Here is a 144179-nt window from a genome sequence, read left to right as displayed (position 1 = left end):
GAAGGTTCTTAAGAGTTTGGGATGCAGCACTCTCTTCTCCAAGGATGTGATGAGTAGACAAAGTGATGTCACAGAAACTGGAATTTCTGAGAGGATCATTAATTGCACAAATCTATAATTCATCATAATGAGTCATATTTCCTCTCTGACAGCAAAATAAAAAAAAATAAAAAAACAACCCTTTTCATGCTGTATTGCAGAAACTGAATGGCTGTGATAAGAACAAGCCAATTAGGGACATCCTTGAGGGGATTTTATATTTAAAATAGAGTTAATTTTGCTTAGAGCAGAGAGACTGAGCAGATTTTTCCAAGGTCCTCTGAGCAGGTTTATCTGTGGCTGTAGAAATATTCAGAACTCCAAGAAGAAGACAAAAAAATAACCCTATCCTGTGGATTATTTAGGTCAGGAATTACAATATATTTGATAGGTTTTTATTATTTTATATATAGTTTTTTTGTTTTCTTGCTGAGGACAAAGCTGCTGAGTCAATGCTGCCCAGGCTGGAATGGATTTCCCAGGGAAATGATCCTGGCATCAATTCCAGGAGCATCAGGCCCATGGTGGGAGTTTTGGAGTTGCTCTGTGCAGGGCCAGGAGTTGGATTCAATGGTCCTTGTGGGTCCTGTCCAGCTCGGGGCATTCTGTGGTTCTGTGACACTGCAGTGTTTTGTTGGGATTGTGAATTTTAAAAAAATCCAAGTTATGAATTTGTCTTGGTGGCTTGGTGAAACAGTGACTGCTGCAGGAAAAGCTGGAAGAGCATCAAAACTGAGTTGGGAAAGAACAGCATTTCTATTTTGTCATGAATCCCCCCCAAAACTGAGACACTCATACACATCATCTCACTCCAGGCCTTCCTGAGCTTTTCCTTAACTTTCCCCCAGAGCAAGAATAAATAAACACAGGTTGATTTGAGCTACCCCCTTACCCTGACTGATATTTACAGATGAACTCACCCTCCCTTCAGCCTTATTTTCTGCTGCTTCTGAAACCCCAAACTGATAAATATTCCTGAGAAATATTGTGCTGGTTTTGGAACACAACTGGCAGGCAGATGGACAAAGGTACCACCCCTGGCTAAGAGGTCCATGAACCACAGCTCATGGAAACTGATTTATGTTGCCATTTTAAACTTTTATTTTATAGCAGCATCTCAATTCTCAATGAAATGAAGGTGCCACTGAGCTTGGTTTTGTGCAGAAGCCTAAATTCTGCATTTGTGCATGGGCAAAGGGCTGGTCTTCGGTCATGTAGACACCTGGAACCACCTGGCTGGCAGCAAAACTCACTTTGCCCTGAAAATAGTGCAGCTGCATCCAAAGTGTCTTCCTCAGGCTCCCAAACTGAGACAGCCACTGGACAGGGTCGATCAGTGCCAGGGGCCAGGCTAAAATGAATAATCCTCAAATCCATGCCTTTTTTTGTGCTGCTGAAGAGGGGCAGTTCTTACCTGATAGAGCTTGTGATGAAGGTGATGGAGAGGAGGAGGAAGGACACAGCCCTGCCCTGGGTACAGCTGGGCAGGGCACAGACATCCCACGAGCTGTCAGGGAATCATTTTCAGACTCACAAATGGCAGCACTGACCCCACCACACGGGTGGAAATACTGAAAATTAGATAAGAACTGCATGTTTTGAGTGAGTTGCAGCTTCCCTGGGGGCTCAGAGCTCTAAGAATGACACTTCAACCAACAAATGCCAGCAGCTGGACTATTTTTAATGAAGTTTTCATCATCACAGGAACTCAGGGAGATGAGACCTGCTCAAGGAAAACATTCACACAGCCAAACAGCTCTGCTGCAATGAAATCCCAAAGTTTGTCACTCTGTCCCCTGAGTGCTGCAATCTCTGCCCCTACATTCCTGGCTTTCTGGGCCTTTTTCTCCAATGCTGTTTAGGGTTTATCTGCCCAATCACAAACATCTAAGATAGACCAGATAAATGATTCTCTGACTCTTACTGCTGCCTGTTGACCCTGGGAGGGCTCTTGTGTGAGCAGCTCCCATCGGAGGCGAGCTGCAGTGAATCCCATCCCTCTGCCTGCACCCTGCTGGCTTGTGCCAGCTTGAATACCAGGCTTGTTCAGCTCTGAGTGATTTCATTATTCCCAGGCTCCTGGAATCCACAGATCAACCTAGGAAATTAAATATATTCCTTAACTGGAGCAATCGGAGCCTGCTTTGCAGGAGCAGAGCATTGTCCCTCGAGCTGGTGGCACCGATGTCCCCTGTGCACGTGCAGCGAATCAGGAGATGCAGCTGAGAAATTTTCTGGCTTTTTTTTTGTTTGTTTTATTTATTTTTTTTTTTTGGCTGAGAAGGCAAGACTTGCTTCAGGATTACTTATGCAAACAGCTTGCTCTCTGCATGGCTATAAACACTAATTTGGAGACCCAGCAGCAAGCCAAGGAGTTGTTTATGAGATGTTGATGAGGCGGAGGCCAGGGGGGTGTTTATGAGGCAGGGGTAGTGCCAAAGACAAGCAGCACCTCTGAGCCATGACTGGCACGGCCCCATCTCTCCAGGCTCAGCCACAGAGGGAGATTATTGCATTCTCTGGGAATTCTGATGAGGAACTCTTCACAATTAACCCAGCGGTGGGATGGATGGGCAAGAACTGAACCCTCCCCAGGTTCTGGCAGCTGAGCAAGAAACTCTTTGCAAAGAGGACAGAAAAGCTCGTGTGAGAAGAAGAGTGTGGTACTGATGTCCATGGATAATCAGAGTCCATGATGTCCTTTCCTCACCATTCTGAACAGCCTGAAATCCCAGCTTTTTCACTGTCCTTATAAATTAATGTAGGAATTACGATGTTGTTTCAGACCTTCTCCCCATGAGCTCTTCTCTTGTAGTTTGAGGCCTCCGGTGCTTCCCACATTTATTTTTAATTATGACATGTTTTGGGTTTATTTATCTGGGCAGACATCACGTTCTCCATTGTCCTGTGGAGATCCTACAAAGCTCTTGGTCATGGAAAGGACCTGACTGAGAACAGTCAAGGAGTTCATGGGAGAAACACTTTTTATCAATGGTTGCCTTCCATCAAAAGTCAAGGTGTTTGGGGCAGACATTTGTTCTTGAACCCTCTGTTGAGTGAGGGCCTCTGCTTCTCATGTTCAGCCTGCTCTTTTCCAGACCAAAATCACTTCTAAGCTTCCTTATAGTTAATTTTTTCCCCAGGTAAATTTTAATATTCCTTTCTTTACCCTTTTCCAGCTTGTCTGCATCTTACTTAAAATTGTGTGTCCAAAACTAAACCATTAACTGGGTTCACTTACACATTGCTTAATCAAGAAATATTTTTAAGGTCAGGAGCTCTTTTCTGGTTATTCTTGACTCCAGATCTTGTAGCTCCCTGGTGTCTGCATTCCCAATGAGTATCTCACAGTACCTCCCAAATTACATTATAAAGAATCACTCCAAGAAGAATCTCTGCCCTTCCTTTACAGATCCAAATTCCTTACCAACCCAGGGACTTCCTAGGTTTTGTGCATCAGAGGTCTGAGGTCTTTGAGGCAGGTGAGGTTCAGTCTGGAAGGTTCTTGGTGCAAACAGTTCTGCCCAGGATGGAGGTGGAAAATCCTAAAGGGATTCTCATTTAAATTTAAATTTCCTCTGTAAGTTTTTGTGCCAGTGTCAGGTCCCAGCTGGATCGGGGGGATTCCAAGGAGGATCTGATGGTGGAGTGACTGTGTCCAAACTCCCCCAAGGTGGATCCCAGCTCAGGGCTGGAGGTGGTGGGTGGAAGGAGATGGAAGGGGAGGATGAAGAAATGGCATTTCACAGCTCAAGGGGATGCTCTGTCAGCAGGACACGGCTGCAGGAGCCTGCTGGAACCCTGGACGGAGATCCTGCTCTGAGACTCTGTGCAGATGCCCACTGAAAATAGCAGGACCACAACCCAACCAAAACTAACATATCTGTGGAGGAAAGCACAAATCCCACATAATTTAATTTGGGAAAGGGGTCAGATATTATAATAAGAATATTGGATAAAAATAAGGTGGTGGGGTTTTTTTAATAGAAACCACCGATTGAAAAATGAGCACAGCGAAGGAGAGATACCAGCTGCTGCCCTGAAATAATATTGCAATTACAATAAGAAACTCCTTTTATAATAAGAGAACATGCAAACGTCAGCAGTGTGGCATCTCCTGGAGCTGTTTAGATGCTGGATGTTTATTTACACAGCAAAGAGCCACGTGGGAAGGTGTTTTGTCTGCAGTGAGTGAAACCTTGTGGCTTGATTTAGAAGAAAGACCTTTCCAAGATAAACACAGCTGGTGTTGTGGCACGGGAACACGGGATTGGAAAAAAAGGGAAAAAAAAATAAAGTGAAGAGGACGAGCCAGCATCTTCTCAACCTTTGGTTAGAGGCTGTTGGAGTCATAATTCACTCAAAGGCACAAGAACAAAACCCTAATCGTTCCCTCCCACCACGCTGAGATCTGAAAGCCCAGGTATTGTGCTGGTCAGGGCAGGAAATGCTCTGTCAGGTGGGGAGATGGGGCTTTAGCTGGGCTGTGTGAGAGGCTGCTGTGTCCATCCCTGCCCCCCCAGCTGCACTCCTGTGCAATTACAGGCTGCCTGTGCCCTTAATAAAACACAGGTTGGCTCATTATTCACATAATCACCTGGAAAATGTTTTTCTCAGGCTTGCTCTTCGCTGTATCAAAGCTTTGTTTCTATATCTCTGCCTTTTTGTCTGTCCCCCCCTGCCCTCCTTGCCCCGTGAAGCGACCAGGGATGTCTTGCAGTGGAGCCCTTGCCTGTGATTAACGTGCTGACCTAGCAATTATTCACATCTGGATGGGTCTTTGTTCTACTTTGAAGTCTCTCAATGACTTCTCTTTCCCCTCACCTGCCTTCATTTTCCCCTCGGTGCCCCCATCCCACCTCCTCCCTCTCCACCTCATCTATTAGCCCTCAGAAGTGCCAGTGGGCCCAAAAAGAAACAGAGGATGGACCACAAATTCCTCCCTAATGGGCCCAGGTGAGCTTGGGGTGGCAAAGGGAAGGTTCAGACCTTGAAGATGACCTTTCCAAAGTGCTTGAGTCAATAACAGTGTGCAACCCTCCCCAGCCCCTTGCTTCTAATTGGCAAGGTGGAGATGAACTGGAGGCTCTTTCTTCTCTCCAAGCATGTGAGAGCTTTTAATCTTCACCCAAAAATAAAAAAAAAAAGTGGGGGGGAGAGGGAAGAAGAAGGAGCAAAGAGCTGGATGATGGAAGAGATAGGGTAATTGATTGGGCACAGAGGAGCTGTGAGGTCCTCCTGAGGTGGGAGAAGTGTGGGGTGAGCAGCAGCTCCTCTCTCAAATTGTCTTTTGTACGGCAGGAGAGGAGGAGGGGACACCTCCCTCTTCCACATTCCTCCATCCAGCCACTCAGCCACATCCACCAGCCTCTGGTTCAGGAGAAAGATGAAGGCTTGTGGGGCTGGGGGGAGTGGGAAGTCCCCGTGCTTTGAGGAGATTAACTTTTGGAGTAAAACACAGGGCGATAGTCTTTCAAAATTGCCTTCCAGCCGTGACAGGCAATGCTCAGATTAATTAGATTATGGATGCTCTTTTATATCTGGCAGATGGGTTGGGACAAGGTGGGGTGGGGGGCTGGGAGAGAAATGCTTCATTATTTTTTTTTTTTTGTTCCACACTGCTATTTTTTGATGCAATGCAGGTGTTCCCCACCTGCCTCCAAGCCTGGTGGCCAGCAAAAGGCCTCCAAAGGGTCTGGGTGAGCTTTGGGAAACATGATTGGAGCGAGCACTGCTGCAGGAGGACATGAAGAAAAGATGTCCATGGTGTCAAAGGAACCAGAAAGAAATGAAATGTAAGATGTGAAGGTAACATGGCTAAAATTAGATTTTTCTCCTTTAAGTAGCAGGTGTAGGTGAAATGATTATGGGAAAACACAAATTTTTGGTACCCAAGGATTACATCCAAAGGAAGTTGTGCCCATTTCTAACACAGAGCATTCGAAGAGTTTCAGGCTTATGTTTACATGTTTTTTATCCACCTAACCTAGAGAACCCCTTTTTTAAAAGGATTTCTGGAAATAAGAAGGGGAAGCAGTGTGTTCTTGTTCATGTGGGCATTGGAAAGATCAGGTACAAAAAAAAAAAAATACTGACTGAGGATACATTTAGGGCAGAGCAAGAAAAATGTGGCGTAAAGCCACAAAATATCAAATGTCTTGCAAAGGAAATCTGCCGTTCCAGAGTCTTTGCCACAGAATAATTTTATTTGTCTTTAGCTGTCAAAAAAATGAATGCCAAACAGGAATCCTCACTCTCCTTTTATATCCAATTGCCAGAAACAGGCAACTCTAGGGATGCTTCTCAGCCCTTCAGATGGGATGAAATTCTTGGATTAATTCTCCTTAATTGAACGAGGCCAACATGGCCAATTGTCACTATTAAATCCCAAACTACAGCTGAAGAACCACAGATTGTTTCAATTCATTTCCAGCTTTTGACAAACTCAAAGATGTTCCCTTCCAAAACATGTGGTCCACTTGGCAGGGGTTTTGCTGATCTTGGTTAACCTTCCAAGATGCAAACTGTCCATGGATGGTGCTATGGTGGCCATGAGGTGGTCTCCACTGTTGGTCCATGAAATTCAGCATCCAGGATTTGAGTCTCTCTCCAGGCTCAAAGTTGATGGCAATCAGTGTGGAATAACTCATCCACAAGGAGCTAAAAAAACCAGCAATCTGGTGAGAACAGGGAGCTTGAGATCCAAACAGCCCAAACAAGACCTGAAGTTTCAAAGAATGAGCCCTGGGAATTGATCAGGATATTTGTGACACCGAAAGCAAGTGCGTGGCAAGTGTGAGAAGGGGTTTGTGTGGCCAAAATTAGGACATGTAATACCATGGAGCAGGGAATGTTCTGTTTTTGGAGAACTTGGGACACAGTTACCAGAGGGCTGCGTCCCACAGCTGGGTCTGTGGGGGGAGTGAAGCCTGCAGGATGAGTCGACCACCAGGAAAACAAGAGAAAGGTTTCCTGGATTAACCCCTAGGGAGTTGGACAAACCCTGGAAAAAGACACAGATGGAGACACTTGTCCCTTGTGTGGGAACTTCTCCAGGATGCAGTGGGTCTATATCTGGGTCACCTCTGCCACCACCACCTGCCCAGACCTCACTGGTCTCCGGCAAGGTGAAGGGACCTCTTACAAAGATCGCTCTGGAATGGTTGTATCAAAATAATCCAACCCAAAAATTCATTGTGTGCCTGCAATGACTGTTTCCTTCTGCTCTCAGAGCTTCAGGAGAACTTCAGGAGTCATTCATGGCCAGAAGGTGGATCCCAGAGCACCTTGAGAGCCTGCGGTGGGGAGCAACAGGACCCATGATGGCCACTGTGAAACCCCTCCTGGCTCCATCTCCAAAATCCTTGGGTGGAGACTTTCTTGGAACTGCTTTTGGAAGGCTCTGTCTTGTTTTGCCCCCACAGGACAGGTGGACACACTTCCTAGAAGGTCCATCCTGGTCTCTGCTCCTGGCCAGTCCTTCGCTGTCACCTCTCAATCTCCCAACCAGTGCCCAGCAGACATTCCATGCTTTGGAGGTGACATCAACACCACATGGGTGACACCTGAGCAACACCTTCATTTCCCTTCCAGCTCCATCTCCTTGTTCCTTTGCCTGTGCTCCTTGCAAATGTAACCACAGATGGGCCTAGGAAGTTTTTCCTGGTGGGACAAGGGAATGTTTGTCCACCACAGTGTCCCATCTGCTTCCCTGCAGCTTCTGAACCATTCCTAATTCATGGAGTCATGGAATTGCTAAGGTTGGAAAAGGCCTCTAAGATCATTCAAATCCAATTGTTGACCCAGCAATGCCAAGGCCACCACCAAACCATGTCCACAAGTGCCATACCCACACGGTTTTTGAACATCTCCAGGGATGGTAATTCCACCATTTCCCTGTGTGGGAAGTGTGGTCCTGTGAGTTGATCCCACTCAGGGCTGCATCCTTCATATGCCAACAGTTTTATACATTCCTCTGAGCTGGGAGGTTTAGAGAACCACACGACCATGTGCGGGGAAAGAAAATAAAGTAAAATACGAATCCCAATGGATTTTCATGGATGGGTGATCCTGCTACGGCAGGCTCTGGTGGGAGCAGCTGATCTGATCATGCACATGGCTTTGTCTGAGACTCAACGAGCACCTCCCCACCCAAACTGCTGCTCGGTGCCAGACCAAATGGCCCAAACTCACCCCAAACGTGAGTCAGTTGATCATGGCTGGAGATTGGGCTGCTTTTTTCCCCCCTGATGTCTTTATTCTTAATTTTAAACCAGCAACCCATGGTGATATCCCACTCTGTTGCCTTTATCTCCCAATTATGCAGGGATTATTGCAGAATTAAAGGTGCATTTACAGGGCTTTTAGGAGGAGCCTGTGCTCTGCCACCGGCCATGGAAATGAACCATTCCAGGGACTTTCATCTCCCTTCCAACCAATGCAAAAAGCCTCTTTTCTCTTCAGCTTCCAAACCTGCCTGTAAATAACCTGCCTTGAAACAGCCCCCGACCCTCCCTCCTGCCCTCCACACTCCTTCCACTCAGTTTTCTTCCTGTAATAGGTCTGGAAAGGTTGAAAGGTGCTGAACTCTTGTGCAGGGAATTCAGCTTTAAAGACCCTGAACTCTGAGATTCCCCGAGGGGCACAGAGGAGGGGAGGAGGAGGAAGGGGGGGTGTCTGGTGCTTTAGCACGGTGACCTAAATGATACATCTCATGTACATGTCATGTCAAATGTCATCTCCAGGGCTGGAATTACTCTGAATAACTTGTCTGGTCAGTGGAAGTGACTGAAAATGCTTAGCTGCAAGCCATTGCTTTGAGAAAACCTTGCCTTTTATACTTCCTTTTTTATTTATTTATGGGCTGGGGATTTTTTTCTCCTGTCCTTGCACAAGACCCACCAAGTGACTTTTGCTCTGACCGATTGTAGATCTGCCTGAGGAGCAGCAAACAGCAGCTGCAAAACAGGAAGGGAACAGTGAATCCCATTAGGAGGTGTTTTTTTGGGGTCAGAAATGAGACACCAGGCTCAGGAACGAGGGCTGGAGGCAAAAGTTTGAGCAGTTCCCCTTGGCTGGGCTCAGCAGGGAGGAGAACACTCAACTGGGACCCTGTGTCCTGCAAAGCCAAGCAATGGTGGCACTGTCATTGTCCTTGGGATGGCTCCATTCCCCAAACCACCTCCTCACTCCCACCTTTTTCTGCTTCAGAGCTTCCCACCACCATCCTTTGGGAAGCACTTGTGGATTTTTCAAAGGATGGTGTAAAAGGTGCCTTGGGGAACGAGCACTGCCTGCTCAAAGGCTCTTCAATCCACCCAAAGGCAGGCAGGGGGAGATGAAAATGAGGATTAATTCACAACAGAAATAAGGCAGAGGTGCCCCAGGAGAGAAAACCAGCCCAGCTGTTTGCCTCTAGCAAAGAGAAAGATTTGGGACAATCTTCCTGGCCAGGATAAATGTCCAAAATTTAAACAGGCGATGTTTGGGATGCCATTAAACAGCCATAGTGAAGATGCTGAAGTAAAGCCTGAGATCATAAACTCAGCCTTCCTCTGCATCAGCAGCAAAATAAATCCATGCAAAGTAAGGCTTGATGTTTTCCCAAGATCTGATCTTGGATAGGGGGATCAGGACGACTGAAATAAATATAAATAAATATGGAGCTGGGTGTTTCAGGCTTAGCACTGACTTCTGCACCTTTGGAATGAGAGATGCAGGACTTCATCTCAGAAAAAAATATTGGCATTATTCCTTCTTCCAGATTGGCTGAAATGTTTTTTCCAGGCAGTGGGAATTCAAAATTTGGTATTTGGGTATGTGAAATTCAGCTCAAGGGTTTAAACTCCTCCAGAGGGGGAACCTGACCAGAGCTGGAATGGTTTTGCCAACACTCGTGGGGCACTGAGAGGGTTTTTTCTGTACCAGATTTTTGGAGGACAGGAAATCTCCTGCAAAACAGCATCTAATCCCAGTTCCTGCCCAGCAGAGATTTCCAAGGGAAGATTTCTCCAAACTCAGCACTGCATTTTGCCATTTTACCAGCAGGACACAGCTCATACTGGGGATTTCAAGTGGGAAAGATAAATTAGATTAAGTCTTCCCAGCAACTCCTATTAAAATTTGTTGGGTTTTTGTTGTTGTTTGTAGTTTTTTTTTTTACATAGATCTACACAGTGATGGAATTCCTTTGGCTTTTTGATAAATGCTTTGAACTTCCAGCTGTTCTTGTGAAGAGAAGAAACATCAAAGACATTTCTGCAAAGGCCATTCATGTACCTGAGCAGCTCAGGGCTCTGTTCTTCTCTTGTGGTGCCTCTAGGAGATGGTGGGGAAGGACTGAGGGGTGTGAAAGTGTGGCTTCTCCTGGAAAATCAGGAGAATTCCCTCTTTTCTGTGACTGACTGGCCTCTTTATCAAGCTTCTTTAAAGATCTTTTTCAATCCACTGCTGTTCTTCAAGAACCCACATCATCTCTGTACTGATTGATCCTCAGCCACGTGCAGAGTTCCTTTCCCAGGTCCTTCCAAAATTTGGAACAATCATGTTTCAAAATACCAAACAGCGGGGAGCACAAACCATCCTGTGATTCCGTGATTCTGTGCAATATCTGCCTGTATCCCTCAGGAGAACATTGTGGTGGGAGTTTTCTGAGCATCACAAGGGGAATTTTCTCCCCTTGGAAAGGGATTTGGTGTTTCAGCCGTGGCTGCAGCAGGGCAAGGAGGTGGATGAGAAGTGGGCACAGTCCTGCAGGTGGTGGTTGGAGATTCCTCTGGATGTCATCTCAACCTTAGGAACAGCACATGGAAGAGTTCAGAGCCAACTTTGCCATGAAAAAAAAAAAAACCCAAAACCCAAAACCAACTGGAATAGAAAATTATTCAAAAATTATTCAAGTCTTCCAACCCAAACCATCCTGTGATTCTGCAGGAAAACCAGAGCAATTTTGCTACAAAACATGGGGGATTGAGTTGCCTTCATCCCGGGATTCACATCTGGGATGCGGGAGCAGCTGCTGCCCAAAGATGCTCGCAGACATCAAAGGCCAAATGACCCGAGCCGGAGTGTGACACATGCCGGTTTTCCTTGGGAAAACAGCTGGGCAGGGATGGATATGCAGGAACGCCGTCCCTCCGGGGTGCTCCCCGCTCTGGCCAGGGGGGTTTGTGCGGGGCTGGGAGCTGATTGCCCCCCGAGCCTTTTATATGGTCATTAGGGGAGCAGAATGAGGGAGGTGCGGGGGCTCCAGCCCCTCTCTCAAGTACCTGCTAACAGGTCCCCTGCCTTTGGTCTCAGCCAGCTCCCAGGGCACCATTTCCTAAGCTAATAGGTGTGAGGGGAGCCAAGAATGTCACTATTTTCTTTTTTTTTTTTTTTTTTTTTTTTAATAGGGCTTTTCAAGGCAGGCTGTAAACCTCTTGTTTTCCTCCTCCTCCTCCTCCTCCTCCTTCTCCTCCTCCTCCTCCTCCTCCTCCTTCTCTGGGTTTGTTGCTCTGCTTCCTTCCCCTCCTCCCGGCTCCCAGGTGGTGTTAAAAGTCAACAAGTTCCTTTATCTCGGGGCTGGCTCCTTCTGGGGGATGCTGGAGCAAATCCACGTTGATGCAGTGGTGGGGGTCCCATCCCACCTCTTTTCGAACTCTCCAGGTCCTTGCAGGGGCTTTCCCCAGCTTGGCTGTGGCTGGAGGTACCCAGGCTTGGGGCAGGGTCCTTGGTGGGGAAGTTGAAACCAAAAAGAGCTGGAAATTCTCATTTTCTTTCAGTTTGCAGTGGTGCAGCTCAAGAAATGCTGCAGGACTCAGTGGTCTGAGAGGTGTTTTCCAAATGGAATGGTTTTATGGCGAGCTGCAGAGGTGCTGAGGACAGCCAGGCAGGGGATGGAAGCTGGGTTTTCCCTCCTGCCCTGGCCTGTCTTTGGGCTGGAGAGATCCTGAGTTGCCTTTTAGCTTCAGGCAGGATCCCAGAGCAGCAAACCCGGAGCATTTAGAGCCTGGCACGGGGCTGATCCTGCTTTATTCCCACTGGGATAAAAGTGCTGTGAGCTGTGCTCCCAGTGTGGCACCAGCAAGGAGGGATCAGCCCCAAATCTGAGGCTGTTTCAGTGGGTTTGGCCCAAATCCCCAACATTTTCTTTGAATTCCAGCATCCCAGGTCTGAAACATTGGAGTGAGTATTCTTTACTGTCATACTTTCCCTTTAGGAATTGCTGGATGGTGTTGAGAAAAAATTCTGAATTTCCCAACTAGCTCTGCAAAGATCTTCTTCAGAGGAGGTGGATTGGCTCTTTAAAAATCAGATTTTAAAGCTGTGGCTGCTGGAAAAGTAGCAAAAGTAGTTTCAGGAAAATCATACAGGAAGGGTCATGTTGGTTTACTACCACAGTAACAAAAAAAAAAAAAAAAATATATATATATTTATGAGCATTTCCTCAGGGAGCAGGGTGATTTCAGAAGAGCAAATTTGAGCTATCAGGGGTGTTTGAGCAAATCTCCCTGCCTCACTTTCTCGCTGGGAAAAGAAGGATGGTGAGGCACAGCTCTGCACTCTGGAAGCTGCAATGTGGCTTTGCCTGAAAGGACTTTAATTTCTCTGCCCTCCTGCATCACCCCACTGCAGGAGAAGAATCAGATTGGAAAATTTTCAGTTCCAGTGGGGTTTTTTCGTGGCAAACTTGACTCTGAACTCTTCCATGTGCTGTTTCTCAGGTTGGGATGACCTCCAGAGGAATCTCCAACCACCACCTGCAGGACTGTGCCCACTTCTCATCCACCTCCTTGCCCTGCTGCAGCCAGGAAACATCAAATCCCCTTCCAAGAGGAAAAAATTCCCCTGTGGTGCTCAGAAAACTCCCACCACAATGTTCTCCTGAGGGATACAGGCAGATATTGCATAGAATCACGGAATCACAGGATGGTTTGGGTTGGAAGAGGCCTTTAAAATCATCTGCTCCAACCTCCCTACCACGGGCAGGAATGCCACCTCTCGGGTTGTGTAGAAAAGACGCAGTGCAAGAGCTGTAAAAAAATTCCTGTTATCAGTGAAATCTAATGGAACATCTTTCTGACCTGGATAAGGCAGCAAGAGTTGTTTGTGCTGCCCCAAAATTTGGCTGTGTCATTCCTTCTCCAGCTGCACTGGCTTTCCCAGAAGAGAAATAGAGAATTTGCTGTTGACTTCCCTGAATTTTTGATCTGGAAAATCCTCCAAGTGGCTTCAATGCGTCTGGTGGAGGGCAGTGCAAGATTTGTGGGTGTGAAGCCTGGGACATGTCACTTAAAAACCTTGGAAAAATTCACATGGACTCCTACAGTGTCTCTAAATTTCCATATGCAGAGGGGATGAATGGTTGGATCATTCTCCCACATGTTTTTTGGTCATGGATTGGGTTTTAGATGCCACCCTGGATCTGGTGGGGATGGATGTGGACCAGGGGGTTCTTTAGGAAGTGCAGCCTGGGGTGTTGGGAGTTAATTGTATCAGGATGAATACCTGAGGAATTAATAATGATTTGCCTCTTGAGAAATGTAACGCAAGAAAAAACACGTTGGGAAATGTCAGAAAAATGCAGAGAAAAAATAAATTGTGGGGGTGTGGGGGTTGGTGGTGTGAGGAAGTGGTTTGGGACCCCGTTCTGGATCGGTCTGGGGGTCACACGAGAGGATTTTCCTGGCTGGATGAGGTCACCCAGAATCCCAGGGCCTGGATCTGCCCTGGATCAACCCCCCAGCCTCTGGGAGACTGAAGGTTTTGGGGGATTTCGTGCAGGGCACGACCTGTCTTGCTGTGGTTCTGCAGCTCCATAAAAGGAGCTGGGGGGAAAAATCCGTCTGCTCGGGAAGGAGAGGCAGGGCTGTGGTATGAAAGGCATTCCTGAAGAGGATGGATCACCTGGGCTCCTGTCAGAGTGGAAATCAGGGATGCAAACCCAGCACAAGCCACGAACAGCTGTGGTGTTATGTCCCCATCTGGGGAACTCCTTGCTGTGGCATCATAAAAAGAGAAAGGGAGGGGGGGAAAAGGAGAAATAAAGTGATTTAGAGGAGAAAAAGTATCTGAAGGAGTGCTTGGACCTCTGAAAGCTCTCAAGTGCTCATGGAATAAGCGAGTGAAGTAAGAGTTTTTTACAACTCCCCATAATTTTGCACATCGAGGATAAAGGCAAACAGCCGGCTTGGCATGGCACATCTCCCAATTCCAGGATTTCCCTGCTGCCACAGGGATATCCCCAGGGGGATGGCAGTGCCTGGGGAGAGGACCTGAGCTGGCTGAGCTGTTGGAATGACACAGGCAGACAGCCAAGGCCTGAGCCACATCTCCACAATGGCCCTGTATTCCCTGGCTGGGCGCTGGCCCAGCTGGCCCCCACGGTGCCCTGCCAGGGGCGTTGGGTGTCCCAGCGAGGGGACTGGGCAGCAGGACACATTCCTGCCTGGCAGCCCGGCTGTCCCTGCTCCCCCATTGCTGGAATGGAAAATCCCATTTTCCCCGGAGAGTGAAACCCATTGGTTTGTGTCATTCCCACTTTGTTTTCCTCGTTGATTCCCAGCGGGGCTTTCCCCGAGGTGAGCCTGGTGTTGGTTTGGGACCGGCTGGCTCATGGATATTTTCACAGAATTCCCAGAATAACCAGGTGGGAAGAGACCTTCAAGATCATCGAGTCCAACCCAGCCCCAACACCTCAACTCAACCCTGGCACCCAGTGCCACATCCAGGCTCTGTTAAACACACCCAGGGATGGGGACTCCACCACCTCCCTGGGCAGCCATTCCAGAACTTTATCACCTTTCTGTGAAAAACTTTTTCCTGATATCCAACCTGAGTTTCCCTTGATGCAGCTCGAGGCTGTGTGCTCTGGTTCTGTCAGTTCCTGGAGAAGGAGCCCAGCCCCAGCTGAGCACAGCCACCTTTCAGGAGCTGTGGGGAGTGCTGAGGTCAGCCCTGAGTCTCCTTTTCTCCAGGCTGAGCACCCCCAGCTCCCTCAGGGGTTCCTCACAGGGTTTGTGTTCCCAGCCTCTCTCCAGCCTCGTTACCTCCTCTGGATGTGCTCCAGCATCTCAACATCCTTCCCAGAACTGGACACAGCTCTTCTTTTGGCAGCAGAACAAAAGTTTTCTCATTAATTTCCCCATGGGCACCCGATTATGGCAGGGATGTCCAAAAAATAACAAGATTTGGGTGTTTTTCCCTCCCATTTAAAGTCTTTTGGGATACCTACCCTATCTATTAAGCAAACCACCAAACTCAGCACAGTCTGCTGCTGTTGGCTCCATTGCCAGAGGATGACACAGCTGGTTTTGGGGTCAGGATGAGTTTTTTGAGCAGCAAAAACTGGGAGCAGGGATCTGCCTCGTGCCCCTGACCCAGAGCCAGCTCGTTGATCGATGCTGTTGGGAGCTCGTGCAGCTGCCAAACAGCTGCTGAGCCACTTCTCAGCCACCACTTCCTCTGCCTCTTGCCAGGAATAATTTTAGTCCTGAAGCTGTGGAGTTGTTGAAATGTGGAGAAGGATTTTGAGAAGAAATTTGCAATCGTACTGTGCCTGATAAATATGTCATAGAAGGAAAATTCCTGGCTGCTTCCCAGACATCTATTCCATTGATCTTGGTGAATATTAGAATTAATTTATGAAAATCCAAGAACCTTCAGCAGCCTTAAAATGCAGAGATTGGATCCTGGCAGTTGGATTTTACTTTTGATATAATCCTGCCTAAATGACTTTTCCTGAAGCTACTGAGAGGAAAGCAGGGTAAAAAAAAAAAAAAAGGAAAATCAGGACAATTTGTGTCCATTTACAGATCTGTGGTTCAACACCCCAGCTCATTCTCTCCTTTCTAATTGCTGCTTTCTTCTCTTCTCGGGCTCTTTTGTTTCTCTCTGCAAGCAGCCGCAGCTTTCAGATGTTTTAGGGTCATTCCTCCATGTGCTGCAATGCTAATTATTTCTCCTGCCCTAATTGGGTTTTCCATATCACTCCCAGGCACCCAGGCCACGCAGCACACCCAGTTCACATGAGAAACCCTCCCCACAGCCACACTCAGAACAACACACACAAAAATAAAGGCACTGGGGAGCAAACCAGGGGTTGTGTCATTTCTTAATTGTGCTGTCTTAATTAGGGGGTTCCAAACCTGCTGCAGCCATGTGCCCGGTTCGCCCCATTAACACTTTGGAATGATGAAGATGGCATCGATAATAGCCAAGATTCCTTTTCTTGATGCTTTTTTATCCACAATATCCAAAATATTCAAAGTGGGAACTACTCCAAACACTTCCCAGTCAATGAATGATTTGGGAAAAACTCTCTCTCTCTTCCAGACAATATTAGAATTGGTGCTGATGTCATGGAACAGATCCCATTCAGAAAAACCATTGACAAGAGTCCAAATTCCTCCAACTGTTAAATCTCCTTTAATTTCTCCTCTTTGTGGAGGTATAAGCTGTGGGGGTTTTGTTTGTTTGTTTATTTCCCCCTTGTGGAGAGTAAGTTTTAATTTAATTTGCATGTTGGGTTGCTGCTCTTTTTGTGTTGCTTTTAATATATTCAGAGCATTTGGGGAGCCTGAGGTTTGGAGGCAGAGGAGGGGGAGATTGTTTTTATTGATGGATGTGGCTTTGAAAAAAGAAAGCAAAAAATTGAGGAAAATAAGTTCCATGAGTGCCAGCACAGGCAAAGAAATTGAGGAATTTTTTTCCATGCATTTTTCCCAGGAAAAATAAGCAAAACCCTGTCTTTCCTCCTTTTTTAATAGTATCTGCTTTAATAGAAATAATTGTAGAAAGGTCAAGGAAAAAAAACAAACACCAAACAACTAGGCAGGGATTAAGGTAGATAAATTCCAGGGAAAGATTAATCAGAAGGATTCATGGAGACATGCAGCCCTCACACAAAAATACACTGGAAAATTAGTAGAAAGAGGATTATGCAGAGCTTTCCATGGACATCCTCGTGCCCTGCGTGTTCAGATGGTGTTTTGCATCCCAGCCGTGAGCATGAGGGTGTGTGGGATGGGGATGCACGGATGTAGGATGTTTTCTGCTCTATAAAATACATATAAAGAATCTTTTCCCTCCCCTCCCCACTTCCAGCCTGCTCCTTTCCAAAGTGGCATTCCTAATTTCACGTTTTAGAGCGATGTGTTACGAAGAGGAGCTTCCCTGCAGGCTGAAGAAGGTGACAATGCCGAGGACCCTTGTGCCTCCTAGAGAAGGATTTAGTACTTCTCAAGGGTTTAAAAACATCCCAAAAAACCAGCTGTGGGAAGGTTTGTAGCTGTAGGAATACGCAGTGTAATCTAATCAGGTTTTACCACCCCGAGCTGCTGAGATGTGCTGCGGTTCCAACGCAGGACCTGGAGCCAACCTTGCGAAATCTCTCTTTTTTGGGATCATGTGGCCAAACCCATTTCAAAATGAAAGAGAAGGGTTCCTAAAGGCGACCTAGGGGGTGTTTATTTTTCTCTCTTCACCCCCCCAAAAATACCCATTTAGAAACGCCACCCACCCAAGGGAGGGTGAGGCCAGAGGTGGGGACAGGTGACAGGGATGCTCAGGCCAGGCTCCAACCTCTGCTTTTCCCACTCAGCGCCATCCCTGGCCCGATGTGAATTCCAGGAGACAATGCGAGCTGCCTGAGGTCGATGAAAGGCTCCTGCCCCGCTGGGTCTTCGGGGAGATAACCCACAAAACCCCCGACAAAACCCCCGCCAGGCTGCGCCGAGCTCCTGCCGCCCTCCCGCCGCGGAACCCGCGGGGTTGTGTCCCCGTGCTGGCAATTGGTGTGTGTGGCACCATTAAGAATTGATATGCTCGATATGAATGGCCATACTTCAAAATGCCTGAATAGACCCTGAGCTTGCCCCCACCACACACACAAAAAAAAAAAAAGAAAAAAAAAAGAAAAAAAAAGTGTCCAAAAAAAAATTGTCGGAAAAAAAAGAAAAAAAAAAAAGTCCCCTACTCAGCCTGGGAGGGAAAGTTTGTGTATCAATCTAGTTTTATAATAGTGTAATTTAGTGTCTAGGCCTGGGCTCTGGTGGTGATATTGTGCTGGAATGAATGAGACAGAGGGCTCCAGGCTGAGCAAGAGCTCGAGGACCCGGCTGGCTCTATTCAGGCCAAACTAATCGGCTTCAGCTCAGCTCTCCGCCAAAGCTCCCCTCTCAGTAGTGGGTTTTTCTCTGGGTTTTTGTTACTGTTTCTTAAAGAGCTCAGCTGGCTGCTGAGGCTGAAAAGAATCAAATTATTAAAGATTTTGTGGAAAATCCAGTGAGAATGGGCCCATGCAAGAATAATAGCATTGTGCCACCGTGGGCCATTCCCAGCTTCCAGTCGGGAGAAATTGTCAACTCTGTCTTTGTTTTCTTAACCCTTTCAATGGAAACAAAATAATATTTAGCTCAGCACAAAATACCTTCTTTTTAATTTCTAATCCTTTCAGGTTCTTTTTTTTTTTTTCCTCCTTCCCCCCTTCTCCTCCTCCTCCTCTTCCTCCCTCTCTTTCTCTCTCCCCCTGTCCCTCTTTTTGTTGGCTGTCCTCTGAAATACATTTATATCCCTCATACATTCCCCTTTTCCTTGCCAGTTGGCCAGAGGGGCATCTGTTATCAGGAAAGCCCCTTCTTTTTTAAACAGGATGTAAAATGGGTGATTAAATCCTTTATTAACAGTTGCCACCAGAAAAGGGAAGAGGAAAGGGAAACGCTTTCTTTCAAGCTTCTATTTTTAACATTTAGAAGCAGTTAATAAATCATCAGTGGGCTGGTTGTAAAATGTGTAATGTTTTTAAATGTTAATACATTTTAAATTTAGAGAAGTGTTAATTAGCATATTGCAATGGCATCACAGATTTGTAAGGAAATGTCTGTCTGTCTGTCCATCCTGAACCCCTCAGGGAAGATACAGACAAGCAGTTTAATCACTCTCCTCTTTTATTTAGGGACTAAGTAGCTTTTCACGTGTGATCCATCTCTTTTCTGGGCTATTTTTGCTCTGCACACACCAATCCTAAATGCACGGAGGAGGGGCATTGTCTGTGAGATGGGAGGAAAAGGCTGTTGGACACAGCATGCATGTGGAACCTCAGCTTCCAGAGAAACTGGGTGTGGGGTTTGTGGAGCACCCCAGCTCCCCTGGGGGATGGAAACCCATGGTCACAGCTCCTTTGCTTGGGCAACAAAGTGGCTGCCACCTTTTCCAGGCTTTCTCAGGAACGGAGCGGAAATAGGAAAAGAGGGGAAAAAATTAAATTATCAAAACAAAACCTCTCCATGCCAAGAATCCAGCACCAGGGATGGGGTGACAAAGCATGATGCCAGATTTTCTCCTGGTGTAAAGCTGATGGCAGCAGAGCTAAGCTGGGCTTAAACCAGATGAGCTCGTAACCCTCCACATTATGACATTGAAAGAAACCCCAGCATCAGGGTCTGGGGCTGAAAATTAAGGGACAAAAGGGTATTCCTGTTGTATTGTGGGACATCCCTCTAATCAAGATATTCTCCCTCAGCTTTGCTCCACTCTAACCTCTTGATGACAGAACTAAATCATCTCAGTGAATGGGGTAGGTTTGGAGTCACTTCTGTATGTTTGGGGAGGGATTGTGTGTCCCATGTCACAGACTGGACAGTGTCACAAACCTGTGTCACAAACTGGACAGAGTTACAAACCCATGTCTTGACTGGACAGTGTCACAAACTCGTGTTAAAAACTGGACGGTGTCACAGACTGGACAGTGTCACAAACCCTTGTCATAAACTGGACAATGTCAAAACCCATTTTACAAACTGGACAATATCACAAACCCGTGTCACAAACTGGGCGGTGTCACAAATCATGTCACAAACTGGGCGGTGTCACAGACTGCTGCAAACAGACCTTCTGTCGTTCTGTCCCCAGCAGCTGAACAAGGGGGACAGTTCTGGTGTTTTCCCCATCACAAACAGAGGGTCCCATCCAATCTGGCCTTGCCAGTTGGCTTTCAGACAGGGGAAGCTTATTCATGTTTTTAGACCTCAGCCAAGTTCAGCCAGGAAGCCTGAGATGTTTTAAACTGGGGAAAAGGCACGGGGACCCCAGTCTCTGTGTCAGCTGGGAGGAGGGAGGCGTTGCATTATCTCGGTGTTTTTGAGTCTCTCTTGTGTGTGCTCCCAGGGACAGAGTTATCTCCCTACCCCTGGCATAATGCTGGCTTGGGAAGGGACTTTTTGTGGTTCTCCTGGCACTCGTTGAGAGGACAAGTCCACCCCTGCTTGCTTGAATCACCTACACCGGCGGGAGAAGAAGGGAGGATGTGCTGCAGCGCCCGGCTGGTGCTGAGGGATCTCACCAGTGAGTCAGCCCAGTGTAGGTGGGTGTTACTCTGCAGCCCGAGACACTGACATGGCTGCTGATGAGCCAGACACAGAGAAGCTGTTGATTATCTTCCTCTGGACAAGGTGTTTATTCCCCATCCCACCTCAGGTTGTTTCCTCTTCAGTCTGCTCCGAGGAAGGAGAGAGCATCATCGTGCTTTCCATCTGAGGTCATGGGGGAATGTCTCAGAAAAACACCTGAGCCATCTTTGTGTAATGTTGCTCCTGGCCCTTTTCAAGTGTAAAAACATCTTCAGATCTTTCAGAGCAGGTGATAAGAAGATCTTCTTCTAAGGACTCCTACCCTCGAGATCCCTGAGCTTTAGCTCATGGCCTTGCACGCCTTTTCCTCATCAGTCAAACCTCACCACCATTACTCTGCTGTCCTGGATCCTTCTCCACCCATTTCCAGGCATTGTTCAGGAATGTCACATGTCCCTCACCGAACACCACATCCTGTGGATACACAGGGGAGAACAACCAGCACTATCCAAAGAGGTCTCCATGACTTTCATGCTGTGATTCCACTCCTGACCCCAGCACCCTTTGCTGGACACCTGGGAGGGGCTAAGCAGGGCTGACTGGGGGTGTTTGTTTTAGAAAAACCTTCTCAAGGACACTTCTCATCCTGCTAACGCTCAGCTTTCCTCATCACAAGCTTGGGGATCAGACAAGGAGCATCACAGGAATCCTTCTCAAAGTGCCCTGTCTCTTGTGGTCGTCTCTAGCTGTCCTCTTTGTTCTGCTCTTGGAGATGGGTTTTGCAGCTCAGGGGGCTTTTGGTTGATCCATGAGAGCTCTTCTTGAGCTGGAGGATGCTCACGGACCTGCTGCAGCCCATGCTGAAGATACTGTAATACAAGAGGCAGTGTGTCCTAAACTTGGCTGTAAGCTTGGATTAGAAATTAAAGGCAAATAAGGCAACCTAAGCTCTGGAACTGCATCAAAGGCAAACCCAGGCTACATGGGAAGGATCCAATTTCACAATTAAGTTGGTTAAACAGGTGGGGGGTGGCTGTCGGTGGTGCACACGTCCCTTAATTAACAATTTAAAAATGAAACGTCCCAGCCCGGAGATAGCTGGAGGATCAGAGCTTTTTTGGGCTGCCTTGCCACAGGTGATCCCTACTCATGCAAGGTTCCTACTAAACCCAGGAGAGATACTCAGGCACAAGGACCATCCTGGATAAATAGAATATAGAAGCCAGGACAGCATTAAACCCTTGGCAGTCCCAGCACAGAAGAAATAATCCAAAAAAATCTTCCTTTTTCTTTTTAATTTGTGGGTAGTTCATAAGTAAATAGGCCCCAGATGGAAATCATTCATCTGTTCATTCACACAAATATGTTTTTGGTTTTGGATGGCTCCTGAATTTCCCTCAAATCAGGGAAATGCAGGGTGTTCCCCGTGCACTGAGCCTCTGACTGCTTTCCCTGGGGTAGACTCTGGCTAAAGATGACAATTTGGCAAAGAGGATTTGCCAGTTGCTTTTTTTTCTTTGGCCACAAATCTTAATGTCATCATTATTGGATAGTCATTAAAGCCAGAGTTAGAAGAGATTTCACTGATAACATTTTTAGATCTCTTTGCAATACAAAAAAAAGGGCTTTGTGTAACATTAGAAAAAGTTTAATAGCTTCATTCCAAGACTCTCCCATATGTTTGTTTCACTGCACAAGAATTATTAAAGGTGTCTTCTCTACCTACATCAGCATCAGGATGAACAAATATGATTTTCATTTATTTTTGTGTAAAACTTTCTGTGCCCTGTCACATTATTGCTACTTTTTGCCTGATATTTTTCTTGGTATTTTATGATTTAGCTGCAGACCTTTTATATCTGGACTTCTCCTTGTGTTTACATTCTCACCCATGTGATAAATGATAAAAAAATGATAAATAAAAAAAAACTCTTAACTGGATTTTTAGCACTCTCAACCAGGTTGGAGAAACATCCCCGTGAGGACTCAAAACTCAGAAAACAAATTGCACAGATCCAGTATGAAATATTTCTAAGGTGTCACGATGTTTAAACAGAACTGATAATTTTGGCAGAGAAATGCCTGGAGAGGTTGTTGGGCTGCCTGGCAAGGGCTGTAAACAAAAGGAGGTAATTAAAATACATTTGCCAGAAAAGAGCCCAGATTTCCCATGCAACGTGGAATACTGGAGACAGCAGAGCTTTTCCTTTCTGTGCTCCCCTCAGCTCCTTGGTTTTGTCACCTCTCAGTCAGAGGCAGGCAGGACAATAGACATTCTTTGAGAAGTTCTCTACAGGGGACACGACGCCGAGGTCTGTGGTGCCAGTTTTACATCTCCTTAGGGCTTGTCTTCATGGCAAATGTGACCAGAATAGCTATTTTGGAATTAGCTTTCTATGGTGTCACTATTCCAGAGGAAAGAGATTGTATTCCAGATGAATTGCCCCGCTCAGGAAAGCGCTTGCTGTTTTGCAGCTAAAACACGTCACGTGTAGAACAGCACACGGTAACGTGCTGAGATATCTGACACAAAGAGGACCAGATGTGATAAGGCCACATTAATGCCATGCTCAGATCATGGTCTTATCTGCAGCATCCTGTGGGAAAATAGAGTATTCCTCCTTAAAATGTATTTTACTAAAATACCTTGTCCAGCAGCGACTGCCCACCTTGTCTCTCTCACCAGATAATGGGGTGCGAGGCTCCTCCACCAGGATCTCAGCTCTTTCAGGTATTTTTGGCTGGGAGAATTGCTTCATATAAAATTTTACCCCTCTTTGATTAGAAAGGGAGCCAAAATTCAGAGCTTAATCTAGAATTACAAGAGTAGTGATGAAACAAATCATTCAGGTGACATCTCAGATGGGAGGTGGGACTCGTCCTGCCACTTCAGATCAGGTACAGGTTGTGTTCTCAGGGTGAGCACACCTCAGACAAAAGCTGTTGCAGCCCCTGAGATAATTGTTTAAGATGCCAGTGGGTCACCTGTGGACAAAATCTGTGCACCTGAGTTCAGTGGTGTATTTGGGCTTCTCAGAAATTGCCACCTTCTCATGAATTCCCCCACACCATTAACTCTTGCCAAGCATTGTCTTTTGTGTGTCCACGTGCATGTTCTGCTCTGGATTTAAAATGTTTTTAAGCCTTTTGGCTCCACTGGGAAACTGGCCCCGCTGCTTGGCACTGACCTGCCTGCAGAAATATCCATCCTGTCCGTGGTGGAGGTGCTGATTCTGGATTTTTAACTATGTATGGCCCATGGGGAGGGATAAAAACAAGCAGCACATGTTCAGGCAGCACCTCTGAGCCACAGAGCCACCATACCAACTGCCCCAGAGGAGAGATGTCTGCATGGCTTCTCCTAGTTTGATGGAAAATAAATAATCTTTAGATTTTTTCTGGGGTGAGGGAAATGCGAGGATGTTCCCTCCAGTCAAGAATTGTTGGGGAAATCAGTCCAGCCCCTGATCTTGTACTGAAAGATGCTCCATAAATGCAGGAGAAAATCAACCCTATAATAATTAGGGCCACTCAAGAATTTGTGGAGAGGGTGGGTATCTTTTATTGGGCCATCTGCTATGACCAGAGCAGAGAAATGTGCTTCTGGCTACACAAGATCTTCCTCTCATCTAGATTAGTAAAAATTAGGAGAGATCAGACAAACGAAGTCGTTAGATTAGATTGTGCCCTGTGGTGGTGAAGGGTTTGCAGCCTCCCATCTGTGACGTAGGCTGAGCCTTATCTCATCAAGTTATGCTCAGAATGAACCTCAGGGGCCTTTTCCTGCTGCAATCATTTGTACAACCCCTAAGGATATGGATGGATGGCTCTGGAGAGCACGGGCTGCAAGTCCAGCGTGTTGCAAGATCCAATGTGTTGATCAAATATTGGCAAAAAGCATCTCACAAGGGTTGGGTTGACCCTTGGGATGTGGGGATTCAATCCCTGTGATGCAAGTGCAACACTTGGGTGAGTTATTTGCTGTGAGACCCACCTCACACAATTTACCAAAAATTAGTGTCTAATCCAAGGCAGTCTTTCACCTTCTGCAGTTAATTAGAGAGGTCTGATTGTCTCAAAAGTGATTTATCCCCTTCATGTTGGGGGTAAAATGAGACTTTAACGCCTGGTGTGGCACATCAGCCTCACTTCAGCAGCTTCTGCAGAATGAGACATCTCCACCTGCCTCTTTAGAAGGCAGCAAGAGACTCAACTCCTCAACTTTAGGAGACCAAAACTAAGTGAAACAAATCATATCCTGGTTTCTCTGTGCTTCTGCTCCTCACTCGTAAATTAAAGCTGAGCAGCCTCTGCTCCATCACAGAGAAAGTGGGGATGGAGATGTGTTAAAGAACATGAGGTGTGTGCTGTGGTCACACAGCCAAAGCTGTGGCTGCCCCTGGATCCCTGGAAGTGCTCCAGGCCAGGCTAGACAGGGCTTGGAGCAGTGGAAAGTGTCCCTGACCATGATTTGCTACCAAAAGAAATAGTGGTGGCAAAGTCTGGAAGACTGATGTCACTGGTGGGTGGTTGATGCCCAAAACTGACCTTGTGAGCAGGCCTGTCCACCACTGTGCTGCCACTTTTGGCCTCCTGAACCTGCTGGAAATGCTGATCTGAAAACCTTGTCCAACACAGAGGAGCAAAGAGTCTCTGTCACTGTGGAAGCACCTTCGGTGATGGGCACTTTACAGCCTACAACAGCCACTGGAGATCCAGGTACTCCAGCAAATCCCAGAAAAAAAACAGGGATAATGGAAATGCTGCACTTCAGTTCTTGGGGTGCCAGGAACAATGGGAAAACAACACAATGTGGGGCAGCAGTGCAGAATGCAGCTCATTTGGGTTACTTTTTCTTCCTTATTATTTCATCCTCTGAGAGGAAAATTCCAGATCAAATCTCTGTGCTGGTGACTCTTTGGGTTTGGAGTCTGGAGGGATTTTCAACCAGCAAATGTGTGTCTGGATGGAGACATCAATGTCTCAGCTCTAACACCTGGAGTTCTTGAGAAGGTTTCATGTCATGAGAATGGAGAATTTGGAGGAATTATTGAGAGTCCCTTTGCAGGGTTAAATTCCAGATCCTGATTTTAGTGCTGCAGCTCTGCTCTTCAGCCAGATTTTGTCTTGGAAGACTGCAGGGATCAACCAACCCTCTGCCCCACCTGGACCTCTGCTGCCAAGTGCAGAAGAGCTTCTTTTGAAGCCTAGTGGGAGAAAACCTCCTTTCTTCCCCAGTATTTTATTTAGAAAAGGAGAAATCAAGATGGGATTGATCATCACCCTTTGGATGTCTTCTGAGCTGAAATGAGAGAGGACTGGACTAAACATACAGGCTGTTTACAATAAAATCCAACATTTGAGGCAACAAGAAGAGATCCATTGTCTCAAGAGACAAATTTTGGCACATTTTGTCCCCCAAAGAGCAGATGGAAGTTTTGCTATTGAGGAAGGAGATGTGGCAGCACGTGATGGTGCTTCAAGCGAACTTGGGGGTGTCATTTCTCTTAAGGGATGCGCTCTTCTTGAGACATCCCCCTTCCAAAAACACCTCCCCAAAACACACATTTCCTGCAATTTGCTTGCAGGAAAATCATTCAGCCACCAGATGTCTCTCCATGCTGCCCTGGTGAACAAGGAGGACAAAAATGGAAGTCAAGTCATATGGAAAAATGCTTATTTATAGATTTGCACTCTTGTCTGTGTTAAACCAGATGCTTGGAATTGTTTTTTTGAAGCAGGTGGGCACTCTGCTTCAGGGGTGGGTTTTGAGGCATCTCCATGGGTTGGGAAGGCTGGAATAAATTGTCTCTGGAGCTCGTTTTGCCCATGGTGGCACTGCTGAAAGATTGGTGCTAATGAGGTCACTTTGGAGGTCAGAGGGGAATTAAGGAAGGTCTTTAATGAAGGGGTTTCAAAGTGAGGAGTGTCCCAGATGGAGTGGAGTCCTCAAAGAACATCCAACCATGAATTTAGAGCATGGAGAACACACCAAAAAGACTCAGTTCCAACCTCCACTGTTTCTCCAAACTGCTGATTCCCAAGCTTTTCATCCATCAGATATCCAAGATTCAAATTATCCAAAGTCAGAGGCAACTTTTGCTTTCTATTTGTATTGAGAAGTTTAAAGTTAAAGACCATTGTGTGAACTGGACACTTCAGAGTATTCCCAACAAATGTGGAGTTTCACATGGAATTGCAGATTCCTGAGACTAAGAGGTCACGGACCTGGAATAAGTGCAAGCTCCTCTGTCCTCACAAATCATTTCCCAATGGGAATGAACATTTAATTCAGCTTGGTGGTCAGTCTGCAGCACATTAGGAATGAAATGTCCCAAATTTCCTCTCTTTCCCATGGAAAATTCACACTTTTCTTCAAAAACAGCAGTACAAACCTAGTTTGTGGCAGTTGTGAAGTTACAGCCCCTTAAATTTACTCTTCAAAATCACCCCCAATTTGGATTTACAGCCAGCTCCTACAGAATCCAACAGAAATCCATGTGCAACTGAAAGACGACAGCTCTGATGGCTTTGGATCTGGAAGAGGAGCCCACCACTGGCACGCTGGGAAAGATTTAGCAAGGTGAGGGCTGGGTTTGAACACCTTCAAGGTTTGAATCTTCCTTGCAGCCACAGAGTTGAAATCCAGCTGACTCAACTCAAACCTTTTGTGCTTCCTCAGCAGCTGTTCAGATTAATGCCATTAAGGATTTATTATTTCATGGTCTGAACAGACATTGAGGGCATTTTTTGGCCAAAAATGGGATTTGTTTTGGTGTCTTCAGCTGCAAGTTTCTCCCTAGTTAGAGGTGGCCTTCACTCTTCAGGTCCTGTGATTATCAAGAGGTTTTCCTTCTTATAGTAGACTTTGCAGGGAGAACTATTTTTGGGCCAGGAGCTGACATGTTCAAAGGAAATTTTGATACCAAAATTTATTTAACCCATGCAAAACACTATTGCAACATTTGTACATTCTCTTTAATGTTTTATACCTTTTTTTTTTTAAATACTTTTTCTGAGTTCCATCTCAGAATCGAGAACCCTGCAAATCTGAGTGAGGCATGCAATTTTGGGAAGGTTTCATCAGCCCTAATTTACACCTCTAAAAGTGAGATGCCCAGGTCCAAGTTAGTCAGCCCAGGCTTGTTTTGTGGTCAAGGGAGAGGAGAGTCACCCCAAGGGAGAGATTCATCTCTTAAAACAGACACCCAGGGTTGGTCATGCAAATCACTTGCTGGACATGCCCCGCTCTCTCTCTGGCTCTAAAGATTTGTCAGGCTTTTAATCTTTTCAAAGTCAGGTGGAATGACCACTGTCTTCATTTTTTTAAGTCAGACTGAGAGTATAAAATCACCTTTTTCTGAAAGTTATTCCACCCTGAAGTGTTGAAGGAACAGTAGTCTCTCATGGATCTGTTTCATGGACATTTATATCCATGGATTTATGATCGGCTGTGTGTTGGCCCCATCTCCTGTCTCTGACACAGACCAAAGTGACTGGGGAAGAGCAGGAGAACAGGACAAGCCCAGGGTGACACTTCCACTCAACTCCCAGCCACCCCTAGCTGGGATTTCCCATGGAAGACTTGAGTCTTTCAGTATAAAATCTCCTCAGGTGTCTTTCTTTGGTGAATACTGTCCAGATACTTCCAAAATTCAGATAAATTTAAATACCTACGGCTCCCTGTGGTGGAGATTTCTACCATCAAACCCCATGAGCAGAAAACCTCCTTTCTGTTGTTCTCACCCTAATTACAGTGGATGTCTCCTGGGTATAATATTATGAGAAATGGTGAGTATTTAATCCATGTTCACCTCTCAGCACTCCTGTGTCCCAAAGCCTGGATGCCCCAAGGATTTCTTTGGTGGATTATGCTGGCTTGCACCACATAACCTGTGCTTACAGAGCAGTTCCCACCTTCTTCATGCCAGCAAGCTCTAACCACCTGCTTGATGAGCTAGCAGAACGTTAAGTTTTTTATTGGTTTGTACTAATTGCAAGCCACAAGGGAAAAAAAGTAATTTCCTTGACATTACAGGTTTGATAAATGATGGTGAAAGGTGGACCTGACTTTTCTCTAGTTAACCAGTCATTGTGCTGTTAATAATCTGATGTTTTTCTGCATTTAGATGTTTTGCAAGACATCTGCTTGACATGTAAGAGCTGTGTGACCTCCTTGGGTACAGCTGTTTTTAAAGACAAACTGGCTCAGGCAGCACACAGCAATGGCTGAGAGCTGGTTTTATTTATCAGCATCACTGTGGATGTAAACAGAGATAGCCAAAATCAGATCACTGGGCCTGGAAGTTCTTTAGGACAGGGTCCACCACCCTGTGCTGTGTTTGGGCATCACCCAGCACATGAGGGATGGTCTTAGGATGGTGATGAGCCCAGAGGCACCACCACAAAACAAGGATTATCCTTGTGATCGAGGCCGTGGCAACAACAATGACACCTGGATCTCATTGTGCTCCCCAGCTATCAAAACATCCTAATTAAAGGGGAGGAAAACTAATCCATCCATGTTGCACAGCCAGTCCTTTGGTCACATTTTATTCCGTGTTTGGAGTGTCTGCTGCCTTTTAATGAGTAACCTTTCTCTTCCCCCAGCAGGAATGACATCTGCTGCTAAGGCAAGGTGTGTAGAGCAGCCCCTGCCAGCCTGAAACAGCAGCTGGGAGCCGGGGAACTTACTCAGAGCTCTTGAGGACCACTCAATTATCATTCATTAACAAGCTTAAAGGTTAGCTCCTTGCCAGATCTCCATGTGCCAAACTCCTCCTGTGTGACTGTGGTGCTTGGAGGGTGGTGTTCCCACTCCATGGCTGGACCAGGAACAAGTTTCCTTATTGATTTAGCTGTTCATGTCAGCCAAAGTCCTTCCCTCGCCCACTTCAGGACTATTTACTTGTCCTGCCCTCTCCACTTCATCGAGACACTGCGTTGTCCCAATGGACACTGAGGAGAGCACAACAGAGAGAAATCCCTTGCAAAGTCCTGGCACAGCAATGTGGGAGGTAAAACCTTTTGTAGGTGTTTGAAGGGGCTGTGTCTCTTTCATTCTGAACTCACAGTGACAACTCTTTGCCAAAAATCTCCCTCATCTTCATCCTGATTAACCAAAGTCTCCCGTGTGGTCCCTTCTGTGACATTGGGTCTGAAAAATACATAGGACCCAAGCTGCTTCTTTATTTTTGATAGCCCCTGGAATTTGGGTGTGTTTCCCGTGAAGGAGCAGCTTGAGGAACAGAAATTCCAGAGGAAGCATTTGTCCTCTGGAAAGCAGCAGTTTGTTGAAACCGGAATTCCAGCGCAGTTGCTCAAGACCAGGCTGGAGTTATCAGTCCCTGGGAGATGGCTGGTGACTCAGCCAGGCCTTCCAGCCTTTGTCTGATAGGGAGGGGAGGCTTGGACCTGGATTTCCATATGCTGCCATAAAGACCTTGACATTCCCAGGATGAAAGACACTTCCTGCACCAACCAGCTGCATTGATTAGGACAGAACAAAGAGGTTCAAGGCTCTCCCCGGATTCCTGCATGAAGGAAATTCTCACTGTGGTAAAGTTGGCACTTCTTCACTACCACCACTCTTTCCCACACACAGAATTGAGAATTATCTGACATATTCCAGGAAAAAAAAATTACAGAGCAAACAAGACCTCAGGGGCTTGGTGAGATGTGGTCAACACAGCCTTGCTGTGCCTCCTGTCTGACAAAAGATTAGATGAAATTCAGGGTGTTGAGATGTTCCTGGACCAGGAAGAATGGCACAAGGATTCAGAGGGTCAGCTCCAGACCGCAGATCTGATTTAAAAAGTGATTTTACCTTGCTGCCCTTGCACAAAACCAGCTTGAAGAGAAACTGAGCTGACCTCACCTTAACACCACCACCAAGTTCATTAGTTAACACTTCACCTGTTGACACTCGCAGGCAAATCCCAGACCGGATCGTAGCCCTGTGGAATGCAAATCTGGCTATGTGCCTCCAAATGACTGCATGATGGGGGGAAAAAACCCTTCCACACCTGCAAATAAAAGACATCAGTAAGCAAATTCCAAAGCCAGGCTGGGTAGCAATGAGATGGCAAAGCTTTCAGATTTTATTGGGTCACGGTGTGTTTCTTTATGGCCTGGTGAGCTGCTGGTCAGGAGCTGCTTTCAGCTGGATTTCGCAGCTTCAAAGGGTGGTGGATTGGACTGATTGCTCGAGCGGGATTCAACTTGCAGATTAAGACATCATAATTTGGGTGGCAGGATGCAAAGTGCTGCCTGCATGAGCTCGAAGGCTCTGAGCTCCTGTTACAGCCGGTGGAGATGGGATTTTCCACGTGCCTGACTGAACACAGGTATCCAGGGCCATCTGAGTATCTCAGTGTAATTCCTCTGGGTATCCCCCTGCCAATCCAGAAGGACACAGACCTCCCAGAGGGCCTGTATGTGCCAAATCCATATGACATCCAGATTTCCAAACAGGCAGCACTCAGCCCTTATGGTGAAGTGAATCCTTCAACTCATTGTGAACAATAACAGGAATTTGAAGTCAGACCTCAAGTTTGGGCAAATTGGGCTCAGTCGCTAAAGTGTCTAATGCCTGGTGGGATCTGAGACATCTCCTTGGAGCTCCTAGACACGACACAGACCCGTGATTCTCCTGGGGCAGCACCCAGAGGACAGGCAGAGCCTGGAGGGCATCCCTGTGTCTGTTTGTGGTTCTGTGGGCACCTTCAGTGGGGTGAGAGAATCCATGAGCTGAACCCCACTCCCTTCAGTCCATGAAGCCTGTGCAGCAAGGCTGTGACTTCATGGAGGCTTTGGGAGCCTTGCTCATGATGCCTTGTGAAGGCTGATCTAGGACAGAGACTAGATGGAGCTAAAGAATAAAGTATTTTTTTACTATAACGTATTGAAGTATTAAAGTGTTAAAGTATAAGGTATTTATTAGAAGCCCTCCATGGATCCACCTCAGGCAGCACCAGAGCCCAGCCAGGGCTGCACCCAAATGACCCAAAATGGTCCCAAAATGCACGAGCGCTCCCGGGGCTCTCCCTGGGATCAGTTCTGCTCCATTGGCACCTTGGAGTTCATTGTCCCATTCCAGCTCCAGCCCAGGCAGTCCCATCCTGCTTGTTTTTCTCTCTCCAGCCCACGCTGTTTGTGCTCCTGGGCTGAGGTTTGGATCATTTGTCCTTGGTGCCCAGCTGGAGCAGGAATTGTTTTGTCTCCCTGCTCTGTGCACAGAGCTCAGCATCCCCTGGTATGGAGCTCAGACCCACACACTAAAGCAGCACAGAATCTGAAAATATAAAAGCTGAAACCTGAGGCATCACTCACATTGAGGGTGGTTGGTTTCCACCAGACTGGTGCAGAAGAACTCGGGTACAGAACAATTTGCACAGTTCCTATGGATATGGCACATCCCAGGCTGGTTTGGGCACTGTTTGTGCATGGAAAAGAGGAGAGGAGATGAAGTGCTACCAGAAGTGTGAACCTGGCCATGGGTTGTTGAGGAGTAGCTCAGTCAGTGCTGAGGTGAAAGACTGAGAAATTTGAGGCTGTTCAGCCTGGAGGGGAGGAGGTCACAGCACCTCCCAGGATCTGAAGCAGCTGCATGAAAGCTGCAGAAGGACTCTTCCTCAGGAACGGTAGTGACAGGAGAATGGGAAATGCCTTCATACTTGAGGAGGGGGAATTTAAGTGAGACACAGCAGAAATTCTCTCCTGTGGGGGTGGGGAAGCCCTGGCACAGGTTTGCCAGAGCAGCTGTGGCTGCCCCTGGATCCCTGGAAGTGTCCAAGGCCAGGCTGGACACTGGGGCTTGGAGCAGCCTGGGACAATGGAAGGTGTCCCTGCCTGTGGCAAGGAGTTGGAATGAGATGAACTTCAAAGTTCCTTTCAACCCAATCCAGTCTAATTCTAATTCTAATTAATTCTAATTCTAATTCTAATTCTAATTCTAATTCTAATTCTAATTCTAATTCTAATTCTAATTTTAATTCTTAGATTTTTTTTTTTTGGTGGTGACCAAGCTTCACCAAGTTCAATGTACTGCTTCTCAAAGGAACATGGAGCTCTCAACTCTTTTGGCTGTCAGGTACCTGGTACCCCCCTGCAGCACATCAGTTCTTCAATGATGCCTGGGGATGAGGTTGGACTCTTGGCCCTCGTGTCAAATATCTCCCATGTGGTCATGGAATAGTTTTAGGTGACTTCTGTGACCTGGGTTGTCTTAAGCAAAGGCCACTGCCACTCTTTCACAAAAACAAAAGGAAATTTAAAGAGTTTCCCTTATAACAATGTCATGAGGCAGCAATAAGTTATCAATGCCTTATTTTCTTTCAACCCTAAAAGGATCTGGAGGAGCTAATAACATGTGTAAGCTGAGAGTAACTGACACGTCCACTCATTTCTTAGTTTTCCCTATTTAGGTTAAAAAAAAAAAAAAAAAAAAGAGGAAAAAAGACTCTTGCTCAAACCCGGTGAAGCAGGCAACACAGCTTAACAAATAGGCTTATCTCAAGTGCACTTTAATAAGAATGTTTATCATTATTTGTGGAAAATACGCTGAGCCCGGAATGCTGAAAGCTCTCCGTGGTGTTTGACCTGTGTCGTTCAAAGCCAGGCATGGGGGGTGTTTTTGGGAAGGGGATATTTTGTCTGGGGTGTCCCAATGTGCTGCCCACCTCCCTTCCCAGGGAAAAGCTGTTTTGCATTTATAGATGTGTCCATTTAGAGCCTCTGTAAGAAAACAGATTTCTCCAGAAATACCAGCTCAGGTCTGTGGTTTAAATAATTGGGATAAAAGTCTGGATGTGTCTAAATCCCTCTGTCAGGTATAAAGAAGTCACCAAGCTTGGTTTTAGAGGAAGTTCAAGGCTCTCAACCTAAAGTAATAACAGAGGAAGGAAGGAATTATTTGAATTGTCAAAACAAACACAAAATTTCTTATGGCCTTCCAGAGACATTGTGAAAACTCATCCCTTTGCCATGTTGGCAAAGTTTACTGCTCTAGAGGAAGAAACTGGGTCCCTGTCCTGGTGATGCTCAAGCTGAGAAATGGACTCGTGGCAGTTTAAGGGGATTTGTTTTATTATTCATATTTGGGGTGTCACCTCCCACAGAAGCTGTGCATGGGTTAAGTGGTGACAGCACAGGTGACATCTCTTCTTCAAGCACACAACTCCTGTCCTAAAAGAGGAAGGCATATTTATTTCTTATTTCTCCCCAGCTGAATTTCAGCCTGTGACATGAAATTACATCCAGTCAAACAGTGGGAAAAACCACCCAAATGCAGGTTAAAATTAATGCGCTTTTTTTTTTAATTTTCATTATAAAGTTAACACATCTATCAAACTTAACTGGTAACAAAAAACAGTTACAAACATTGCTAATGTGCTGTCAGTAGAAAATGGGGTAAAAGCCAATGAGGTCACAAGCACAACAGCAGAGCAACAACACTGTCCCGATGAGTTATTTCCGCAAATATATACTCTTACTAATATATACATTTATTCATAAAATAAATAATCATAAAAAAATCATCAGACTTAACAAAATACTGAGAGAAAAAAAAAAAGTAAAAGGTGACAACTCTACTTTGTACAACAGCTTTGGAATTTCAGGTTGTATCATACATGCAATCTGTACACAGGGGTGCTCGGGTGGGGTGAGGGCAGGGTTACAGACAGTGATGGAGCTTTGAAGAAGGCGATGTAATCAGGCAGACAGTCTGTGGGAAGGGAAAGCAACAGTGAAAAAACCCACTCACAAGAAGATACTTGTCCCTGACTGCTGGACAAGCATGTTTTGTACCGTGGGGGAATCCCCTGGGGTGCTACAGGTTTGTGTTTTATGTCTTCCACACTGCTGGTGGGCTTGTCAGAGAGTCCAAAGCTACAGCAGGTCTTGTTCGGGCAGGTTTGGTCCTGGGAGTGACAGAAAGTGATGCCACAAGGGATTGATGGAGTGGGTCCCCACTGGGATGAAGAGGTGAAGGCTGAGCTGCCATCAGCTGGGGACAGGGGCAGTGGGACAACCAGGACTACACCAGAGACTCAGGAGGATTTTATCCATACAGAAATATTTTGGAGTTTTTGGGAGGCTGACTCGGAAAGACTCAGACCTGTTGTGCTTTCCAAGTGGCAGCAGGAGGTGACAAGTGTTGGGAAGGAGCTCTGACACGATGGTGCCATCCTCAAAACCATGGGTGGCACTCAGCTGCTTGCTCAGCCCGTGTCTGTAGCAGGCCTGCCTTCAGGATTTTTTGGTGGAGTGGAATGAATGGAGAGAAATAAATAAATACTAATAAATAATTATAAGAAACTCAGAAAAGAAAGGGAAACGGGGAAAGCTTCTCCTCACACTTTCCCCGCTTCCATGCAGGGCTGTCCAAGACCTCCCTTGGTGTGCAGAACATGTAAGAAAAGTCTACAGAGGAGGAGATCACATGGAAAAGACCCCTGTGGCTTCAGGAACTTTCTCTATCTGGGTGGCGTTCACCTGAGAGCAGGATTTTGCCTGTGGATGACTTGGTGGGACCTGTCCATTTCCATTATGTGCTCCTCAACAGGGAGAGCAGAAATGCTCCCCTGGGGTCAAAGCCATGACACACTGGGCAGTAAAGTGGATTAAAATAATCATTTTTACAGAACAGGTCCACCTTCTGCTCCCCTTGAGACATTTGTACCTGGTTTTTGTTGGCTTAAGTGAGAACTGAGACCATGACCAGTCTTTCACCTTAGAGAATCTAAAGCAAGTTTGGAATCTGGAGTGGGATCCTGCTCACAGATGAAGACACACACACCTGTGGATGTCCACAAGCCTGTGTCTGCATGGCAGTCAGACATCTCAACACCCATCTCTGATGGAGAAGCATCTGCATGGATCTGTCAGATATGCCCTGAGTTTCAAGGGAAGCCCACATTCTTCCAGAGAAACTTTTAGGAGCCGGTGGGGTACCCTGGAGCATCCCAGATGGCTCTAGACACCTATTTCAATAATTTAGTTCAGCCCTAAATGCTAAGTTTAGGCAAATGGAGCCCATAATTTGGCTTGTATGGGGGTTTAAGCACCTAGCACACATGTAGATACCTGCCTTTAAGCATCTCACTTTGTATTCCAAATCCCACTGTAGGTACCACTGCCTGGGAATCAACTCCTGGTCTCTTGTTCATGCTTGAGAGAAAATCTCCTCCTCCAAAGTGGAGCTGCACCAAAGACTCCTCTGGAAAATGCAGCAAAGTGGGAGCAGACAGCTTGCCCAAGCCCAGCACGGCACTGTGAGGGGCAGGAATGAGGACTAAACACCTCTTATTTGAAATGGAGGCCAGAGGAGCCTCCATTTCCCATCCAGGTGAGGAATCTGCACCCCACAGATGTTTATGGAGACCTGAGCTGGGGGCGAGGAGCTGCAGAGCAGGAACTTTGCTGGAGAGCACAAGGAGGGTAGGAAACAGGAGGATGGAAAGGTTAAGCCACGAATAAAACAATTCAGCCAGATGCCACCACTGCTTCCAGTGAGAGAGGGGAAATCTAGAAAAAAAATATATTCCCTTAATGAGAAATCACTACAAAACCAGCCAAGATTTACCTTGGAGGGAGGTAGAAAATAGGAAACTACAGGTATGAAGAAGAGATGAGGTCTTGTCCTGCCCAGCCCACCTTCTCTCCCACCATCCAGCACTCTCTGATATCTCGCCCCAGCAGCTGCTGGAGCTCAGGAATGACAGATCTGAGCAAACATCCCCTGACTCTGCCACTGCCAGCAGGGTGGTCCCTTCCCCTCAGCCCTGGAGCAGGACTCTGGAAGAGCCCAGGGTTGTTTCCTGTGGGAGCCAGGTACCAGCAATGGCTGATACCTGCAGGGCAGTTGGGTTTGGTGCCTTCCATGGGCTTGTTTTCCTCTTCCCAAATGGATCTCGTTAAAGCACTGAGGGAAGTCTGGAGTAATTTCCGTAGTGTAGATCCTAGGACTGGATTCACAACTCCCAGCTCCTGCAGAGTGCTCATGCTGCAACCCTGAATATCCCCAACAACAGCAAACGCCAGATTTTCAGCACTGACAACAATCTTTGAAGCTAAAAAAAGTGACCCAAAGCTCAGAGTGTTTCTCCTGTATATTAATTTAAGGATGGGGACATGATAAGAATATGAACACACATGACAAATGTAACATAATCCAGGGACATTTCTACAGCAATACGTCTGTATGCAATGAAAACACTACAAATATTTGAGATTGAGAGGCAGAAGAAATTTTTTCTGAGGTTTGTTAATACAGAAAATCTGCAATGCTTAGCTTAGATGACAACACTGCTGACATGGTCAGGGCTGCCATGGTCAGTGCTGACTCAGGGATTTCTGTGCCACGTTGCATTTTGTGGTGTGGTTGTCTCTGCAAACCCCTCAAAAACTTAAATCCTAACTGCTTTAATTCTGCACATGAAGCTTCCCATAAGGAGTGGAACCAGTTTTGGAGACTTCAAAATGCTTTGGAGGAGACTATCAGTGCTGGGCAGTGCCTCCCCATATTTTCATTTTCTCTGAGAAAGAAAAGCCCCCAAATTCTAAAACGAAACCAAACCAAGGGCAAAAAAACCCCAAAAAAACCAAAAAAACAAAAACAAACAACCAAACAAAACCTAAAAAAAGCCCAACAAAACAACCAAACTCCTAAACTTTCCATTTCTTTCATAGAAAGAAAAGAGATGAGGCCAAATTCACCCCCCTCAGGTAACACCACTGTCTTTATTAAGCTGGATGTGGAACTGATGGGGCCCATCCGACCCATCTGTTCAGCTAAAGGAGAGGTTGGATAGCAGCATGTGAGAGGATGGAATTACGGTCCTTTTGGTCCTTTTTTACTTTTATTTTTCACATCTGTTACTTTGTTGGGTGACATCTTGTCCCATTTCCCCTGTCCTGCCAGACACAGCCCAGGTACAAACCATCTGCCTGAGGACAAACCTCACCAGTGGACCCTGAAGGGAAGGACACCAGGGAGCACGGAGGTGGAGATGGCCAGCCCCCATCTGTGAGAAATTAATAATGATTTCCTTTTGATTATAAACTGGAGCATTACAGCAAGGTGGGGGAGAAGGTCTGACAGGAAACCATGTCCAGAGAAGTGCCCAGTTCAATTGCCCACACAAAGACATCTCGGGTCATTTTGGACACCCAGTGGTCTCTGACTGCCCAGGTTTATGATCTGTGTGGGTCTTAGGCCATTGAGACAACATCTGGACCCCAACAGAACATTTTAGGGCAGCTGTAATATGTCACCAGATGTTTATATTATTGAGTGAAATGCCAAGACCGTTCCATAAGTAATGTCCTACTGTTTTCACAGGAAAACCTGAGGCAGAAGGCAGCTCTGGGTGGTATTCAGACCATCTCCTGTAGGGAAGGATGGCACCTCACTCATCATTGACTAGATTTTTCTCAGCAGTGCAGTGGAAACCCTGACTCAAGACACCCGGCGTAGGCAGTGGAGAGGGATCTCGGTTTTCCAAAGTCACCTCCCGAATTCACGTGTAGCAGTGCGCAGTGGCCCAAGCCCCCTCTCTAAAACCATGGGCTCAGACACAGGCCCAGCTCCCAGACCCCTGACAGGCTCTTTTCCCCCCTCAGGGCTGGGCAGAGTCAGACCCAGGACTGGAACCCCCCGGGCGTGCTTGGGGTGACGAACAGAATTCACGCAGGAATTTTTCATTGGCTTTAGTAGCAGCTGCTCAACCCCTTACATTGTATCATCACAGAGATGATTAATTACATAACAAACCCCAAACAAGTACCCACAGGCTTCGTTAAAAACCCCTTGAATGGAGGGGGAGGAGTCCCCAAGCACTGAGCTGGCTCAAGCCTGACCCCAGCTTTGAGGGAGCACAACTTCCAGCCAATCTCAGATGATGATCAGGTTGTAGCTTCACCTCCTTGACTCATGGTGGACTTCACATCGTCAGTCTGGACCCATGGAAGAGCTCATTGTCTGCTCTGAGCTCAGCAGTTGAAGTCAGAGATACACCCAGAGGGCACTTAAACAAACATAACTTGGGTACCATCCTAAGTACAATGAATCACCTTCTGGATTTGTTTCTCGCCATTGATCCCAGCAGGAAAGTAGATAAATAGCTTAGGCCGGATGAAACAAATCCCACTGTTGCAGTCAAAATTTGTTCACCTCTAGAGGCAATTGCTCAGCAAATGCCTAGTTTCAAATTTTTTCCCCTGCTTCCCAAAAAGCTTCACCTGCTGGTGATACTGGGCTTGTTCTGGTGCAAAAGCAGAAATGGTTGATGTGAACATGCTGTGGATAGGCTGGGGCCAGATTCCAGCTCCCACTCATGGAAGCCAAATCCTCCAACCCATTTCTTCACTGGTGTTGTATAAAAGGAGTTTGAAACCACTTGGCTTAACAATCTTAGTGTAAAACCAGTTGTGGGTGTGACCCCGCTGAAGTCAATGGATTGAAGGGGCTGTGGCCTGCAATGATTTGAATTTTCACTGCTGGGTCACCATTGATTGACAGAAGTTCCTGGTAGGATGTGTCTGACATCTCTCACTGTGGCTGCTTTCACTGCATCATATTAAGTAAACCAGATGTATCATTCCTTATCCCATCCTCTCCAATTTATCAATGTCTTCCACCCCTTATGTGGCTTTCTGGAGCATTGGCTTTCTTGACAGATTGTGTTTGAATGTTGGTTATAGGTGCAATCTCCCCCTGCAGTGGCTTCCTTCTCTACTTCCTATGATTAAGTTTTCCTTTTCTCCAAGACTGCGCTATGGAAATCAGTCATGCATCCATTAATTGATCTTTATTTAAGTTTTCAGGGACCCATTGCCTTCTCCACGTGGTGTGTGGCCATTGTTGGGGTGCAGTGTTCACATGGACAGATACTGCAGATTGAATTTCTCCCCGTATTTTTCTTCGCTTCTCTTGATCTCCTCTCTCCAGTACTCATTTCATACAGATTTTTTTTTTTTTTTTTTGCAAAGCACGAATAGAAGTGCCTCCATCAATAAGCAAATCTTGCTTGTGCCCTTGGGCACAGCCCTGAGCCAAATGGGTGATGCACAAACTGCACCAGCCTAGGAGTAGTCCCAGGAGACGCTGTGACTCAGAGCCAGCCCTCGGAGGCATCATTTCCTCCTGTTTTCTCTCTGATGGGATTAAGCTCTGTTTGTTCCCTTCTTCTTCTGTACTCCTTCCCGTTGGTTCCTGGGAAAAGGCTGACACACAGAGAGGAGCACTCTGATTTCTCTACAAAGATTTCCAGGAGTGAACCAGCCAACGGCCATGATTACATTGCCATGAAAGGGGAATTAACTCATACTCTGTTTCCCTTCCTCTGTGCTGAAGAGACAGAATAAACACCAATCCATTGTCCTTTCTCCAGGATAGGAACCCAAAAGCGGGGGTAAGGCAAAGAGGACACAAGGCAAGTGCATCTGGAGCTAAAGCAGGCTGCTACTCCTTGCTTGGTTCACCCCTCATTTATCCCAGTATTGCCCAGGAATAACCCAAGCAGGGTCACAGTGCTGTGAATACCAAGGTGGTGGGCTGAGTTCATGCCTGATACCCTGAAGGAAGTCCTGATGCCCATGGAGGAGGTGAGACCTGTTTCTGTAAACTGTGATCCTGATCTGGAATTGGAAGCAAAGCAACGTGTGATGATGGGGAGTCAGGGGTGAACAGCAGAGATGGGCCAGCCCTCCAAAGCTGGGATTTGGCTCTGTGTCCAAACTTACCCAAACTCTGGGCTGGTTCATGCTCTGGGTTTTGTCCATTTTAATCTGTACCACTTTTACAGGTGGGAATGGCTGTAGGAATTAGCTGTGGAACAAGGTTTGGCTTGAGTCTGAGACTGCTCCAGCTCGTGGGGTGTGGTAGTGATGGTGCGTCAGTTCACCCTCATGTCAATTAATGGGTGACAATGAGTCCTTCAGATCCATGTTCCTGACAGACTTGTGGGCTCAGGCTGCTGCCAAGTGCCTGGGAAGCCTGCATCAGGTGCAGAGTGGAAGAACTAAGTGCACTTTCCACTGCTGGTGACAGACCTCCCCAACAAGGTGGGAAGGGTGAACACCTTCCCTTCCCCTCCTTTCCCTCGGGTGCTGAGGAGACGGATGTCCTGTGCTCAGGAGTGGATGTCCAGCCCCAGAGACTCACTGCACATTTCCAAGGAAGACTCACTGGCTGAACCACGTCCCAGGCTGGAGAGCTGCAGCAGCATTCCCAGTTGTGGGACTGTGTCCTTCTCAATGCACGCAGAGTCCTCTTCACAGACAGGACACTGAACTTCTCTGTTCTGTGCACATCACCCGTGTGCCAACAGGGCGTTTACAGGAAGTCATCAGCAGATTTCTCTCTTTCTCTCCCTCCTCTTCTCCCTCCTTCCCTTTCTACAGATGTCACGGGATCCTATGTCAAATCTGGCAGAAGCTACTACGCTAAGAAGTTCACATCAAGAGCTCACCCACTCTCCAGCTCTGTTAGATATTTGTAGACGTCTCTGGTTCCAAGGCAAAAGCAAAGAAGTAGTCGTGTTCTTTACTAAAAAAAAATCCTTAATTTGTCTGTTTTTATTTCTTTTGCTACTGTTGCTCATATTACACAGTCTGGCCATTTGGGTTTGCAGAGAGATCTCTCAGAAAGCTCCGTGCTGCTGTTCAGCACAGCCTCTGCCTGGCTGAGGGAAAAGGAGATGCTTAGGAAGATGCAAGTCTTTCAAAGGACACTTAATCACACGAGTCACTTCAGGCGGGTGGGAGCAGAGCAAATCCATGCTTTTGCTAATGCTCTTCTTTCCAGCTCGGTGTTGTGGGCTGGTGGAAAAGTTGCTCTCCTTCCGGAGGCATCGGCGTCGGGGCAGAACTTGTGTGACTGCCAGACGTACCTCGGGATAGCCCAGAAGTCATTAGACCTATTCTATCCAACCAGTTTTAGCCTTTTTATTTTTTATTTTTTTGTCCAGTTTTTATTCTTTTAATATCAAAAAAGTAGACTTCTCTCACGTCTGCAACCTCAGAGGAAGTAGGCTCAAAATCCATTTCTCCACTCGGAGCCCGGCCAAGGGTTCTGCCCGCTTTATTTGCACGTGTGGACGTCGTAGACTCGTATGCACTCCTGGCAGCGGACGTAGCAGCACCAGTGGAAGATACAGTGACACTTCTCTTTCCGCTTCTCAGTCCTCGTGTTGTGCCCGCGGCCGCAGCACAAAAGGTCGCAACCGTCAATCCCGTGGGAAGTGACGTTGCAGATCCTGTCGCGGGTCCCAAAGGAGCCGGTCTCAGGGTTGGGCTCACAAAAGTTTGGTGAGTTCTCGTAGTAAACCAGGTCCTTCTCAGTTGGGGCCTTGAAGAAGTTGTATTTGGGCCGCAGGGTCTCCACCCAGCCGCGGGATTCCCGGTGTTTTTCCACCACCATTTCGGACGCGCTGTCGTACTTGTCCTTGAGGTAGTCGCCGATGACCCTGAAGTCTGGCTGGGACCACCAGCAGGTCTTCACTTCGCAGCTGCCTGAGAGCCCGTGGCACTTGCACTTGAGGTGCATGAGCTCAATGATGGACTGCAAAAGAGAACAAAGGCAAAGGAGAAAGAACATGTTAACCTGCATTAGGACATTCTGCCACCTGGCCATGATTTTCCAAGGAAATATGGATGTTTTCATAGATATATTTACACTCTTGTCAACAAAAAATCCCCTTATCCCCCACTCAATGCTTTGCTCACTGCTGGGTCTAAGCCAAAAAGCTTCTGTACTTCATGGTTTTCAGTGACTGGTTCTGAGTCTCAGCTCAAATTTAAGGATTTACCAAAAACTTTGACCAAGGAGATTTATTAAGAAGTCAGAAGTCAAGATTTGTTGATAAGACAGAAGTCTTATCAATGTTCACGTGGGAATATCACAGTGTTGTCACCCAGGAAAAGAATTCAAACACATCTGGGCAGAGAAGCATAGAACACAAAAAGCTACTCAAACAATGCCTTCATAAATTAAAATTGCAGCTTTTCTGTTGGAAATAAAAGGAAGATGAAATGTCTTAACTATCTAGAACAGAATTCCATCCTTTACATACATTTTGTGTTTACTTAAGCAAAGAAAGTTCAAAGCTTTCTATGGCTACTTTCAGAAACTGAAAAGGAATTTATTTTTGTTTTAAAGCCAGAGTTATGATTTTTCTAAAATCACTTCACAGGGAAAAAAAAAAAAAATAAGAGCCCAACTTTTGATTTGAAAGGTTCAGGCTTCAACACAAAACACGTTCCTGGGATAAATGGGAGTGTGATTATTGATCCCAGAAGCTTGCTACTTATTTTTACATTTTATAAAATTAGTTTAAATAAATAAAGGTGTTGCCCTCCAGTACTCTGAGGTGGGAGACAACTTTATGTAACAGCTTGATAATCTGCATTTCCAGAGCGATCAGCAAATTTTTGGGTACGTGAACAGGCGAGTGCCAGCCTGAGTGCAGGAGATTTGCCATGAATCAGCACCTTGGTGCTCACCAGGTGCTTCCCTGTGTTATTTAAGGAGTATCACCCCCCACAAAGCAGGCTGCAATTAGCGATGAGAGAGAACCGCAGAAGGTTTGGTCTGTATAATCACGCTGAACTTAATCAAAACTCCTGGCGGAGTGGTAGGGTTGGAGTTCCTATGAGAACTAATGTGAAACCTTGCCCATGGCTCAGGTTTAGCTGGGAGCACTTGAGTATGGAGGCCTGGAACAGCTGTCCCATGGGTGGTGGCATGGTGAGCATGGAAAACACCAGTGCTTTCTAAAACCCTGGGATTTCAGGTCATGGTGTGACATCTGCTAACCTCTGACACCTGTAAAACATCTAGAAGAACTCAGAGTCAAGGAACAAGACTTAGAGAAAAAAAGACCTCTGCAGGCCTGTGATCTCAGGGATGTTTGCTCGTTTTTTTCCAAGGATTCTCACTTTAAAAGAAATCCCTCCTTTCCACTCTACACAGCTTCTCTCCAATCCTCTTTTTCCCACCACATATCCCAGTAACTGCCACCAGCACTGCCCCATCCCTGGGGGTACCTGGGATAATTTAGGCCAGAGCTGGAGGAAACCACATTATTGCTTGTGGTCGTCTCCATCACAGACAATTTTGGTTTCTGGTGGTATTTCCCTTTCAAAAGTTGTATTCCAGCAGCTCTGCTGTGGTGTGAGGTGGGATAATACCACTGGGAATTCACATTATCCACTTCAGGAGCTCTCAAGAAACCTCAGCCTGCCTGAGGATGTGTCCCAGCACAGCAACTGTGGTGGCTTTGCTACAGCTCAGTGCACAAATGTCCTCCTGGATATGGGCAAGACCTTCTGCTGAGGGGACAAGACCACATTAACCTGTTATCTCAGAGAAGCTGTGGCATAATCTCTGTTAGAAAGGGCTTTGTGGCTCAGTTCTACAAATTGTTTCCCACAAATTGCATTCTTCTAGATTTATGGACTATTCTTGAGATGAAAAAGCCAGGAATATCCCCCTTTTGGGATTATTCCACCTAGGGAAAAGATTAATTTTGTGTAAGGTGGATTTTTTGCTTTCTTTTCCCCAACATGTTTTGTTCCAGGATTGTTTGAAGTAAAAACAGCTTCAGGGCATGATTCAAGTTTAATCAGGAGGCACCAGTTACATTGCCTCTAATTTTGTTTAAGTATTTCCTGGGAAATAGAACAGGGTTGAGAAGATGGGTTGCGGGAAAAGCTCTGCTGCTCTTCTCCTCCCTCAAGGCTGCAGAGAAGGGAAATGGACAATTGCACTCAAATTTCAGGTGCCCCACACTCAATGGAAGGGAACAGGCACAATTAGGACATTATTAACTGAGTTAGCAACTCTAATAGTGGAATCACAGAACGTTTTGGGTTAGAAGGGACCTTAAAAATTATGCAGTTCCAACCACCCTGGAATGGGCAGGGACAGCTTCCACTAGCCCTGTCCAACCTGGCCTTGGACACTTCCAGGAATGAGGCATCCACAATTTCTGGGGGTAGATATACTCATAAGATGGGATGAAATCCCATCCTACACCTGCCTTGATCCATCCTCTATAAAAGAGACCTGGGCAGCTGATTCCAAGGCAGGCGTTTACATCTGTGTGGTGCATTGATGTGGAGCTTTCTCAGACAAGGCATGTCGAGCCAGAACTACCATAGGACAGGTATTACCATTTTTTGACATAAATTTAGATCTTTTGAGCCCCCTCAATTCCCTCCCACCGTTCATCCTATCAGGTAAGAAAAGAACAACAGGAAAGGAGAAACTGAAATGTCCTTACGGTCCTTCCAGCCTCGTTGTTGTGCCTGTTCATGGCCGAGCGCGCGTCCGGCCGGTTCTCCCGCGCGTCGGCGAACTCCCGGGACACCATGCTCCCGAACTCCACGTCCTCGCTGCAGCCCCCCCACTTCCAGCCCTCCCCAGGAGAGCCCTTGTGGCGCGTGTCACACCCGCAGATGGTGGCCGAGCCCTCGGCGCAGGATCTGGTGACGGCGAAAGCCACGCCGGCCGAGGCGATGGCGTGGACGAAGGCCGACTCCCTGGTGGCTGCGAGAGAGAGAAGGCAGTGAGGAGGGGCAGAAGGCAGGGACCTCAATAAATCGGGGGAGCTGGGTGGACAGAACGCACATCCAGCCAATATGGTTAATGCAACGTTCTCCGTTTATTCGAGAGAAATGGCAGTTTATTTACACTTCTACATAGTTTACAATTCACAAAGGCACTCTGATTGGCAAGCTAACATTGTTTATCTTTGTCTTAAGGTGGCCTAAACCTTACACTATAAACCTGTGCTACTTCACCTCCAGACAGCCCAGTGCTCCCCATCACACCTTAATGCAATTTCTAACTGCGCCACAAACTCTTAATTTCTAACTGTGCCACCAACTCTTAAATTTCCAACTGCGCCACAAACTCTCAATTTCTAACGGCACCACAAACTCTCAATTTCTAACGGCACCACAAACTCTTAATTTCTAACTGCGCCACCAACTCTTAAATTTCCAACTGCGCCACAAACTCTCAATTTCTAACGGCACCACAAACTCTTAATTTCTAACTGCGTCACAAACTCTTAATTTCTAACTGCGCCACAAACTCTTAATTTCTAACTGCGCCACAAACTCTTAATTTCTAACTGCGTCAGAGGCTTGGAGGCCTCGCAAGACCCAAATCTGAGGCTCGGACTGGAGTAGCTCAAATCTCATTCCAAACATAAATCATGCCCTCTCTCTCTCAGAAATGCTGCAACAAGGGGCCAGTGAAGGATGGGTTTGGTCAGTCCTGTGAACATCTCCTCTGGAGGGCATGGCAGAAGGCCAGGAAATCCTCCTCTTCCCTGTGGTCTGTCTTGGACCTACTCCAAAGATGTTTCACTAGGAAAGGAGCTCCTGTGCAGACAGGACCAGGCTTGATTCGAGGCCACTGAGGTCAGCCAAAAAGTTCTGACTGGGGTCATCCTCAGGTCTTTGGATAGGGCCATGGCACCACAGGCAGCTGTGCAAACCAGAATTTCAGGGGGCACGTGGAATATTCTGTGTGGTACTGTGCAGTCCATGCACCACAGAGCCAGACCCCGAGCTTCGCTTCAGAATTTGGGTTATGTTCCAGAAAACATAAAAAATGCAGGTTTACACTTAACAACAGCCTCATGCTTTACCCGGTGGAGGGACCAGCACCAGGTAAAGCTCCTCTTCCTTGACAGGGAGAGGTGCTGGTGGCTGGAAGGCAGGAAAATGCCAGGATGGTCACATCCTTAATCCTCAGGATATAAACCAAACACTGTCCCCTCCCTCCATCCCTTTCTCCCCGAGGCTGTGCCTCTCAATGGGTGACAGCACTCAAGGTGCACCTTGCACCTGCCCCAAGTTTTCCTCCCTTGCCTAATCAAGGTCCCTGCCAAGGGGACTGTAAATGAGCTTTCCTCTGTGCCCACTGCCTCGGGCTGGAGGGTGGGATCAGCCAGAAGATGTCATGGCTGAGGACTGAGGAGTTTTAATCTTTGTGGAGAGCTTCCCTCATAGCCTTCCATCCCAGGGAGAGCTGGGCAGGGAAGGGGAGCAGGGAAGGCTTAACTGGATGCCAGTGCTTTTTCCACACTGTGCCAAAATGAAAACCAAACTTTTCAAACTGCTTTGCGAGTGGGGAATACCCCATGGTATCAATTTTTATTTCCCTTTCTCCTCGCAGTTTTGATTTCTTCACTCACAAGAAATGACCCTGCAGTTCAACACCACACCTCAGAAAACACCACTGCTTTTTGGCTGCATTAAAATGGGATTTTTACCATGAACAGGGCTGTTCTCAAACCCTTGGGGCAATCCTAAGCAGGCACAATGATTCTGATAATTCCCTTAACCTCTATTATTGCCCACCCACCTTGTACTTGTAGACCAGATATCCTAGAAATTGTGTTCTTCCTGACACTTTTCAGATTATTCCACTGGGACATTGAAATTTAATGGATCCATAAAGTCACAAGGTCACATTTTCAGTTGATGCAACTTCACCAAAGCTTCTACTGAGCTTTGCATCAGCTGACTGCTCAAAAACCACTCAAACCTTCCCTGCACCATATTTTGCTGATCTGAGCTTTCCCTGGGCATTTTGGCTTAATCTTTGCCTTCCAGATGCTTCCGGGCTTTACTAATATGAAGAGAGTTTATTGCACCAAGCCAAAAAGCCAACATGGTTTCGGGGAGCAATCACAACTGTGGAGCAGTCCAGGCTGGATTTTGGGCTTAAGCAAGAACCCAAGCTTTGCTTTGGGAGGGCCACCAAATACAACAATATGCAAATCCCATAAGGTGCATGAACTTACAGGCTGAAGGGATGAGCAATGTCCTGGAACGTGTTTGCCAGGGCACTTGGGGAGGTTATTAAGTCACCGAGGGCTACAACCAAAAAAAAAAAAATGCAGGAACCCTCAGGTTGCCAGTGTGATTTTGAAAAGCCCTTGTTCAGCATCTGTCCAGCCTGGAGGATGCCAGCATCCTGCAAATGATGACCATGCAGTTCTTGACTGTGAAAGCTCAGCTTAGAGCATGAACAGGAGAGTCCCGTTCAAACTGGACTGGGGATTCTGCCTCTTGCGCTTGCCTAAGTCCAGGTGGGATCCAGAAACCAAATTTTGAGGGTAGAGTGCTTCATATGAGGTCTCCAAGAACATTTCTGAGCAGCCCTGGAGTCTCTGAAGAATGAAAGGCTCCTCACAAAAGCAGTGAGGTGAGGTGGTGGGGTGGATGCTGTTATAATCTGTAGGGAGGTGGAAGGTGCAGTGTCTGAGAAAGGCTGACACACCTCCCACATCCTCCCAGTGTGCCCATCCTGAAACCTTTCCATAAAATCACAGAATGGTTGGGTTGGAAGATCCTTCAAGGTTATGTGGTTCCAGCATTCCCACTCTTTCTTCTCAGGGCTGCTTCCACCCCATTCTCCACCCAGCCTGTGTTTGGGATTGGGATTGGCCTGGCCCTTGTGCAGGACTGTGAGAACTGGATTTGTAAAGGATTCTCAAAGTCTGACTGAGAGCTCACTCAGTCTTGTACATCTGTGTGCAGACTCTGAGATAAGGTGTGCTGACTTAGGAGCCCATGGAATAGAGATGGCATTGCTGAGAGAGAGACTGAACTAAAAACAAGTTTCAAACAACAGCCTTGCAAAAAGACCAGATATTTTGGAGAATCAGAACTGTGAAAGATGCATTCTAGCAAGACCATGTGGGGTAAAATAATAGGTGATTGGTGTTAGAGGTATTAGCAGCATAGTGTGGCAAAAGCTAATAGGCTGAAAAACATTTTAAGGTGTTGTAATCAGGAAACAGGGTGGCTTCTGATGGAATGGCATTGAGTTTTTCATCTCTTATGTCTCACCCTTCACTGAGACTGATAATGGAATAAAATCTTATGAAGCACCTCTCAGTTGCCCTGTCTCTGTAGAGCTGGGGTTTTCCAGCACTTGGCCCTGCTGAGCCTCATGAGGTTTGCACAGACCCACATCTCCAGCCTGCCTCTGGATGCATCCCTTTCCTCCAGAATCTGCCTGCATCTCTCAGCCTGGTGGCACCAGCAAACTCCTGAGGGTGCCCTGGATCATCCCCCTGCCCATGGCACCAGCAAGCAGTGCCAGCCCCAACCCCCAAGGAACACCACTGCACCTCCTAGGGTACCACCATACAGATAATTCCTGAGGTCCATCCATCAAATCCAGCTATCTCCAGTTTAGGGACAAGGATGCTGTCCTTTCCCAAAGCACATTCCTTGGTTAGGTCAGCTCTCATCTCTTGGGCATCACCCTCCGCTCAGGAGAGAGATCAGATCCAGGCCTTTGGCTTATTGGGAAGGAGCTGTAGGTGCTGAACTGATGTTTCCAAACCTCGGGGAGACCCCTTGTGCCTTGCCAAGCTTGGACCAAAAAGAAAATGTCTACAGCCGTGGTGTTTGTGCAGGAAAACCTCTCCTGTGTGGGTATGAAGGGGTGGCGTCGCCTTGGGAGTCCACAGCTTGTAGATCCCAGCTTGGATTCAGCAGGAGCCATCAGCTCAGAGGCGTTTCCCTGTGCATTCTCCTCAATAGGAGAAGGACATTGAGGGGTGGGAGCATGTCCAGGGAAGGGAATGGAGCTGGGAAGGGTCTGGAGCACCAAGAGGGGCTGAGAGAGCTGGAAAGCGGCTCAGCCTGGAGAAAAGGGGGATCAGGGGGGACCTTGTGGCTCTGCACAGCTCCTGACAGGAGGGGACAGCCGGGGGGAGTCGGGCTCTGCTCCAGGGAACAAGGACAGGAGGAGAGGGAACGGCCTCAAGTTGTGTCGAGGATTGGATATTAGGGAAATTTTGGATGTTTGGGTTGGCTATTAGGGAAAATTTCTTCACTGAAAGGGTTGTCAGGCACGGCTGCCCAGGGCAGTGGTGGAGTCACCTGGAGGGATTTAGAAGGATTTGGCACTTGGGATACCAGTGGATGTGGCAGTGCTGGGCTCATGTTTGGGCTCAGTGACCTTTGCTGGTCTTTTCCAACCTTAAGGATTCTACAACCCAATGATTCTGTCCAGGTGCAGAGCTCAAAGCCCAGGGAGCTTCAGGCAGCACAGCCTGGAGCATTCCTGTTTGCCAGGACTTGGCCACAGCCGAACAAGCAGTTCCAGACAGACAGTTTGGGCTGTAGACACCAAACCCTAAAGCTCAGATCCATCACCTAAACTCCCCACGGTTTTTAGCCCTTGCTGAAAGCCAGGAGGGCATTGATGGGATTTGCCGTAAGAAGCACCAATTACAGCGAACTTTTCCCTTCCCAGAAAGGGCTCGGTGCCTTTTACAGCCCGGGAAGGACTTGTAATCACTCCCCTGCTTTTGAAATGCAGCCACCACTTCAGAGAGCACAACAGGAAGCAAATCGCCTTGTATCTGATAGTAAGTACCTGGGGAATGCAGGCAGGCAGGGCCAAGGAGCCGAGATCTGGCCCCGGGGCACTGAGGTGAGGAGTTTTGTCTCTTGAGAAAGTCGCAGCCCGATCTCTTAATGACTCCACGGAATTAGGGCACTGGGTTTAACATCTCCTAGCCCTAAGTTAAGGCAGCGGGTTCAGCATTGACGCAGATGGAGCGGTGCCATCCCCTGAGTCACGTCCTGCCACCTCCTGAGCCATGGGACTGTCCTGCCCTCACCACCCTGCCGGGCTCCCAAAAACCCCCGAAACCTCCAAAAAACCTCCCCGGCTCCCAGCCGGAGGCGGTGCGGCCGCAGGAATGGAGAAGGAGCGCATGGAGATGGAGATAAGCAGAAGGAAAGCATGCACTTGTAATGGAAATGAGGGGTTATTAAGGTGCCATATAAAAATGCGAGAGATTTAGCGATGATAGCAGGAAAGCGGCCGCGTATTTGTCGGGTCGCCCCGTGCCCTCTCTGGGTGGTTCTGGTAGCAGGAGGCAGCAGCTGGTGAGGGCTTGAAGAGAGCTTCTGGAAAGTCACCCGGCAGGAGGAGGTTAGCAGGGACCGGTATCTCACGGGGATGTTGATTTCAGAGCATTTTAAGCGCTTTTTTTTTTGGTCACCAAAGCTCTGGCTTCGGCTCCATTAATTCCTGCCTGCTCCTGAGCTTCCCGGCAAAGCCCAGGTGCTTCTCCACAATTCCCTCTCCATCCTGGGGGGACTGAATATCAGCGAAAAAGTGACTTACAGAGGGCCTTTAAGGCGTCCCCTAAAGCAGAAGTCTCCAAGTCACTGGTCCCTCCTGGAAAGCATTTCCTAAGAAGCCCAGACTGCAACTGGAGAAACTGAACATCCCCCGAACATCCTGTGCAAAACCTCTCTGACCACTTGTCCCAGCACCAAACCCATCCTGAGATGCAAAAACACTTGGCTGAGTAGTTTGATTTTGATAATCCAGAGGCCTGAGGATGAGGTGACCCAAGATTTGCTTTCCTGCTGTGACAGGGCTTTTTTATGTGACTCTGGGCAAATCCTTTAGTGGCTCTGTGCTCTTGCTTCCTTATCTGTACACCCGAGGACAATCCTGCTTATCTCCCCAGGAGCCTGCAATGATAAATTCCGTGATGTCTTCAGAATTGTAGGGACTGGAGCTGAGCAGAGGGTTCTCAGACTGTGGGATGAGGAAGGCAAATGAATAACTGCATAAATATCTCAGCTGTCCGATATGTGGAAACTGCTCTCGTGTGTTCTTCTGCCCAGACAGTGACTTATTTTCCCTGAATGATTAACCCCAGGTCACGTAGGTATCCCACATATGTGGCAAGATGGATTGTGGTGATGCAGTAGGATGAATATAATGGTTTCTTTTGCTCTGAAAAGCCCTTTCTATCACATCTATACTGCAACACTGAGCCCTGTTGTCCCCATTCCTGAAACCCTAAATCTTTCCTTTGTGAAACAGAGTCTTGGAAGTGAAGCAGCGCCCTTTTTTGGGCTGGATAATGTATGAACAACATGGAAAAGAACAGAAATGTCCCAGACAATGAAGAAAGTAATTCCCAGTCATGTCTGCTCTTGAGGAGAGGATCCTCTTCCTGTTCCATGATTGGAATGACATTGGAAACGTATGGCTGTGAGCCCTGAATTTCTGACACCACAGACCTCTGGAGTGCCTTTGGGAGAGGCATTTTGCTAAAAAAATGAGCGGAATAAAGGAAATAGTTTATCTGTTTAGCAGGACTGTGGGGAGGAGTCGTGCTGGCTCCTCTGAGCTTCATTTTTCAAAGCTAAAGTTCCACAGAAAGGTACCTCTAGTGCCAGCTTTGTGGGACACCCATCTCTGAGGGGTGGAAGGTGCCAAGGCTTTCCATCATGTTCTGATGGGGCGGATTCCCTAGGTACACGAGGGAGTGTGAGAAAGGGTTTCAATTCCCTCCTTGGCTCAAGGGGGTGTAAGCCCACAGCTGTCAGTTGAGATTTGCACAACAGTTGACACTATACTGACTTTGCATTCAAAGGGACAAAACCTGACTAAATAAACTAAATAAACCCTAAGAACTAAGAAACTGGAAATAAAGCTGGGAACAACCTGGTGTTTCTGGTATTAGGAGCAGCACTAGCTCATTTTCCCTGGTTCCTGTGGTCCTTCCTGCACCTTTGGCATCCCAGGCATTGGAAGGCGTTGCCCGATGGAAAAAGGTGGTGAGGAATTTGTGAAGAGCTCTGGAAGCCCAGCCGTTGACTGAGGTGAGGTGAGTTTGGGTTTTGACTGCAGCAGGAAGATCCCCACCCAGCTGCTCTCGGCATACTCTCTCTGAATCCACCCACTTCCCTGGATGTGGGAGAAGAGCCTTGCCATTCCCTGTGGGGAGGGTCACCCAGAAACTTCTCCATAAACCAGAAGGCTTGGAATGAAAGCTCACACTGCATCACCTTGGATGGAAAAGAACCCCAGAAAAGATGAATGCCGAACGAGCCTACTCGGCTGTTCAGTAGCTGCTGGCCCCTGGGAGAAGGAGTTTTTTAGGCTCTGACAGCCTTGCAGGCACTGCTGAATTCTGAGCAGCAGGAGTGAAATCCAAAGGGACTGGTGAGTCAGAGCTCCCAGGATTTGCAAAAGCACACGGAGGCATCGCTGCTGGTTTGTACCAACACAAACGGCATTGCCCTGAAATCCACGTGCAGGAGCAGCAGTGCAGCCCAGCCTGCCCCAGATTCCAGCAGAGGATACTCCAGTCCCTCAGCACAGCTGGGCTCTGCTGAACTTGCAGCAGATCAGCAGATCCCTGAGCAGCAGATCCCTGAAAGGCAAAACCTGAGAGTTCAGGATATGGGGATGATGTTCCCCACCCCACGATGCTCTCTGGGGGCTTGGGAGAGAACTGGCGAGAGACTTCTCAGCAGGGCCTGCTAACTAAAATAGGGGCAATGGTTTTAAGCTAAAAAGATGTGGATCCAGACATAAGAAAGTAACTTTTTTATGATGAGGGTGGTGAAGCACTGGAACAAGGTGTCCAAAGAGGTGGTGAGTGCCCCATCCCTGGAAGAGCCAAGGAGAAATTAAGTGGGGCTTTCAGCAAGCCGTTCTCTTGCTGAGGTGTCTCTGCTCACTGCAGGGGAGTTGGACTAGATGAACTTTAAAGGTTTCTTCCAACCTAAACCATGCTAAGAAATGAAGGTTCACATTTTCACAGGACGTACTTCTCCCCAGGGAAAGGAGTGAAGAAAAAAAATGTTAAAAGCCTTTTTTTTTTTTTTTTTTTTGAATGATCACCAAGCAGAAAATCATTTGCCAATCAGAACTATTAAATATTGGCCCAGCACCAGGGGAAAGCAGAGAACAGGGAACTCCTTGGCACAGGCTGACTGACAAATCTATCCACATGCTGTGCCCAAATGCTGGAGGGGAACAAGCTTCGTTCCCATCGCAGGGGAGGAGGAGGAGGAGGAGGAGGAGGATCACAGGGGTGTCATGCCATGGCTAATGGGACCCTGACAGTGCTCAAGGGGAAAACACTGGGAACGTTGGAAACCAAATATTGGCACTGGCAGCCTCGGAGAGAGGTGAGCTTCAGCTTCCCCACATTCCTCTCAATTGTAGCAAGAGAAGCTCATCCCATCTCAGATAAAGCAACTGAAATGGTTTGCATAAGTCTGGCTCAGCCTCCAGCTTCCCTCAGCTGTCCTCTGGAGAGGTCCCTGCTTCCAGAATTCCCATTTCCCTTGACCCATCCTCACCATCTGCAGCACCTCAGACCTGGCACCTCCTCAATTACCCCTTTACTCTTTAAAAGAGGCTTTTTCTCACTTTTCTCACACTTGCTGTTTGCTTTCCACCCATTGGGATGGAAGCTGTGGCCTTGGATGTGCTCAGCACAAGGACTCTAAAAGGAGTCAGGATTCCTGGTGGGAGGGAGACTCATTCCACAGAGCACATGCCCAAATTCTGCAGCGTGAGCAGTGTTCACCCTGCTTGTGTTGGAAAATACTTCCCTCAGTCAAAGCTTAAGGAAGAGATCCCAGGATTCTGAGATCTTTAAAGCTGTTGCTTCTTTCCTTGGTGTCACTCCCAAGCCAAAACCACCAAGTGGTTTCTCAAGCTAAGTCAGGGAAGGTTTAGGTTGGATATTAGGAAAAAATTTTCACTGAAATAATAATAAAATACTGGAATTGTCTTCCTAGGGAGGTGGTGGAATCACCATCTGTGGATATGTTTAAAAAAAGACTGGACTTGGCACTTGGTGCTGTACTCTGGTTGTGATGTTAGGGCACAGGTTGGACTTGATGATTTTAGAGGTCTCTTCCAACCTCGTTACTCTGTGATTCTGTGAAGTGCCCTGACCCTGATTTTCAGCTCAACCACAGCAGCATCAGCCAGGGAACCCTCGTGGCTACCCTGAGGAGCCTCCGGACGCTTTGAGAAGATCAGAGCCTGGTCACTGCCTCCCCCAGTGGGATGCATGTGCTGCAAAAGGGCCTCTCTGGACACAGGTGACTCCAACATTCTGCCTCAGTTTCCCCATCTGCAAAGCAATGGGCGGAAAGCTCATCTTGCACTCGCCAGCCTGAGCTTTGGGCACCATTGCAGCCTGCAGCATTCCACAGGGGAGGGGAAAAGACAGGAGTGTTCTCCTCAGCCAGTGCTGCATGGTGCCTTATTGCCCCATGAGTGATGCTGGTGCTGGGATCACTGGTTATCCATGGAGCCTTCCAGAAGAACCTCAGCACCTCGAGCTCCCTCTGGGCTGAGTTCTGTCACCCCATTGCAACGGGGTGGGACTAGAGGATCTTGTAATGTCCCTTGATCTGAGAACTCAAAATGTCCCTCAGACATTTTTGGATGTCCCAGGCCCTGGTCAGAAGCATTTGAGACCCTGGCAGGCAGCTGCAAACAGCTGTGATTTTGGGTTTGAACCATGGAACGATTTACTAACCTTGCAGGAAGAACAAGAAGTCACAAAATTTAGATATTATAGTAGAAGTAGTCACAGAGTAAAAGGAAGAATTTTTGAGTGCTGTACAGGAGGGTTTTGGTTTTGTACATGGGGGTCAGAAGTTTTAACATGGATTTGGGATCTGGGCCTGCCCTGTCCTCCCTCTTTCTCCTTCCTCACCTCCATGTTCTTGGTGATGTTGGCACTCACGGATTGGTTTAGAGTAGAAAATCACCATTTAATATAGGTAATAGGCATTGGGAAAAACTGCAAACATGTAACACGTAATGTCCCATATAAAAGACAGCAGCAGCCCTGGCGGGGAGAGAAGAAGCAGTCGGGGTCAGAGAGGATGTCAGGGTGTGTGTGTGCCTCTGCCTGAGCTCTGAGCAAACCACAGCAGCCCGAGGAGAAAATCTTTTAGATAACTTGCAATAAACAACCTTGAGACTGAACAACAGAGACTGCTGAGTTTTCTTTGGAAGCACAGGTTGGAGGAGAAAGTTTTCCACCCCACGGAGCCACCCACGACCTAGGGTGAGCTCTGGCATCTTCCAACCCAAACTATTCCATTATTCCATGACATGAAGACTTTCTAACCAGCATTCATCTGGTTACAGATCTTGGCAGCAGCTCCAGGATGTTCCAGAACAGCTCTGCGCTGCACCAAGACGTGCCCAGAGATTTATATAAATCCCCTTCAATCTTATCCTGAAGACCTTGGTTACTTGGGAGCCTTTGAACAGGAGCAGAGCCTAAATGGCTGCCTGGGATCCCTTGGATGCAGAAGGATCACTAATTGCATTCCTCAAAGATCTCTTTGTAAGACTGGAATCAGAGAATTATAGAATCACAGAGCAGTCTGGATGGGAAGGGACCTTAAGATCATCTCATTCCAACCCCCTGCCATGGGCAGGGACACCTTCCACTAGCCCAGGGCCCATCCAGCCCAGCCCTGACCATTTCCAGAGGTGGGAATCCACAGCTCCAGTCTCCACACAGCTCTGCAGACTGGCCTGAATGATCTGGAGTCACTCCCCAGTGACACCCAAGCTCCTGGTGCCATTGCCTTGTGTCACGTCCCCTCCTCCTCAGCAGCATTCCCACGTGGGTTTATCCCCAAACCTAGGGAAGCCCACTCTGCCAGAACAGCAGTCCTTGGGAGCTGCAGGTAACCGAGGCTTTCCCTGGAATGGGATGAGGGTGGCTCCAAGAGCAGCTGCAGCTCTGGGAGAAGTGCAGCAGGCACAGCACAGCAGGTGATGCCAACCAGGAGCTGCCCCATAGCTCTGTGTGACACCACAGCCTGGTGCCTTCTTCACAGAGAGCCCTGTCAGCTCCTTGCCCAGCTGATTCTGCACAGTTTCTCATCAAAATCCAGCTCCAAGCTTTGCCTGGCTTTTTTAACCACTTAAAAATCAGGCCCCTAAATGCAAAGACTTATGCAAATGCATAATAACAAGAAGTTAACCACACTTTTGCATATCTTAAAGGAAAGGTTAGGTTTGGGTCCCATCTGTGTTTTGAACGGAGTTCTGATTGAGTTCTTGTTTCCTCTGAACCAGCTGTGCTAGTGTCAACACATCCCTGGGAAGATGAAAGGCCCTAAAAAGACATTTGATCAGATTAGCTGTGATTCAGCTCATTGGAGGGAAATTATTAAATGGGCAATTCCTGCCAGGGAACATGAAGGCGATACAGATAAGAGGGAATGTTGGATTGAAGGAGGTTGGATTAGCGCAGCTTGTAAAATCCCAAAGGCCAAGTTTCCCCAAAACATCTCAATGATGGGGTCTTTCCTCATTCTTTTCCTTTTCACTTTCTCCCTGTTAGTTGCTCTTGGTTCTCGTTGCACAACAGAGCTGCAACCTCCAGCATGTTGTTCAAACCTCCAAACCTTTATTTCACTTGCAAATTTTCTCGTACTTCCAAACCTCTCTCGCACTTCCAAACCTCTCTCGCACTTCCAAACCTCTCTCGCACTTCCAAACCTTTCAGGCTGTACCTGGAGCAGGTAGAGCCAGCTTGCCCAGTGCCAGGGCAGCCTGCAAGCCTTGTGTCCTGGCAGCAGGGCCAGTGCTCCCTGCTGCCCTCCGAGCCCAGGGTGGGTTGGAGGCTGGGATGCTCTCGTTAATTAGCGACTGTCAAAACAACCCCAGGTGATCTCACAGGTAACCAGACCCCCAAGACAGGCAAATCAGCAGGACGGCCTGGTATCAGTAACCAGAGTCTGATGCCTGCAAAGCAAACACCCCCTTATCTCTCTCTCTATCACCCTATCTCCCTGCTGATCTCATCATTACCGTGTATGTCTCCCTGCCTACCCCTGCCTAATGTTTTATCTGCCTTTCTGTTGGCTTGGTCATGTGTGAAACACCCTGATCCCCCCCTCCCGCCATCCCATCAATGCCTTCTGAATATTCCATGTCCTGGAGCAGCACGGTCCTCTCCATCTATCCTGAATTACCCCGAGTCTCCCCAACATCCCTGGGAGACAAAAGGAAGCTGTGTGCCAGTCGGGGGTGATTAGCAGAGATACAGGGTGCTCGTTGTGGCAGGACAGGGTCCTTAATGGAAGGGGAAGGCGGAAAAGGAGCGAGGAAGGACTGGGGTGAAATTCTCCTGGGTGCCTTCCAGGTTAAATGATCATTGGGGTCCCTCCTGACCTCGAGAAAAAAAAAAAAAAAAATGCAAGAAAAAGAAGGCAAGCCCCAAAAACTGCTATGCCAAACAGCCCCAACGGTCAGTCAGATACAGTGAAGCAAAAAAAAAAAAAGAAAAAAAAGAATATAATTGTATTCTGTTATCAGAAGCAGCATGGCTGAACAAAAGGATCGCCTTCGCCCACCTGAGAATGGAATGTGAGGCTCCATTTCGCTGCTCTGATCGTATTTGACAGCCCCCCTCGAGACTGCCTGGTTGGTATGGCAAATCGTCCTTATTACCTGCTGGGGTGAATGAATCCCCCTTTGTGCTGCCACTGTCACGCCGCATTAGGTTGACAATGGCCCGAGATATTTTATATGAAATTTGCCCTCACTTGTGATTAGCCAGCACCAACTAAGTCATAGCAACCTAGAACTATGCATTGGCCGGGCCCCGTTGTCGGCCGAAAGGGAAATCCCTATTCAAATGGTTTAATAAAACAATCTAAAGGGCGTGTGAATCGTGAAAAGCATTTTCACTTTTCTCTTTAGCTTAATCTCATGGTCGCTGGGATATTGTGCTCCGAGCAGACCCCAGCAGGGTGTGGGCTAAGGTCCCCCATCAACTTCTTTTACAGCCTCCTTTTCTGCGAGTTAATGATATACCGGTGTGATTGCCTCCCGCAGCAAGAAGAAACACGCATTTGATGAAAAGGATGGACCTCCTAACACATCCTAAATGGCAACAATTTCTCATCCAAAGGTCACAGGTCATAACCTGGATTTTGAATCACCACCCAGATCTTTTTCAAAGCCCGGCTAAAGCTGGGGGATTCGGCGAGGCCGTTTTACACACACACACAGCGTTATCTCCAGAGGTTCTGCTCTGCTTGAGACCTGAGCTTAGTGCTTGGAAACAATTGGATTTTCCCCTGGTTTGAGGCTACACTTTGCTGCTTTTCACATCCTCTCAGCCCCGGGCTGCAGAGATGTGCAGCCCCTGAGGGTCACCCGGAGCTCAGCAGCACCTGGGGTACAAGCAACGCCCTGGCTTGAACCACCAGCTGCCCATTCACCCCAAACCTGCCACACTCCCAGCCCCAAACATCACCTCCAGCAAGGCTTCGAGGGCTCAAAACACTCCCCACTCACTTGAAGGTGTGGAGAAGCTCCCCCAGTGCTGAGCCCTCGATAGATGAAGTCTCCCACGCACAGGTGAGATGCAGCCACAGAGATTTGGAGTGGGGTGGGGTGGGAGGAGGGAGAAGGAGACACACAGGGTTCCCCTTCTGCATTTGTGCCCCACTTCCTCACTGGGGCTGGGAGGAAGCAGGGTCCCTGCAAGGCTGATTTTAGCATTTACCTAAGCAGAGGAAAGCTTTGCTTCTGCAAGAGGAGGCTGGAAATCCCCAGGATAACGAGCTCCCTCATGAACCTCCTGCAGCCCAGTCCCCGAGCACAAACCGAAGGTGAAGGGGAAAGCAGCACGGGAACCTGTCCAGTTTCCCCCACTTTTCTCTCCTCTTGATTCCCCTCACAAGGCCTTTAGCCAGGTGGGGCGTTCATCTCCTGGTTGAACATCAAGATTCTCCTTTGAGGTTTTCCCACCAGAGCTCAGCAGGAACAGTGGGGCTGCACAGGCTCTCGTGAGGGACCCTCTTGACTTCCAAAATTCCACGTTAACCTCTCCTAAAAGATGTTCACATGAGCAGTGGTGTGTTTCCACTGCAGCTCCCCACATAATTGCAAACTATCTGGGGCAAGGAATGGTTCTGTTATTAAGTGCTTGTACACTATTTAGCACAATGGGGCCCTGATCTCTGCTTGGGGCCTCAGAGTCTACTGTAATACAAATAATTAACCATAATAGAGCTGGGAAAAAATTTTAATAAAACCATGGAATCAATTTGAGGCAATTAAGCAATTTTTTGGCTTGCAGAAATTTTTGCTTTACAGGCTCCATTTGGAAAAGGGAGTGGGTCTGGGTGCTGGAGGAGCTGCTCACCTCCCTGCAGCAGGCTTGGGCAATCTGTTTTTTTGGGGTTTTTTTTGTTTTTGTTTTTTCTTTCCTGTGGGTTTCAGTTTCACCTAGTTGGGGAAGCAGAAAAATTTCATGTGGCTCCCACAGCATAAAAACCACTTTTTATAAATAGCTTGTGAGAGGAAGCATGGTTTGGAGGCTGGATCTGTGGTCCCTACGGGAGAAGGGGCTCAGTCCTACAAAACACAACTTTCAAACAGCTCCTCTGCCCCAGCTGCCCACCTGTGAGATGGAGAGCCCTCACTATCTTCCCACTTCTAAATCCCAAACACTTGAGGACAATATTAGGGAATTTCAGATCTATTTAGACACAGAGGAATAAGGAAATTGCAAAGCCCCAGATGTAGGCTGGATGATTTACAAGCAATTTTAAGTCATCAGATAAACTGTGGATGACAGATATTCTGATTATAGCTGGAGCTCTTGTATAAATCGCAAGCAGAAAAGGGAGCTAAATATATTGAACACTTGTCTGAAATTTCTCCATCACCAGGGGAGTGCATGTGAGGACACCACTGAAGGAGCTCCTAAAGATGGGAAAACCAAAAAATCCCCTGCCTCACCCAACCAAAACAAGAACCTCAAAAACTGAGCTACAGCTCCCTTTCCAGAAGGGAGCTCCACTTGCCATGGACACATCTGCTGGCTAGGTGGATAAAGGCTCAGAACTTCATCCTGCAGAGATTTTTATGGCCCTTGGCAGGCACACTTCATAGAATCACAGAGGTTTTGGGTTGGAAGGGACCTCAAAGATCTGTTTTCAACCCCCCTGCCATGGGCAGGGACACCTTCCACTGTCCCAGGCTTCTCCAAGCCCCATCCAACTTGGCCTTAGGCACTGCCAGGGATCCAGGGGCAGCCACAGCTGCTCTGGGCACCCTGTGCCAGGGCCTCACCACCCTCCCAGCCATGAATTCCTTCCCAAACTCCCATCTAACCCTTCCCTCTCCACCTTAAAACCATCCCCCCATCCTATCACAACTTGCTCTTTCACCCTGACCAACCGCCGCGTTCTGAGACATTCCCTTAAATCCTTCAAGCCTAAGAAGACGCCACCAAAACAATTGGAACAGAAAAAGTGGGAAAGCCCAAATTTCCTCCTTACGTGGTTGTGCATTGCCAGCATGGCTGAGAAAAGTCTATGAGCAGGTGATCAGCCTAGTGCTGGTCCCAGATATGGAGAAATAAGTCCTAGAGGTTAAAAATGGAAGAAAATTATCCTGACCACAATTTCAAAGTAGACCTCACCCTCTACTTCATCATGTCCAAATAACATTTCATTTCACCCACTGTGAGGAGACAGCCTGCCATCGTGTTAGGCTGAAAATGTCATTGGTTGGGTTTGGGAAGCTGAGCAAAACACAGAAAGTGAATACATGGCATGGGGACATCTCCTAGGAATCTGTCACACTCTAAATAAGACATATTCATAAGACCTTGTGTTCTTGGTGAATGTAAGACCACAGAAATATGATTTGTGGATGTGCTCCACTGGCTTCACTGTCAAATCATAGACAGAGGTTAAATAATAATAATAATAATAATAATAATAACAACAACAACAACAGCACTAAAATAGCCAGAACTTGTATCTGCTCGTGATTCAAAACAGTGAAGCTCTCACCTTGTCCTCGCCGGCATGAGTGCACTACTTGACTTCAAAAAAACCTCAAATAATCAAATAACCTGCTGTAGAAGCAGAGGATACCAAACACCTCCAGATAATTTTCTTAATCAGTCATCATTTGTATTCACAAGACAAACCAATTTCATCCATCTGATGCTTGCCTTGTTTTACTCGGGTTTGTTAAGCTCAATAATGACCACCTCTAATTAGAGAGATGCCCTGTGCCACACACTGGTCAGGCCTCATGTCCAGGAATCCTCTCTCCTCTGGGGATGATCTCTTCCAGCCTGAACTGCACATGGATTTTGCCCTCCCAGGCAAGGAAAGCTGGCGACCCAGAATGGGAATGACCTCTGGCTTGGGACTGGGGTCTCTCTGAAGGGACCAGGGTTGCGGGAGAATGGGAAGAGCAGGGAGGTGCTCTGGGCTTTGGTTCAGCTTCCATCTCTGTCTTTGGGCTCACCCATTTTAAGCCAAATGATAGCAGGTCATTTGATGAACCCTTTCCTTTGCTCAGGCTGTGTGTAATTTCAGTTTATTTTCTTATTTTCTTTCACACTGTGATGGTTTTTCAGAGCTTTGCCAACCTGATTGCAAGAAAACCCCAAACTCCAGCTTTGGCTTCTCATTCCTGCTGCTGTCAATTCACCAAATGCCTGCTTGCTATTATATCAACCCTGCCTTCATATTTGAGGAGTGGACATGATTTTATTCCTGACTTGACATCTGATGTTCTGTTTCAGGTTCTTGAAGAGCATCCACACCCCCCAGCTCTGGGTGTGTCCTCTCCAGAGTTGGTGGGAACAACTCATGGTTCCTTATCCATGATATTAACTTGGAGGGGAGGTGATGACCTGTTCTGCCCACACCGATTTTGGTGATTTTCGTGGGAGGGAAAGGCACTTGTCAAGCTGCTGGAGGAGCCCAGCACCTTAAGGATTTCCTGCCAGTGCACATTGCTTTCATCCCTGCCTATCTCAGAGCAACAAAATCAAAGCTCCGCATCCTGCGCTCCCTTGGGATGGGAATTGCTGAAGATTCCTCTCCTGCTGTTAAATGTGAGCTCCCTTGGTGGCAACACTGCTGCTGCCCTGTGTAATGACTGGGGGATAGATGACATATGAAGTGCGAAAAAACTGGGGGGGGAAAATAAAAAAAAGAACAAGCGAGCAGCCTTCGGAAATGTCTATGCAAATCAGTTACCGAATAAATCGAGTCAAGTAAAAATATGTATTTCCATCAGCAGAAAAACACGTGGCCTGATTCTCCTCTTGGCCTGGTGTAATTTGTATCTAATTCAGTGGAAGTGGCAGAAAAGTTAAGCCAGTATAATTAGGGGTGCATCTTGGTATTAAAATACTCTTCCCAGAAGAACTTACTTTGTTTATGATACACTTTTGATTTCGCATTAATATCTGGACAGGCTGGCAGGCTCAGCCCGTGTTCCAGAAGCACTTAAAATCCCAGATCTCAGACTTGGACCTTGCCCCCTCCTGCCCAAAGGCAGGATCCACTCTGCCTGAACTACCCTGACAGATGTTTGTCTAACCTGTTCTCCAAAACCTCCCAGGTCGGAGCTCCCACCCCATCCCGGGGCGATCTCTGCTCACGCTTCGCTACCCTCACCGTTACTCTGCTCTTCCCAAACTCCTCCTGCCATCGGGGTGCACGTGGAGTGTGGAACTCAAAATGTCCCTCAGACATTTTTGGAGGTTCCGGGTCCAGGTCATAAGCATTTGAGACCCTGGCAGGCAGCTGGAAACAGCTGGGATTTTGGGTTTGAGCCATGGAATGATTTACCAACCTTGCAGGAAGAACAAGAAGTGACAAAACTTTAGATATTAGAGTAGAAGTAGTCACAAAGTAGAGGGAAGAATTTTTTTGTATTGTACAGGGAGGTTTTAACACCTGTACAGTGGGGTTTCTGTTTTGTACATGGGGGTCAGAGGTTTCAAGATGGAGGGATTTGGGCCTGCCCTGTCCTCCCTCTTTCTTCTTCCTTCCCTCCATGTTCTTGGTGATGTTGGCACTCACAGATTGGTTTAGAGTAGAAAAGCACCATTTAATATAGGTAATAGGCATTGGGGAAAAACTGTAACCATGTAACACGTAATGTACCATATAAAAGATAGAAAATCACCATTTAATATAGGTAATAGGCATTGGGGAAAAACTATAAACACCTAACATGTAATGTACCATATAAAAGACAGCAGCAGCCCTGGGTGGGAGAGAAGAAGCAGTCGGAGTCAGAGAGGATGTCAGGGTGTGTGTGTGCCTCTGCCTGAGCTGTGAGCAAACCACAGCAGCCCGAGGAGAAAATCTTTTAGAAAACTTGCAATAAACTGCCTTGAGACCGAACAACGAGAGACTGCTGAGTTTTCTCTGGAAGCTCGGGTTGGAGGAGAGACTTCTTCTCCACCACACGAAACCCCTGAATCAGGCCGGGGTTCTGACAGTGGAGGAGAACTTGTCCAGTTCACCTGGGTGAGCCAGGGAGGGGTGGGATGAAGGGAAGGGGAGGACGGAGCTGTGGAGTTGTGTAACAGAGCTCAGGTCCCTGGGCTCTGTGAGTTATTCCTGCGTAAGCAAGGGAGCCCTCAATTTTTAATTCCACTGGGAACCTCGCCTTTCTCCTGGCCTTTTCTGAATATATTCCCTCTCCATGCTTGCTTCCATCTCTCATGCTAATTTCCCTTCCCTCTCAGCATCTCTCACATGTGCCCTCGGAGGGAGAGGCTGCTGTAACACACGCAGTCCCTGACTGAATCATCCCTGTGCCTCTGCGTGACTAACACCCCTGCTATTTGTCTAACTATTTCCATTGATGTACCTTTCATATGTAAAAAGTTAATTAAAGCCTTATTCATAAAAAAAATATCTGGGCCAATGTAATATTTTTTTTATAAATACCTCAAGGTAATATTTCAATTAGGGACTAAATACCAGAAAAAACTGTCAGATTCACCCCCCCCCCCCATCTCTAATCAAAGCATCAGGTTTTGATATTATAAATGAAAAGCCACCAAAACCACAACAATATTTAGAGGAATTCACTCTGCAGGTGCAGAGATCAGCCCTGAGAGGAGCTGAGAACATTCAGCTCTCGTGGAAGTCACTCTGAGCAGAAGCCAGTTCCATGCCCAGAGCTCCTGCCCAAGTGGATCTGAGCCCACACTGGGCTTGGAGAACCTGCTGAATCTTTCTGATCAGTTTGGTCCAGCAACCATTAATCATGCAAATGGCTCATGTCTTCTGTGCAGCTCCAGACTTGCCAGCAAAAGGTTTGCAGGACTGAAATTGGGATTTGTCCTGGCGCAACAAAGCTGCTGATGGTTCCAGGCTGGAAAACGCATCCCAAGAAGCAGATGCTTCTCCCTGGTCAGCTGGGAGGAGTGGAAATCCTGGAGTTTGTAAATCATGTTTCAAACAGTCTCGTTAGTGGGCAAGATCATTCAGGAGCTCGGTGGATGTATTGGTATTTTGTGGAATCCCAGAATGATGGAATGGTTTGGGCTGGAGAGGAACTGGAAGATCACCCAGGATCACCCCAGCCACGTGCAGGGACACCTTCCACTATTCCAGGTTGCTCCAAGCCCTGTCCAACCTGGCCTTGGGCATTTCCAGGGATCCAGGGGCAGCCACAGCTTCTCTGGACACCGTGTGCTAGGTCCTCCCCACCCTCACACAGAAGAATTTTTCCCCCAATATCCCACCTAACCCTCTTCCCCTTCAGCTTAAAGCCATTGACATTTAACTTATGAATGTCCTACCTCCTGCAGGTGACCCTAGAACAGATGGCAAAGCCACCTACAGAATGTGAATTCTACCGAGGTCAGGAAATTCTTTACTCAGAGGGTGGTAAGGCCCTGGCACGAGTTCCCCAAGAGAATCTGGAGAGGCCCCATCCCTGGAAGGGTCCAAGGACAGGTTGGACAGCGCTTGGAACAACCTGGGATAGTGGAAGGTGTCTCTGCCCATGGCAGGGAGTTGCAATTGGATGATCTTTGGTCCCTTCCAACCCAAACCATTCCAGGAGCCTGATTCTGGGAAATCTCGAAATCTGCTACACCAAGAACGAGGGCAATGAAAATGCCACGTGCCACATGGAAGGAGCAGTCCCCAAACTCTCCAGCAAAGTGGAAGTCATGAGATTCACTCTGAAGAAGATCTCCAGGCCCATTTAATCCACGTCTTCATTTCAGGCATTTTCATGGGGTTATTGCAAAGGAGTTATTGAAGGCCCATTTGTGCCTTCAGAGAGAGATAGTTGGGAACCTGGGGCAGTTGCTGGGAAGGTGATTTCCCTCTCGGGGCACACGTAGGAGCTGTCAGAAATGCGAATATGGGAGCACAGGCCTCAACTGGAAATCTTAAAGAGGGGATTAGAACAGATGAGTTCTCATTTGGCTTTCCAGAACAACAGCAGAGATAAATCTGGCTGCTCCTTTGGAGGGTGTTAAAGGAGGATTTCCTGGGAGGTGGATCCCCTCAGTGGGGTATTATTGTCTGGGCTGTGGGGCGGGAAGGAATGGATTAAGCAATGGGATGTGGGGCCTTTGCCTGTGCTCACAATGGATCTGAGCTGGGGAGGGTGGAAAGCTCTCAGTGGGTGCAGGAAATCGGGGTTGGTTCCTGGCTTTTTCCTGGAGACCACACTGCTGCTCTGGAGCTGAGAATTACTCCTCAGATGTTCAGCCATGGCTCTGCTGGACCTCCTGGTGTGGAGGAGGCAGAAGTTGGGTCACCCACACACTGCCAATCCTGTCCTGCAGTAGAACAATACCAATGCTGGTAAGAAATGTTATATCCTGTCCATAAATCACTCCTGAGTCCCACCATCCTCTCCACTTTCTTGAAGGTGCACAATCTTTTGTGCTGTTTCTTGTTAGAGTGGGAATTTTGGGATGTTTTCCTTCCAATCTCCATGCTTGTTCTACTGTGAATAATAGTGCTTTGGGCATCACCACCAACCTTGGTGCTAATTTTGGGGCAGTGGTGGAAACTCACACAGAGTTCAGAAACTGAGAGCTCAGCTGAGCAAAACAGAGAGAGATTTTGGTGAGGAACTGCAGGGATTCTTTGAATTTCAGGGCCTGTGTTTGCTCTTATTTTAATGCTGAGTGCAACACACAGCACGTGATGCTCAGAGTCCTCTTAAATAAGTAAATTTTTTAACCCAAGACATAAAATGCCCACTATCTGCAGATCCCCACAGTCTCACAGAGCTGCTTAGAGGTCAAGCACTGAGATGAAGAGCTACCAGATGGTGAGTTTTACATAAGGAAGAAAAATCTTTCACCCAAGCTGGTTAACCTCAGTTGGGTTAGATCAGTTTTTATGGCAGGGCAGTTCGTGCACATGCTCAGGTGAGGTTCAAGGCAGGTTTGAGTATTATCTTGGGTGAGGAGCTGAATTCCCCAGCAGCTCTTGGATCACTTGTGACTCCCCAATATTTTGTGGATGGTTTCTGGCCTGGCTGTGGCCTGTGAGCAGCAGGGCTGTGCCCAGTGGGCGTTGGAGCCCAGCACCAGCAGCCTGGGTCACTCTGGGATGTGGTTTTCCTGCTCAGGTCAGCTCCAGAGGAGCCACCACCACCCTCTGTGTGGGAATCCAGGGCTTCCCTCTGGCTGCCCTGGCAGGTCTGGGACCCTGGCAGGGGTCAGGAACCCCCTGGACAGAGCCCCCAGAGACACTGGCTGTGATCTCTGCCCATGGAAAAGAGTTTTCAATCTTACAGGGTGAATTACCAGCTCTGAGTGTTTGATATCAGTAATAATTAAGTGTGGCACGGGTGCAAAAGTAAAATTTTAGGATTCTAGATGAGGGCTCCAAAGGGGACAAGATGGAGGAAATTGGGTGTGCCTTGTCCTTTTTCTCCTTCTTCATGCCCTCCATGTCTCACTGTGGTGTTGGCATTTTTCTGTTGCTTCAGGCTGGGGACACACTGTCCAACGTAGGTGACAGATATTGGCACGTTATTGTAAATGCAGCCCAGGGAGTTTCTGGTATTTAATGTTTGTCACATCCCACTGAGGGCAGAGCCCCACACGCTGCCCTGCAGGACAGAGCTGGGCAGGGCAGCAGAACATGTGAGAGATAAACAGAATAAACAACCTGGAAACCAGCACAGGCCAATTATGGCTTCTGCTTTGGCAGCAGGGCTGACAGACAGAGACTTTCTACAATCTCAGAATCATCAATACCTCAGATTCTGACACCTCTTTGGCAGTCCTGCTACATCACCAACCTGGACCTGCTGATGTGCATCACCTGTGGTGACAGCAGGACGAGGAGCCACCATCCCACACCGAGGTTCATCCCAAGCTGTTTGATCCCAATCAGGACCCAGTTTAGCTCCTCTGCCATTTTAATCCAGGCTAACTTCCCCACTTGCCCAGTCTGAGCTAAGAGCACCCTCCTTATTTTGGAACCAAATAAAAGCCTAAAGCACCACGAGTCACAAACCTCACAAAAGAAGGTGCAGTCCCGCATTTTGAAACCAGCAGTGAGCTCCAAGCCTCTTAAATATCACAAGACCCATCCCTACCAAGAAAATGCCAATATACTTCCAATAGTACAATTGAACAAGCCCAATATAATGTGGATTTAGCCAACAACATTAGTGGTCAACCCCATAAAATGGGTAAATAGAGAGAGTGAATTGTCCAGGGTGCTTGATGCAGTGACCTCACTGGGTTGCAGCACCAGTGATTACAGGCTCTTTTCCAGCTGGAATGCTGATCCATGTGGTTTTAAATTGCATCTACCCCACTCCCCAGACTTGGAATAACTAATATTTTGTAGCCAGCACCAGTGTAAGAAGCTCCTGCTGTACTGGTGGATGTTAGAGCAAAATATATGTGAAAAATCAGGTTAAATATGGAAATATGTTTGGAATCCTTAAAAAAAACCCAAAAATCAACCCACGAAACAAACACCTTTTGCACTTCACTGTTTCTTTTAAAAAAAAATCACTGGCTTTATGTCAGATTGGTGTGAGGATTTCAGGGATGTCACAGTAGCTTTAACATGTACTGGAAACATCCCAGGTGAGGTTGGATGGGGATCTGAGCAATCTGACCCAGCCCAAGATATCTCTGCTCATGGCAGGGCTTGGACTAAGTGACTTTAAAAATCACCTCAATTTTCCTCCTTTTTCCCCCAGCTTTTTATTTTTCACCCCAATCCTTCCTGACCCTTTTCCAGCTGGCCCTGCTGGCTCAGAAGCAGGAAGAGGGAAAAGCTGGGAAAAGAGAAAAGCAGGAAAAGGCAAGAGTGGGAAAAGGGAAGGGCAGGAAAGAGGAAAGATCAGGAAATTATTCCTGCTAAAAAACCACTGACATCACCTTGATTTTCCTCCTTTTTTTCCCATCCTATCCTATGGTTTTCCCAAACTATCCTATAAACCAACAAAAGTGTTAATGACTGATGGGGCAGGAATGTTCTGGAGGCCAGTGGTTGGCATTGCTTGAAGCGAGGAGATTTTAGGGTGAGTTTTTAACTTTAAATTTGCTGTATTGCAGTTGGAAATGGATGATTTTAAGGCCCCTTCCAACCCAAACCATTCTATGGTTCTATGACTTGATTCTTCTGACATATTGGTTATTGATTATTTGATTTATTTACTGAAGCCTTGGGAAAACACTGGAAACACAGAACTGAGAAGTGAGGTGGTGATCTTCTGCTGGCTGGGAAGTTCAGATGTTCTGTCCTCTTGAGAACCAGCACTAGCAGACAAAATCCATTGTCTTTCCCAATGGAAAAACAATGAGATAGAGAATTTGATGATATAACATTTGTATCCTCTTCAATCTTTCCTGATCCACAGAGATCAATGGTATCAGGGTGTGTTTGGGCCAGGGTTATAATTAATAAAGCCATAAACTGAATTTTACAGAACTTAATATTTGCCTTCAGAGTCACCAAATCCTGTCTGAAGTGTTCAGGTGCAAATGATGGATCTTGAAGGAGAAGACCCCTTGCTCAGAAGAGCAAAATGCAAGGAAAATTCTTAATTTTAGGCACTGGACAAGGACTATAACTCGACTATAAATCTCACCAGAGTACCACACAACGTTTTCCATAAAAACTGGGCTCCACAGAGCCCCCATCCACCCCTCCAGGATTCATTCACATCTTCAAATCCATCTGAAGGAATCTGTATCTGAAATCCAATCAGAAAGCAGACTGGAGATCTTGCATGAAGAGACACAAATTTCTCCACCAAACCCAACTGCACTGAAATAAATTTTCACCCTTTTATTTTTCTCTGAGAAAAATCTGTGTAATTTCCTAGAGGAGCATCTTCATGTCAGGACTCAGCAGTTGTAACCTGAGAATAAACCACAGATTTGGGTCTTACCTCCTACAGCTATAATTTTATAGAGCTGCAAGGCTCTATAAATGTATTTAGAGGGGTGTTTGGGTGGCCACTGCTCGATTTTAATTCAATACATAGGCAGAATGAAGGAGTTTGGAGTTCACAGCATGGCTAAGGTTAGTGACAAGGGTCAAAAAAACCTTAACATATTCTAGGAAATTCTGTTTTGCTTTATTTTTAAGAGTTGAAAATCTGACAGACCATGTATGAGTATGAATTTTGGGGCTGATTAAGTGTTTTATCTTGTTAATGTCAGATTTTTTTTTTTGTTGTTTGAGAGGATAAACTCATTCAGCCTCAAAAATGTAAGAAACACTTTTGTGTTTTATAAAATATGAAGCTCTGAGTCTATGATGGTTTAATGATTTTGTATAACATCACTAAATAGATGTTGTACTAAACATCATCATCAGTATATTTATTTTTTAATTAAAAATAAATAAAATGCCTAATTTTCAGTAATTCAAATTAAACTATCTTAAATGTGCAAAAAAAAAAAAAAAAAAAAAAAAAAAGGCAAAAAAATCCTTCAGGAAAAAACAAAGTTGTGAATTTTTTTTTCCTGGAAATTAAGGGGAACATGCAAAACATCTTTAGTTTGGTGCATTTTCTGATGGCTCAGAAGAATAAATAAACACATTTTTGACAAGATACAATATCTCCTAGGCTGAATCTTGTGTGCTTAGCCTAAGGGGTCTCCAACTTTTTCATGGCTCGGGGTGAGCAGAAACATCTCCCGGTGCCCTCCCCACCCATTCACACTCCCACAACATCCCTGTGGCAACAGCTTCCCTGGGAAAGCAGCGTGATCAGGAAAGGATAAACCATAATTATTAGCTATCATTGAATGTGATTTAGCACCTGGAAATAAAGGGGAGGGAATTGTGCCAGGTGCTGAGTCAGCAAACTGCAGCCTCACCGGGAAGCGTCGCTGCCCTGTCGCTCAAACTGCACAGAAACACTCGTGGAGGACAATAAAAGTTCCTAAAATGGGTTTCAAGGGCTGCAGGGCCCTGAGTGTGACCTCCTCTGGAATATCTGTGGTGGCTCCATGGGAAATGGAGAGGCAGAGGATGGAGGATCTTCTCTGCTGGATCCAGAACCCGAACCTGAACCTCTCTTCTGTGCCTTGCTCCCCACCACTGCTCCTGGCTGGGTCAGGAGTGTTTGTAAACCGATTTTCTTCCCTGGGAAGGGTGAGATGACTCAAATTGAAACAAAAAGTGGAAGACACTTTCTGTTTCTCCAGCCAGGACCTGTTCCCAGAGCTTGAGGACAGCTCTGCATTTCCCAGGATTTAGTGGCTTTCTGCATTTCTCTTTGTGTTTGTACAGAATCATACAAATAATTGGGTTGGAAAGGACCTCAAAACCCATCCAGTGCCAGCCCTGCTGTGGGCAGGGGCACCTTCCACTATCCCAGGTTGCTCCAAGCCTTGTCCAACCTGGCCTTGGGCACTTCAGGGATCCAGGGGCAGCCACAGCTTCCATGGAAAATCTGTGCCAGGGCCTCTCCACCCTCTGAGTAAAGAACCTCCTAACATCTATAGAATTCACATTCTATAGATGGTTTTGCCATCAGATTTTAGGATCACCTCCAGCCAAAGCTCCAGAGCTCCCCTGAGGCTCACCACACCACCTTCCACCTCCTTAAAAAGCCTGCCCAGACCAAAAACAACCCACAACATTTTTTCCTTCAAGCCCTTCCCTGGAGCAAATCCAGACTGTGCCATATCCACATCCCTCTTTTATGGGCCCACCTGGCAGTGGCCTCTCCAGGAGCACCTCTGTGACCCCTGGGAGCCCAGAGGTGAAGGTGGGCAGGAGACAGAGCACCACACACTGCAGGGCTTGGGCTTCACACAGCCCTCAGCTGCCTCAGCTTCACCAGTCTGATGCAGTTTGCCAAAAATGCCACTTCTGTGCACCTCCTTTGCCTATCCCAGCACAGGAAAACTCTCCACTGCATCAGGTGGAGCTCTCTGATGTTTCTGCATCCCTCAGGATTTTGGAGCCTCCCAAAAGCTGCTTTCCTCCTACTCCTGCTTGTCCCCACTCAGCCTCGAGTCAGCTGTGCCCTCATCACTCCTAGGAGCACATCATCCACCTGCACAACAGATATCCAGAGGCACAGCAATCCTCTCGAGCCATTCCCCCTCCTGGTGATCGATCCCTGCCTCTCTCTCAACCCTGTGGATCTTCTCAGATGGGCAAATCTTTGAAGGAGATGCTCCCAGAAAGATCAGGCTGAGGAAACGAGGAGTGAGAGAGGATGAACCATCCAGGCACAGGTTTCCTGCTGCACCAGAGCTCAGCAGGGGATGTGTAAAGCAATATCCTGCTGGAAAACACTGTGGTGCTCTGCAGGAGACACTCCCATTCCCCTGCCATGCAAGCCCATCACAGGAAAAAACAGGCAGGGCATCTTTATCCACCCTGGTTTTCCTTTACCTGCTCGAGGATGGAGAGGAGGAAACTCTCTGCTGGTTAAACAGGAATCCAACTGATACCCGAGGTTTAGCTTTTATATTTTCACGGTCTGAGATGCTTTAGTGTGTGGGTCTGAGCTCCATACCAGGGGATGCTGAGCTCTGTGCACAGAGCAGGGAGACAAAACAATTCCTGCTCCAGCTGGGCACCAAGGACAAATGATCCAAACCTCAGCCCAGGAGCACAAACAGCGTGGGCTGGAGAGAGAAAAACAAGCAGGATGGGACTGATGGGCTGGAGCTGGAATGGGACAATGAACTCCAAGGTGCCAATGGAGCAGAACTGATCCCAGGGAGAGCCCCCGGGAGCGCTCGTGCATTTTGGGACCATTTTGGGTCATTTGGGTGCAGCCCTGGCTGGGCTCTGGTGCTGCCCAAGGTGGATCCATGGAGGAGATCCTTTGAATGAATCCCTGCTTTATTCCTTAGCTCTGTCCAGTCTCTGTTCTAGGTCAGCCTTCCCAAGGCATCACAACCAGATGATCCCACAGCCCCTTCTGGCCTTCAAATCCCCTCCTCTATTCAGCACTGCCAGCTCCCAACACATCTCCCGGGGAAGAAAAGCCACATTCAAGCCACATTCACGGGCTCGCATCCCTCTTTGTCGGGAGGGACACAGCAGACACGTTTCTCACTCCTTTTGCCTCTTTGCGACGTAGAAGACACATTTATCTCCACCACCAGCCCAACCCACCCAGGGCAGGGCGCTGCCCGAGTCTGGAGCCATCCCAAAGCAGCCCCCAGCTCATCCCCCTTCCCCCCAGCATCCGGGGGAAGGCTGTGGAAGCCTCTGCTGCGGCTGATCCCTGCTTGGCTCCCGTCCATGAGTGTGTGTGTGTGTCTGTGCCTCCCGTGGCGCGCCCAGGGCCCGCTTGGGGCCGGGATTCTCCCGGGACAAAGGGATGCTAATTCAGCTCCCTCTGCTGTTCCCTTTTGTCTAGGGCTAGCTCCCACGCTTGGACTTGGCACTCCCGGGATGCGACAGAGGGAGCTCCTTGTTGCGACCAACCTGAGCCCGCTTTTTGGGAATGCGATGTAGCCAGCAGGGAAAAGGGAAGGAGGGGAGGGGAAGGGGTGGGGGAAGGAAATAAATCCATAATTCCGCGCAGCCCCCGCTGCCTGCCAGCCCGGCGCATTGTGAGCGCAGCCCGAGGCTGAAGTTTCCAGCGCCTCCCGCCACCGGTTTTGTAGCCACGGGCTTGTCTTGCTGCTTCTCCCTTCACTGATCCCCCCGTCGAATGTTTAAGTAGCCAGGAAAAAAAAAAAACAAAAACAAACCAAACAACTAACCCCATCCCCCCCTCCCAAAAAAAAAAAAAAAAAAAAAACAACAAAACACACACACACAAAAAAATAGAACACAAAAAAACCCTAAAAAACCCCCAAAACAAACAAAGAAATAAAAGAAATTCCCAAAAAAACAAACAAACAAACAAACAAACAAAAAACATAAAACGCCCCAGAAACCCCTAAAAACCCACCAAAAAAACCCCCAAAAAAAACCCCAAAACAAACAAGAAAAAAAAAAAAGAAAAAAGGAAAAAAAAGCCTCTGCATGTCAGCGTTGACAGATGAGTGGGAGGTGGAGGGAGCGCAGGGAGCAAACGGGACCGGCTCCCGGAATTGCTGCCATTTCCTTTTCCCCACCACTCCTCTCAGGGTTTGCAGCCTGTGCTGGGTTTTGGCTGTTTACAGCTGTTTACATGGGCTGTCTCCTCTCCAGATGCACGGGAGCCAGATCTTTATCCCGGCCTCACTGTGCAGGTGATGAGGTCAGAGCCTCTAAGGAACCCCAAAAATGCTCGAGCCTGTGGGAATGAGGGCACTGGGGATGGAGAGGCAGATGCAGCCAGGTGTGATGTTGGCCACAGTCTCCTGGGTGCCATCCCTGCCCAGGGCTTGTCCTTGGACACCTCGGAAGTCACCAGAGGATGAGTGACCCCTGTGATGGTCCTGCCTGGCTCCAGCAGCAAGAGAAGGAGCTCCTCACCACCTCACTGGAGTCCTGCTCCCAAAAGCTGAGGGAGAACACCTTGGCTCCTTGCCTCAGCATCTCTCTTCGCTGCCCTTGCAACCTGCAGCTCTCGCCAAGACTCAGGGGAAGCTGCAAATCCCCCAGGACTCTGTGGGCTGCAAACCAGGGATGCAGGCACAGCTCACCCAGACCTCCCCAAACTGCTTCTCCAGCAACTCCAACACGCTGCCTGTACTGAGTTAGCTTCCCAAAACCCAGGTCAGGAATGCTGCAGCCGAGAATTTGGGCTGGAATGGACTCAGCAGTGCAGCATCCCCTCACCCCATGCAGCAATCCCCACTCCAAGCTCCATTTACACGGACTCCAAACCCAACTGGAGCTCCCGTCTCCAGCCAGGATGTGCCAGCCTTTCCCCCAGCAGCGCTGGCAAACCTCTGGCCCGCAGGATTTATGCATCCTGCCGGCTGAGCGGAGCTTGCACACCCCCATTTTCAATCCTGATCCTTCCAGTTTCCTTCCCCATAGTTACAGGGCAGAGTTTGTAGATCTCCGTTGTTGATAGCGGGGCAGCTGCCCAAATTGCCATTAGCGGGGAGGTAGACGGGGTGTGGTTGGAAATCAGATCCTCTTGGGAAGAGTTTCATGAGAGAGCGGAGAGTACCTCCTACATGTAACAAACCTCCTGGATGGATCAGTATCTTGTGGCTTTCTGCTCATGCCTTACTTTATTGCAGAAGTGGAGAAGGCTGATCCAAAGCAGGGAAAAGGAGGGAGGGAAAAACATTTGGCTTGGAGACAACCGGGATGCCAGAATGCCATCAGGAAAATGTGATGAGATCTGCTAAATTTATTAATTTTAAATCATTATGAGATGTTATTATGCCTTGAATAGCAAGGGATTGGCTGCATTCAGTGGTCCAGGAGATCCTTTCCATGTGCCATGTGGTTCCATTATTAAAACGGCCTCTCCAGCTGGGGCTGGATGTCAGGATTGCTTTCTAACAGGAGAAATGTGAGGGGTGGGAACTGTTTGCCCCCAAAATGGGCCTCTAAGAAGCACCCATGGAAGTCTGAGGCTGTAGCCCTAGGCTCCCTCTATAGTCAATGGAGAGAAATAAACATCTTGCTATGATTCATGTTATCCTGAGATAGGTGTCTGAGATAGGTCAGATGAATTGCTCCCCGGAGATGCCGACTGCTCTCCACTGACTACAAAAGGAGCCTGGGGTGACTCGCTCAGACTTTGACAGCTAACTCTGGGAGATGAGATCAGGCCCATCAGGGAGCCCGGGGAGCCATGCTGTTATGACACAGCAAGAAAAAAACATGGAGGAGACTTGTGACTCCAAGGGATTACAACTGAATTTAAAAGTCTGGTTCCATTCTTCCCTAATCTGGGGGAAAACTCACGTGGATCTCACCAGACAAGAGATGAGCTTCCTCATCCACAGTGATAACGAGTCAACCCTTGAACACAGCTTTGTTTGGGCTTTCTTGAGAGAAAGAACACATGGGACTTATCCCCAGAATGTCCAGAGTCCAAAATAAACCACACTTCACAAGCCGAGCCCAAAATCAGCCTGGCAGCAAAGGTGACGGTGCCCATCATTCCACAAGAAACTGGATGCAATTTGAATCCCACCTCTCTCAGGAGCTAGACAGATGCCTGCTCTGCCCTTCATGTAGTCCCTGGGAGCAAGAGTCTTCTCATCCAGAGCCGGTCTCCCTGGATTCCCTCAGTGATTGATGGAGAGATGTAGAAACGTCAGGGTGTGAATAATTTAATCCGAACTGTCTGGAGTACATCAGATGAATCATGCCCTGGAGGACCCCAGCAACAGCTGGAACTACCTCGACCTGTCTTGCTGTCTGACATGAAGGACCCAAAGCTTTGCTGACCCAATGCTGTTCTGCAGGCCCCAGTTTGTTTTAATTTTTTAAGAAGTTTAAGTAGCAAAGAAAATGGTCAGCGCTAGAAGAGAAAATAGAGGGGCTGGTTGTCAACACCAGAGTAGTAGAGATTTGTAAAGAGCAGGCTGTCTATCTCTTGGTGATATGTCAAGGCAAAATGTCCTTTGGGAAGAGATGTTGCAGTCAAATTCAGATTTTGGTTTCATTCCAGAAGTCTCGAGGGGAAATTCTCCAGTCTGGATCATGCAAGAAGCCTGCTTGGATAATGACAGTCACGTCAGGCCATGAACATGCACTGTGTGCTCTGCTGTGGGAAGGAATGAGGCACTGGAGATCCAGGGATTTCAGATCCCTGCTGGTAACATGCTGTTAGTGCTGCCCCTCTCCACTGCCAGGGCACCATCAAAGGGATTTATTTGGTGTTTTTTCCTGACGGACACTGCCATGTCTGTAGCACAGTGTCATCTGTAGGAATGTGGTGAGGGAAGACAATAGGAAATTTTTAGGCTTTGTGGTCATTTTGGGTAAGATGACAGGGAGATCCCATCCCATTCCATCTTGATTTGAGATGGAAGTGATGGAAGGCAAGACATCCCCCCTAGATTAATAGCAAATGCAGTGGTCTGAAATATTTCAGCCTGGTGGGTGCCCAAACAGCAGCTGCACCAGAAAGGAGACTCAGGAAAAAAGGAGACTCAGGGCTGACCTCAGCGCTCCCCACAGCTCCTGAAAGGTGGCTGTGCTCAGCTGGGGCTGGGCTCTTTCTCCAGGAACTGACAGAACCAGAGCACACAGCCTCGAGCTGCACCAAGGGAAACTCAGGTTGGATATCAGGAAAAAGTTTTTCACAGAAAGGTGATAAAGTTCTGGAGTGGCTGCCCGGGGAGGAGGTGGAGTCCCCATCCCTGGGTGTGTTTAACAGAGCCTGGATGTGGCACTGGGTGCCAGGGCTGAGCTGAGGTGTTGGGGCTGGGTTGGACTCGATGATCTTGAAGGTCTCTTCCAGTCTGGTCGTTCTGGGAATTCTGTGAAAGGACAGGGCTTTGCTGGACACAGACAGGATTAACCCCGAGGGACACGAGCAATGGGTCACTCCACCACTGCTGTGACTCTCGACATTTGCCTCGGAGCAGGGTCGGCGGCCAACCATCATTTCCGGAATGAATTTACACCCCCAGGCCTTGGTCACCCATTGGGCTCTCATTTGTCCGGCACATCCGATGGGTGCAGAGCCACAGGACGCCCCTGCCCCGGCTCGTTCCCACCCCCTCGTGTGCCCAACACACACAGAAAGGGCCGGAGCGGCTTCCCAAGGCTGCACACTAGTGTTCAAGTCTAATAAACAAGCCCTGCCGGCCGGGGCTGAAAGAATCCGAGCCCTCTCCAACAAAGCATTTAATCCAGTTTGGCGTAACCTTTGACATTATTAGGGATCGCAGTGACCCTAATCCAATCAGATTGATTAACTAAAGCGGAGACCCCATAAGCAGACCCCCCTCTGGCCTCTGCTATTTAGTCCTGACCAAACAGTGGGAGAGACGTGCCGTATTTACACCACAATGGGTCGGCGCTGAGAACCTGTTTCATTACAGAGAGACTTAAACTCCCATTACTCCATCAATGTATCATTCTTCAATAGTTCATTAAAAGCTGCTCCTCCACAATAACTATTAACCATTTCTCAGCCCAGCTGGCAGGTTTAAAGCCCTGGCCAGTCTTTAGCAGAAGGAGGTGGGAGTGAGTGAAAGAAATAGATAGACAAGGGCTCCCTTTTTAAATTTAAACGAACAGCGGGCTTAAATAGTTGGAGGTAATTTACTTTTATTGAATGGGGGGGAGGAGAGAGAGGAAACTTTTATTTTGACTTAATTATGTGCTGAGGTCCTTTAAAGAGACAGGGCTGTGATAAGCTTTAATTGTATTGCTTCTCTTGAGATTGGTTCATATTTCTGCCCAGAGGAGTTTCAAAGAGAGCTCACGCGGCAGCGAGAGACTCTAAACTCACAGCTTAAGCATGAACAGCCTCTTCGGCCCACAAAAGATAAAATGAAGGCAAAAGGCACAACTCCCAATGCATGGCACTTCAGCTGGAGACGGAAAATGCCTGTCAGGTTGTTCACTTTCTGCTGTCAGTGATGAGGTATCCTCCTACACCCTCCAAAGTTTTGTCCTGCGCCTTTTTAGAGGCAACTCAAAAATCTTCCCTTCTCCTTGGTGAACTGAAAAATGCAACAACTGCATTAAAAACTGCCAGGCCTCTCAGGCAAGTGGCTGAGCGTGAGCTGTGGCTCAGTGGTCACTTCAGCTCATGTGGCCATTGACATGTTTTTCTCCACTTCATAAAACACAGGTGGAGAAATAAATAACAGTGTTTTTCCTTTTGATATTACTGTTGCAAAAATTCAAGTGGGAGGATGCTGCTATAGGATATGTGAAAGCACAGTGTGAGCTACTGCTCTTTGCAAGGTAAAGAAGAAGGGTTTATTTTCTGACTGCAACTTTTATACTTTTCCAAAGGTGACAGTGGATTGGAGAGTGAATGTGCCACCTCTCCAAAGACATTGGACAAATTATTAGTACATTAAGTTTCTCTACCCCTATGAAGGAATGCAAAACAATATGTTGTTTATAGAAAATTGTGTGGGAAGGTTTTCTAACAGAATGTAATCCAGAAGGCTTTAAAAAAAATCTTAAAAATCAAAACAACAGGAGGATCTTTCTACTGTCTGACAGTTGAGATTTGAGCTTCTGGGAGACTAGAAATGAGTTGTAGTGTCTTTATATTAGAAATGAGAAGCAGATTAAGTTCAGGTAGAGAGAAAGAGATCAGATCCAATTCTTTCCCCATACAGAAATCATGATTTTTGCATTCCAAGTAGTCCAAACTGACCAAAACTGCCATTTCCTGGGGATCTGCAAGGAAGACCCAACAGTGGCACCTGTCTGAATGCTCCTCCATGAAGCTGCACACCTGAACATACACTCCCAAGACAACAGAGGAGGGAAAAACCCTCTTCCCCAGCCCTGACCCTAAAGCTCGTCTCGTTATACCCCTGCCATGGGCAGGGACACATTCCCAAGCAGGGACACCTTCCACTTTCCCAGGCTGCTCCAAGCCCAACCAACCTGGCCTTGGACACTCCCAGCAATAGGAAATCCACTCCTCCCTGGATAAATGAATAGGAAAGTAGTCAAATAGGGTGGGATGGGGGAATTCCGCTCTTCCTCTGCCCTGGGTAACATACAAAGAGCAAGAGGGATTTAGGGTCAAGTGTTGCCCTCAACAGTAGCACGTCAGGATCCCCTGGACATCACCATTCTCTGGTAGCCGAGCTCATCAATGCCATTCCTGTTTAATTTGTGATTCACTCCGAAATCCCAGAATTGTCAGGGCTGGAAGGGAGCTCTGGAGATTAGGCATGGCTAAAAAAAATTATGCATAAATATAGTCTCAGCTAAAACATGTGGGATCTTCTTCCATGAAAAGGCTGATGGGGAAAGAGAGTTTGGTTTAAGATGAGATATCAGAACACGGCTCGGAACGGGACCAGGGTCTGGTGACAGTTTGGCACTGCTGAATCACAGCTCAAGCCTAGTCCTGAATGAGCAATGAGCTACCACAGCAGCAAGGGTAGCCCAGACACTGAGGCAGCCTCAGCGACATTTGGGCCTGGAAAGGATTTCCCGAAGGCATTAAAATCGATCCTTTTCAGTGAAAGGAGTGCAGGCAGTCTGTGAGGCAAAGGGGAGATGCTTTTTGGAGCTGCTGAGGGAGGATGGGGTCCCCACCGACTCCCACGAGAGCAGCACTCAGATCCTGGGTGACTTAAAATCCAAGCTGCAAAACAGATTTTTGCTGCCTTGCTTTGTCTCTCTCCTTTTCCCCTTCTCTCTTTCTGGGTAGGAGCTCAAGTATGTTCCTACCCTGGGGGATCTGCCGCACAAGAATGCGACTGAGCTGTTTTTTTTTCTCCCCCCCTCGTGCTGTAGGTGAAGCAAAACTGAAGGGTGGTTTGATTCTCCCTCAAGGAACAACATTCTTCAGTTATGAAATCGTCCCAGTCTCCTCTCCCTGCCCGAGCCTGGCTACCCAGAGCCTCCAGTGTGGGGCAGGGACAGAGCCTTCGTGCCGGCACCGCTGGGAGATCAGGGAATCTGCAGATTGTGGGATTGGGGCTCCCCTGGGCAACAGGGAGGTGAGCAGCAGTTTATCCACGAGGATAATTGCTACAGGAGACGTGAGCTGTCTAATCCCACACTGCTCCCATTGCCTGCCCCAAGAGGTCATGGACTCCCCATCCCTGGAAGTCCTCAAGGCCCAGTTGGATGGGGCTTGGAGCAAGAGGGTCTGGGGAAAGGAAATGCCCAAATCTGTTCTGAGAAATGCAGCAGGGGAAAAAAAAATCAAAAATCCAGATGGGAAGTACTGAAGAACATTTCCCAAGGTGGGTATAGATCAATTACATACACCAGAATCCCTGAAAATATTCCAGATGCTCCCTCCTCTTTTATATGAGGGAGGGAGGGAAGGAAGGAAAGAAAGAGGAAAAAGGGAAGGGAAGGGAAGGGAAGGGAAGGGAAGGGAAGGGAAGGGAAGGGAAGGGAAGGGAAGGGAAGGGAAGGGAAGGGAAGGGAAGGGAAGGGAAGGGAAGGGAAGGGAAGGGAAGGGAAGGGAAGGGAAGGGAAGGGAAGGGAAGGGAAGGGAAGGGAAGGGAAGGGAAGGGAAGGGAAGGGAAGGGAAGGGAAGGGAAGGGAAGGGAAGGGAAGGGAAGGGAAGGGAAGGGAAGGGAAGGGAAGGGAAGGGAAGGGAAGGGAAGGGAAGGGAAGGGAAGGGAAGGGAAGGGAAGAAAAAGGGAAGGAGGGACACCTTTGTTCTAAAGGGAACGGCAAAACTTATCCCAGATTCAGTGAGTCCAGCAGGACCAGGCTGAATTTACAAAGACACCCAGCAAGGGCAAAGAAGGATAAAGAAGTTCTCACAGGGTCCTACCAACTTATAAGGGAAAAGACCAGATACTTAAGCTGAGCTTAGGGCTTAAATCTCACAAGATTCAACAACCTACGGCAAAAAATTTAAGAATTCCCACTTCTATCAAGGAGTGCAGAAACAGTTGCCTGAATTTGCACCTTGTTGTAATTTACTGTGTTCACAACCAAGGAAAGCAGAAGCAGAAAGCAGAAGATGGTGATTTCCCCAGGCCTTTGACCTTCACTGTTTTTCATGAAAGTATGAAGACTGCAGCTGTCTGATAAGTCCAGTCCCTAGGATCCATCCCCAACAGCCCATGATTTCCCCTCTGCCATCATCTAAAGAGCTGAAATCACAGCACGGGGTCAGAAAGGGAGCCAGGTCCAGCTTGAGCACTGCAAGCACAATAACCCTCTGTGTTCACTCCCAGGGGTGCAGATCATGGGAGAACTCATGCTGGAAGGGACTCCAACCTCCTGCTCCCAGCTGGAACTGAGATAACCCCACTCCCCTATCCAGCTCAAGTCCTGTCTCTTGCAGGACATTTTACAGGACATTTCTTTCAGAAGGGAATGCATTCACAGGAGGTTTCTCAAGATCTCTGCTGCCTCTCCACCACAGACCTGCGCAAACCCGTAGCTCCTCACTCACCTTTATCCAGCACGGGCCCAAAGATGGCTAAGCTGTCGTTGACAGTGGTGCAGTTCCACCTTCTCCCTCGAAACTGGTGCTGGCATTCCTGGATCCCAATCTTTACACCTTCTGCCACGCTGGGCATGATCTCCACGTAGTTCCGACAGAAGCGCAGCTGCTTGGGCACCAGGCCCGGGATGCTCCCGCAGAGGATGGGCTGAGTCCCCAGGGAGGAGTACTGGTGACCAATTGCCAAGGACCTGGGCAAAAAAAGCAGGGAAAAAGAGAAGCTGTCAGGCTGGATTTCTCCTTTGTACTTGGTTCAGAAGAATGGGGACAGAAAATCAACATCTTCAGTTCCTCTGCATTCCTCCTCACGAGAAAACACCATTTTCATTGTTATCCTTCCCCAAAATATCTCCTGCAATTCCCCAGAGCAAGGCAAAAAACCCTGCTTTTAATATCTCCTTTCCCTTTTATTTATCTTCCAACAGCCTCATTGTGCTGTGAAATATTTCCTTTCCCTTTCCCTTTCCCTTTCCCTTTCCCTTTCCCTTTCCCTTTCCCTTTCCCTTTCCCTTTCCCTTTCCCTTTCCCTTTCCCTCTCCCTCTTTTCTTTCCTTTCTTCCTCCCTCCCACTCACCCACCCAAAGATACTCAGCTCCTACAGATAATTTCCTTTGCAACCAAATACTATTTCTTTGAGGCACAGGCACACCTCTACAAGATATTTTATAGGAAATTTTGGCAGCTGAGTCAAAAGCACATTCAGAGCTTCCCAAAGGAGTAACTCCAGCAGTGAAACCATCGAGCTCTGACTCTTTGGAGAGGCAGCACCAAGAATTTGGGAAGGGGAGCAGCATCATTCTGTGGGGCTTTGGTTAAAGTGAGGGGAGTGAAATTAAAGCCAAACCAAACCAACAACCAAAAACCAATCTCAATTAAACTTGAGTGCAAACTCTGTGCTCAGCCCAGTGAAGTCTTGAGAGGAGTGTCCATGAACCCTTATGGTGGTGAAGCCTTGGAGACAAACAAGTCAGCTCTGCAGGGAGATCAGCAGATATGCAGCTAATTAGATAGATTTTTAAAGTGTTTTTTACTGGTGCTTCTAATAATAACCTTGATTACTAAAACTGAAGGGATTTTTAGAGTATAATTTCCTTTTCTTCTAATTAAATCTCTTGATTGTCTTTTCTGCCCTGAATTAATGACAAAGAGGAACCTGCCTGGGCAGTGTGTATTTCTGTTTACATTCGTTTTTTGCTGTGTGGTTTTCATTTGGGAACAGCCTGGTGTGTTTGAATTATCAACAGGGTTGTCAGGGAATAAAGCCTTTACTCTCTTTTGCTCTGACTTAAAAAATAACACAAGAATTCCATCGTTGCCAAAGTCCAGAAGAAAATTAGCTTGACTTTAGCAGCTCTCTAGGCTAGGATAAAAATTATTTTAAAATTACTTTGTTTTAAAGAGAAGGGTCATTGCAGCCAATTAACTCCTTTCCTGGAGAGGATCTGGTCAAGAGGGGACAGAAGTGAGAAGAGGGGGACATTCACATGGTCAGGAACCACATGTCAAGGCCTTTGCTAACTCAGACTAAGCCTTACAAATCCATCCTTTCCAGGCAAATAAGGATTTCTGGATCCCAAATGGCTCCAGCCGGGAGTTTAGAACCAGGACAATCAGCTCAGCCAAGAACATGCCCTCCAGTAAAAGAACTTTAGATGGACAAGGTGGAAGGTGTGTGGAAAAGCAAAAGATTTCCAGCTGATTTCCTGAACTTAGGTGCCTCTTTCCACCTCTGCTGGACTTCTGGGAGATGATTAATCTCAACATTAGAGGACAATTCATCCCACCCCAGGGAGGGAAGCTGAGACAAATGACACAAACTGCTCTCCAGAAGTGCCCCGTTTTTCCAAAAAAGGGGGAAGGCAGCTCACCCTGACCCAAAACTGTGCCACTGTCACCCCCATCCAATGCTCGCTGGGGTGTCTCCAGCTGATCTGCTCACCCCAGGCTGCTTTTGCAATCAGAGGGAAGCAGACATCTCCACGCCACGCTTCCCCTGCCCAGTTCAGGTGTGTGCTTTGGGCTGGGGTGAATCATGGCCTTGCCCCCCTGGCTGTGCTGGCGAGACTCAAACCCCCCTGGGGGGCTGGGGCACGTCTGCACCCTGGAAGTCTCCGGGTGAATCATGCCATGATCCCGGACAACCAGGATGGGGAAGTTCCTTGAAACTGTCCCACCCAGGAAAGTTCAGCCCTGTGTTGAAGGCCACACAGAGACCTCAGCTGGAGGAAGGAGACAAGTTCCTGCAGGAACCCACAGGAGGAAACTGAGGAAAGGACCCATTAAACTCATTTTCCTTATCTCAATGGCCAGATATTTTTGAGCTTCGGATTAATTCAGGGTGCACAGCTGGCAGAAAGCCATCTGGAGCCCATGCCAAGTGTACATTTTTTTTTCATTGTTAAATATTATACAAAGCACTGGACCAAAATTTCTGGACTAAAGACACCTTCTGAAACACTGCTTCAGGCTTCAGAGGACTTGCTAAGTGTTGCCTCTGTCACCTTGTTGAGTTTTAGGGTGCCACAGACCCAAATTTTAATCCATTGAATTAAAGTCTGGGATTTAGGAGGTATTCCCAGCTTTAGGACTGGGAGGTGAGTGGTCCTATCTCTGTAAACCACCTGGAGAGTTGCCTTCATTGAAATCTCCAGGGAAAAACATTTGTTTCATTGTTCCTACTTATCCTCCAGCCACTGACTACAAAGAGTCCAAAATGTGGATGTTTTCTGGTGTCTGAAGTTAACTTTGGTGGGAACATCTGAAGTTTGTTTCTGCATCAACTGCAATCACCAACATCCTTCCCAAAGCTTTCCAAAGTCCCTTACCCAGTTCCCAATGAAGATAAAGCATCCACTGAGTTACCATCAACCTATTACAGGCTCCATTCACAATGCTGTGAAGCCAGGAGGACTTATAGGAGAAGCTGTATCAGTAGGACCCTGATGAAGTTTAGGATTCCAACCTCATCAACTTTAATCATATGAACAGCCAAACTCAAGCCTCTCTCTGGTTTGGAGTTGGTTTTTTTTTGGTGGTTACTACAGTGGTAGAATGAAAACACCAGTCATAGGAAAATGAGTTTATAGGCTGGTGCCCTCAACTATTAGCTTCCGTTGCTGGGAAGATTATCTGAGATTTAAAAAAAAACCCCAAAAACATATAGAAATACCTGTAATTGCTTTTTCACACTGCTCCCTGCTCAGTAGAGCAGGGAAACAGTCACACCTCACTTTGATCTGCGTTACAGTCTGGAAAGTTTAATCTGCAAAAGACAATCTCCAGAGAGAGCCTTGTTCTCAAGGTGTCATCAGGCCCCGAGACGGTGCAATGCAAATTTGGCATTTCATGGGGCAGTGTGGAGGTGCAGGGTGGAATCAAAACCTCAGCTGAAGGTGCAGGGTGGAATCTCAAAACCTCAGCTGAAGGTGCAGGGTGGACTCAAAACATCTCCCCATGAGCAGTGGCTCTGCTGTTGAGCAGAGCTGAGCACAGTCCTTCTCCTCCTCTTCTCCTCCTGGCTCACTCACAGCTCCTGGAGTGTGATAACATCTCCCCAAGCACCCTCTTTTGGTTTCTACTTTGCTTCCAGATGTAAACACTTTCTCCCCCTCTAAAGTCAATTTGTCTTTAGGAGAACCCAGTTCTTTCAGCTCTCTGTCATTATTATTGATCATCAGGTGGGAACCTTACGAACCTCCCAACCTTCTCCTCCACCCAGAAAAACCCAACAACAGCCCAACAACCAAACCTTTAGAAAAGATTGGGAAAGTCTATAAAGATCAGAATCTCACTTCAGTGTTACTCAACTCTCTCATAGCTCCCATCATTCATTTTTTCTCACTGTTTCCAATGATCAAACCTGGCATTTGCATTTTTCCACTCTCCTGAGTTCTCCTCCTAAGCAATCTCCTTCATGTGGGTAATTTTGAAAATGTGGTGTCGAGAAATGGGCCGAGTGTCATCTGCTGTGGTCTAACCAGGCATCACCTTCAAATTCCCTAAGCACCACCACTTCCTGGATGCACTGACCCCAACCTCCCCTTTTCCAGTGGAGAATTCCTGAAGCTCTCAATTTTACAAACACACTCATGCCCACAGAACAGCCACTGCTCAAGTCTGAACCAAGGCAAAGGGTCAAAGAGTTGTTCCTTTCAAACCAATCAGACTTTTCTTCCCATTAGCACAGGAGGAGCCAGGAAAACACTGCTCTGTATGTCCACAGCCAAAGTTCTTAGCTTATCTTTAAGCCTTGCATGCCCTGAAGTGTTTAATTCAACCTCCAGTGAGCATTTTTCTTTGCCAACACACCTAGAGAGCTCTTCATTTCCCTTATCTCAATCTATCTGCTCCTTCAGCAGAGCCGTTGTAAATAAGTACCTGGCCACCTTCTTAATAAATTACATGTACCCTCCCTCTTGGAATGGACACCCCAGCCAGGTTAGGAGGGAGAAATATGCAGGAAATACCTGCTCAGAGTTTTTTTTCAGAAAAAGAGAAAGTTTCAGCTCTGGATGACCTCACTGTACAGCACCACTCTGCTGAGTTTTCAAGGTCACCACCTTCTTAGCATGTCAAAAGTCCTTGACACAGGAGCAGCGTGTGGAGACTCCTACACCTACTTGCTTCTTCCTGAATTCTGTCATTCCTGAGCTTTGTTTTGCTATTTGTCTTGGAGAGAACTTTTGAGCGCTTCCTCCAGGGACATCCTTCCGGGGTCCCCAGCACAGGGAAAATAACTTCATTTATTAATGCTGAACAACAAGGGTGAAACTTGCCAAATTACCCCGGATAAGACCCTAAAGGACATTTAAATCCCACCAAATATTACAAACTGAGCACCAGGAGTGACTTTGCTCCTTTTGTCCAGCTAGTCCTGGTGAAGAAGTTAAATCAAAGGATGTCCATCTGCTCATAATAGAGGGGATTTATGTTCTCTTGTAGACGCCTTAAGTGCTTCTCCCTTTGCAGGGAACCCTATAACAAGATGCCACACCTCCTCCAAAACCTTTCTTAAAATCCATCCAGCTTTCCAGAGGTTCAGCTCACCCCCTATCATTTTCTAACTCATTTTGGCTGCCTCTCTGTGGTGCCACATCCCTTAGAAGAATCTCAGCCACGTGATGAAAGAGGGGACAAATTGTGTAAAGTGGTTCCTCTAAAAAGATGCATTTTCAGAACACATCAGTGGTATTATGATCCTAAAATACTGAAATTGAGAAGATGGCTGGAGAAGCATCCATAGGATGTGAAAAGCTCTAAGGAAAACCCCTCAAGGGCTGTCTCCCATCTCCTGGCACCAGAGGGGCTCACAGGGAAGTGGTGATGAGTGGGCAGCCCCCACTTCATCCTGCAACATTCCAAACAGACCCTCTCTCATCCCTCACCACAATCCTTCAAGTTGACCAGCATGAAATCCATGTATCTGAGGCTGCCTAAAACCACTTTTTTTTTGTTTTGTTTTTTGTTTTTTTGTTTTTTTTTTTTTTGTTTGTTTTGGTTTGTTTTTTTTTTGTTGTTGTTGTTGTTTTGTTTTGTTTTTTGGTTTTTTGAGAAATGATCAGCTGGGAGGCTGTGAAGGTTCCAAAAATGGGGGCTGCCATGAATGGCACTGAATGTCAGGAGGCTCCTGGGTCTGTAAGTCAGATCCCATGAACCCTCACCACACAGGGTGTGCCACAAGACAGATGGAGTGTGGTGTCCATCTAACATGGACAACTGGAAGCTGGGAAGGATATCCCACATATCCCAGGATATCCCAAAGGTTGAGACCAGGAGCAGGAGATGGAGTTGGGCCAACTGTGTCTTTTCCACTCTGGACACAGGTATGTTCATGAGACTCTTGGGTAGACACACGGGGAGGACATGGACCTGCTGCAGCGAGCCCAAACAACAGCTGCAAAGTTGATTTGAGGGATGGAGCAGGGTTCCTACAAGGAAATGTGGAGAGATTTGTTCAACTTGGAGAAGAGAGGACTTTCAGAGTGTCTTCACTGTGGCCTGCTTGGACCTGAAGGGACCCACAAGAAGGATGGAGAGAAGCAATTTATGAGAGCCTGGAGTGGCAGGACAAGGGGGAATGGCTTCAAACTGCCAGAGGGCAGGGATTGGTGGGATAGTGGGAAGGAATTGTTCCCTGTGAGGGTGGGGAGGCCCTGGCACAGGGTGCCCAGAGAAGGTGTAGCTGCCCCTGGATCCCTAGAAGTGTCCAAGGCCAGGTTGGACACTGGGGCTTGGAGCACCCTGAGATGGTGGGAGGTGTCCCTGACACGGCAGGAGCAGAATGGGATGATCTTTAAGGTCCCTCCAACTCAGGCCATGCTATGGTTTTATGATTTTATGGTTTGAACCACCAGCCCAGAGGCCAGGCGGGTGGACAGGCAGAAAACTTCTAATTCTACATGCACTGAACGACCTTATTTTTCACAGAAAATACCAGTATTCTGGCATATAAGATGATTTTTTTCTCTGTTTTACTATGAAAACAAAACCCAGAGAAATTTAGAATGAAAAGAAAAGAAGTGGAACTTGTCACATCCCATTATTTTAAATGGAAAAGGAAATTGTTCTGCTCACTGATGTTCCTCCTACAACAAAGTGGTTTTATTCTATGATACTAAAACTATCCCAAACCCAAGCAGCTACAAAATGTGGACAATAACAAAAAATGTAATTGTTGTTTTAGTTGAAAACTTGGCAACCACCTTAACACAGATCAGCAAAGTGATAGGTTTGGCTCTAGAAGACATGAATCAAGTAACAGATTATTATGAAAGGTATTTTTCCACTTTAGGGGTTGTTTTCTTTTTTGCATGGACCACTAACAATCAAGCTTAGGCCTAAGCAGTCTAATTTCAGAAGTGTCATACTTTAATTCAGAAATTATGACTCTCTGCAACATTGATTGCAGTGGGGTCTTCAACATTTGGCTCTGGGCATCTCACTATCAAGAGTAAGACATTTCAAAGAGGTTCACAAAAAGAAATGTGAGCCTGTCAGACAGCACAAATTCACTATCTGTCCTTCCAGATGTTTTTTCTTCCAGCCTGGAAGAGAAAAAGGCTGCAACCCACTGGGTTAACTGTTCTTGCTGGCTAATTCTTCATTCACCTCCAAGAACAGCACAAGGGCTATATTTAAATCCCTTTTTCTCCTCTAACCCCGAAAGTATGCACATAATTTTGTGGCCGAGTCCAACCCTGCAAAGACGCAGAGGTTTGGAGGTGACTTTTCTCCCGTAATAATTCCCTCACCCTTGCCCTGTATTCCTAACAGCCATGGTGATGGGATGATGCAGCAGCATTGTGTTTCTGCAGCACCTTTCATCACGGGATCTCTGAGCGTGGGACTCACCTCACCCGACTTTGACCATTGAGAAGTTTGGAATCTCGGCCAAGCTCGCTGTCTACCAGAGTCCGTGGAGCAAGATCAGCATCTCCAGAGGGCAACTCGGCCCATCCTGAGAGAGATGCCTCAGATAGGTGGGCTGAATCACTGGAGGTGCCCAGGAGGCAGCACTGTGAGGAGCATACACTGGACACCTTTTTTTTTCCCAAGCTGAAAGGTAAGAATTGGGAATTTCACCTTTTTTTTTTTTGGCAGAATCTCAGAAATCCTTGGAGAGCTGGAAGAGGACGCCAAGGAAAGTCTTTGCTATCTCTAACGTGGAGCAGGACAGATTATTTTGAGTGGTTTGAGGCTGGATTTGGAAAACAATAAGCTCAATGGCAGCTTCAAGTGGGTGCTAAGAAAGCAAAATTCCCTGAGCTGAGGTTTGGCCGGGACAGCGAATTCCCACAGGAACTAAGGCACACCACAACACTCAGCACCTTCCACTGGGAGTGCAAGAGATGTTGCTTTGACTTTGTCTTCCCTTAGGATCTACAGAACAGAGGAGGAGAGAGAATACAAGTATTAACAACCCAGTTCCTTGGAAAAAGTCTTTGGAACTCTTTAATTACCCAAGGCAATTAACTCCTTTGCTACACATGTCATCTGAAAAACAACCCAGGCAGCAGAATAATGGCCCCTCCAACCACGTTTTCAAGCCTGGATCCCGGTCCCAGTGACCCTGGTGCTGCTTCCATACCACATCCTACATCTGGGGCTCCTCCCTGGAGGTCTCCCTGCTTGGGATCTGCCTCCATGCAGCTCCATTTATCTCCTAAAACGTGCCAGGATGGCAGTGCAGGGTTTTAGAGATGTATAAGCCTTAACATTTTAATCTGCCACCTACACTGCAGTTTATGAGTGCTGTAAATCTCGTGGTTATAATGAACTCATCTAATGATATTGCTGATGGATAAATTTACCTGGGACGAGGAACAACAGTTACTTGCAAATGAAAGGGGAGTAATTTAAAGTTTCATGTAAACACCTTTGCTGCCTTACTTCTGACTTCTCCCAGCCTAACCCCTCTCAGGGTTTCATGACAAATGGAAAGAATGTGTGTTTGTGAGGCAACGACTGGCTGGCCTGGAAAAGAACCTGCCTCCTTCTCCCCAGCACAATGCTTATATAACTTGGGCACTGGACTGAAGTTTTAGGTGAAAATAGCTCTAATTTTCTGGGTCAGGTGTGCTAAATTAGGGGAATGGAGGGAAGGGATAAAGCATCATATTAGGCAATGAAAAATGCCTACACAATATATTTAGACTCCTACTCTGAATTTCAATAATAATTAGGACTGTGGCTAGTCCTAATGCTCCCAGCTCCCCCCACCCCACCCCTAAAGCATCCCAGCTTGAACCTTTTTTAAATGCTCAGCAATATAAGGTACATATTGTGGTTTCAAACCTCTCATTAAGGCTCATCCCCCTGCGCTGAGGTCTGGCCTGGGCTATGTCAGTGCTAAATACCTTGGAGGACTGGGCTCAAAGGCCTCAGATCCCTGCAAAGATTGGATTTGGACTTCTAAATTGCTTAAGTGCTTAAGTGCTTGGGGGAATTTTATCCTGAAACTCCTCCGTGATGAAGCCAATTTTGAAATGAGAACCACGGACGGAGAGCGCCGTCATTTTGAGGTTTTGGGTAAGAACAGCAGGATTTTCACTGTCCACTGCTCTGATAAAGCAAATTACTCACATTTCTCACCCCTTCCTTCCAGAAGGTGCTGTGAATATGCATTGGGCTGTGCTGAACACACACACACACACACACACACACACACACACACACAGGGCTGTGAGTTCCTCCTCTGGCTTTCACTGACTCATCAGGCTCACCAAATGTGTGAACTCACGCTATAATGTTCTCCCAGAAAAATAACAAATTGATTTCATTTTTACAGGCTACAGCATGCTATATAATTGGAGACACTGCCTTGTCAACTCAGACCGGTCTGACCCGACCAGAGACATTGCTTACAGCTGTTTACGGAGCCATAAAGTTTCCTCCTCTTTGTTTTTCCTTCCTTTTGCACTCTCTCTCTTTTTTTTTTTTTTTTTCTTTCTTTTTCTTTCCCTCTAATGAATACTACAGCTACTTTTTGTTCTGGTCATAAAATACTCCTAAGGAAAATGCAGGAAGCCTTGATTTAGAGAATCACTTCAGCCACTGCCTCATGTTAACACTGGGGCTTGAGCACATATTTAAAACTGAGCATGTGTTTAAGGACCTTTTATTGCACCCAGTCAGTCAATAAGGAACTTGTCACACTGTTATGCTTTTTTTTTTTTTTTAATAATGTAATTATCGATACCAAATTAGAAGTTTGGATTGGGCAACCTCAGGGGTTGTTTCCTCTGCAGACCCACAGCACAGCTCCAGTTTCATCGGGAATTTTGCCATTTCTCAGTGTCACTGTGTCCAAATCTTAAACATCTGAGGAAGGGCAAACTCCTACATTACTTTATCAACTCTACTGAAATTGCCACCTGGGACTGGGCACATTTTTTTTTACATTACAAAGAAAACCCACCCTGAAATCTTCTGAGTTTGGCACATTTGCCAAGCACTCAAAATAAGCTAAATTTTTCTGACCAATATAAAAATAACAGTTTTATGGAGGGTGGATTTGCAAGCAATTGTATTTTGTGCAAAAAATCTTTTAAGTTTATCTTAAAATACTCAGAACCTCAAAAGCTAAGTGAAATGTTTTGATTTTTTTGGGAAAAAAAGGATTTCTGATCACATGCTTGATTTTGCTACCATCAAAAAGTTGCTTCACTTTGAACTAATGAACTGAAAAAGAAAAAAAAATCCCAAACCCAAAAGGGCTTTTCATCTACTTGCGCTATCCATCAAAATACCTTCTAAGCACTTGGCAATAAATTATGGTTGTGCTTCCTTTCATATCACTCATTCATCATGGAATCTGCTCCTCCTTTGGCCTGAAATGTCACAATTCTCCCTCATTCAATGCCTCTGAACCACTCAAGGGCTGATCAATAGGGAATCAGCTGTTCCAGAGTCATAAATAGACAGAAATACATTTTTCACCTCCTTTGAGGACCATTTCTGTCACAGTGGGCTAAGGGGGACATTTGTCTGGATCCTGGTCCTGCCATGTGGGAAAGGAACACGGGAGCAGGTCAGGAAAGACAAAACTTTCCTGCAGAAATACATTTCAAATCTGAATTCCAGCTTTTAGAGAAATGCAGAGAGCGGCAGAAGGCAGAGAGCTCCTTATCCTCTCCCTCCCTCTCTTTGGGAAGAGCTGCAGCAAAAGATGACCTGGCATTAGATAATAAAAAATCCACATGGAGGAAGGACATGAACACCACCAGAGCCCAAAGACAAAACAACTCTTATTTAGCACTAAAACAGCAAAAATACTACCATGAGATCAAAGTTCAAACTTTTTTTACTGCTTATAAAATGATTTTTTCCTCAAATGAAACTGCAATTTCTGCTGCAACAGAACAACTGGATTTTTTTTTTTTTTTTTTTTTTTGCAAAGAAACTGCTTTGCATGGGAAAAAAATCCTCATGGCTCCTTGACATGTTTCAGCTAGATCTCAGTAAAATTAAAGAGGTACAGACTGATGAGTCGCTCAGAGGTACAGGAAAAATGCCAGTGGATGTCCTGGCATTTGTATACACCTTGAGAGAGAGAAAAATTCTCTCTCAGAGATCATCTCTCACAACAGAAAGAATAACAACTGTAATAAAACCTGGTGTAGAGAAAGAAGGGAAAGGTTTGATTTGCTTTACAGCACTGACTTTTAACATTGTCTGCAGATACCTCCTGTTTACTGAAATGGATGTGCTGGATTTCCTTCAGCCCAAAATTCATTCTGCTGTGAAGGGAACAGGCAGGGAGGCTTCAGCCATAAGGCAGCTTAATTTTCTTGGGTTGCTAAGCAAAATCCCTCCATTTGGCAACCCCTCAACAGTGACAACGACCTAAAGTTAAGTCAAGGTTTTATAATCTGTTTTGGAGAAAGGAAACCATATATATATATCTATTTATATGCATTTAGACTAGGTGTTCAAAGGGTGTGAGGGTGGAGAGGCCCTGAGATGGAATTCCCAGAGCAGCTGTGGCTGCCCCAGGAACCCTGGAAGTGTCCAAGGTTGGACAGGGCTTGGAGCAGCCTGGGACAGTGGAAGGTGTCCCTGCCCGTTGCAGAGGGTGGAATGGAATGAGCTTTAAAGTCCCTCCCAGCCCAAACCATTCCATGATTTTGTGACTCTCAAGTAAGAGGCCACCCACTCTCCAAATCTCTTGGGTGAAAAAAGGTGATTTATAGGAGAGGTTCTCCCAGACCTGGTCTAAATTCCAAAAACAGAGCTGGAGCGTTATGGCACCACGTGTGCAGCACCAGCCAGCACAGAGAAGGAAGGACCAAGCTTTGCTCTGCAGGCTCCTCTCCCTAAACCCGCTGGGGTCTGGTGCTCTCACACCCGGAGCTGTGGCTCAAAGAGTTCCTTCTCCAAGTGGTTTGGCAGACGTGGTGCCTTGGTGTTCCTCAGAGGAACAGAACCGTTCTCCAGGGTGGAAACTTCTTGACTGGTGAGGCAGTGCCTGGATGGAAAACATCAAACATCTGGAAGGCTGATGAACGGCAAAGAAACTGGGGAAGGAGGGAGAATCATGGAATCACAGAATGGCCTGGGTTGGAAGGCACCTTGAAGGGACTTTAAATCTACTTTCAGCCCTCTGACATGGCAGGGACACTTTCCAGCATCCCAGGTTGCTCCAAGCCCCAGCATCCAACCTGGCCTTGGACACTTCCAGGGATCCAGGGGCAGCCACAGCTTCTCTGGACACACTGTGCCAGGGTCTGCCCACCCTCACAGGGAACAATTCCTTCTAAATATCTGATCCAGCCCTATTCCCTTTGTGTGAAACCATTCCCCCTTGTCCTGCCACTCCAGGCCCTTGTAAAGAGTTTATCTCCATCTTTCTTGTAGCTCCCTTCATGTCCTGGCCACAATCAGGTCACTCTGAACCCTTCTCTTGTCCAGGTTGTGCCACCTCTATTGCAGGTAGGAGGAGAAAGATTTGGGGAAAGCAAGTGGGTCAGGAGTTGTCCTTGGAGCAGCATAAACTGCCCCAAACCTCTGACTTGGGGGATGGAGTAAGATTCTGGGTGAAGAACCAACAACCGCTCAGTGCTGGGGGCACGGAGCCCCCGTGGAAGGATTTGGGAATCTCCCCAGTGTCAGGAGCAGCACCTGCACACCTGAGCAGCATCCCAGCCTTAATGATTTCTGTCTGAGAGTGGCTGGGGAGCTGCAGACAGGCTGCCAGATCGTGAGCAGCTCGTGGAGGGGTGATCACTGTTAGGCAAAGATACCAGCTTTGACATGCAGCTAGGGAAGCGGCCAAGAATTTGGGAAAGCAATCCCAGCTTTCTGCTGCACGCTCCTCTGCCAAGATACCTCCTGTGTTTACTTTAGAAACCAGAGACGAGCCCTCCTCAGCATAATAATAATAATAATAATAAAGCTTCAGGGTCACTCAGCTTAGCAGATGGATTCCTTCCAGCCCGGATTCCTCTGCAGAACTGAAGCACTGATGGATCTGGGGGATTATGCAATGTTCATAATTGGGTTTCACAGGAGATCTGAACGGTGACAAAACCATGTTGTGGGAAGGGAGCGGCACTGGAGACAAGCAAACCCATCCATGGTCTCATGTGGGGTCTGAGTGGCCACATGGACCATGCAGCCTCTGCAGAAGCAGCTCTGTCTCACCAAAGAGCTGCAGGAGCAACCAAAGAGCTGCTCACTCCCTCATTTTCAGCCTTCCCATGCTCCTAGACCCTAAATACAGAATTAGAGAATCGTGGAATGGCTTGTGTAAGGATGGTTTGTCTGGGGACTTCCAAGGTCACCCACTCCAACCCCCTTGTCATAATCAGGAATGTCTCCAACCAGAGCAGGTTGCTCAGAGCCCCATCCAGCCTGACCATGGATGTTGCCAGGGATGGAACTCACCACCTCTCCGGGCAACCTGTGCCAGTGAAAATGCATCAGAATGTGGCAAAGTAGGGATCTAAGGGAGATATTTTGACTGGCCAGAAATATTTAACTGAACAAATCACTCAAGATTTTAGCAACTTTTCTTTTTCTTTAAATTAAACAATATAGCAATTGTCAACTGCCCATACTGCCTGGACAAGAGAAAGTTCAGTTTTAAAGGAATTTTACAGGAATAACATCCTAAATGATATAGGGTCTCTGTAACTACCATCTTAGAGCACAACTCTGGGATTTATTACAGAATAAATTACTAAATGTATTACTAAATAATTACTAAAGAATATTAATTACTAAAGAATCAATGGAACTCAGTTCCACAGATTATCACTGAGGTTGAGAGGAACTGAAGGGCATTTAGCAGCAATAAGAAGGGCTCAGTTATTTCACACAAAGCAGGAACACCTGGAGGTTTGACAGCACAAAGACATCAGGGGTTTAAAGGTCTCTAAGCTCTTCACCTACAGGACATCACCCCATTTATCACCAACCAGGAGGGCAGAGAAGACGCTTTCTTTGGAAGGGATTGCTCAGCTGCAAGGCTGAAAATGGCAGAGGAAGCAAAGCCATGAACACGAGGACGTGTTTACCCCTGATGCCACCATCAGATGTTCCCTTCCCGCATGTACCCACGCACGGACACACCTATTGACACATCCCTGTGTTCGGAGGCTCGATTGAACATTTCTCCGCTCTGGTGCACCCAAGCATCGACCAGAAACATCGAGGGTGCCCTCAAGGAACTCTTTCTTACACCTCCTTTTCCTGCTAATACTGACTAACAATGTTTGGAAATCAGAAGCTCAGGACAAGGCGGGTGAAGTCTCCAAAAGCTGGTGAGATATCTCAGGACATGCCAGGGTCAGTCTGGTTGAGTGCACAGGGACATCACCTGGCTCCCAAGGTTTTCTGTAGGACCCATGCAGAGGTTTCCAGCCCTGCTTGGATGTCTCAGGTACCACTGGGAATCTACACCAGGACTGGGAGCCTCAATGTGGCCCCCTCAGCCCTGTGGAAGGCTACAGCACTGAGCCAGACATCCCACATGTCCCATGTGCCCAGTGGGAAGAACTGGACACAATTAGGAGACAAGCAACTTGGCCTAGTCAAGACACCAGTTTCAATTAGAAGTTAAGTCATGGAGTTAAGCCCAGTTTAGTGCTGGACTCCACTGGCCATGAAAGCGTAACGCTGCCTGTGCATCCTTGGCAGTGTCCAAAGCCAGGCTTGGAGCACCCTGGGACAGTGGAAGGTGTCCCTGCCTATGTCACAGGGTGGAATGGAATCATCTTTAAGGTCCCTCCCAGCCCAAACCATTCCAGGTTCCGTGATTACCTCACTGTGAGTTACTGGCAGTGCAGGTGTCCAACGGGATGAATCCCACCTCGACTTCAGGATTATTTAGTCAGGTGATGAACAAGAGGTCTGCATTCACCTGTACCAACCCCTTTGGCCAAAGGTCTGGTTCTGAGCTCCACAGAGGCTTGCTGAGAGGAGGAGGGGGGCTGCAGCAGGGTAGAAACCCCCTCCAGGGAATTATAACAAATACAGGAGCAAAGACCCAAGCCCAGCAACTGGCACTGCAGACCAAGCCAGGGACATCCTCACTAGGACACAAAATTCTGGCCTGAAGATTCAGCACCATTCCACTCCCCTGCCTCCCTGTGAGATGCTTTTCCTCAGCTGGGGCAGGGGAACTGGTGAGAGGCAGTCACAAAAGCTTGGGAATTCTGGCGAGCTCCTTTCCAACAACACCGTAATCTTACGGATTCATCAGCGTATATAATTACCGAGTCAGACCACCCATTAACTCATCTCCTCTACACCACTGGCCGTGGCTGAATCACCTCCTCCAGAAAGGTGCCCACTCTTGATCCAGAGATATCCAGAGCCAGGGAATCTGCCAGTTCCCCCAGGGATGTGCTGACCCATCTCCCCTGTGAGCTGCTCGTGCTGCCGGAGCCACTCTCCCGTGGCAGTGCTGGCAAAGAGGTTTGTGCACAAGGACTGTGGCTTTCCACACGTGGGACTTGCAGGTGCTAATTTTGACTCTGCTGCTATCACTGAGACCTGAATCCCATCTAGAACAGGAAGCAAGAAGAGGAAGACTGTCAGTCCCCCATAATTTTTGACCTGGGTTTGGTTTACGCCCTTAAAAATAATAATTAGAGGCTTCCCCCTCGACCTGCAAGAGATCATTTCTTGCTTCTGCTGTAAAAATGAGTTTGTAAATGAATACACTGGCTCTCTCCTGGAAGTGCTGGTGCTGGGTATTCACTGCAATGAGGGCGATCTCACCAAGTGGGTGGTGGGGAGGAGGGGAAGCTTTGGGGTTTTTGAGGAGGCTGGTGGGGGAGGATGAGGACCTACCTGCCCTCCACCCCACGCTGCTTTCCCCTCTCTCCCCAGCACGCTCACCTCCTTTTCCTTTCTGAGCAGCAAACTGCTGCTGCTGCTGGTGTTATTGACACATATTTCAAACAAGCCCGTGCAAGGGACTCGAGACACATTACATTGCACATGGTGCCCCGGGCCACACATTCGCCTCCTTACACCGACAGCACGTTTTGCTTCATAAAGAATGTGCAGGCCTTCACCTGGAGCTATTTATCTGCTGTGCTCCAAAGAAATGAGAGGGGGAGAAAGCCCCACGTGCCCACGTTGGCTGTTAACCCCAAGCTCCAAACCCCATAAGCGGCCAAACATTGACCTCTCTGGCCGTGAGGTCCAGGCCACTGTCTGCTGACGGACCTGGACAGATGCCTGCAGTCCATTCCCCATCTTTCTGGACACCTGAATTTAGGAAAAACCCTTTTTGCACCCTGCCTGACCCGCTCACACAGCTCCCAGCACACGCTCCATCAGGGAGCACAACCAGAGCTCCCAGACTCCTGCATTACCCCACCCTGGAAGAGGAAGCCTATCTGGTGATTAAAAGTTGCTGATACACACCTCTTTCCAGGATCAGGGTAATCTTCCCTTGCTGTTAGCAACATTTTTTTCCCCCTGCTTTCTCTAAATCTTTCCATCATTGTTATTACAACGATAACAACAATAATTATTACTATTATGCCTTGAACCCGAGTCTGAGATTAGGGCTCCCATTGTGTTAAGAGCTCGGTGCAGAAGTGTCAGGGAGGTGATTCCTGCTGTGAAAAGCTCATTTTCTGCACTCAGGCAGGACATGAAGGGGTGAAAGAAAGAGAGAAGGGGCCAGGAATGAGGTAGGATGGGAGGCAGCAGTAAGTAGAAAATGAAGAGCAGTTAGCAGAATAGCAGGAGTCAGCACTGGTGCATTGCCTAAGCAAACCCCGCTCCTTGTCTGTGTCCACACATGTCAAATCTCGACAGGGAGAAGGGGAATGCTCCCTTGAGTTTCCCAGCTGCAGAAATGTGGATTCTATTTTTTTTTTCTTTTTTTTGACACAGCACCACGAGAGCCTTCAGCAGCTGCTCACAGCCATTGCCTCTTCTCTGGTAGACCCCTGCTTCAAACGTGTCAAATTCCCAGAATAAAAACCCCTTCCTCTGTGACAAAATCAGGGTGGAGAACTTTCCACCACAAAACCCCCTGCTCTGCTCTTACCTTGAAAAGAAATACCTGCACTCCTGTCCTTTTGGGGGCTGGAAAGCTGCCAGGGATCCGGGGTAAGGAGTTGCTAACATTGTGCCATACTAATAATTCTTCATTTCACCCACCTTTTTTTCTGTCTCTTTAGATTAGATTTGAAGTGCTGCAGGGCAGGGACTGTCTCTCGCTATGTGCACACACGGTGCTCAGGACAAGGAACCTTTCCACTTCCTTGGAACTGGCAACTGCTAAGCCATAATCATAAATATTAGGGAAGGTCTTGAAAGGCAAAGTGACAGCAGGCTGACTGAGAGGGGCTGGGAGGGTTCTGAAAAAGTATTGAAAGCTTTTTTTGGTTTGGTAAATGATTAAGAAAAAAGGACATATTTGCTGGTTCTGAGAAATCAATGATTCTACTATGACTGTGACACAGAAGCACTGAATTACAGTGGGAGGGGAAAAGAAAAATCTGTCCAGGTAGAGTGTGGGAAGTTTAAGGAAAGTGAATGCAATTCCTTAACTCACCTTTGCTCTTACAAAAACACAAGAAAATAAATGTAGGTGAAATCCCATGGGGTGGTTTAAAAGTCATCCATCAGCTCCCAGCACAGCTCGTGAATCTCACTCACCCCACTATGTGCACTCAAAGACCATGAGAGGAGAGTGGGAAATTCCGAATATAAATTAGGACACAAAAAGGCAGCTAAGTGATAAGGAAAACCCATAGTGGATAATAGGATGACCAATAAATAATTGTTTAATGTGTTGTTAGAGAACATACAGAGATATTCAAACACACATTTGTAGTCCCTATTAATGTATTAATCTCCTGTAGATGAACAAGGAGATAAAGAAGGAAGGGAATCTCGGATATTTCTGGATAACTACTGTTAACATTTGTAATAAATCTCCAAGTGATGATGGAAAACAAGAGAATGCCAAATAGGTTAGGAATCCACTGTGTTGTTAAAGAGCAAATGGATAACTGTAAATCTGTTATCTGGCCCAAAAGGGAATTGGATGATACAAGACTTAACCCACAGAGAATGGAAAAATTGTAATATAATTAGTGGTAGTAACCACAGTTCTATGGAAAACTAATTTCATGCAATTTTTAAATGAGATTGTTAAACAGAGGTGATAAAAGTGATGTCAGTACAGCATTTTTAAGTGAGAATATAAAGAGAAAAAAGGAATAAAGAATTCAAAATGGTCATATTTAGGATGAGCATAGTACAAAAGAAATACATGGGGAGTTGACAACTCTCCAGTGTCACTCTGCCAAGCAATAGCCACCAAATAAGGCTGTTTTTAACTGCAACTCCCTGAAATCATCTCTGTGATATTTAACTTTTGTACCAACAGCCAAAAAAACTCCACCACATCATTACTGAGAGAGCCTAAAGGACATGGAAACATCAGAGGGGTGAGAGTGAAGGAGACAGACAGGACAGCACAAGGAGAGGGGTCAGGATGTCACCACCCAAAACCAACTCCATGCCCCAAGTGCCAGGCCAGGCTTGTGGAGGGACAGGAGCTGTCTCAAGGCTCCAGGAGGATCTGGGGATTTGGGGAGTGACCCCAGGATGTGAATGCTGAGCACAGCAGGGCTGGAGGGGGAGCCCAAAGGAGGGAGAATAACCCAGAACTCAGCACAAGGGAGGACTGATGCCTCAGGTTTCAGCTTTTATATTTTCAGGTTCTGTGCTGCTTTAGTGTGTGGGTCTGAGCTCCATACCAGGGGATGCTGAGCTCTGTGCACAGAGCAGGGAGACAAAACAATTCCTGCTCCAGCTGGGCACCAAGGACAAATGATCCAAACCTCAGCCCAGGAGCACAAACACCGTGGGCTGGAGAGAGAAAAACAAGCAGGATGGGACTGCCTGGGCTGGAGCTGGAATGGGACAATGAACTCCAAGGTGCCAATGGAGCAGAACTGATCCCAGGGAGAGCCCTGGGAGCGCTCGTGCATTTTGGGACCATTTTGGGTCATCTTGGGTTCATTTTGGGACCATTTTGGGTCATTTGGGTGCAGCCCTGGCTGGGCTCTGGTGCTGCCCAAGGTGGATCCATGGAGGAGATTCTTTAATAAATCCCTGCATTATTCTTTAGCTCTGTCCAGCCTCTGCTCCAGGTCAGCCCGCACAAGGCATCAGGACAGGACCCAAAATGCCACATCCAGATGTACTGAAAAGCTGGAGAAGGTCTGGAAGAGCAGAAGAACATCCAAATCTGAGAGGAATGACTGATTCATACCATCTGCTCCATCATCCTTCCCTTCACAGATGAGGATACTGGACACAAGATTGAAGTCACATACAGAGATTCTTTGAATAATACCAAACGTCTCTCTGGTGCTCAGAACCAGACTTTTAACCTGAATTATTCATTCATTTCTTGATCTTTCACATCACAGTAAGTTCCAATAAATTCCTCTGAGGTTTAAGAGCAGAGGTCTGAATGTGAGCTGCAGCAATTTTGGGAAATGCCACCTGGGGGGAGCTTTATGAATGCTCTAACTCAAACAAGGGTTGTTAGATCTGACAAAGGAGCCACCAGGTGTAGCCCTCATGGCCCTAAAGGTCCTGAAGATACAGAGTCATACCAAGATTTCCTCGGAGCTTTCCCACCCAAGTAGTGACTCAAGCTCCTCATTGTTTTCGGGAAGGAATCTGACACGATCAGGCCCAAGATGATCCACGGCTCAGGGCCACAAAGTCCCCTATCACCCAGTGCTGTAAAATTCCCTGATCAGAGGAGCAGTTCCCCACGAGCCCTCAAAGGGCTGAGTACCAGGTTCTGCCTGAGACAATGGGATGCAATATATCTACAACCATATAAATAGCGAGCTGGATGAGACTTGGATAAGATCATGGCTTTACAATGCTGCCCCTCCTGCTTTTAACCCATCCCAGTGTCGGCTGAAACCGGGATGTGGCAAGCCTCAAAGGGATTTATGCCTTGGAATTACCAGGCTTCTCCAGCCTTACAGGAATAAGGATGTTGATTCTCACCAGCAAATTGCTCCCACTCAGCACCGACTTTCCTCCTTGATCCTTTTAGCACCACCTTTTGTTGAGAGCATCTAATCACTTATCAGCAAGGGTCTTCAGCTAAAAACCATTTGGGAACACCTCAGCTGTGGCCCTTTCATTCATTGTCCAGCAGCATCCTGCTCAACAAAGGCTTTTGCACCCAGGGCTTTCCCATAAGTGAGACTGGACTCACTCTGGGTCACCCTTGTGAAAGACACCCTGTGCCAGCACAGGGGAAGGGATTGCCTTGCTGCAATTCCGATGCTGCTTGCTGTGACAGGACAGAAATGTCTCTTGGGTACCCAGAATTTGGTTGGCGCCAGAGCTCTGGGAACAGACTGAAAGGCGTGGGTTGTTTTTGGATGAATCATGTTTTTAATCATCAAACACTGCCAATCAGAACTGCAGCAGATTTTCCCCAGAATTTTTTTCTTTTTTTTTTTTTTTTTTTTTTTTTTTTTTTTTTTTGGTGCATGTGTGTGTGTTTTACCTTAAGAGTGATAATTTCAATTTCAGGCTCACAACTCTGCATTAAGCACACATAGGAACCTCCTGAGCACTGAGTAACAAAAATTCTCAGCCCTCTTGTTGGAGATGGAGAACCTTCAGCCTTGACAGATTGGGTGGGTTACGAAACTGTCCCAATGCTAGATTTGAGATAATCATCATCCCAGTGTGCACACGGATCAATTCTATCAGTAAATTACCTTAATGAGAAGAGAAGGTGATGTAGTTATTAAGGTGTGAGCATGGGACTGGGGACTGGGGGCATTTTAGTTTGTCTCAATTTCCTGCTGGTGAAGTGGGAATAATATCACCATCCACATCCATGGAAACAGCCATTCCATCAGGGAATTAAGCACAAAGCTGTTGACACGTAGGTGATGGATTATTAATGAATGAGCTGTATTTCAGTGGTGAACTGCTGATGGATTACTGGGTGGGTGTTCTTTAGAGGAGCTCCAGAGGTGCACATCCTGTCTCTGCCTATAACCAGATATTTGTCAGCGGTTGTGAAAACCTCACTTCCACTGTGCTAAGCCTATAAACACAATTTTGGGTGAGGGAGGCTTCACTCCTACTTCTGTTTAGGAATCTCCCCACTTCATCAATAAATTTTATCCTTTTAATCTTTGGAAGAGCACCAAAAACTGTTGTTTTCTGCATTTCCACTCAAGTCTTGTTTGATCACTGAGGGGTTTTTTAGGTTTTCAAACTTTCAAGTCACTCTACTAAGTAGGGCGGGTGGTGAGAAGCTGGAAATTTCCTTTTCTCCCTCCTGGGTCAATTCTGTTCCTGATTTACCCGATGTCTCAGCTGAGAGATGGATCAATGAGACACAAGCAAGAATGTAAGGACAGGATGTCCCACTTGCTTAAACATGTGGTTAAGTGTTTGGCTCAAGCAAAGTTTTCATAAGGATTAGATTTAATGCAAGGAAAATGAGTAATCCCATGTATGACCCAGGTTTCCCTGTTAGATGTTTCACATTGGACCCTACTCTGAAGAAATGGCTGTTCCAAGTTTTTTAAGACTTCCATAATTGACAAGCATGAAAATCTCCAAGAATTTTAATAAATAAATAAGCAAACCAGAACCAAAACCAACAAACCCCCTCTCAGGTCAAACTTCCAATAAATCTGCGTTCAGCTCTACTTTACCAACCAAAATTATCCACTGAGGGATTTAATTAAAAACTTGTTTATTGAGGGTACTATTTATTCATATCACTTGCTAAATTGACAAAGATCTATAGGGATGCTTTAGCAGGAGTAGACAAAATTGGGCATGCAGGAGGAATGCTCCCATAGCCTGATCCAAAATCTATTCCAGAGTAAGAGATTTCCAATAAAAAGATCTCCAGGAAGCCCCAGCTTCTCCAGCTGGATGGAGCTGACTCAAAGGGGAGCCCAAACAGGAGGAAAAAACAATATGCTGAGGTAGGAAATGAGAGCAGGGAGGTGACACAGTTGTGTCTTTGCACAGTGTGTATATTTAATATATTTTCACCTATTCTTTCTATTTCTGTAACTTCTCAAATGATGGCCTACAGGAAAAGTCCAGGAGAAAGCACAGGTAGGAACCCAGGGAAGACCAAGACAACAACTGTCGAAGATTTGGTGCTCAAAAAAGTCTTGAGCAGATTTGCCTTAAGAGAATCACACAAACATGGCTCAGATTAGATCCCTCAGCCTCACACTCACTTTAAGCTTTTGAATTCATCCAGAGTTGCATGTGGTTTGTACATTATTAGTAATGCACAGAGTAATTACTACTTTTATCAGCTCCCCTTCAAAACCACTTGGGAGCTTCTGTTTGTGGGGTTTTTTAGGATAGGTGGAAGAAAAAAACCACTGGGGCAGCCAAGTCAAACCTCTGATTTTTGATAATATCATTCTTCAGGTTGTTTTTTTTCTGCTATTTCTGCTCTTTTTCACAGAGACAGATGAGGAATTGTGGCCAGACTGTTCCTTGGGAGAAGAGGCTGTCCCCACCTGGAGCTCAACTCCTGAGGACAGGAAATCAGGAGGCATTTTGCCAGTTCCCTTCACTGGAAGTGCATCACTTCAATGAGCTTTGAGTGAAATCAGTATTTCCTGGAAAGAGCTGGCTTCAGAGGGCTTTGGGTAAAGTAAATCAGCATTCTGGTCATGTTTTTACAGCCTGAGCCCTTTGCAGAGCTGCTGGCAGCTTTTGGATACCCAATGCAGATGAGATCAACTTAGTGGGCAACCAAGATTGGGGATTTGATGCAAGTGAGGAGATAAGAATCCCAAAGGCTGGCTTTATGGCTTTGTTACTGATAAGGTGGCAGAGCAGGGACTAATCTAGATACCAGCCTAATTGATAATAACCTTGGAGCTTCTCAGAGCTGTTTAATGACCCAGGAATCTGGGGAATGCTGCTGCATGGCAGAGCTCCTGCCATGTGCCTGACACAGCTCCTACCTCGGGCTGTGAGAGCAGGTATTGGGTCAACATTGAGCAAAAGGATTACTTCAGCCCCAAATGTTGCATGCCTGAGATCTTAACTCCTCACACACCCCCAACCCTGGGGTACCTCGCCATGAAGGTGAAGAAAAATGTGCTTTTCTCTTGGATAATTCAGCACCTGGGAGACAATCCAAATCCACCAGGCGAGCTCACATCTGGGAGCTGGGGAGCTGCTTGTGACACCTCAGCCTGGAATCGAGCAGATTCCAGTAGCTATGGGAAAATATGCAGCAACTTCCAGCTGAGACAAGTTCAGCACGGCTCGGCCAACGGGGTGGAGGCTCCATTTTTTGACTCACCTAAAGGAATTCTTGCCTATGGACCACGAGGGTCCCTGAGCAATGAGCCACGAGGTCCAGCCAGGGCTGGGATGTGGAGTGGAGAGATCTCGGAGTGGGTTTGGCTGCCAGCTGGATGGGAAGTGTGAGATCCTGCTCCCGAGCTTGTCTCAGCTGGAAGGAACTCGGCACAGACATAATTCATCCCTGCTCTGTCCTTCCTGCACAAATCTAATCCCAAGGTGTTTTGGAGCAGCACAGAACGTACCAGGGCAAGGCTGCTGGAATCCAGGGATCTCTATCAGCTCCCAGGGATGGCAGGCCCTCAGGTGGGGATGAACAGCACTCCTGGACTTCCAGGAAGCCAGGACTCAGGTCCTTAACAGCACTTAGCAGCCAGAGTGTCCCTAAAGATACCAGCCCCACCTTGGCTGTGGTGACAAAACCCTTCCTCCTTCCTTCCAGCAGCATTTACACAGGGATCTGATGTGACTCCACAGCCAGGAACACACTGGGATTCCATCACACTCACAGAGACCCCAAAAATGAGTTTGCAAGTTCCACATGCCCTTCTCCTACCAGTATCTTGTCAGGTCAATCACTAAACCCTGTTTGCTACATTTATGTGCATTTTTGGCCATTTTCTGTGAGGAGCCTCTTCTTAAACACCAAATCCTTGATTAAGCAGCATGCTGGCTGCTTATCAGCAGGGTGCTAAAGAGAGAAGTAGCACAGTCCTAAACAATGTTGATCCTGAGAGTGTTTGTACCTCTGTTGTAGGTACAGCCTTTCACACCCTTTAATAATGGGGAGTTGAGAAATGACCACCTCACACACCGAGGGTGTGTCCAAAGAAGGGGAGTATCTGTGTCCTACTCTGAGTGGCAGGAGGTCAATTCTTCACCTCATCCCCACTCAGGAAAATCTAAAGTAGAGCACTGACTTGAGCTGAGGGGCCCTGACAAAGAATTCTCTGTTCTCATGCACTGAGGAGCTTCTCAAGAGCTCATCTACAGCTCAGGCAGGACCCATCTCACTGAACATAAACCACCTAAAATGTAGTTACCTAAATGCAGTCTGACCATTCACCCAAGTCCTTCTAGATCTGATGAAAGGAAAGGTTCTTTCAGGCAGCAATTCAATCACAACTCAGTTATGACAACCTAAGTGAGAGAATTCCCATTTGTGGAATCACAGAATAATTTGGGTTAGAAGAGACAAGTTCCTCTGTCCAAACCCCCTGCCATGACCAGGGACATCTTCAAGCATGTGGGGTTGTTCAGAGCCCAGGCCAACCTGGTCTTGAATGCTCCCAGGGATGGATTATCCACACCTCTGGGCAACCTGTGCCAATGCCTCACCACTTCCATCATAAATCGTGTATTCCTTACATCTAGTCTGAATCAATCATTTCCTAGTTTAAAAACACTGAACCTTGTTCTATCTCAGCCAGTCCTCCTAAAATGTTTGTCCCCCTCTTTCTTGCAAACCCCTTCAGGCACTGGAGGGGACTCCAAGGTTTCCTTAAGACCTTCTCTTCTCCAGGCTGAGCAATCCCAGCTCCCTCAGCATCTCTGGCCCTGCTCCTGTGCTGAGGATTCCAGAGCTGGGTGCAAATTCCAGGTGGGAGCTCCTGGGAGCAGAGCGGAAGCATCCCCTCCCTCACCTGTGGGGATGCAGCCCTGGATTTCTGCTCCCTGAACATTCAGGGAATGTCCAGCCTCTCACCCAGCAGCACCCCCAAATTCAACTCCTCAGGGCTGCTCTCAACCCCTTCATCCCCAGCTGGGATTGATCCCAGGGTTTGCCCAGGTCTAGAACTTGCCCTGGCCTTGCTGAACCCCCGGAGCTCTGTGGATGTCATCCTTTCCCTGCACTGTGCCACCTGCACCACTCAGCTTGGTGTTGTCCGCAGAGGGTGCCCTCAATCCCACTGATCCATGTCACTGGTAAGGGAATTACACAGCACTGGACCCCACCAGACCCCTGAGGGACCCCGGGGGTCACTGATCTCCAGGTGGACATTGAGCCACTGACCAGCAGCCCCTGAATGTGACCACCCAGCCAATTCCTGACACTGAGCAGTGCACCCATCAAATCCACGCCTCTCCAGTGTAGAGGGGAGGGCGTGTGGGCACAGTGACTGATCAGGTTAGAAGATAAATTTTATAATTAACTTGAAGGCTTAACTCAAACCTGGTCACAGCAAATTATTGCAGTCCGTGGGAAGCTATAATTGTACAGTTTGTTAGCCCTGGTACACAAAGTCACAAATTGGCAATTTCACCATTTTGTATCTAAACAAGTGAACGTCCATGTCTGGAGGCTGAGGCACAGATAAGTGCCTGAAGAGTCCATCCAGTCATATCCTGAATTCCAACCCTTCCATTGCCTCTCCCTGCAACAGCTTCCCTGAAGTCAGGGCACTTCTGGAGGTTCTCATCAGCTGAAGATAAACCCTCACTGAATTCCAGTAAATTATCACTCATTTGGTACCACCCAGCCATAAAATAGAAACCTCCATCACACATTCCCATGGCTTGCTTGGGATCACGTTGAGTAAGTCACATTAAATAAATGATACTTGCATCATTTTAACATCACACCTCTGCACTGTCATTCTGGAGCATCCAGGCAAGTTGTTTTCCCTGATATTTCACTGCTATCCCCCTTTCTTTCCCTCTCCAAGTTGTGATCCTGGTGCCCTGCAGAACCATCCCTCCTTGCTTTCCTCTACTACATGCATGTAAACCTTGTATCAAGTTTTAAGAATTTTCTATAAATCCGTTTCCCACACCTACACCTGACAAAAGTTTGAGAGCTATTACCCTCTCGTTCTTTGGCCCATATTCCCCAACAGTGTGAAAGTCCTTGTTCCCCTAGCCCGGCAGCCGAAGAAGGAGCCTGGAATGCTTCCAATTGCTTTTTCAAGGTTGTTTACTTCTTCTATCTAAACATTTTTTCTCTGACCTGCCGAGCTCTGCCTACCAAGTCCACCATGGCATTCTGCAGAGCCCTCTGGGCAGTGTTTACCTTTTATATAAAAAGTTACCTATAGTCTGTTTATAACAATGCACCAGTATCTAAAATCCATGTTGGACAGTGTGTCCCTATCCTAAACCAATAGAAAAGTGGTACCACTACACCAAGACATGGACGACAAGAAAGAGAAGGCGGCCGGGATGCAACCAAATTCCTCCATCTTGTACCCCTGAATTACATTCTAAAGACCCCAAATTTCTACTTTTTCACCCTGTGTTAATTGAAATATCACACTACTAGACCTTTGTGGCTTGTAATTCCTCATACAAAGTTGGCAGTCTTTTCCATGGGCTAAAATCGAAGCCACAGATGTTTTTGACTTCATGCCAAGGTCTCCGAGCCCCCTGCCAGGGTCTGGAGCCAGCCAGGGCAGCCAGAGGGATGTGCTGACTCCGACATGCCTCCTGGGGTCCTGCTGGCCTGTCACCTCTGGTTTCCCACTCAGGCTGCGGGGTGCGTGCCCGCGCAGAGCCCATCCCCTGCCGCGCGTCCGTGTGCGGGTGTGCGCGTCGGCACGGCAACGTTTTCCATAACCGCGGCAGCCGGGGCTCTGCCTCCCTCTGTTTACTCACCAAGGTGACGAGAAGCAAGGTACTGGCACACAATGAATGAGATCAAGTCATTCACAAGTTGCTGCCTGCCAGCAGAGCTGCTGCAACTGTCCATGCGTGTGCTCCGAGCCTCCACCAAGACAGCGAGGCTTAAATCTCTTCCTTTGCCCTTGACTTTGGATTAAGCTGAGGTCATGCACAGGTGCTGCAGTGCTGCTGAGGGCTGCGAGTGTGTCAAGCCACAGCAGCTCTGCTGCAATCAGTCACCTGAGGATGATGCATTTTTTAATTGCAAAGGAAGTTCAGTGCTTTGATAACCTGCCTGTCTTTAGTGCAGCTGCTGCTGGTGGTAAATTGAAGATTATCCCATGTAACGCCATGACTTATCCTTCTAGGTAAGACAAACACCTTAATTTTCCTCTCCAACAACAATCAGACCCAGATCTAAATCAGTGCTACTCGATTACTCTTGAAAGTGAGAACTACTTAAAGTCAATTTAGGGTCAGTGGCAGGCAGTAGGCTACCAGGAAACTGTGGGCTTCCTTCGTCTCCACACATCAAAGTCAACTTCCACTTCCCTGAACATTGGCTCAACCTGATCCAAATCCGCTGAACCAAAACACAGGAGGTTGGTCATTCTTTTCTTTCATATTTTCAGCTTTTCAGCCCTGGGAAGGTGTTGATGCCTCAGCCCTGGAAGTTCTCAAGGATGGGTTGGAAAGACCTTGAGCAATCTGGTCTGGTGGGAGGTGTCCCTGCCCGTGCTGGGGGGAATTTGGACTGGAGGATAATCCTCCAGATCCATCCCAACCCCTTAAAATTCTAGAATTCCCTAATTCTGTATTTCATCTCCCTGTCTCCATAATCAACAGGTCCCTGTGATGGCCAAGAACTCCATGGCCAGGCTAGCAGAGGTCTCAGCCATCATTCCCATCATTCCCAGGATAAATCTTCACTGCTGCACCTAAGTTAGCTGACCTTACTTTACACAACACCATTTTCAGTCAGGAAGCAGACATTCCAAAGCCAACCTCCCCGGAGCTGCCTTTTGGGAGAAATTGTATGCGCCTGCTTGAAATTCTCTGGATATTTTTTTTTTCCCCCCCAGTTTATCACATGTTGAATTCTCAGGCTGGAATTCAACTGCTTGAGCACAGGTGTGTTGAGTACCATTTGAGGTGCTTTCCAGCACCCACCTGGCTCCAGCCTGCCTCCCGAAATCATGTGGATTCCTGGGGTGGCACAAAGCATCCCCTTGGATGACACTGCACACTCCTGCGTACACAAATACAGGGAACCTTAAACCTCCACTGACTTGGATCACTTGCCAGGCTCTGGCAGAAAGCCAAATAAAAATACTTGATCTGAAGCTCAGGCATCAATTCAATTAGATAAATATTTCCTAATTTCTTCCATGTGAAAAACCCTCTATGATATACTTAGACAAGACAAAATCATGAGGGACTTGTGGGAAAGCTGCACATGGACTCCAGGGAAATCTCAAATTGTTTTAATCACCCACATTTAGCTAAATGTATCAAACTCTCAGTGAGGGCTATCACTGTTCTCTTTGGAAATTCATTATTTCCACAGGACTAATGTCTTTTAGTCCTTTTCCCTGCTTAGCATTGTACAAGAAATTAGGAATCCCAAAACTGAGATTATGGAAAGGACTGTCTGTATTAGGGAAGGAAACTTGGAAAAGGTTATCTATGCTAGGGAAAGGAAACTTGCAGCACTGTACAGATGCTATCGAAAGATACTGATTTGAAAGAGTAAATAAATGCCTGGGACATTATTTCTAAGCTCAAAGCCTCTTCATTCATCTCCTGTGCACTCAGTACCTTGGAACTTGACCAGTTCTATGATTTTGGCTCGCATGAAGGCAGGAATTGCAGGCTGCAGAGAACTCCCAGCTCTCTGAGTCATTGTGAACACCTATAAAATGTATAGAAATCACTAATGATTTACCTACACGGGACACCATCACAGAGCAACCTGGAGTGGAAGTACATTCCTACCTGTCCTTACAAACCCTGAAACACAAACAGCCAGCAGCAATTGAATAATCTGCAACAAAATGCCTCAGAGTAACTCACTCCTCTTTCAAAGGTGCTCCATATTTAGGCCATTGATCCTGAGATATCAGCAGGTCTGACATGGGATCTCTGGGAGACCTGAGGCCTTTTGGATGGCACAAGATCCTCATCATCTGTGACAAAATTGATTGGTAAAACTGTAAAGGGAGGTCCATTTGTCATCCATTTGTCCACTGTGATCAGTTTGTCATCCAGCTGATGACCTCCAGTAGGCATGGAGCGGTCTCCATCTGGGACAGCCATCCAGCTTTCCCTCTCAGCAATTTACAGACTTAAGAAACACCATTTGAGGGCACAGCTCAAGGTGTTTTCACAAGGATCTTTAGGGTAAGAATCATGTCTCACTACAATCACCCCTTTCTCCTCCTTATCGACCACAGAGGAGACAGGAAAAGATGTCTCTGCTGCAGAAGTCTGAGTGTGGATGTCCTGGAGCACGTCCTGAAGGAATCAGTGCTCAGACACCACAACAAATCCCCGTCCTCCACTTAGGGCTCAATCTCATGGTCAAGCAAGAGGAGCTCAAATTACTCCCTAGTGCTAGTTGACCCACAGCAATCCTACATATGTGAATCCCTAGCCTACAGCAAATGCTGGTGAATGTGATTTAAATTAACCCTTTTTTATTGTGGGTAAGCAAAGTCTAATTACCTGACTTGCTGCAGGCGAGCTGTGAGCACACAGACAGGTACCAAGGGTCAGCTGATGTGTGGTAACTTGTTGCACCGCAGAAACTCGATCAGGAGTTTAATTTGCTAGAACTTCCACACGCAGGCAAACCCTTAGACCTGGATTCTAATTTCTCCCAAAGCCTCGGGCAGTACAAAACTGACTAAAAGTTGTATTGAGGAGAGGGAGAGGTCACAGAGATGCCCCTCCGTGCTGGGAGGTGCCACGACAAGGTGGACTTCAGTATCGCTCCAAACCACTCCACTTTGTGCAAATCTAACAGTGGTAACAATAAAAAACCCCGTAAGTTCCTTATTTTTTTCCAGCTTAAAGCATTAAGAGCTGCTTGTATCAAAGAGCAGAAAATCTGTTTCACTAGAGGCAGCCAGCATCCCTCACAACAGAGTCATGCTGAGTAGAAAACAATAAAAGGCATTTATTTCTCACAAATAAACCAGTTTTTAGGTAGGTTAAAAGGACTTTTGCTTTTGAGGCAGGAAACAACTAATGATAGTCACCAAAGGTTCTTAGTCATGGGTACCATGATAGTCCAGTCAGGTCTAAGTCAGGTCTAAGTCACAAACTCAACCTCTTTATTGTTGGAAGAGACAGTTTTCAAGACAGACACTGAGAGTTTTACTCTCCCATCCCACCTCTGCTCTCTGCTCCCAAGACAGATGGGATCAGCAGCGTAATGACCATGAACAGGGTCCTGCTCACCTCACCAACCTGGGACAGGAACACTTGGTTCCAGACCTCCAGCGATCCAGAGGGTCCACAGGACACTCCTGGAATTGTCTATTCCAAGTACTCTTGAAATTACAAACTCCCAACCAGATACTTGGATTATACAAAGCATTTTTTCCAATTTGGAAGTGAAATGGGAACCAGTGATGGTTCACTGAAACCAGACCCAGCTCAGAAGCAGACCTGAAGTGTGGTGCAGTTGGTGAATCCCCAACTGGCCAAATCACTCAAGAGGAAGGATGGATTCTCCCAACCTGCTGACATCTTCAAGATCTAAGCTCAAAGCTTTTCCCAAAAAATGCATTTCAGCCCAACTTCTTTGGGTAAATACAGGGGAAATGTGGTGGAATCCTCATTGCAATCCTAAAAAATGAGCCCACAGACTTTTACATCTCAGATCCACTTTCAGATGGGTCGAACTATCAATCACTAATGCTGGAATTTCCTGGGATGGGATGCAATTCACAGACTGGGACAAACACAGGAATGGATGGATACAAAAATGTCCAGCAGGGCTAATTCTGCCTTTACTAAATTCACTGTATGCAGAATATTTGGCAATTAAACCTTATCCATCCAGTCACCTGTGGGATCAAGCTCTTAGTATTTGTAAGAAAGCCCTGGAAATATGGACCTGTTTTATGCTAAAGAACTGAGCCTGCTGCTCCCACATTTCCCTCTGACTTCCTAAATAAGGCATTGATTGCACTGCACCAACAAATGAAAGAGTTTCTTAAATCCAAGGGGAAACATGATGCAAAGAACAGGAAAGCAAAGGGAAAGGTGTTCAGACATTGTGGAGTTACAGGAAAGTAGATGGATGTTTCAACTGGGGAAAAATTACATCAATTCTGTTTAAATTTTGCAGAGCAGAAACTTTGTGTATTAACTTAGAAACTCAACTGAAATCACTTTTGCCATACAGGTAAGAATGGGAAAATCATCATAAAAACCAAGTTGCTATGGAACTCTGGAGGTCACTGGAGACCAGACCCACACTCTGCAGAGCCACATGGGTTGTGATGGCATCTCCCAATTGCTTAGGAAGTTCTGGGGAAGCCTCCCCATTTCCAGGTCACCTACTCCGAGCACACATCCACAAAAGCCTGATGAAACACCTGGGCTTGCTCTTATGAAATCAGTCTGGAGACAGAGGCTTTCTCCCTGGGGAGGTTTGCAGCAGAGCAGATCAAGAAGGAAGCTTCCAGAGCATGGTTAGAAAGTTCCCTGGGGTCAGGGCTGCTGGAGGATTAGCACAATTAGATTTTGGGAGGACATGTAGGTACTAGCAAACTTCTCAGGCCATGACTCCGTGCGAGCAGCAGCTCCCACAGCATCCTCAGCCACAAATGCTGAGGGTTCCTCTCTGAGCTGTAACATCGTTAGTGTGACATTTGTCACCTGCTGTCCCCATCCTCCAGGCTATGGAGCTGCTCAGTTCACACCATTCCAGCTTTAAACGGGTTCTCAAGGCTGCAGGACTTCAATAGATATGAACAAAAAAAACCCCTCTGGATTCACCGGGACTGGAATTTCGCACATGCTCATGGCAGAAACCAATGTTCAATGGAGTTCATCTGATCTCTCTGAAACACCTTAAAGTTAGGAATTCAGTTAATGGTATCACCCAAAACCTCTCTGAGCCTGTAACAGAATCATCAGGGTCACAGAAGAGCAACTTGCTGTGTCCTAAAATAGATGGCTAGAATAGGTGGGGCTGAATTGCCCTCTGGGGGAGTTAGTCCCTAAAAAAGGTTCTACATGGAAATTATAAACCAGATATTTTATTCTGGCTGACAAAAGCTTACCACAATGAATCGCATCCTCCTGAGCCATAGACACACACAAAAAATATCCAACAGTGAGTTCAGGGGGAGAGGCTTTAAAATCAACTCTCAGCTTGGTTTTAAACTAAAAAAGAAGAGATTTAGATTAGATATTGGGAAGAAATTCTTTCCTGTGAGGGTGGTGAGGCCCTGTCACAGGGTGCCCAGAGAAGCTGTGGCTGCCCCTGGATCCCTGGAAGTGTCCAAGGCCAGGTTGGACAGGTCTGCAGCAATGTGGGATCATGGAAGTTGTCCCTCCCATGGCAGGGGGTTGGAATGAGATTATTTTCAAGGTCTCTCCCAATTAAGACCCTTCTATATTTCTATTATTTATGTGGTTCTGCAGTTAACAAACACTGTTGGTAACTCAGTATTTCTCCAAAGCACTGTCAAAGCTCAAGCCACTGGCCCATCACAAACAATGAGCTGCCCTCTGAAGGGTGCAGTGATGAAAAATTGCTTCTGTTTTCTCTGCAAGGTCTTGGCTGTACCCATAACAGCCACAAATGGTTATACTGGGCTGGTAACAATGCTCCAGCCCTAAAGAAAAATGTGAATTTGCAGACCTGAGGTCAGCAACCCTTCCCTAGAGTGGCCAGAACCAGCTGCTCCAGAGAAAATATGTAAGTGCCCTGCACAGGATTTTCATGGAACATCGTTTCCTTGCAAAAATCTTATTGTGGTCTTCATTAGCCAGCTGTCACTTTAAGCCCAGAAATGAAAATCCCGAAATACTCTTTGTTATTAACTACAACAGTCCAGAATTTTTTTGCAATAACCCTGTAAACATTGCCTGGAAAAAAAAAAAAGTATTGAAAAACACTGTGTTTAAATCAGAAGAACCTGAGGAAGATTCAGGTCTTTTACCTCTTTTCTCCAGACAAAACCAACAAGGAAGGTCAAGAACATGACAAACACCTCAGGTTTCTCATCAGCCTCTCTTAAAATAGCGATAAAAACCTCCCAGACACCAACTGGCATCGCATCAATGATATTTGTGGGGTGTTCAGCACCCAGTCATCCCTCCCAACTTTACCTGTCTAAAAGGGAGCTGTTTAGGCTGTTTCTGGAGTGGATGGAGAAAGATAGGCAACTCCAGACAGTGATTCATCACATCCACTAGAGAGATCCCAATCTCAGGAAGGATGAATCGCCCTCAGAGGGTGCCCAACTTTCTAAGATGGTTGGGTCAGATAGTTGAGCATTACATGGCCAAAATTAAGTGAATTTGGTCCAGAGGTCTCTTAGGGAAGGTTCTGCCACCCAACAGAGCAGGGATACCACTCCTGGTGTGCTTGGGCATTCTGAGAAAACCCTGCTCCCATAGCAGAGCTGTCCCCAGTTGGTGGAAGGCTTCCTCGAGGATGAATTGCATCTTCCCCATCTCACCTGAAAGGAGATGCCTCAGATAACTTGAGTCAGCCTTTGGGATCATCATGAGACAAAGTCCCAGCCCATAAGCAAGTGGGTTGTTAGTTTGGTGGGTATTTTTATTTGACTGCAACATTCAGTCCAGTTCTTGGAATATTTTGAAGACATTTTCCCTTGCTCTGTGCTCGGGCTCATGCACAGTTATGCTGTGCCTGCTCCTAGGCAAGGTTTCTATCTATGCAGCACTGGAAGACTCACAGACCCCTGTTCCAAGGCCTTTCCTTCAGAAAATCCAGGTCTTTCCCTCAGAACACTTTGTGACCATTTCCCAGATCTGTGGAAAGCACTTGGAAAAGACCTCAAGGCAACCTGGGAGCACTGCTCATCCCACAACCACACCACCCTTTCTCCACTGGCTAAAGAGCTTTTTATGTACCTGACTTCATATCTCCACATGTTTAAAACTCTTCAGGGCTCGGGAGCTGGCTGTGGGAAACAGGAATATTAATATTCTGTCAGTGCCCAGAAGGTCTCTGACTATGAGGCAAGAAAAGCTGGTGTGGTGTTGGTAGATTATCTGCCTGTGCTGGCTGATCCTGACCACCAGGACCTCGAGGACCTCAAGTTCCCTGACAAAACAGGAGCAGTGGAGTCAATCTCAGCAAATCCTTTCTGGCAAACCAAAGATGAACTGAAATAATTGCAATTTGGAATGAAGAAATGGCAAAATTGTGGTTTATGTAAAGCAGAGGAGTTAAGATTTTTCTTTTTCGGGATGGCTTTTCAAGGGTACTGAGGTTAGAGGCACAGGCCCAAGTTACTGGGAGTCAAACCAGGGTGTGAGCCATGTGAACACCCATGTGAACGTTCCTACCCCCTGGTAAATATGAACCATCTCGTGTTTATTGCAGGGAAAGAGCATTCACACGGGCAGTTACCACAGAAAAACTGGCATCTGATGAGTTCACACCCTAACTTACCTCGTGGTAATTTGTTCAGGTGCCCATCCCCTCAGGTGCCCTTCCCAAAGTGAAGTTGGAGGACGCAATGTCCCCTTTATGCTCAGAGTCAGCAACTCTGTGGTTATGGCACCTACCCATGGGATGGGAAAATGGGAAAATGAGCTTCACGAGTTTCCTCTGCTCCATCCCGAGCAGGGTTTTGAACCCAAGCTTCCCAAATCTCAGCAGCACACCCTCGCTGGCGGATTACGCCGTTCCCCAGAGCTACCAAATCAATTATTCACATTGATTGAGGCTTGGCCAACACTGGGGATTCAGCCAAAAGCCCGTGGAGGTCGGAGCTCTCAGCACCCATCCCAGCTGAGAGCTGGCTGCACGGATGGATTTTGGGAGCTCTGAAGGATGAGCACCAAAGTTCTGCAATTCTGCCTTTGCATGCCCCAAAACCCCATCCAGCTCCACGCCAAGTTTTGCTGCATGTTGTCAGATACGTACAAGCCTTAACCGGGCTCCTTCTCTGCCCTGCACAGGGATAGGGGAGATGGGACTGAGATATGCCTGTAATTTCCATACATTATTAATGTATGTCCCTGACAGCATGCATAATAACGCGCTGTGCATCAGCCCAGTGCAGGAAAACTCTCCCTGCTCCCAGGCTTCACCTCAACCCCTGTGACCCAGCCCGGTGCCCAAGCACAGAAAACGAGCAGAACTGCCCCAGAATTTAAGGATAAACACAGAGCAAACATGGCACTTTCCTGGCCCACAATCAAAGGCTGAAGCAGCTGGAAGGATCAAGACCTAAAGAGTCTTAAGACACGAGACAAAGGAATTGCTCCAAAGCAGCATTTTCCTGGCCTAAAATCAAGGCATGAGGCAACTTGTAGGATCCTGAAGGATCTCAAGAGTCCAAGACACAAGACAAATAGGTAGCCCCAAAGTTTGTTATAGTCAAATGAAGATTTCTTATGACTTCCAACTGCATTTGGAGCAGAAGCCAAAGTTAAGAAAAGGGGTATGTGATGTACCTAGCTATACATATACATATAGGCATATGTGTTATATATGAATTTAACTACCTTCCTTCATAATTAATACTTTTTCTCACCACAGAACTCTTGCAGAAGGGATTCACTGGACTTTTCTAGGACATGTCACTGGGAGCTGCCAGCACCAATCCACCAGGGAAATGAGTGATACGCAGCTGTGACTGAGAGCCACGATCTCCAAAGCCTGGGAGTCCTTCATCCTCCTTAAACCTAATGAGGAGGTTCCTCCTCTTCATCCCTTACTCAGCCTTCTAATGAGGAGATTCCTGGTGCTCCTCTCATAAATCGCATCTCAGACTGAGAAGGAAGGAAGGGGGACAAACCCTGTGACAATCAGAGGGCTGGAGCCACCATCCTACACAGACAGGCTGAGAGAGCTGGGATTGCTCAGCCTGCAGAACTGGGAAGATCTCACTGTGGCCTTACAGTAACTAAAGGGGGCTTATAAAAAAAGAGGGAGAGGGATTTTTTTACTTGGGAAGACAGGGATTGGACAAGGGAAACAGTTTTAACTAAATGAGATTTAAATGAGATGTTAGGAGGAAGATCTTTACTCAGAGGGTGGTGAAGCACTGGATTAGCTTGTGGATTCCCCATCCCTGGAAATGTCCAAGGCCAGGTTGGATGGGACCCTGAGACACCTGAAGCAGTGAATGACATCCCTGCCCATCACAGGGGGGTTGGAACTGGATGACCTCAAAGGTCCCTTCCAACCCAAACCATTCTGTGCTCTGTAATTCTGTGAAATAAGGTGAATTGAAGAAAAGAAAAAAACAGAAGAAGGAGTTACTCTGTGGGCACTGAAACTGGAGAGCGCTGACTCTTCTGTCTGGATTTAGGATGTCCAGGGAGCATGGATGCACACACACACACATGCTCACACCCTTCAGCCCCTGGGAGGACACTGCTCACAAATCTACCCCATTTAACTGCCCATTTTGGTGAGATTTGTGGATATCTAACATTTTTCAGAACCTCTGCCAAAGGAAGCTCGTGGGGCCAAGAGGTTTAAACGTCATTATGGGGACAAACAGGCAGCAGGATTGCTTTAAGCCTTGGATCATGTAGAAACTACTTCTGGGAGATGGATTAGAGCAGCAGTGGATCTGAAAGCCCTTCCATGAGTTTCCTTGCCCCCAGCCTGGGTCCCTCTCTGGGGCCTGAAGGACCTCAGTCCCTTTGCACAAGAAATTACAGCTTTTACTGCATAAAAACACTTCGCAAAGGCCTGAATTTCACAGAAAAATGGTCAACGTGGCTGAAAATTACACAAATTACACCTGAGACATCCTAGTCAATTCTTTCCTAAGATTAATAATAAAGTCTAACTTAGCACAGTAATTGTCCAAGGCTAAGTTCATGCCTAACTTAGCACCCAGACAGACTTAATAGCAAAACCTGTGTACAGACCTGAAGTTTAGTCAGTTTAGAGCTCACATCACTTCCTGACTTTTCCATTATATCGATGCCACTGTATTCTTCTGGCATCAAAGAAAATCCCAGGCACCTTGCCTGACATCTCTAAGATCAAGGAAATTGAAGATAAACCCAGCTCTTCCTCATTCACAGTAACAGAAACAGTCTGGGAATTCAAGGACCAGACAGCACAAGAGTATGAATAAATTTGTACAGATCTTATCAGCAAGGTCAGCAGAACCACGAAAACGTGAAGCTCAGAAGGCAACAGGAGCTGGTGAGTCCTGCTGCAGGGATTTTGGGATCAGAATCATGACTGGATCAGAGGGTGGCCTCTGTCAGTGCCTCCACTTGGCAGCTCACTACTGGTTACAGAAAATCAGTCCAAATGACTAAATCTTTGACAAATTATGCTTTTCCAAGAGCATTGTTCTTGAATCAACCTCTGCCCTGAAACACCACAGAACCCAAAAAAGGAGAGGCTTTTGCAGGAATACAAATTCCTTGTCCATGGGAACCACAGGCAGGATGAGCGTAAGGATTTGGGTGCAATGGAATGAAATCATCTGACCTAACCTTGCTCACGCAGGAGTCAGCTCCCAGCTGGTCATCTGCTGATCCCCAGCAGAAAGACATCCTTTCCTCCTGAGACAGACCCTGGCAGGGCCAGCCCTCCTTCTCCTTGGGGGGCTGCCCAGGGAGCTGGGATGACCCCCTCAGCTGGGATGTGCAGCTCTGGGGTGGAGGGTGACGAACCCGACCCTACAACAGAGAGGACAACCCTAAACTCCTCGCTCGTGGTCTGACTCACACCTGTCCAGCCTCCCTGGCTCTCATCCTCACCCCAAAATTGTTGGGTTTTTTATTTTTTAAACAGTGAGTCAAAGGTAACTCTGGCCTAACTTCTCCTCCTGGCTCTGCTCAGTGATCCCACACTGTCCCTGGGAATGGGATGTGGGCAGCTGCCCCTGTAGGAAACTCTCATTTTCCACCTTTCTGAGTCTCCTCTGACCAGGACACCCAGCTGTTTGTTGAGGCTTGTGAAGGGCACAGAAGAAACATGGCCAGAGCTCCCACGTCCCAAGGATGTGTTTTAGCTCCTGAATTTCTTCGTCCCCTGGTTAATCACGAAGTCTGCAGTCCATTACAGTCAAGGTTTTGCATGTTGCCCTGCCCTTCTGGCACCACAGCTTGCCAAAATGGGCTTTTGCACACCAGAATCCAACAAGAGCCTGGCTTCCCCGATTTTTGGAGCCTGTCTGCAGGACAGAATTCCTCAATTTATTCTGAGTGCCAGTGTTGGGGGCATCAGGAGCAACAACTGCTGGCAGACACCCACCCCCAGGGTATCTGTGGCTGTAAATTTAAAGTCTATACAAATACAACATAATATATACAATGAAGTCTATACAGCCTATACAAATCCTGAATTCATTTTCCACCTTTCTGAGTCTCCTCTGACCAGGACACCCAGCTGTTTGTTGAGGCTTGTGAAGGGCACAGAAGAAATATGGCCAGAGCTCCCATGTCCCAAGGATGTGTTTTAGCTCCTGAATTTCTTCGTCCCCTGGTTAATCAGAGAGTCCACCCCCAAGGTATCTGTGGCTGTAAATTTAAAGTCTATACAAATACAAAATATATACAATAAAGTCTGTACAGCCTGTCCAAATCTTGAATTAGTTTCTCCGTTAGAATTTGGAGACTCTTCTGGCCAACAGGACAATTGCAGCTTTAGTGGCTCTGTTAGGAAGCTGTGCTGGGAGCTGTGCCTTGTGTTAGGCTGAGTTTGACTCTTTCATTCACCAGGAAACCGAGACTACACATGAGTCAGCAGGACAAACGGACTCAGTTTGGGATCACAGACTGCCCACATGCCTGTGGGCAACTTACACCAAGGGTTTCAGTGGCCTGGAATTAGCATTTCCCCGTCTGATCCCCGATCTTCTGCTAATGTCTCTTATCTATTCTCTTTCAACTCGGCTGTTTGCCCCATCTGTCTGGGCTATGCACTCTCCCAAGCAAAACCCAGTTCCCACTGTGCCCTCAGTCCTCTGTTGCAAGTGACTTTGAGGTTTTGCAATCAATCCACTTAATACCCATGACCCATCCCGCTAGGGAAAAGCAGTGATCCAGTAAGCTCCTTCCTTCTCCAGATGATATTCCTGTTAGCAATGACTCAGAGTTAACTGGGTGCTTACATCCATGGCTTCTTCACAGTTCTGATTTAGGCAGATTTAATCCAGCCTGGAGCACGTGAGGATGGATGAGGTGATTTCTGGATTTAATGGTGGTGGAAGCGGTTACGCCTATTTTTGCAAACCCACAGTGGGATGGATCTCAGTTAACCCAAGGTGTTTGAGAGTTAGGCAGCTAAATCTGTGCTGCTTAAAGCCTGTTCTCTCTGCAGCCTGTGAGAGGAAATAAGCACTTCAAAAAAAGCAACAGAGCTAATCCACTTTTCCTCACGCTCAGGATGAGCTGAGGGTATTCATGGACCAGTCACTGCAGCCCACTGACAAGGGGCAGCTCAATTAAATCAGCTAATTGATCACACTGCAGCAATGCCATCAATAATTCTGAGCCCCACGCTTCCCTCCTGTCCTTCCCACCCAGCCTCTTATTTTCTCTGAGCACTTCCAGCAGCAAATCTTTCCAGGGGATGACCCAACCACAGCCCTGCTAATGCAGCAGCTCTCAGGGTCTGGAGATTGGGCTGCCTGCTCCTTTCTCTACAGATTAAAAAAATCAGCACACATTGCTCCAGCCAGCTGGGAAAGGGGATGGGCCGGGCTGAGCTTCCCAGGCCCTGAATCCTTGGCTGTAGGAAAATAATAGGATATATCCAAAGGGTGGGTGAGGCTCTGAACCACCTGGGATAGTGGGACAGAACTGGGCAGGCTCCAGAGTCCCTTCCAAGCAAACCACTCTGGGATTCTATCATCACAGAAGGGCCCTGTCCTCAGAGCCTTCAGGACAGCTCTTCACCATCCCAAATCCACAGGGTCAGGGTGGTACCCAGCCCTCCTGCTCTGGATCACTAGTGCAGCTTATTCCACATCAAATTCATCTCCACGGCTGCTCCCAGAACGTGCAAGAAATCAAAAGTTCACAAGAATTCCCTTCAAAAGCCTCTCTAAGAGATGGGATTTTTGCTCAGCTCTTCTACACCTGTGGAAAGCAACACCAGGACTTCAAGTGAAGAGCTTTTTAAAGGTAATTTGATCACTAAAAATTCACATTGAAAGGTCCCTCAATGGAAACATTCTCTTTCAGCACTCCACATGTCTACGTAGAACATAAAATGCCCAGATGCTCCTAACTTTTAGGAGTGTTTCAAAGCCAAACCTGACCTACCTAAAGGGAGGTATCTTTGTCCCAGTCATCCAGGATCCTCTTCCAGGAAATGGTTGGGAAACTGCCATGGCTGGGATGGGACTCATCTCATCCCCAAGTAAATGTCTGACAGATGTCAGATGAGCTGCATCTCATCTCTCACTGCTAACTCTGAAGGAAACTTCACTGTGAAATACCCAGGAAGATTCTGCCTCCAGGAGAGATAAAAACCAATCATGGATCTCCCAAAAAACAGCATTAACCAGATTTTTGTGTCTCTGGAGGGGCTGTGGGTCTCCTAGGAAATTCTGTAAGTCTTGTCTGATGCACAGTGAATGCCAGGGGAATAAAACTGGGTATCAAATACGATTTGCAGAATTTACTGGGAGACCCACAGCCACTCTAGGAGGGATAGAAACCAATCATGGATCTCCCAAAAAACAGCATTAACCAGATTTTTATGTCTCTGGAGAGGCTCTGGGTCTCCCAGTGAATTCTGCAAATTTTATTTGATACCCAGGGGTATTCCCCTGGCATTCACTGAGTTTTGGATGGACTCCTACCTGTCCAGACTGTCCCATTTCTCCCCAGCCACAGCAGGCTCAGGAAAAGAGGGAATTCTCCCTTGTGTCCCTCAGCCTGCTGAGGATTTAGGTTTGTTTTCTGTCACACCACACAGCCCTCTCTAGCAACAGGCTCCATTGTTGTTCTCGTGGGGGCAGAGGGACAGACTGAATGGAAATCTTGGCAACTGTTCAAGGAGTTCCATTCCTGCTTCCCACCCTGGGGAAATGTCTCTATTAAACAGACAAGGTGCACCTCTGGAAGCACAAGCAGCCCCTGCTCTGCCCACTGCAGTCTGCATTTGTCTCACAGGCTCAGCTGCAGCAGAGGTGGGCTCTGCCTTCCCTCCCTGCTCCATCCCACGGCGTGAATTCTGTTGCTGCCCTGGAAAGATGGGGGGGGGGTGTCCATCACTTTTGTCATAAAACTGAATTTTCCAGCAGAAACGCTGAGGAAATGCACACCTGGAAAGTGAAATGAGGAGGCATGGACTGGGAAAAGGGGAAAGGGTTTGATTTCAGAGACCTGAAAGAGCAAAGCCAAATCAGAGGAATTCCTGAAATGCAGAATCATCTGTGGCTGTGTCCCCCTGCCAAGATAACTGTCAGGACAGGGCCACAGGGAAATCACTTCAAATCCCTCCTTAAGAAGTTTTGAGATAAAAGTTCTATCACAATCTTGAGGTAATGACTTGTGGGTGTGACTGGGGGATGGTGGGAGACTCTGGATGTGTCTAAGAGCACGAGGAGGATGCATTTGTTCTCTGGAGAGTCCTGGATTAAAGGCAGGTTTAAATATTTTACAGAGGAAGCTGCAAAACCCCCAAACTGCCGAGGCTTTCAGCAGCTGGGCTGAAACAGGACAAAACATGAATTTCCAGAGGGAAGGGGTGGTCCAGAGGTTTTTAGGACCAGCCTGGATGTCACAAATGTTCCTGCACCCATTCCAATACAGCAATAAGCCCTGAAGAGATTATAAAATACAGAGAAATGATGGATAAAAAGTCCATGACTTGATTTGACCCATGTGAACTTATGCCTGGCAAAGGGAATGATGGATTTTAACAGCTAGGAAATGGGCAAGTGTGCAAAGAGTTTTGTTTTGGGGATATTCTGACCAAACCTGGTTCACGCTGGTGGAGGCACCTCTGGTCTCCTCAAGTCCTCCACTGGCACAGAGGATTTCACCAGCCAGGTGAAATCAAACACCTGAGACAGGAATGGCACCAGAAGGAAGTGCCCAGTTTTCCTCAAAGAAATGAGCCAAGAGTCCCTGGCGTGGATGGAGACATGGAAATTGCAGCCATGGCATGGGTGAAGTGGATTCCACCCCGAGGCCTTGCTCAGATGCCTGCAGATGGACGTGCAGAGATGCTGAGATGCTCCGGGGTGCTCCCAGCTGCTCTCCAGCCTCTGCCAAGGAAGGAGCAGCTCACCAGGGGATTGATCGTGTACAACCCCTGCCAGGCCCCCGAGGATGACCAGGATGTCACCCAGCACCTTCACCTGGCAGCAGAACCTGGGCACCTCCATTTGTGGGCTGGATGCCGTTCCAGGGAGGCCTGTCTAAACTGGGAACACTGGGAATGGTGCCTGGAGAGCAGGAAAGCTCCCAAAGCTGTGATGAACCCCAGGCCAGGCTGGAAATGTGGGGGTCTGCCATGCCCTGAGCTCGAGGAACAGCTGAGGCACTCCCTGAGACTTCTCCTGTGGCAAGCACATTTCTCTCCTTCTCAAAATTCTTATACAGGTGCACAGAGAGAAATGAAAGAGAAAACAATTTCTATTTCTGCTCCTTGTTTTTCCCACGTGGAATGTGTTTGGAGAATTGTTTACCTGGGGTGATTGCTTGGTTGGATTCTGGTGAGGATTGTTTGAGCCTGATGGCCAATCCAACCCACCTGGGGATGGACTCTCAGAGAGGGCCAGGATTTGTATGAGAGTCAGAGAAAGTATTATGTAGTTTTAGTATCCTCCTTTTATATAGCATATTAATATATTTTAGCATTTTTATAATAAATAAATAATTCAGCCTTCTGAATTGAGTCAGACATCGTCATTTCTTCCCATTGGGTTTGCCTGCATTTACAATATTCTCCAGCACACTCTGAGCCTACAGAACTCCATGGGAGAGGGGAAATGTCCATCCCAGACACCTGGGACCCCTTGCAAGGCCGGTGATGTGAGAAGGGAACCAGCCCACGTGCTCTGCTGTGACTTTGCTGGCGAAGCCTTGAGAGGGCAAAGGTGCAACAGGAGGAAAGAATTTCACAGCATGGAGGAATATCCACCTTGGGAAAGAGCAACAGCGTCACTGCTAATGATTATCATCACTGAATCCATGGAGGAATAACTGACTGGTTTAACACCAGGACAGGAACTGTGCTGAGGAGGAGACCAAAGGCACCTGGAACTCCTTTGATGGCCCAGTCTCTACAAATGCAAAGCTCTCTCTGGGTAGCAGCAGCACCCAGATGAGAAGGGGAGTGTGAATATGCAGGTGACAAGCCAGGAAGAGGGACAAACAACACCTTTGTGATGCAGAACACTCTCCCCTGGCTCCCAGGCTGCTTTTAAAGCCGTGCCCTATGTTAGGAGTTCAGAACAAGGGAGTTAATGCATCAGCTCTCCTTCCCTCCCCTTGTTTTTCGGGAGTTCCAGTAGGATTTGGAGTGAATTTATGAACGGATGGATTTTTAGAGGTTGTGCTAAGAAAACAGGACTTAAATCCTGCCACTTTTAAAGGGACAAAAGGGGAAAAGAGCGTCATGAATGGCACAGGATAGATGGAAACAGCAGCCATGGAGAGTTCCATGAGTGGCTTTTCTGCAAGACCAACCCTAGACCTGATCCAGCAAAGCTCTGATGGATACCCCATGGGAAGGCTCCTGCCCGAGTGCTCCTCCAGTTTCAGTATTAAACCCCACTGAACTGTCCTGGCTCTGGGCTGTGTCTCTGGGTGGGGACAGCACAGCAGAGATGGGTTTAGAGAGACCTTTTTGGCTGGGGGTGTTCCTGCTGCAGCATGGACAAGACCTGTGTGCTCTGGCCAGTGCTTCTCCCCCACCCCGAGCCATTTCCCCTTCCTTTCACAGAATCACAGAACTCCCAGAATGACCACGTTGGAAGAGACCTTCAAGATCATCGACTCCAACCCAGCCTGGCAAAAAGGGAAATGGTTTCTCTAGAATTCCAGAATGACCTCCAAGATCATCGAGTCCAACCCAGCTCCAACACCTCAACTCAACCCTGGCACCCAGTGCCACATCCAGGCTTTGTTAAACACACCCAGGGATGGGTACTCCACCTCCTCCCCGGGAAGCCATTCCAGAACATTATCACCTTTCTGTGAAAAACTTTTTCCCGATATCCAACCTCTATTTCTCCTGGTGCAGCTTGAGACTCCATTTCCCCAATATTCCATTGGTTTAATCCCACACTGCCTGACTGGGCAGAAACCATCAAGCTCCACACCACCAGAAGTCTGTGGGTGCCTCTTCAGAACCTTCTCCTTCCCAGCCACGGCCTCCAGTCCTGCCTCATCCTCCTCCCCTCTCCCCAGCCACACTCTTCATCCCCACAGGGTCTCCTTTGGGAAGCAGCACGAATCCAGCCCTGCTCTGGGAAGGGAATTTCCCCATGGATGTCGGTGGGACCTGTCCACTCCTGCTGGCAGCTCCCAGGGGATGATCCTGACTCAGTTCCTGCAGGATTTCCCTTGTGCTGGGTGCTGTCATTATCCCAACAAAGCCCCTTGAAATGCGCCCGGGCGCTTTGAATCACCCACTCCCCATTTCTGCCCACTGGCTGTGTTCAGACCAAGTCAGGACACTTAGCACGAATTGAAAACTAAAATAAATAAAACTAAAGTGATTTTTTTTTTCCCTCTATTCTATGTGAAGTTGGTCAAGGAAGTGCAAGCCACTTGCATAAAGTTTAAATTTTCTTCATACTGGTCCTGAGCAAGGGCAAAGCCCAGGGACAACCCCTCTCTGTCCCGCTGGGATTTTCCTGTGCTCCCAATGGCAAAATATCTGCTCCTCCTGAGGTCTAATGTGGAATAATCTCCTCCTGCACCCATGCTGAGCAGCAGTGATGCAGGAATCGGTGCAGGGGCTGGAGAAGCTGCAGCGTTGCTGCATGGCTGGAGCTGGGTAGGAAGGAAGTGGGATGCAGCAATTCTTGACTTCCTTTTCTAGGAAACACCAGAGTAAAAATCAAGGCTCCTCCAGCCTGAACATTTTAGAAGGAATGGTCAAAAAGTCTTTTTTTGGCCAACAGAATGCAATGTGAGTCCCATCCTACCCCGCTGGAAGATGTCCCTGCCCACTGCAGCACCAGATGACCTTTAAAGGTTCCTTCCAACCCAAACTATTCCAAGTGCTCAAAACCTTTCCAGTGAGAACTCTCAGAGGTGTTCAAATGTCTGCAAAGGACAGGTTCCACCTCCAGGGTTACCTGGAAACAGCTGGGGAGCAAAAGGATTCACTTTAATCTTAGTTAGGAAAGGCTTTTCATTGGACGCCATTCCTTCAGCCAGTGCTTTGAATATCGAGTTGCTGGTTTCCAGGTTAATTTATCTAATAAAGTCCTCTCAAAATGGAAATGGAAAATCAATTACTATGTAGCAGAACAACAAAATTTGATAAAATGAGTCTGAAAGCTGAGTGGATGAGGGATTTGGGATTTTCTTTAGCACACACTGGGCTCTCTGGGGAAGTCCCAGCCCTTTTTTAAACAGGGACTTCTTGTTAAAACCTCACAAAATTTTCAGTTCCTGATGCAAAAAACCTCCTGGTGTGATCTTGGTCCAGTTATTAATCTCACCACAGCTGGGCTATGCCAGGAAGAACACAAACACCACCAGAGTTTGTTTCTTCAGTCCTACCAAAATGATGGAGATGGGAAATTACTTTCCTTCCCCTTTGCACACAGCATCCTCTGCATGGAATGGGCAAGAGCTGCTTTTTACCACTCGGATCTCCACAGAAAGATCCCCTGGGTCCTTCTACCTCTACCCCACTGCTGCTAGGGTGTTGGAACTCGAAATGTCCCTCAGACATTTTTGGAGGTTCCAGGCCCTGGTCAGAAGCATTTGGGACCCTGGCAGGCAGCTGGAAACAGCTGTGATTTTGGGTTTGAACCATGGAAGGATTTACCAACCTTGCAGGAAGAACAAGAAGTCACAAAAGTTTAGATATTAGAGTAGAAGTAGTCAGAAAGTAGAGGGAAGAATTTTTGAGTGCTGTACAGGGGGGTCTTTACTTTGTATATAGGGGTCAGAGGTTTCAAGATGGGAGGGATTTTTGGCCTGTCCTGTCCCCCTTCTTTCTCCTTCCTCACCTCCATGTTCTTGGTGATGTTGGCACTCATAGATTGGTTTAGAGTAGAAAGGCACCATTTAATATAGGTAATAGGCATTGGGGAAAACTGTAACCATGTAACACGTAATGTACCATATAAAAGATAGAAAATCACCATTTAATATAGGTAATAGGCATTGGGGAAAACTGTAACCATGTCACACGTAATGTACCATATAAAAGATAGAAAATCACCATTTAATATAGGTAATAGGCATTGGGGAAAACTGTAACCATGTCACACGTAATGTACATATGAAAGATAGAAAATCACCATTTAATATAGGTAATAAGCATAGGGGACAAACTGTAACCATGTAACACATAATGTCCCATATAAAAGACAGCAGCAGCCCTGGGCGGGGAGAGAAGAAGCAGTCGGGGTCAGAGAGGATGTCAGGGTGTGTGTGTGCCTCTGCCTGAGCTGTGAGCAAACCACAGCAGCCCAAGGAGAAAATCTTTTAGATAACTTGCAATAAACTGCCTTGAGACTGAACAACAGAGACTGCTGAGCCTTTCTTTGGAATCACGGGTTGGAGGAGGGAATTTTCCAACCTACAGAGACCCTGAGCCAGGCCTGGGTTCCGTCGCTTGGGTGCAAACCACCCATCCCAAATCCAAACTGGAGGGAGGGCTGGTATCTGAGAGGGGCCTAAACCTCCATTCTGTGATTATTCTCTGCCTGGAAAAACAGGGCTGGGTCAGATAATGCCCTAATGGAGATACAGCTACAAAAAGGCAATTCCAAGGCTTGGAACAAGGGTGGCACAGGGATGGATGCAGAGCAGTTGCACTGCTCCACTTGCTGGAATCCAAAATGCAGGGAACCCTCAGAACTTTGGGCCTGTGAGCCAAAGCTTAGAATTAAACCCAGGATTTGATCTGAGATTTTGGAAAAGGCTCCCAAACTGAGGTGCTAGAAGTGAGAATGTGGATTTAGAGTTTAAAGCAGAGAGACATTAAGCTAAGAAAAGTTTAGAGTTTTAGAGTTTAAGATATAGAAAAATAAATGTAGTTATAAATGAGAAGTTTTTGTAGATTTGTGTGATTGGCTAAGTAAGCTTACACTGAGTCCATAAGATGTAATATTTAAGATTGGGTCAAAAGCATAAATATCCTTGTTAGCAATGTGTTATTGGTTAAAAAATCCTTGAAACGTCTTGTAACAAAGGCCTTGTGACCTTCTGAACCGTGCAGTGAAGATGTGAGCTGAGTTCACCCTTCCTGCCTATGTAGAAGGTAAGAAAAATATCCCATCATCCAAAACAGCTCAGAGGTCTCTAACTCATCCAAAATTCCCCCATGCACTGATGGATTTTAACACCTCACCACAACCTGCTGCAGGAGGGGAGGAGACACTGATGAATTCCAGCTCCTCACCCTGGCCCATGGAGCGGAGAGAGGTGGGGAGATGCAATTCCTACCTCTGAGCTCTAGAATTGCTCCAGGATGCCAACAGCTGCTGGGCTGGCCCGCAGGTGACCTCACAGGGCTCTGCCTAAGGAGGATGGTCACGCCAAGCCAAGCTTTGCCAGGGCTGGGTGACAGAACACAGACCTGGCTCAGGGGCTCCATGGGTTGGAAAATTCCCTCCTCCAGCCCGAGCTTCCAAAGAAAGGCTCAGCAGTCTCTGTTGTTCAGTCTCAAGGCAGTTTATTGCAAGTTATCTAAAAGATTTTCTTCTGGGGCTGCTGTGGTTTGCTCAGAGCTCAGGCAGAGGCACACACACACCCTGACATCCTCTCTGACCCCGACTGCTTCTTCTCTCCCCACCCAGGGCTGCTGCTGTCTTTTATATGGTACATTATGTGTTACATGGTTACAGTTTTTCCCAATGCCTATTACCTATATTAAATGGTGCTTTTCTATCTTTTATATGGTACATTACGTGTTACATGTTCACAGTTTTTCCCCAATGCCCATTACCTATATTAAATGGTGCTTTTCTACTCTAAACCAATCTGTGAGTGCCAACATCACCAAGAACATGGAGGTAAGGGAGAAGAAAGAAGGGGGACAGGACAGGCCAAAAATTCCTCTATCTTAAAACCTCTGACCCCCATGTATAAAGTAAAAACCCCCCTGTACAACACTAAAAGATTCTTCCCTCTACTTTGTGACTACTTCTACTATAATATCTAAACTTTTGTGATTCTTGTTCTTCCTGCAAGGTTAGTAAATCATTCCATGGTTCAAACCCAAAATCACAGGTGTTTCCATCTGCCTGCCAGGGTCTCAAATGCTTCTGACCTGGGCCCGGAACCTCCAAAAATGTCTGAGGGACATTTTGAGTTCCAACAGCTGGGTTTGGTTCTGCCGGGTTTGCAGCAGGATTGGGTTTCTCACGGCAGCCAGATTCACTCAGTATTAAATGGGAGCTGTTCCAGCCATGCTGAGGGGAGCAAATCCCAGAGAAGAACAGAGGGCACCAGGCAGGAGCTCATCCCTGCCCTGCTCCTGCTGTGGCTCAGGTGCTGGAGCCACGTCCCCGCTGCTGGCAGGGCTCCCTCGAGCTCCCATTCCCCTCAACTGCAGAAAACACAGGTGCAAAGAGCTCTTGGATCCCTTTCCCCATCCACAGGGATCCTGCAGGACATCACATCCTGCACGGGTGAGGAAATCCACGTGGCTGCTGGGGAGTGAGAGCAGAGCCAGGCCGCAGCAGAATTATCGACACACACCCCTCATCCATCCCTCACAGCCTCTTCCAAAGGCCTGGCACCTCCAGGAACGCTCCTCACCCGTAATTCCCAGTTTTTCACATGGCTGATGCCATCCCACCCCACTGTGGGTGGCACACAGGAGCTGAGAGAGGGGACAGACCCAGTGCCCAGAGCGATGCCACCACACCCAACCCCAGCCTGATGTTCCATTCGAGCTCCTCTGCCCATCCCTCTCCAGGCACAGGATTTCACCACACACATCCCAAATCTGCCTCGCACCCAGGAAAAATGATGCCAGCCAGTTTTTCCTACAGCAAAGCGGTCTCCCTGTACTTCCAATTCAGCCCAGAGAGCCTCTCCTGGGATTATCTCCCCCAGGAGCAGCATCTGGGCTGCAGGAGATTGATATTCCCATCGTGGAAGCTCTGTGTTAATTTTTATTGACCTTTTTATTCCCTCTTCTGAACCATTTCTGCTCACTGACTGTATTTAGACCAAGTCAGGCCACTTAGCATGGATTGGAAACTAAAATAAATAAAATTAAAGGGTTTTTTTTCCCCCATTCCATGTGGAGTTGGTCAAGGCAGTGCAAGCCACTTGCAAAAACTTTAAATCCTCTTCGTGCTGCTCCTGTGACTCCCCACAGACCCCACACACCCCAGGACAGGGAACAGGTTACATTTAATCCTCCTTCACCCATGAATTTTGCTTCAGAATTCCCTCAGCCTTCCTTCACTCATCGCAATCTCTCCTTTTTTTATTATTTTTTTAACAAGCCAAAAAATGAACAGCACTACCATTAAAAAAAAAAAAAAAAAAAGGCAGCAAAACCCGAAAACTATCTGATTTTTTGCTGTTAATCTGGCCCCCTGGGTGTGGAGGAGCCTGTTGCTGCTCCAGGTTGAACAGCTCCGTGCTGCACTGGAGAAGGTCCTGTGGGGCTCCTGTGGCACCACAAACCCCCCCAGCACATCCCCAAAACCTGGCTCATCATTCCCAACAGGATAAATCATCTTCTGGGATTATTTTTAAACCGTTCTTTCCAAAGCCTCTTTTATCCCAGTCTGTAAATGCATTATTTGATGTTTTTTTAGTATTTTTTAAGGTTTTAAGGAACTCACAGAACCTCTTCCCCACCCAGCGTCATCACAGAGGGATCTTTTCCTTTTTCCTCCACTGAACTTTTCCCAAAGCTCCCAGGAAAGTGGGAATCTGGTTCAAACAGGTGCCCTGTGCCATGGTGGGAGCAGGAATTGGAACAGCTCAGCCTAAAAAGGAGCTGTGAGAGGCAGACAGAACTTAAAACACCTGATCCCCCTGACAAATTTACATTTCCCCTGATTTTGAGATGACAATTAACCAAAACTCACAGGAAAATATAATTTCTCAGTCCCTGCTTTTTTCACCGGTTTTTTTCAAAGTGTAAATATCCACAGCCCCGTGTGCTTTAGGATGAATTGATGCTTTAATTAGAAACGATTAGTGGGGAGGGGGCACAATTTGGGACTGGTAAATGACAGATTTTCTCCTCTAAACACCCAAAATCACCATGAGCTGACAGAGGGGGGGGATGGTTGGGATGGGATGTTTGCTGCTTGCATGAGCAGATTGAAAAATTCCTGGTTCTATCTTCCAAAAAAAAAAAAAAAAAAGAGAAAAACAACAACAACAAAACAAAAGGAAGAGCGGAACAGAATAAAATTGAAATCAAATGAAGCAGCACGGTGGATTTGGCTAAATTTGGGAGAAAAGGAACTTCCCTGCCCTGGTTGGGATGTGCATCCCGGGGTCCCCAGCGCCACTTTGCAGGTCCCCATTCCCAAATTCCAAATTTCCAGTGCTGCTCCCCATCTCCAGCCACTTGGGGGGTGACTTGGGGGTGAATAAAGGGGGAAAAGTTGGGGAGAAATAAAGGGGGAAAGGTTGGGGGTGAATAAAGAGGGAAAGATTGGGGGTGAATAAAGGGGGAAAGGTTGGGGGTGAATAAAGAAAGGGGGAAAGGTTGGGGGTAAATAAATAAAGGGGAAAGGTTGGGGGTAAATAAATAAAGGGGGAAAGGTTGGGGGTAAATAAAGGGGGAAAGGTTGGGGGTGAATAAAGGAAGGTGGGGGTGAATAAAGGGGGAAAGGTTGGGGAGGAATAAAGGGAGACAGGTTGGGGGTAAATAAAGGGGGAAAGGTTGGGGGTGAATTAAGGGGGAAAGTCTGGGGGTGAATAAAGAGGGACAGGTTGGGGGAAATAAAGAAAGGTTGGGGTTGAAAAAGAGGGAAAGGATGGGGGTGAATAGAAAGGGAAAGGTTGGGGGTGAATAAAAAGGGAAAGGTTGGGGAGAAATAAAGAGGGAAAGGGCTGGGAGGGCGAGGGGGAATTTCGGCAGCCAATGCAACAACAGCTCCGGGGCCTCTCCCGCGACTCCCCCAGCCCAATCCAAGCCTCCTTTGCATTTCCATGGCCTAAGGGGGGGTTTCTCCTTGCGAAAGAAACGTCTGCAAGCGCTGCCCGGCAGCGGGGAAGGACGGGGGGGAAAGGCACCCCAAAGCCCGGAGTGTCGCCGCTGCGCACCCGGGGATGCCCCGGCTCGGGGAGCGCCTCCCGCCCCTCTCCCAGCGCCTTTTCCCATCTTTTCCCCCTTCCCGCAGCTCCGGGGACACGGGATGCAGGGGACGGAGGGGACAGACAGGGGGGACAGGGGGACCGGGACCGCGCTCCCCTCGCCGGGTGACAGGCGAATATTTATGTCGGTATTAGAGGAATGCGTTTCCTTCTCCAATCAGGAATGCGAGCAGAGTTTCTAATTATAAGTTAGATGGTGGCTGGGAATAAAAGATTGCTTTTTAATGACTCCCGTCCAGGTGCTCTCGCTGCCTGTCTTCCCAAGAACACATTTGCATTTTATTGCTTTTTTTTTTTCCCCTTCTCTCTTTTTTTTTTTTTTCCCTCCCATCCCAACGAATTCCCTGCTTTCAGACATACCTGAAATAGTTGGAGAGGCTGCTGCCTTCAACACCCTCACCTCTGCACCGCCGGACAGGGGGGACCGCGCATCCCGCACCCGCGGGGTGGGGGCGGGTGGGTGCACGGATTAATTAAAAAATTAATTCGCGGGATGGGGGATGATTTATTTTTTGGGTTTTTTTGGGGGTTTTTTTGTGAGGGGGGGCGTTTCGGAGCTGTCGGCAGCGCGGAGCCCCCCGGCTCAGCCCGCGGAGCCTCCCCGCGTTAGGGCTTCCCCGGGCGCAATTAGCTCGGCGGGGTAATTAGCGCGGATCGTGCGCTTACACGCCTTGCCCAGCACCATTTGCTTTTCGTGGGGGAGCGAGCGAGAAAAGGCTCTTAAAGGCGTAGGGTGCAAAGCGAGGAAAAGGAGAAAAAGCGGCGGAACCCCCCCCCCCCCCCAAAAAAAAAAAAAAAAAAGAAATAAAAATTAAAGAAGAAGCGCCGCATCCGCGGGCAAAGGAGCGCGCAGGAGCCGCGGATTTTGCGCCGGGATCGTCTCCCCAGTCCCAGCCCTGCATTCCCAGCTTGTGCAGCTTCGCCTCCTTTTTCTTCCCATTTCCCCCCCTATTTATTTTTTTTTTTTTTAATTTACCCCTCAATATTCCTTAAAGCGAAAGTAGGGAGGGGAGAAACACAGAAAAACCACCCAAAAGTTTTGCTCCGTTCCCCCGCTTCCTTCCACCTGACTAGCTCGAAATCACCTTGAAATGCTCATGTCAACTTGCATCATTATCTCTTTAATTCAGGCAGCGCCTTTTGTTCTTCACAGGAGAGGATCAAAGCACTCGGGGAAAAAAAAAATAACTTTCCGATCGCTCCCTCTCGCTCTCTCTCTTTTACAGTAGGAGAAGGAGAGATCAGGTATAACCCAGTCAAAATAAACAAAGTGAATGCATAAATAAAAGAGGTGAAATGCAGGTTCTAAGAACTTGCTGGCGCTGGAACAATCCCACCTCTTTAGCTGAGTGGCAACGAAAGGAGAATTTCAAGTCATCTTAAACGCAGGGGTTGCAGAGAAAACAGAGGAGGGGAAAAATAAATGAAAATGAGCGAAAAAAAAAAAAAAGAAGAAGAATAAAACTTACCACCAGATTGGGTAACTTGACAGAGCCTGACTCAACCCACAAAGAAACAGGAAATATCCAAAAGAGGCCATTGATGAAAAGTTGTCTTTCTTTTTTTTTTTTCTTTTAACCAGAGTTGCCAAAAACCTTCCTTTCTTCTGAGGCAGGATGATTATTTTAATAATAATAATAATAACAATAATTTAAAAAAAAAAAAAGTCAAATGAAGTGAGCTCAACCCGACCAGGTAAATCCTCTCTTGCTTCCTCTACTACTCTCAAGGAAAAAAAAAATCTCAGAGAGGTAAAAAACTCTTCTCTCAGCCAAGACACTGAAGGCAAATATTAAAAAAAAAAAAAAAAAAAAAAAGAAAAAAAAAAAGTTTGAAGTAGCTCTCTTAAAAAGGACCCAATCAGCACTTATTGCCAAAGGGAGAATTCTGATGCTTTGGCTTGTTCTGTCAATCAGGAGCGTGAAGTCAGGAATGAGCTAATTGCAAGGAGATAGTGTTTTAATACTCATTAGGGGGCACGTTGGCCCACAAGCCAAGGGATAAAATGTAGTTTTAAAAAGGGGAAGGAAGATTTAGGGGGTTTAAATAGACAGGGGGGACCCCTGTGGATTTGGGTAGCTATAACAACCTGCCCGGATTTCACTCCCTGGGTCGAAGCTACTAAAATGCAAAAAAAAAAAAAAAAAAAAAAAGTGTGAAAAGGTTTTTTTTTTCCTTCTTCTTCTTCTTTTAAAAATTATTATTTTCTCAATTTTCTCCTTCTCGTTGCCATTCTGTCTTCTTCTCAAAGCCCCATTTCCTCACGGGGACGGTTGGGATGCATTTGAAGCAACTTTCTAGAAACTTTCGCTTGGTCTCTTTTTGGGGGCTTTTTTTTCCCCTTTTTTTTTCATGGAAAAAAAGAGGATTTCCACTCAGGCACGCACCCCCCTTCCCCACCAGTCCAAGCAGCCGCAGATCCAAGAGCTCCACTGAAGACATCTGCTAAAAAATCGACTTCTTCCATGCAAATCTCCAAAGGGCTCCTTCAGATCATCCCAATTTCCAGGAATCCCAGCCCCGGACATTGGGAAGGCGCCGCTGCGAACGACTTCATCCACCAGATCCACCCCACAGGGCGCCAGTAATTGAGCTTTTTTTTTTTTTTTTAATTTCTCTCCCTACACATTGTTTCAATTTCTCTCTTTTCATTGCCGGTGGTGGTGGGGGGGTGATTTCTGCCCTCCCAAAAATTCGGATTTTTTTTGTTTTTTTCCCCAATGGGGTGGAAAGGAGGAAAAAAAAAAAAAAGAAAAAGGGAGCGGGGGGGGTCATTATTGATATTATTATGAAGATGTTGCTCCTCGGTTCCCGGTCCGTGGTGGGATTTGCTGCTCCTCTGGAACATATTGGTTAAAGCTGGCTGGGGCTGGAGCAAGTGTCACCCACAGCTGACAGGCGTCCCCTTCCCCGGCTCATTTGAAAGGGGGCTGGAGAGGCGAAAAGAGGGATGGAGGACGACGAGGAGATATTTTCTCCCTGGAATAACAACAACGATCCTCATTTCCATGGTTATATATATAAATATAATATATATATAAATATATATATATATAATATATATATTTATATATATATAAATATATATATAATATATATATATATATTTGTGGTTGTAGCTGCTTGCTGCCGGTTTTGGGTTTTTTTTTGCGTTTTGTCACTTTTTTATTTTTTTTTTTTTTAAGGATTCAGCGAGCCGGAGGAGGTTTTATTTCTTTCTTTGACTCACTTTTACTTTATCTGCGAATCAGAAAATTTCTGTGGCTCGCAGGGAACAAAGAGAGGTACAATTTTTAATGACTTTGTTGGGGGAAGCCTTGCAACCCTGCATTAGCTCAAATCAAAATGCGCTTTCATCCTCATTAGGAGCCGCATTTATATTTTCCCTTAGTAGGGAATATTTCTATTTACACACACAGGGCTTTACATGCATACGCATAAAGATATGTTTGTGTGGAGCTAGATGGAGAGATATATTCATTCTAGTGAAATTATACTAGAAATGCAGTTCATTCGGGGATATTTAAATCACCGCGAATTTGGCAGGGGTCGGGCCCTGATTATTTTTCTTTCGGCTTGGATGACAAGCGATTGCAAATGTGAGCTCTGGCAAGTGCTGCGAGATTTTAATCGCTGCGCGGAGCCGATCCCAGCGGCTTCCAGAGGGGGAACGGATGCTCCGCGCGGCTCTCCCAGCAAATCCCCGCGCTGTTGATGCTGCAATTATTGCCGGGGTATTAAATCCATCCCCCCGCTCCTCCTCGGGCAGCTCCCCCGCCCCTCCCGAGCAGCCGAAGGGGCTGGAGGAGGGAATTTTATTGCATAAGGTGGGATGAGGGAAAAGGAGGAGGGGTGGCGGTGCTCGGTGGTGGTGTGTGAAAAATCATCTTAAGGACTTTCCCTGTGTATTAAGAGAAAATCCCATCCAATTATAGCATTACTGGAAAGAACCAAACAGCGCGACTTTCAAAGGAGGGGATTTCTCTGTCTTTTCAAGTGGAATTGCTCACGCTGCAGACGGGAACACACACACACACACACACTCGCACACACTCACAGCCTGGGCGGGGGGGTCCCGGCACGGGGAAGGACGGACGGGGCAGGACACACATCCATCCCTTCCAGCTCATCTCCCCTCCCGTTGTTCCTGCCGAGAGCTCCAAAGGTCTCCCGGAGGCTCTGCCCCTCCCTCCGGGAAGCGGCGCGCAACTTCACCTGGAGGGACGAATTCAGCCGCTCTCCCTTTCCTCCCCCTCTGCTCCGCCGCTGCCGCTCGGCAGCGGGATGGAGAGAATCCGTTCGGCACGGACACACGGACACACGGACACATGGACAGACACACGGACACACGGACGGACGGACGGACACACGGACACATGGACAGACACACGGACACACGGACACACGGACGGACGGACGGACACACGGACACATGGACAGACACACGGACACACGGACACACGGACAGATACAGGGACCGACACATGGAGAGACACACGGACACATGGACAGACACACGGACACACGGACGGACGGACACACGGACACACGGACAGATACAGGGACCGACACACGGACAGACACACGGACAGACAGACGGACAGACACGGACACACGGTCAGACACACAGAGACATGGACAGAGATGCGGACAGACAGACACACAGGACGGACACACGGACACACGGTCAGACGCACGGACACAAGGACAGACACATGGACACACGGACGGACACATGGACAGACACACAGACACATGGACAGACACAGGGACAGACAGACACGGACACACGGACAGATACAGGGACCGACACACGGACAGACACATGGACACAAGGACAGAGACACGGACAGACACACGGACGGACACACGGACAGACAGACTGACAGACACACGGACACACGGATACACGGACAGACACAGGGACAGACAGACGGACAGACACAGGGACAGACGGACAGACACACGGACACATGGACAGACACATGGACAGACACATGGACAGACACATGGACAGACATGGACACACAGACAGACACACAGGACGGACACATGGACACACGGACAGACACACAGACAGACACATGGACAGACACATGGACAGACGGACAGACACAGGAACAGATGGACAGAGACACAGGGACAGACACACAGACACACGGACGGAGACACGGAGAGACACATGGACACACGGACAGACACACGGACACAAGGACAGACGCATGGACACACAGACACATGGACAAACACACGGAGAGACAGACGGACACACGGACGGACACACGGACATACAGACACATGGACAGACACACACAGACATACAGACACATGGACACACGGACACATGGACAGACACACAGACACACACACGGACAGACACACACAGACACACGGATACACACACACTGTCACACAGAGAGACACACGGACACATGGACAGAGACACACAGACACGCACACACGGACACACAGATAGACAGATGGACACACGGACACAGAGACATATGGACAGACACACAGACATGGACACACAGACAGACAGACAAATGGACACACAGACACACGGGCACATCGACACACGGACACACGGACGGACACATGGACAGACACACGGATACACAGTCAGACACACGGACACGGACACACAGACAGACACACGGACAGACACACAGACACACATGGACACTCGGACAGACAGACACACAGACACATACATGGACACATGGACAGACAGACACACAGACACACGGACACACAGACAGACACATGGATACATGGACACACAGGCACACGGACACACAGACGGACACATGGACACACGGACACACACACACTGACACACAGACAGATACACGGACACACGGACACATGGACAAACAGACAGACACACAGACAGACACACGGATACACACAGACACACGGACACACACACAGACACACAGGGACAGACACACACACGGACAAACAGACACACGGATACAAACGGACACATGGACACATGGACACATGGACACACAGACACACGGACACACGGACAGACACACAGACAGACACATGGATACACACGGACACACTGACACACGGACACACGGACAGACACACAGACAGACACATGGATACACACGGACACACTGCCACACACACGGACACACGGACAGACACACAGACAGACACATGGATACACACGGACACACTGACACACACACGGACACACGGACACACACACAGACAGACACATGGATACACACAGACACACTGACACACACACGGACACACGGACACACACACAGACAGACACATGGATACACACAGACACACTGACACACGGACACACGGACAGACACACAGACAGACACATGGATACACACGGACACACTGACACACACACGGACACACGGACAGACACACGGCCACCCCGGGACTGCGGTGCCCCCCCGCGGCAGGGCAGCACCGCTCTGACGCCAGCGGCTGTTGAGCGCCGCTGGTCATTCCGTGGCTCCGGGCCGTGCGCTGGGTATTCCCGGCCCGGGAATGCTGCCGGTGATCCGGGACCTGTTCCTCCCGAGCCTCCAGCTCTCTAGAACGGGTCAAAAAAGCTGCCACGGGCCTAGGGGATGCAGGGCAGCCTCGGGGAGGTGGCACGGCTGGGTTTGGCTGCCCAAAGCTGCAGGGTTTTCCCCCAAAAGGTTGATTGCCTGATCCTAAATCCTATTTTTTCCAACTATCTGCTCAGACACACACGTTGGGATGGGCAGGACCTGGTCCTCAGTGCAGTGAGAGCAGCGTGGCTTTGGCTTCTTCTCACCTGGATCTGCTCATCAATATCTGGGGAGCGTCAGGGAATTTTTGAGAGGAGAAGTTGCCCAGGGAAGCTGTGGGGAAATGTCCAAGGCCAGGTTGGACAGGGTTTGGAACACCCTGGGATGGTGGAATGGGATGGGACTGAAGGTCCCTTATTGTAAATGCAGGTGAACCCAATGGGAAGAAATGACGATGTCTGACTCAATTCAGAAGGCTGAATGATTTCTTTATTATAACTCTGTTAAAATATATGAATTTACTATATAAAAGGAGGACATTAAAACTATATACTACTTTTTCTGACTCTATTTCTAACTCTAACACAACTCCTGGCCCTCTCTGGGAGTCCAGCCCCAGGTGGGTTGGATTGGATTGGATTGGATTGGATTGGATTGGATTGGATTGGATTGGCCATCAGGCTCAAACAATCCTCACCAGAATCCAACCAAGCAATCACCCCAGGTAAACAATTCTCCAAACACATTCCACATGGGAAAAAGAAGGAGCAGAAATAGAAATTGTTTTCTCTTTCATTTCTCTGTGTGTACTTCTATGAAAAATCCTGAGAGGGACAGAAATGTGCTTGCCACAGTCCCTTCCAACCCAACCCATCCCAGGGCTCCGTGGCTCCACAAAAACCCTGCTGCAGGAGCAGGAGCTGGACAACCCCAGTGGCACAGGGAAAAGGGGACAGGAGGGACACAGGGGGGCTCCTTGCCACGGGGCTGGAATGTCTGGTGAAGGCTTTGCTGCTTCTGTCCTGCTTCCTCAACCTGATGGCCCAGCTGGCAGCTCTGGGGGCTGGGTTTCTAGTTCTAGTTATTTATATATTTATATATTTATTTATATATTTATATATTTATATATTTATATATTTATATATTTATATATTTATATATTTATATATTTATATTTTTATTTTTATTTTTATTTTTATTTTTATTTTTATTTTTATTTTCTAGTTATATTTATAGCGATATTTCTAGTTATATGTCTAGTTATTTATATTTATATTTATATTTATATTTATATTTATATTTATATTTATATTTATATTTATATTTATATTTATATTTATATTTATATTTTTTATTTTTATTTTTATTTTTATTTTTATTTTTATTTTTATTTTTATTTTCTAGTTATATTTATAGTGATATTTCTAGTTATATGTCTAGATATTTATATTTATATTTATATTTATATTTATATTTATATTTATATTTATATTTATATTTATATTTATATTTATATTATAACATAACATATTTTCTTTCTATTTAATAAACATAAAAGCCCACCAGAGATCCCCAGAGCAGGCGGCCACCACAGCGAGCAGCTGCTCCCACAAAAGGCACATCCAGGCTGCTCCCATCGCAGAGGAGCCTGTGGGAAGAGATGAGGAGCTCTGGAGGGATCCCAGCTGGCCACACTCCTCAAACACCCCCGAGTCACTCCTGCCCCTGTGCCCACCACGGAAGAGGCTTCAGGATGGGAAGATCACCCTCGTGGAGCGCCCAGCAGAACCAGGGGAGAACAAAATCCTGGTGGGGAAGAAGGTTTTGTTTCATTTTGGTGGAGGACACCAGTGGGATTCGCCCCTTCCCTCCTTCCCATCTGAATTCCCACTGGTAAAACCTGATCCTTTCTCTGCGGCTGCAGATTTCAGCTGGAATTGGCTGGGCTGTGCTTCATCTTCCTCCCTCCCCACTCAGCACCCTCTGCTCTCCACCCTGGCACAGCCTGGCTTTCCTGCTGTGCCCAGAGACCCAAACGGGCTCGTGGGAAGCACTGGGAGCACCAGGAAATCCCCACCAGGCAGCTCTGCCACCCGCCCTGCAGCCAGCCCTGCTGTGCAACCCCCTGAGCACGTGGGAGACCCAGACAGAAACAGAAATATATAAATAGAAATATAAAGAAATTAAATAAAAATAAAATAAAAATAAAAATAAAAATAAAAATAAAAATAAAACATAAATATAACATAAATATATAGTAAATAGAATATAAATATAAATATAAATATAAATATAAATATAAATATAAATATAAATATAAATATAAATATCTAGAACTATAACTAGAAATATAACTAGAAATATAACTAGAAATATAGCTATAATTATAACTAGAAATATAAATAACTAGAAATATATCTAGAAAAATAACTAGAATTATTACTAGAAATATATATAACTATAAATATGACCAAATATATAATATATAGTATGTATTTTTAATATTTTTATTTATTTATTTATTTATTTATTTATTTAAAAAATATATAACGACACTTCTTTTTCTTATTTATACGAGATTATCCAAATGCTGGGTTTCTGGATTCCTGGGTTTCTGGATTCCTGGCTGCTGGCGTGAAGGAGGCCAGGGTTTGTCACGGGCCTGTTGATTTATGTTGTTTTTAATCTCTCACTTTTAATATCCCCCAGAGCCCGAGGCCCATGCCAGCCGTGCCATCCCCACACGCAGGAGGCAGGGCAGCACGAAAAGTGACAATTTAGTCGGTGTGCAGCTCGGCAGGCAGGGAGGGAGGCAGGGGATGGCTGGGGAGGTGGCCCTGGGGCAGAAGTGGTGACAAAGTGATTTTTTGGTGCTAAATCCGCATCCCCTCGTCCAGGCAGGCCCAGCTGCTGCCCACGAGCGGAGGTTGCTCCCACGTTGGAGATTTTTATTAAAAGGATTCCACCTCTCCTCCCTCCTCGGCTGTCCCCGGGGTCAGGGGGAGCTGAGGTTCGTCCCAGCCCATGGATTTGGTGTGAGCCCCTCCTGGAGATGCATTCCCGTGTTTGGGATCTGCTCTGGGCTCATCTCCTGGGAGCTGGAGCTGCCTGAGATGCCCACAAGGCCCTGAGGAGGCACTGAGCAAATCAGGGCAAATTTGGGGTGTGTTTTCAGCTCTTCAGGCTTCAAAGAGATGTCCTCAGCTGGGAGGGAACAGCCAACGTTTGACATTGCCCGAAACACCCCTGGCTGCGGCTGTGATGTGCCCAGGTTATTCCATGTGCAATTGGAATTTTGGCTGCTCCTGGATTCCCATTTTAAAAATTTCCGTAAAATTGTGTTTTCTTCTGATCTCAGTGCTCCAAAGGGAAATGGGGGATGCTGGAAGTGTAAAACCCAGTGCTGGAACGAACCCAGGAGGGCTGGAGGGATTGGATCCATTGGCTGGATGGAGGCAGAGCACCTCCAAAATGGGTTCAGTTCCTTGGGAGTGAAGAGATCTTAGCGAGTGGAATAAAACATCCTTTGGGGGTCCTTGTTTCCTGTCCCCCCTTTCATTAACCATTTATTAACTACCTTCACCTAAATGCCCAAAGAGCTGCCCTGGGACACCCCAGACCTTTGGCAGAGCAGAGATCAGCCACGGGTGGTGATCCTTGCCTTTGGAATTTGAGACACAGACTTTTCTCTTCCTGCTACCCAACCTTGGGTGACAAAAATCTTCTTTTGGGGAGGGTTCCCCCTCGTGCTTTGCGTGCCTGCAGTTTTCCCACAGCGCTGACCCTTCCCTCCAGGCTCTGCCAAACGTCCTGGCCACCAAGGAGCTGCTTTGGGAGGTGACAAAGACAGGGCTTCAAACGTCCTGGCCACCAAGGAGCTGCTTTGGGAGGTGACAAAGACAGGGCTTCAAACGTCCTGGCCACCAAGGAGCTGCTTTGGGAGGTGACAAAGACAGGGCTTGAATGGGTGCTGGTGGCTCTGCTCCTGCCTTTGCCACCACTCTGCCATGTGGCTTTGTCCCTGGCATGCTCGCTGCTTTAGGACAGGACACTTCTCCTGCTGGGGCTTCAAGGAGGAACCCTGGGGCTCTCTGCCACCTCTTCCTGCTCCTTCCCTGCACCTCCTGTCCCCCGGGATGAGGCAGAGCCACCTGCCCGGTGTCTCCTGTAGGAGAGGTGGGGATGTCACCCGTGTAGCTTTGGCCCACCTAGTGGTGCAGCAGGAGAACAAACCTGCGGAGGGAAAGGGGTGGGTGGAAAACGCACCCAGAGCAGCACCTGGGCTCTGCTTTCCTTCCCCACCCCCGGCAGGGATGGGGGATGTGTCCTTGTCCATGCTGGAGGTACAGGGTTCTCAGAGATCTGGTGGGTACAAGGGTTGTAGGGACTTGCCCTGGAAGGCGAGAGGAGGAGTGGTGGGTGCTGCTCCTCTCTGGCCTCCTCTGATGCTCCACAGGACCTCCTGCTGCTCCTCTGGTGCTCCAGAGGACCTCCTGCTGCTCTCCTGGTGCTCCAGAGGACCTCCTGCTGCTCTCCTGCTGCTTCTCTGATGCTCCTCTGGTGCTCCACAGGACCTCCTGCTGCTCTCCTGGTGCTCCT

The 144179-nt window shown here is 47.3% G+C and overlaps 1 protein-coding gene across 2 annotated transcripts; it reads right to left on the bottom strand.

The window, feature by feature from the left end:
• Window positions 1–29645: 29645 nt before the first annotated feature.
• On the bottom strand, window positions 29646–136050 carry WNT3A (Wnt family member 3A). Of its 2 annotated transcripts, none has more exons than XM_085562162.1 (4): window positions 133402–136050; window positions 81421–81662; window positions 44654–44919; window positions 29646–41931 (listed from the first exon to the last, which is right to left on the bottom strand). In XM_085562162.1, the coding sequence occupies exons 2-4, from the start codon at window positions 81545–81547 to the stop codon at window positions 41452–41454; spliced, it is 873 nt and encodes a 290-aa protein (XP_085418288.1). In that variant the 5' UTR covers window positions 81548–81662; window positions 133402–136050; the 3' UTR covers window positions 29646–41451. The 2 variants fall into 2 exon arrangements, with proteins under 2 accessions (XP_085418288.1, XP_077637482.1); XM_077781356.2 differs by having other exon boundaries at window positions 134511–136050.
• Window positions 136051–144179: the final 8129 nt, after the last annotated feature.

This window comes from Lonchura striata, chromosome 2 (genome assembly GCF_050655825.1).
Source record: "Lonchura striata isolate lonStrDom1 chromosome 2, ASM5065582v1, whole genome shotgun sequence".
Taxonomy (NCBI): Eukaryota; Metazoa; Chordata; class Aves; order Passeriformes; family Estrildidae; genus Lonchura; species Lonchura striata.
This window is presented reverse-complemented; position numbering and strand designations above follow the sequence as displayed.

Coding starts and splice junctions, on each gene's coding strand:
- WNT3A (XM_077781356.2), bottom strand. CDS start 134,581: ATGGCCTCTTTTGGATATTTCCTGTTTCTTTGTGGGTTGAGTCAGGCT. Junction 81,663..134,510: donor TCAAGTTACCCAATCTGGTG/GTAAGTTTTATT, acceptor TTTTTTGCCCAG/GTCCTTGGCAATTGGTCACC. Junction 44,920..81,420: donor TGGGCCCGTGCTGGATAAAG/GTGAGTGAGGAG, acceptor TCTCTCTCGCAG/CCACCAGGGAGTCGGCCTTC.